The sequence below is a fragment of the Microtus pennsylvanicus genome, chromosome 15, assembly GCF_037038515.1.
Source record: "Microtus pennsylvanicus isolate mMicPen1 chromosome 15, mMicPen1.hap1, whole genome shotgun sequence".
Classification (NCBI taxonomy): Eukaryota; Metazoa; Chordata; class Mammalia; order Rodentia; family Cricetidae; genus Microtus; species Microtus pennsylvanicus.
In genome coordinates, this window is record NC_134593.1 from 22,969,461 (window position 1) to 23,112,667 (window position 143,207).

At 48.2% G+C, this 143,207-nt stretch overlaps 2 protein-coding genes across 4 annotated transcripts; both read right to left on the minus strand.

The window, feature by feature from the left end:
• Positions 1 to 2,877: 2,877 nt before the first annotated feature.
• Neil2 (nei like DNA glycosylase 2) lies at positions 2,878 to 15,959 on the minus strand. Its single transcript, XM_075949107.1, has 5 exons — positions 15,194 to 15,959; positions 12,939 to 13,078; positions 9,248 to 9,591; positions 6,429 to 6,625; positions 2,878 to 4,260 (listed from the first exon to the last, which is right to left on the minus strand). Exons 2-5 carry the CDS (start codon positions 13,074 to 13,076, stop codon positions 3,965 to 3,967), a joined length of 975 nt encoding a protein of 324 aa, XP_075805222.1. The 5' UTR covers positions 13,077 to 13,078; positions 15,194 to 15,959; the 3' UTR covers positions 2,878 to 3,964.
• Positions 15,960 to 20,787: 4,828 nt separating this feature from the next.
• Positions 20,788 to 89,694, minus strand: Gata4 (GATA binding protein 4). 3 transcript variants are annotated; one of them, XM_075949123.1, is made up of 7 exons: positions 89,622 to 89,694; positions 59,477 to 60,571; positions 26,722 to 26,891; positions 25,757 to 25,882; positions 25,116 to 25,203; positions 23,134 to 23,288; positions 20,788 to 22,175 (listed from the first exon to the last, which is right to left on the minus strand). In XM_075949123.1, exons 2-7 carry the CDS (start codon positions 60,087 to 60,089, stop codon positions 21,993 to 21,995), a joined length of 1,335 nt encoding a protein of 444 aa, XP_075805238.1. In that variant the 5' UTR covers positions 60,090 to 60,571; positions 89,622 to 89,694; the 3' UTR covers positions 20,788 to 21,992. The 3 variants fall into 3 exon arrangements, with proteins under 3 accessions (XP_075805238.1, XP_075805239.1, XP_075805237.1); XM_075949124.1 differs by lacking the exon at positions 89,622 to 89,694 and adding an exon at positions 64,203 to 64,331 and having other exon boundaries at positions 26,722 to 26,888; XM_075949122.1 differs by lacking the exon at positions 89,622 to 89,694 and adding an exon at positions 64,203 to 64,331.
• Positions 89,695 to 143,207: the final 53,513 nt, after the last annotated feature.

Genomic DNA, 143,207 nt, shown 5'->3' on the forward strand with positions numbered 1-143,207 from the left:
GGCGTGGGAGGGGCAGCCAACCGCCCCCCTAGTTAAGGGTTGCAAGGGTCAATGAAGGGCTCCCTCCCTAGGTGGTTAATGGTTGCTAGTGGAATAACTTAAAGTTATTAACCTAAATGACACACGAATTTTATGATGAACTCATGTATATAATGTATATATGAACACATGTATATAATGTATTTTGATCATATTCCCCTTTAACCCTCATACAACTCCCACACTTGTCAATCCTTTTATTCTCTTTTTTATGATTTATTATTTGTATCAGTGTTTTGCCTGCATGTATATTTTGTGTGAGGGTGTTAGACCCTGGAGTTACAGACAGGTGTGAGCTGCCATGTGGATGCTGGTATTTGAACCTGGGTCCTCTGGAAGATCAGTGAGTACTCCCAACCTCTGAGCCATCTCTCCAGCCCCTCTCTTATTCTTTCAAATAGACCCATTTATACTTACATCTTTTATTATATTTTGATGTGAGTGTGTCATCATACACATTCTCAGGTATGGAGGTCAGTTCTTTTTTCCTCCATATGAGTCCTGGGAATAGAATTCAGGTCAGTAGGTCTGGTGGTGCCTTTGTGTGACCTAATGAGGGGCAGATTTTCTTTAGTGGTATGACCACGAGAAAGTTACCCATGCTTCTGTTAGTATCCCTAAATAAACCTATTGAGTGATCAAGAAGAAAAGTGACAATTTCAACGAAGAAGATCACGGGAGAGGACAAGAGAAAATGGTATGGGGGGATTATGATCAAAATACTTTATATACATGTATTAAAATGTCATAATGAAGCCCATTATTATGTATGGTGAACATGTTAATAAAAAACACTCTAAAGTGTGTACCTATTTGGTTCTGAATGCTCATGTCCCTCCAAAACTCCCATGTTGAAGCCTTAGTCTAAAAGGGGGAACCTTTAGAGATGGAAGTTTGGGAGGAATAGTATAGAAGCAAGGTCATATGGTAGATTTTAAGATGATTCCCATGGTATTGGTGTCTTTTCTGCAAGGAAAAAAATATCAGAAGAGCCCCCCAACACACAGTGAGGTCACAGTGTTCTAGAACGTGCCATCTGTAAACCAGAAGAGCGAATCTCATCAGATAACCGAATCTGCCTTGATCTTAAGACTTTCGTCTTGTAGATTCATGAGAAGTGAGAAATTACCCACTCAGCCTTTGATTTTACTTTTTAAATTTCCATTTAAAACATCAGTTTATTAGAAACAGCTGGGAAGTCAGTTAGACTTGGTCCTACACTTCAGGTCATCCAAGAATTGGAAGAGCCCTTGATAACACTTAGGAGCTTACCTGCCTGTGGCCTTACTGTTCTAGGAGGCAGCCTCACAGGCGCCCACATCCAGCAGCAATCCGAGGATGTAGTGGGGCCACACCCACAGCTTGCCACCCTACTGTGGCACTCTCCCAGTGCATGCTAAGTCCTCTGGGAGGCCACTGTTGATAATGACAACCAAGCCCCGCAGAGAGTGCCCATCAGTGAGCAGGCGGAGGATGTCAAAGGCATGCTTGATGATGCACACAGTCGTGAACGTGTGCATTGCTGGGCTATGATGAGATGCTCCACAGGAAGGTGTGGGATGAGCTTTGCAGAAGCTCTTGGTGGCACAACACCAGGCATCCTGCTCCAGTGCCTGTTGGGTTTCTTTGCTGGGGTGCAATCCTGAAGGTTACTGTCACTGATCTGCACATGACCAGTGCTCCACGTCCCCCAAAGCTTGATGTCAGAGGCCTCTGTTACCACCCTTGTGACTGTCTCCCACTCAGTCATCCTGGGGACACAGCTAGGACATCTCTGGCACAGATGGCAGAGCTTAGGTATTTTGCTAAGGCGTGTGACAGTGGCTTTGGATCTTGTTTATCGTTTGTTTTCTCTCTGAGGCAGAGTCTCTGCAAAACCAGGTTGGCCTACACACTGGGTGCTACTGCCTCAGCCTCCTGAGTAGCTGGGATTACAGCACCACCTCAGCTTCACTGTGTGGTCTTAAGTTCCATCACCTCCCCAGACTTTGTAAGGGCAGTAAAGAGTAAGTGCTCAGGACTGAGGAAATGGCTCACTGATCAAGAGTATACACTGTTCTAGAGGACCCAAGTTTAGTTCCCAGCACCCACTCAGGTGACTCATAACCCCTGTAACTCTAGCTTCAGGGGATCTGACCTCCTCGGGTACCTGCAGCATTGTGCACACAAGACACGCATTAAACATAAAATCTTTAAAACTAGAAAATAACGCATTTTTAAATGACGAAGTGTCCATCTCCATGGCTCATCCTGAAGGATCTGAACAAGGCTTACGTGGCAGGTGCCTGGTGTGGGTAAGCATACAGGGTGTGCTGGGCGCTGGAGATGCAGCTTTGTGACTAGGAGCATTTGTTCTTCCAAAGGACTCAAGTACGATTCCCAGCACCAACACAGAGCAGGTCACAGGTGCCTGCGAATCCAGCTCCAGGAGATTCCAACACTGCCTTCTGGCTTCCCAGGACACTGCATTCATGTCCACATACTACACACACACACACACACACACACACACACACACACACGCACGCACGCGCGCGCATGCACAAGCATGCACACATGCCCTCCAGAGGTCAACAGAAGCCAAGGCCCATCTAGTTCTACAAGGCAAAGGGCAGATAATGAAATTCCCTCCCATCCTACTCTTAAGGGGATTCATCAAGCCAACCCTGCATGCCTGGGCGGCCCCCTTCACGAAGGGTAAGAACTGGACATAGCTCAGTGGTACAGCCATAGCTTGACACAAGTGAAGCCCCAGGTTTCATCTCAGCACCACAAAACAAAGCAAAACAAAAAACAAAACCAACAACAAAAACCATTTCTGCCTAATGAAGACAACATAGAAAACATCACACCGTTTTATTTTCAATTGCTACCCCAGTTCCACGAATTTGCTGCTGACAACCTGATGGGTTGTTTCTCTATACCCCTGGGCACTTGAATTGTCACAAATGCCCATCTTAAACCAGTAGCTTTTCTCACAGTCCCTGGGCACACCTCCCTATCCACCCTGGGTCTCCAGTCACTGGGAAGGCACCAGGCGGGCTGACCAGCAGTACCTGCCCGCAGCTGTGCCCTCATCCCTGACCCCTCCAGGAGAAAGAAGAAAGAAAATGGAGGGACTCAAAATCAACCAGTTCCTAAAGCACAACATAACATTAGCAGGCGGCCTGGGAGCATAGTATCGCCTAGCAGTCCCCACCAGTGCTACTCCACCCTCAGCTGTTCCCAGTCCTCAGCTGTTCTCAGTCTCCCAGCTGTTCCCAGTCCCCCAACTGTTCCCAGTCCCCCAGCTGTTCTCAGTCTCCCAGTTGTTCCCAGTCCCCAGCTGCCCCCATCCTCCAGCTCTTTCCACCCTCCAGATGTTCCCATCTTCAGCTGTTCCCATTTCTCCCCAACTGCCCCTATCATCCCTAGGCATTTCTACTCCCAGCTGTTCCCAGTCCCCCAGCTGTTCCCCATCACCAGCTGTTTTCAGTCCCTAGTTGCACCCCATCCCCAGCTGCACCTCCCCCAGTTGTTCCCAGTCCTCCATTTGTTCCCAGTCCCCAGTTGTTCCCACCCCCAGCTGTTTCCAGTCCTCCAGTTGTTCCCATTCCCCAGCTGTCCCCAGTCCCCCAGCTGTTCCCCAGTCATTCTTTTTCAGATCACTGCTGCTCCAGGCATTTTTCTCCAACCCTCTGTCAGGATTTTGACAGCATGGTGGGATTATATAGAATTAACCAGAAAAGAAAAACATCTATCCCCCTGAAAGTTGTGGCTGATGCATAATCCAATGAGATGAGTGTCAACGATACTGACCCTCCAGACCCCATCCCCAACCTGTCATACGAGTCCTGCCTACACCTTTCAGGACACATGGTATCTAGATCTTCAAGGCTACAAGTTCCATGAAGATGGCCAAGTGTTTTTACGAGGACAGCAGATTCTACGGCTCCTCAGATGGCAGCCGGGGCTGGCACTGAGGGCACCACCAGGTAAGCCTCTGGAGTCTACCAGGGGGCCCAAAGCTCTCCTTCATAACCTGGTGACCAGAAGGACACTGCTCCTTCTTGTAGATCTGTGTGTGCTGTTCCTTGCCTTGGAGTTTGTCCCGAAGCCAATCTGAACTGAACTCCACCACATGATTCACGAGGGCCTCTAGAGAGGAAGAACTCAGGAGCGAACCGAGAGAGAGAGGATGGATCCCTGCTCTGAACAAGGCTTCGTTCTTTATAATGTTCCCTGGAAACAAAAGAGAGGCATGGGGTTAGGAAACACTCTTGTCTACAGAACCTCAAACTCACTATGGAGCCTAGGCTAAACTCCTGATCCCCCTGCCTCCTCCATCTTCCAAGTGTTGAGTTAAAGATGCGTGCTACCACACTAGCTCGCAAACTAAGTTACGACGAGTGGAGACCAGCTTGCTGGGCCATGGAGCAATGACCTTGCTAAGGAGAGGAGAGTGAGCCCGAGGACACATGGTGGCAACGGAGGAAACAGTTGTGGTTCCTCCCCACTCCCCCAACAGTTTCACAATTGCACTTCCAGTTACAGGTTCTCTGGGAACTTGAGTGGCCGGCTCCCTGGACTCAGCTCAGCTGCGCTGCCTCTCACCAGAAAGGTGCCCTTTGCTTTAATTTCCTCATCTGGATAAAGGAGAAAGCCAACAAATGATTATCTCACGGAGTAGCATGAGGCCAGGACCGTGTGCCTGGGTCGCTGGAGTCACGTGAGTCGCGCTGGCTGTCACCGGTATCGTTGTGCAGTCAGCTCTCCATTTACCTCCGAAAGCTGCTTCTAGAAGCCTCGTTGCTCCTCTGGCATAGAAACTGGTTCTCCCATGAAAGCACAAGGCTTTCCCACCTTCCCATAGTGAGCCGCACCCATGGCAGGCAAAGTCACACTTTGTAAAAGGGCGCAGTTCTGCTAACAGCAACTGCTGGAGCGGCCAGCTGTGCAGCACTTATTTACTGCTTGCTCTCCTGAGGGCAGTAAGAAGGCTGCCCTCCCTGGACCTAAGCACAGCACCCTCCTTGTCTCGACTGGAAATGCTCAGTGTCACCACTCAGTTCTCCAAAGCAGAGACCTGCTTCTTTCTCGTGCCTTGTAAGAGCTGGGAGCTGACCTGATGTTTGCCTCTGGTTTGAGAGCAGGAAGCTCCATCACCCAAGAAGTGTAGGAACACACCTTCCTCTCTTCTGATGGCCTTAAGGACAACCATTCACAGCATGTCATGACCCTGAATCTTCTATATACTCCGGAGGAAGCCAGGTCTAAGACATTATCACTGTGTTAGGTGATACTAATAAGCCATCAGGAGGCTCACAACCGACAGTCCTGTCATGTCAGAACACAGTTCAAGAACAGAGTCATGTGAGAATTCTGAGTCCTGTGAGAAAACTCAACACACACACACACACACACACACACACACACACACACACACACAAAATACAAGAGTCTTGTGGCCTCAGTTTCTTCAAAACAGAGTTCTTGGAATGTGTGTTCATGCGCCCCACAGGTATAGGGGATAGGCGTGTGTTTACTTCATTGTTCATTACAATTGCTATTATGATTTGTTTAGGCCTCTGTATAAAACCATGTTTTTATGCTCTATGGCTTGTCCTCGTGATTGTATACAGCTTGAACTCATGAGAACGTCACTCGGGTGACCCCTCTTAGCCCTCGGAGTCAAGCTGTCTGATGCTCTGAATAAATCTGACTACTGCATGAAACTTCAGTCTGTCTCATTCACCGGTTCCATTTACCCAGGTCCCTCCCACTGCCTCTAGAGCAGTAAACACTATCATGTGGGTGCTGGGCTGTTGCAAAGATGAGCAGCGAGTGGTTGTGTCCCGCCCAGTTCCCGGCCGCCTGGCTAATCCCAGAAATAATTACATGGAAACTGTATTCATTTAAACACTGCCTGGCCCATTATTTCTAGCCTCTTATTGGCTAACTCTCACATCTTGATTAACCCATTTCCATTAAATCTGTGTAGTACCACAGAGGCTGTGGCTTACTGGGAAAGATCCTAACCTATGTCCATCTCCATCTCGGGCCGGAGATTCATGGCATCTGCCTGACTCTGCTTTCTTCCTCCCAGAATTGTGTTCTGTCTACTCCACCCACCTAAGGGCTGGCCTATCAAAAGGCCAAGGCAGTTTCTTTATTAACCAATGGAAGTAACACATAGACAGATGACCCTCCTACACCACTGGGCCAGACAGAGAAGTGAGGGCCACCTAATCCGACCTCTGAGTCTAAAATCTAGGGATGATGAGCCAACCTCAAAACCAGGAGTGTCGGCACAACTGGGATAGGAGTCCTCAAGTCTTGACTGCCCTACACATGCATGACTTTCCCATTCATCAACTCTGTGGGGTTCCCTCCCATTGCACGAGTCATACCTAGTCCTGAAAAGTATCTCTGGTCCAATAGTGTATAGCACACAGGCTGAGCCTGGCTCAGAGCTTCCAAGGCTTGTCCTCGATGGAACTTATCAGACAAGATGTCGCAGGTGGGCTCAACCTCTGGGGGAGGACTCCACGACATCTGGCAACTATAAAATGCCAGGAAGCCACCACCATCAAAATGGAGTACCAGCCTGAGAAGACAGAAGGGATCGTACATACAGTGTTCTTACATACAATGAGATCATACATTACAACCACCAATGTATAGTCAGTTCATGATATATAAACAGACCCCTATAGAGTCAGTTCACATGTATGTGTAGTTATAATCATCTCACACATACAGCAATCAATGTACATCATCATATAGTTACCCCATGTAATTACGTCACATCTACATACAATGACCACTATGTAGGTCACATTTACACAGTTACCATGGGACAGATCACACATACACACAATTTCTACTCGACAGCAGTCAGGTAAACCGTACATTAAGTTTCTAGACTAGTCTGGATCAAACTGGGAAGTTAAGGCTCCATGGTCAGAATCATAAACATCTCAGGGCCAAATGGAATGAAGTAAAACATGCATATATGTTGTTTTCTAATTACGTTATAGCAATACGTGTTTGACAGACAGAAACATGAAAAGCTGTAAGTCTGAGTCCAGGTTAGTGGAAAACTAACCAGAGGTGGGCAGGTGAATTAGGGAGCAGATGAAGAAATGGTGGCAAAGAGGGCACCACTTCCAGTTTCAGGCTGGATTAGCCTAGATATGTGTATGTGTCTCCAACACACCCTGAGCCTTTTGAATGTAAGGACAGAAAAGACACCTCACGAGCCGGGCGGTGGTGGTGCACGCCTTTAATCCCAGCACTTGGGAGACAGAGGCAGGCGGATCTCTGTGAGTTCGAGACCAGCCTGGTCTACAGAGCTAGTTCCAGGACAGGCTCCAAAACCACAGAGAAACCCTGTCTCGAAAAACCAAAAAAAAAAAAAAAAAAAAAAAAAAAAAAAAGACTCCTCACACACTTTGGTAAGGAAATAATGGGATACTTTGTAGGGACAGCTAACCCAACAGATCTGTCTCCACAGCGGAAGTAGGAGAACCTGGGTCCATGTCTGACTTAGTGTTCTTGGGAAGAGCAGAGGAAACTTCAAAAAGGTAGGAGGTGAACACTGTGGTAATGCCTGTAATCCCAGCACTCAGAGCGGCTGAGACAGGAGGATTATGAATTCGAGGCTAGCCTAGGCAATATAGGAAGACTCTTGTTATAAATAACACAGCAATATTTCTTCCTTTCTTGTTTTCAATGGTCAGAGCCAATAAGTTGGCTCAGAGAGTAAAGGTGCTTGCCATCAGCCCTGATGACTTGAGCTTGATTTCCAGGACCACATGCTCCAGAACCCACCCACAGAACCAGCTGCTACAAGTTGTTCTCTGATCTCAACACAATATGGCTTATGTATATATACGCTTACACACACACACACACACACACACACACACACACACACACACAATGAATAAGTGTAATAAAAAAATACTCTTTCGAGGATTGGAGGTAAGGCTCAGAGGACTTGCTTAGCAACAATGCACACTGTCACAAAACAACCCATCAAACATAAACTAGAGTACCTGTGTGACTCACTGGAAGTGGAATCTTTTGCTAAAAGGCAAAGTTACACATGACCATTGACCATAAAAACTTAAAAACCCTGAATACCAAAATGCTTTATAAAACGCACTCAAAGGATGCACACTGGCCTGGAAATAATCCTGACAACACAGGCTACCAGACTTAGTATCTCAGAGTTTAAAGAATTTCAGCAGGAGGATGCTGAGTTGATGTAGCAGGCTTGCTATGAAATCCTAACCTGAGTTTGATTTCCAGGACCCACAGTGAAAGGAGAGAATCAGCTCCCAGAAGCTGTCTTCTGACCTTCACACTGGGGTGTACACGCATACTCATGCAATAATAATGAAAGAGATACTTTTTATTGCTAGCATGTATACAAATAGCCCAATGCCAGTAAGGATTGAACAAATCCAGCCATGAGAATGTTCATTCCCTTCCGGAAGCAACTGGGAACTGACTCTAAGGAAATAATCCTACACATAAGCTTTATACACAAACACAGTTCTCAGTGCTCACAAACCGAGTAAGAGTCTAGACACACTTTTCTTCTGAGTCAGTTCATCCTCAAGTGTCATGTTGACTGGAAACCTACTCTATTCTTTCAGTGACCCAGGTCGTTAGAATCTTTTGGAGGGCAGACCACAGTCCAGTTCTTAAGGGTGAATATAGACCTCTTTCTTGCTATGGAATAATCCTTTTTCATATACTGTAAAAAATTGTCACTTGAATGGGTTTAGTAAAAAGCTGACTGGCCGCAGCCAGTCAGGAAGCATAGGCAGGACAACCAAACAAAGGATGTTGGGATGAAGAAAGGCAGAGGCAGAGGAGTCGCCAGTCAGACAGAGAGTAAGCAGGACATGCCAGAGAGGTAAATACCATGAGCCTTGGGGTAGCACAAAGATGAATAGAAATAGGTTAATTTGAGTTGTAAGAGCTAGTTAGTAACGAGCCTGAGCTATTGGTCAAGTAATCATAATTAATAATAAGGCTGAGAGGTTATGTGGGAGTGGGCGGGTGGGACAGAAAAACTCCACCTACACACTCTGCTTCCTGGATAGCAAGGTCTGGTCATCACCAAGTGCAACCGTTTAGCCACTGCCCTGCCACAGAGGGGACCGTATGAACACTGCAGACCCTATTAGGACCCCTGTCAATGTCACATCATTACCTGGGCACAGGGTCTCTCCAGTCACCTCTTTTGTTAGCTTTCTTTGCTCTGGAGAAGTTGTTCACCCAGATGCTGCCAAACAAACCAAATCTGACCTCCAGCCACCTCTGGGCAACTGCTAACAGGTTGTGCCCCCCAGGACCACAGGGGTCATCAGATCCACTAGGCACAGGTTCCCCAGATCCAGAGGGGCCTGCAGAAGTTTCCTGAGCATGGGGCCCCAGGGCCAGCTCTGGGTCCTGGGCCTCTTTCTGCCACACTCCTTGTACAGGCTGTGGGCTGCTGCCGAGTAGCTCCATCTCCTCCTCTGGATCAAACCGAAGGAATAATTGTTTTCCATGCACCTAGCAAAACAAAACAACGACAATAAAAAAATGAACATGTATTGGTCCTTAGAGCCCTACACAGGCGCCAAAGCTTCAGACAGATAGCTGCCAACAGTCTGGATTCTTCTCCTCACCCAAAGCTTGCCCCAGCACAGAGGATTTCTTTGTCCTTTGCTCTTCTACCCCAGTGGTGTCAAAAGAGGTGAATGGCTTTCCAAATGCCTGAAGGTAACTGGAGGAGCTGGATTAGTGACGGGATAGGTCGATGTCAGACAGCACGGCCACCCAGAACATCCAAGGACAGATGTTCCCAAAGACTTCAGGACCTCACTGAAGATTATCCAAGTGCTCATTCATTTAGCTGCTCCTGACTCCATGACACATTTTTCTAGGCTAGAGTGAACCGGCATGTACACACTCGGCTGGACCACAGCTAAAGAAACAATGTCGTAAAACCAAGAAGGATCCCCCACCCAGCAAACTGGACCTGGAAAAAGTTACCAACCACAGGAGAACTCACAAACAAAACAAAACAAAGAACTATATAATCCGATGAGTGTGATGGCTCTCACTCTGTAATCTCTGTAATCTCAACACTAAAGAGGCTGAGGCAGGGGGATTGAGAGCTCAAGATCTGGGCCACTGAGATGGCTCAGTGAGTAAACTCAAATCAAGCAGGTGACACAAGGCATTCCTCTGTGAAACGGGAAGCAGGTACAGGATGCTGACACATGCAGTATAGCTGAGACGCAGGGACCTGCCCTGTTGAATCCCACCCACTCTGACCCTAGACAAGCCCGAGGATGGGAGGCCTCAAGAACTTGGCAGAGGGAGAAGAGCTTGAGGCTGGTGGCTAAGTACAGCCGGTTGAGCCTGTAACACCAGCACTGGGAGGTGGAGCCAGGAGAATCCCTGGCGCTCACTGGTCAGTTAGTCTAGCCAAGTGGCGCGCGCCACATTCAGTGAGAGACGCTGTTTAAGAAGATAACGTGAGCCGGGTGGTGGTGGCGCATGCCTTTAATCCCAGCACTTGGGAGGTAGAGGCAGGCGGATCTCTGTGAGTTCGAGACCAGCCTGGTCTACAAGAGCTAGTTCCAGGACAGGCTCCAAAACCACAGAGAAACCCTGTCTCGAAAAAGAAAAAAAAAAAAAAAGATAACGTGAGAACTTCTGTGGGGAAACCCCAGTAGCAACTGATAACCTCCACCTGCACAGGTATACTCATGTATTCATCCTTGTACACACGTTATATTCTACACACACACACACGTGCATACGCACACTTACACAGTCTTCTCCCCTGAAGTATATCTATATTCTCTAATCTTCAAGGACCATCCCGAGTCCTGTCTCCTTCAGGACAGAAGGACCGTTTCATGTCAAGTCATTACTAGGCCTTAATTACAGCTATGATTCTCTCCATTTAGTATTGCTGGGCAGTTTTCTTATTAAAATACAGTCTACCTAAATCTATATCCCTTGGATGAAAAATCGCTAGGAGTACCATCAGGCAGTCCCAGGCTCAGGTCTCCCTAGGGTTTCTACAGCATGGATGTCTCCTGTTTCCTATAAAACAGGATCCACTCCATCTCCAGATTCCCTACCATATATTTATCTGTTTCCAAATCTATTCAGTGATGAGTAAGTGCCAGCTCTCATTTTAAGTGCTGGGGGACCAAAGCCATGGGACCCAGACATGGGACAGTCTCTACAAATTTGGGACAGTCTCTACAAAGAGCCTGAAGTCTGGAAGACCTGAACTCTTAAACTTGGACAATTCAGAGTTTCAGTTTCCAGTGATGAACTATAGGGGAAGGGCTATGAGACATCTTCCACTCAAAGGACGATCCCGTAGCCTATGAGGGGCATGTGTGCACATGTGCGTGCGCCTATATAAAATGGAAGAGAACTCACAGTCTAGCAGGGACTAGTATTTTGTGTGGGGTGTAAAGTCTATTCTTACAAGGGTTTTAACAAACAAGTGTATCTTAGTCTGTGTTCTATTGCTGTGAAGAGACACATTGACCAAGGCAACTCTTATAAAAGAACATGTTGAACTGGCTAGCTTGCTTCAGTTTTAGAGGGTTAGCCCATAATCATCATGGCAGGGAGCAGACACGCATGGTGCAGTATTGGGGAGCTTTACATCCTGATGCAGAGACAGCAGGCAGAGAGAGAGACAGAGAGAGAGACAGAGAGAGAGAGAGACAGAGAGAGAGAGAGACAGAGAGAGAGACAGAGAGAGAGAGACAGAGAGAGAGAGAGAGACACAGAGACACAGAGAGAGAGAGACAGAGACAGACAGAGACAGAGAGAGACTGGGCCTCGCATGGGCTTTTGAAATCTCAAAGCCCACAACTCCAACAAGGCCTCCAGTCCTCATCTTTCCCAAGAGTTCTAGTCTCTGATGGCCAAGTATTTACATATCTGAATCTATGGGGACCATTCTCAATCAAACCACCACAAAGGGTTTTACACCCCATATACAATTGAAGAAATGAGAACAAAGACAATGAGAACTTGCTTCTGATCATACAGCTAAGCAGGAGCAGCAGAGACCAATTGCTACTGTACAAAATTCACCCCATACCTCCTACGTGCAGATGCTCGTAGCTAAGCAAGAAGAATACAAGATTGACAAGAACACAGCCTTGCCCTGTTTCTGTCTCTGTACATACCACAAAGGACAGGCGTGGCAATAAGGATGCACCAGGAAGAAGTTGAGGCTATAGCAGAAGTACAGAGGGGGGTCATCTCTCAGCTAACGCAAAGCAGGCAGGATAGAGTGGTCAAGTGGAATCTGAAGAGCGGCTAACATTGCCATGATAAACTGAAGAGGCAGGAGTGGAAACGGTTGAGGAAAAAGAAGGAGGATGTGCCCAACCAGGGGGAAACATGTCTACACTGTGGGCAAGAACTAACCGAACTAGCACACGCAAAGAATGACTTGGCTAGGTGAAAGGCCAGAGAGACAGGCAGGGAGGGGTCAGTGCACATGGAGTCCCTGAGGCCCCTGAAGGAACTCTGACTCCCATTCAGGATGAGAAAGTGTGAATCCCGATCTTCAACAGTGCTCATTCCTTCCTTCACAGCTGGCCTGCAGGGGCCAGCAGAACCACACCAGAGACGTAGGTAAGAAAGAAGAGTTCTCCAGATTACTCATGCAATCTTCAGACCCTTTTTTGTATGTTCTTTACAGGCCCCAGTCCACAGTGACAGGAAACATCACACTGCAGGGACACATGCAGTCCTAGCACCGCTGTCCACCGCTGAAAGAAAAGATGTCATAAAACATCTTGGCCAAATGCCTGCAGGGGAGGTGGGGTGAGCCAGCACACTTGAGATCTGGGGAAAGCAAAACTCACCCGGGCATCCTGGAGCCACAAAGACTGGAAGGAGGCAGGGTTCAGCTTCTTACTGCTCCCTCCTGTCTTGACCACCTTCTGGCCCACAAAAGGGGAGACAAGGCGGTGAAACTTCCTCACAGATGGCCCTTCCGGCATCTCTGCAAGTAGAAAGTGGCAAACGAGACCATACTGACTTAGCTCGGTCCTCTAGAGCATGTCTGATAGTATGGTACCCCAAGGTGCCAGTTTGGGTCACCCACTTTAAGGATGTATGTGTCAAAACTGGAGCCTGACTGAGGTAAGAGGGGTCAGATCTCAGAAACAACTGAGTTGGGGCAGGGTAAGGCCCAGCTTCGGAGCTCTGGTTTCTCTTCCTAGTCCCTCATCCTTATCCATGCAGCAAATATAATCAACATCACATGCTTGATGTCATGTAGCAGGCACGGTCTGCTTCAAAGGCGCAGCCACCTCAGTGGTTGGCCACTCCTTATTCGTTTGGCTTCTTGAGACAGAGTCTCACTATGTAGCTATAGGTGAGCTGGCACTGTGTCGTTCTAGCTGTCCTCAAGACTGACAGCTCTCCTCCTGCCTCAAACTCCCAAGTGCTGGGATTACAAGCATACAACACCTCCTTACAAGCGTGCAACACCTCCTTGTTACTTTTTGCCAGGTATATTAGACCTCTAAGACATCTCCATGCTTTCTCTGTCTTTCCCAATCCCACCCCCAAAGCAATCATTCCAATCCTCTGCTCACTTGCCCATCCTTGGCTCTGGCTCTCTCAGGACCACCCCAGGGGAGGGAGAGATGCACTAGTTATGAGATCAATAACAGTGGTTCTCTCTATAGGACTACAGCGCTGGCAGAACTCAGAACTGCGACAAGCAGACACCAGCCAGGCAAGGAGGCTACCAACCACCTTGAGGCCTGATGTCTGATGGCTGAAAAGCTACAGTAAACGCAAGGCAGGGCTGCCTGTCACCCCTCGCCTCCCTGTTCTCAATCATTCAACGTCACTGAGAGCCACCAGGATGAGACCACCCAAGTGGATTACATCCTGACTTTACTGAGTGGGAGCTGCCCTACCCCCCAAGGTTCCACCTAACCTTATCTGCCACTCACCAGCCCCGGGCCATAAACTATGGTGAAGATTATCAAAGGCACACAGCAGGCAGTTATTATTTCAGTGTTTCTAAAGGCGGGTTGGTTGTTGGCTTTCTGTTGTTTTGTTTTGGTGGTGTTTTTAAGTATCACTCTGTAGCCAAGGCTGGTCTTGAACTCTGAACAATCCTCCTGTCTGAGTCTCCCCAATGTGAGCACTGGAATTACAAGTGTGAGCCACATACAACTCCCTTCCTCCACTCTCCCCACTAAGACACTTTTTTAAAAAAAAATTTATTGATTATGTATACAATATTCTGTCTACATGTATGCCTGCAAGCCAGAAGAGGGCACTAGACCTCATTACAGATGGTTGTGAGCCACCATGTGGTTGCTGAGAATTGAACTCAGGACCTTTGGAAGAGCAGGCAATGCTCTTAACTGCTGAGCTATCTCTCTGCCCCCCCCCCTCCGTCAGTAAGACACTTTTTAACCAGAAAATTGGGATACCCGAGACATCCCACGAATTCTCATAATTCATAAGCAACACATTCAATAATGCTATTTTTCTTTCCTGTCTTGAGACAGTTTTGCCTATATTCCAGATGCCAAGCTGGCCTACAGCCCTCTGTGTATGGATGAACTCCACCCCATGGCACTGTCATTCCAGGACTGCTTGGCCACTCCTGGTTAATGTGCAAACCCAGGGCATCTTGCAAGCTAAGCAACCCCTCTACCAACTGTGCTAAGTCTTAGGCTTCAGTGCAATATTTAAATTCATCCACATTTGGATTCCCACCCACACTCTTGGAAATGTGGTAAAAGTTCATCTACTCAGACCTTCAGGGGAAACTGCTGGGCTGGAAGCGGCTTGCTGGGATCCTAATTATCTCTCAGCTCAGAGTCCCCCGGCCTCCTTCAGAGAAAGTTCTGGAAAAGTCCGCCTGTGCAATTCACCGTAATCTTACATTTCTACCACCTGCCGGATGTGGTAGTGCAAGTCTTTAATCCCAGCAGCCCCAGAGGCAGAGGCAGGAGGATCAAAAGAGAACTGAGGCCAGCCTGGTCTACTTAGGGAACCCAGGCTACTCAAAGATCTGGTCTCAAAACAAACAACAACCCCGCCCACGGGCATGCTTTGGTGGTCAGGAAAGGGAAGAGAAAATGAGAACCTTGGGCTTCGTTTCTAGGGCGGTGGTCAGGCTGTGCAGGACCTGGTTCCAGCCTCCAGTCTGAGTCTTAGGCGGCTGCGTTTCTCAAAACTTCAGAATGATTGAAGGGGGAGGGAACACGTGAAGGTCAGGAGGGCCCGGGGAAGGCGGAAGGCAACGTGATCAACAAAAACAAACGTGCGACCCAGCTGCGCGTGGCGTGACCGGAAGAGACGCTGCTTAACTTTTCTGTAATTGCCTTTTCACCAAAGGTTAAAAAAAAAAAAAAGAAAAGTGTTGACAACGTGCACGTGTGCGGCCCGGGGAGGGTGAGGAGGAGGCCGGGGTGCGCCCAGGCGGGTCCCGCAGAGCTAGCTGTACTCTACGAAACCGGGTCCCAGCAGCTGCAGCGGGAGCGCAATCCGCTCGCGCTTCCCAGTTCCAGACGGGAGACGGTGGTGGGGAGGACACGGATGCGGGGACGAGGGACAAGTTCAGCCTGCGAGAGGCGAGCTGGCCCCCGCGGCCCGGAGCCGAATAACTCTTCCCGGGGATAGGCGGGAAGCCGCTTCCGGGACTCCAGGGCCCCTCCAGGGACCCAGCTCGTCCCGCAGGTGGGTGGGGAGCTGCGGGCTTCTCTCCTGGGAACTCTGGAAATGAGGACCGTCCGAGACGGAGGAGCTGCTCTTTCCCTGGGGGAGCTAGAGGTGGGATGCGCTCCGGGACGGAGAGCTGCGATCTCTCCTGGAGGAGCTGGAGACAGGGTTCACCTCGGAACGGGAACTGCGGGTTCCTCTACTCAGGCTCCTCCCACCGGTAGGGAGGATGCTGCGGTTTTCTTCCTGCAGTAACCACTGGAGACGCAGCTCTCTCCCAGGGCCGCTTCCGCTCTGTTGAGGCAGGCTGGAAGCTTATTCGCCTGCTCCCCGGCACCCACACCCCTCTGTTCCTCCTTTCCCCACGACTCCCCGCGGGCTTGCCAACTCCCAGAGTCTGGGAGAGAGTGGACTGGTACCAAGAAAAGGCAAGCGCTCAGATGCTAGTGGTCTTGACGTGGTTCAGGCCAAGACAGACGTTTCTGGTCCTCTGCACTCTTCTGTGAGGTTTTGGTTTTGTGAGAAAAAGCCTCACAGTATAATGCAGGCTGGTTTGGAACTCACTTGGCACCCTGGTTACCCTTGAACTCCTGCGTGATCCTCCTGTCTTAGACTTTAAAGTGCTGGGATTTTAAACACAGCACGACGGGCCTGAAAAGCTTTTAAAGAGTGAAGTTAGTTTTTAACTTTATATTATTTTAATAGTGTTTGAATTTTTACTATGTGCTTTAAAAAACTTTTTTCTATTGTGTATTGAAATTTTTATTTGGAAGAATAAAGATGGTAGCGGGTTGTTCAACGATAGTTAGGACTTAAAGAAGGGTGGAGCCAGCAGTTTCCAGGAAGTTAGCGGACCTTTGGCGAACTCCTAGCAGGTCTACAGGAGGTGGCTAGGGTGTCAGTCCCTGGACCTTGCATCTGAGGGCCCCAGGAGGACCTGGCCAGCACAGGGAAGGCAGCCCTGCCTCAAGGAGTAGCTCAGCTAGTCTTTCACCATAACTCCTGCTGCAGGTCAGAGAGCAGAAGTAAGGAGAGGAGGCCTCTGACATCCGGAGGGCAAAGGTCCCTTAGGGGCAGAAGGTGAGCTTGAGGGTGCAGCATTTTAAAGAGGGGGGGCTCCCTATTGCATACTGGAGTACGCTTTCCCACTTTCTGCAGTTGGCCTCTTCGGAGAATCACATCTGCTACAGGTTCAGTGCACTCCGGTGGCAGCTTCCAGAGAGCGACATGCACGCATGCGAGACACACACACACACACACCACATTTTGTAGACGGGCTGTGTTGGATAGAAGCCATAGCCCAAATCCCAGGAGCCTTATCTGGTGGAATCAGAGCTGTGCACCTAAGAGGTCTCTTCTGAGACCGAGGGATGCTACAGCTGAGAAAGTGAACCGTTCACAATTTGCTGCTGTCACTTAAAATCGCCATTTTAGTTTACTGAGCACACGCTGTGTGTGTAAGACACCTTGGAAAATCTTTACGTAGACTGCCTCGTTGTTAGCTGTGGGGAAACAAGCCAGCCACAATACCTAAATCTAGCGTTTAAATGGGACATCTATGCCACAGCGTTACAGACATAAAGCCGTATTTCGCAAACTCTGATATGTGTATGAGTCAGTTGGAAACGTTTAAGGGTTGATTAATCTTTGTTGTAAAACATGATTGCAAAGATGTAAAATGTTTTGATAAAGCTGTCAATGTCTAGCCTTCAGTGGTGCTCAATAAGCAGTAATGTTTTTGAGGAGAAAAGCTGGGTTGGGGTTGACCTCGGATTTAACAGCTGGAAAAACCAGCTAGAACGGATATGGAAAGGGAGACGAGAATGCCTTCGCCCCCACGTGGTGAATTCATGAACTGCAATCGCAGTGCTTCCTTGTTCTCCAGGCCTGGGGAGGGGAGGAATTGAGTAAATGCAGTTTTTCTCCCACCACTGTGGCCATAAGGAAGTTCTCTGGATGGCAACATTAAAGCATTTGGACCATCAGATGGTCCCTGAGACCCCTATAATCTAACTTTCCTTTTTCATAGCTAGATAGTCTTCAATTCTCCCAGGCTGGCTGTTGGACACTCATTCTTAGCAACTGAACCCCTGTAACCCCACTGAACTCTCATAGGCTTGTACCTCCAGAAAGGGATGTAGGGATTGACAGAAATTATCCAACCTCCATTAAGATAACTAAGGCTTTCTTCGGGCTCCATTTGTCCCACCAAGTGTTAGGGCACCCTAGACAGATGTGATGGTTAATCTGACAGACAGCCTTCCAACCCCAGACTATACCAGAGACGAAGAACTCAGGCTGGTCTTGAACGTGTGAGCCTCCTGCCTCCACCTTGTGAGTGCCGGGGTATCAGGTTTACCCCACACCTGGTTTATGCAGTGCTGAGGGTCGAACCCAGGACTTCACACATGCTAGGTAAGCATTTTACTAATAATGGTAAAGCCCCAGACTAAACCTTTATCCTTTATGTCAGTTGTCTCAAGGTTAATTATGGCAAGGGAAAGATGACAAACACACTCAGTACGCCAAGCATTGTGGACAGGGGTTCCTCCTAATAATTCTTCAGCCCCGTTTGGTGCATATTCAGTGATGAGAAACTTGTGGCCATTGTCATCAACCCAACCACACCCGGTCACAGCTAAGCTGCCTCAGAAACTGGGGCCAATGTATATCCAATGGACTTAACCTGGCTCCCAGAAGGTTTTATCAGTCAGAAGTGTGACCATAAAGCCATGTGATTTGTTAGTAGGCTTGCCCTTTGAGAAAGTGACTTGTCCTAATGACATCATTTTGTACCCTCTCCCTCGCTTCTCCCCCCTCCCTAACATGTACTAACAATTTGGACATGCATCTTTGTTGTCGATGATGACTGAGACGATTTTACCACCAGGCCCGTCTGCATCTTTTATAGCCTCCTGGATACAGCAACTCAGGCTTCCTTAAGGATTGCAACAAGTCTGGTGATCAAAGAGGCCAAGTTACCTTTACTGGAGAGAGGTCCAGTCATGACTGTATGCAGAAAGAGGCGTCTACTGAGACAATGTACAATTTTGTTCTGAAATAACATTTCTAAAGGGTGGTGGTGGCACACTCCTTTAATCCCCGCACTTGGGAGGCAGAGACAGGCAGGTCTTGAGTTCGAGGCCAACCTGGTCTACAAAGCAAGTTCCAGGACAGGCTCCAAAGCTACAGAGAAACCCTGTCTCAAAAAAACCAAACCAAACCAAGCGATGTGAATGTTTTAAACAAAAATGCCCTAACAAGACCCATGGACCTCTTTGGCCGACAATTTGGAATCTCTCTTCTTACTAGGACTCACCTTACCTGATTGACAGAAACTCTCAGTTTAATGGGTTTGGCTATTCTTTTAAGAGTTGGTGGGCTGGAGAGATGGCTCAAAGGTTAAGAGCACTGGCTGTTCTTCCAGAGGTCCTGAGTTCAATTCCCAGAAACCACATGGTGGCTCACAACCATCTATGAGATCTGGTGCCCTCTTCTGGTGGGCAGGTATACATGCAGACAGAATATTGTATACATAATAAATAAACTTTAAAAAAATCACCAAAAAAAATTAATTAAAAAAAAAGAGTTGGTAAGTTTTTCTTGGGCCAGTAGGATTTGGTCACTTGAGCCAGGCTGTGGTGGTGCACACCTTTCGTCCCAGCACTTGGAGGTAGAGGCAGGTGGATCTCTGTGAGTTCCAGGACAGCCAGAGCAACACAGAGAAACCTTGTCTTGTCTTGGAAAAGCAAAAAAAAAAAAAAAAAAAAAAAAAAAAAAACCAGGGCAGGGAACCCTGACAGCTCTTTGGATTGGAGAGGGAGGGGGAGAGGAGTGGGGGAGGGGATGGAAATGGGAGGCTGGGAGGAGGCAAAAAAAAATTAAAAAAAAAATAAAATATAGAAAAAAAAACAGGTCATGAGCACAGCACTTGCCACACAAGCCTGACGACCCGAGTTTGAACCCTGGACCATGTAGAGGTGAAAAAGAGAGAAGTAACTCCCAAACGATGTTGTGACCTCCACTGGTGTGCTGTGGCATGTATGCCCCTGTGCCTGCCCCTTCATACAATCAACTGGATAATTTTGAAAATACTTTAAAATATTTTCCGGTTTTACATAGAATAGTGTGTGTGTGTGTGTGTGTGTGTGTGTGTGTTATTACTACTAGAAAATAACCGGAATGCCATGAGATCTGAGGCCCTAGAGGCCTGGCAGATGTGGCATAAGCAGGTCCTGAAGGTGGGTGATATGTAAGCCCAGCCATGCCGCAGGGACCAAATGACACATGATTGCTCGACACATGGTCTTAGGATCAATGATTGCTCCGCGCTCCTCGTATTTCTGAGGTGAAGCAGATCGTGTGACCTGAGGATAAAGGAGACAACTGTCTCTGTCTCACTGGGATATTTGTCCCTTGGGGGCCACTCAGGATGTGTCCTGCATCGGGAGACAGGAGAGACCGAGGACCATTCAGTTAAAGGAAGCACAGGCACTAAGGCAAATGCTCTAAAATGTCCCCACTCACAGGGGATAGCTATGTGAGAAGGTGAGGACAGGAACTTCCGTTCCAGCTGCTCCCGCCCTCTCCAGGAAGCTGAACCTGTCCTGAGATCTTCCACTTCCATTCCCTCAGCCACCTCCGCCACTAACTCCAAGGTGCCAAAGCCCTGAAGGGGGAACTGGGTAGAGACAGTCCCTGTCCTTTGGTCTACTAAAAAGGGCGTGAGCCTCAGGACTTCTAGAAAAGAATTCTGAGGGAAAGAGGAATACAGATAAATTTATTAGTTAAATACTGATTTTACAGCCATTTCACCTTAAGACAATGTTAACAGGTTGTGGAGGGGGGAGGCAGCCTTCGGGGAGCAAACGGTGTAAAGGAGGATTACAACAATCTTGGTTCAAAGCTATTCTCTGCTACGGCCAGTAACGTTTCGGGGTGGGGGCTGGGAGTTTGGGGTACAATGGATCATGCCATAGTTGGCTACAGCTCTGTGGGTGATGAGGACGAGGAAGGATCTTTGGGGGCCCCAGGAATGGGGGAGGGGAAGAAGGCCAATTCTAGGAGAGCTACAAGCCTGGCAATCCCATCAGGCCCTGAGATGGCTTCCATCCATCTTCCATCTGTCACCTTTGTCCTTCTGCAAATCTCCTTCGGTTGTTCCTGCTTTGAATTTGTCTTGCAAACGCTCTGGGTTTCCTAGACAAAGGACCCGGGCTGGAGAAAGGCCCAGATCCAGGTGACTATTTGACTTGAGAAAGGCCATGGCCTGGCAGGCTCAGAGCAAGCTCAGAGCAAGCAAGCTGGAGCCCTGGAAACAGGGTTGTGCTGTAGACAATAACCTCCAGAGGGATCCAAAGGGCAGCTGAGTGCAGTCACCAAGCTGCTTCCGTAGCAGGTTTTGTTCCTCTGTGGAACCCCTGTGTGTGAAGGGGTTGAAAAAGGATGCTAGGCGCAGCACCCCATGGCCCTAGCCTGCTACACAGCTGAGCTCTAGTTCTGCAGAGGATAGGAGAGGTTCAGGCTGGAGAGCAAGGGTTTAATGCCGGAGTTCCTGGGAGAGGGGGAAGGGAAGGCTCGACAGCTGGACTGGGATCTGACGCATACCCTGTGTGATGGGTGATGTGCCTTCGCCACCACCGTCTCCCCAGGGAACATTCAGTAACATCTGCACTGCACCCGCGCTTCTGGAGTCAGATCTGGTATGGGGCATGCAGGGATATGCCATGCCTCAAGGGGAGTGTTGGACAAGGGCAGGGCTGCCACGTCCAGTCCACATCAAGTAGACACCCTGCACAGGCTGGAGACAGTGTCTTGAAGCCTGGGACCCTACAGCCACCTGAGGAGCACAAAGAAAAAAAAACCCACTACCTAGAACCACTGGGGTGGAGAGTTGGGGTGAAGGAGATTAGGTCTCTGTCCTGGACAAGCAGGTGGAGAAAGAGATCTCCTGCTCCAGGGAAGAGCCTCATTGGGCCATGCTTGCGCGAAGGTGGGCATGTCTCTAAGGTCGCAGGCTCTTCCCAGGGCTCCACCTGAAAAAGGTGTTTGAAGAAACCCAGCACCCACATCCCTAAGCGATTGTCAACAACTTCAAGTTCTACCCAGTTGTTCTTCGGGAGTTGTTCCCAGACGAAGGGGCTGGCCAGGATGCCCCAGCCTCAGACTTTGCTGGCCCCCAGGTCCCAAGTCCGAGCAGGAATTTGAAGAGGGAGAGGGGATGATTACGCGGTAATTATGTCCCCGTGACTGTCAGCCAGGACCAGGCTGTTCCAAGAGTCCTGCTTGGAGCTGGCCTGTGATGTCTGAGTGACCGGAGATGCATAGCCTTGTGGGGAGAGCTTCAGAGCCGACAGCACTGGATGGATGGAGGGCCCATGGCCGGACACAGTACTGACAGAGAACGCCTGGAAGGCAGAAAGCAGAGTGAGCCAGTAGGAGGCCCCTGGGGGCCCAAGGACCAGATCTGGGGAAAGGGTGAGGGAGTAAGCACTCAGCTGCTTCTCTAGAGCCTAGGGCCAGGGCCCAGCTGCAGGGGTCTGTGTGCTTCCCCAGGGCTCCTGAGAACAGTATAATTAGGGCCACAACCCAGGAGTTTTGTGCAGCTGTGCTTTCTCAGAAGGCCCTGACAGCCACAGGAGACACTCTTATCACCACTTCCGGGTCAGATAGAGGTCTTTCCTGGTCAGATTGAGGTCATCCTCTCCATCCTGAAGGGGGTCCTAGCACTTTTGTTTCTGTGGAACCAGGTTCTCTCTGGTTCATTCTGAGGGTAGAATGCTCAGACAGCTGCACACACTTAGAGGTAGTGAGGCTGGAAAAGGGAAACTGTGACTTCCTCATCCCCAAAGAGGCAGACGAACTGGGCGCCATCATACCTTCAAGAGGGCATGGTCCCCTGCTGAGCCATTGTGGAGGCTCTCAGGAAGCTGGGACGTAAGAAGATAGTTTTCTGCCCACCTCTCACCCAAGCCTGAACCATGCTAACAGGGTTCTCCTGCCTTCCCTGAAAAGCCTTCAAGGCCAAGGTCAAAGCACTTCCAACTCTAGAGTCCAAGTTTGCTTCCAACCACAACACCCAAGTCTGATTCAGGGGGTAGTTGGTGCTTTCTGTCACATGCACCCTGGGTGCAGTTCCTGCGTCCTTCTCCTTGTTCCCACAGGTCACAGCACAGGGAAGCTGCTAAATGTGTGGCATTCTTTGTGTCTGAATCACCGCATCTGGACAAGAGGTACCAAGGACTCAGAGGCTGGGCTATTTGGAGCTGGGCGGCTCAGGGGCAGCCTACAGCTCACCTCCCAGGGCTGGGCAAGCCACCAGGGATCCGGAATCTACTTTCTTATTAGCCTCGTCACCACACCCACCTGGGATATGGAGGTGCTGTGCCCATAGTGAGAGGACAGCCCAGGCTCTGTCTTGATGGGGCGCATCTCGTCACTGCTGCTGCTGTTGCTGGTGGTGGCGTTGCTGGAGTTGCTGGAGGCGCTGCTGGTGGGCGGGAGGCTCTCACCAGATGGACCTGCAAGGAGGCAGAGTCAGGAAACTCAGTCCAGCTGCAGGGATGGAGGCCCTAGTTACATTGGCTGGGAAGAAAAGTAGGTGTCCTTCCGGTGAGGAACAGCGGTTCTCTGATGGACCAACCGCAGCATCCAAACTCCAAGGAGACTATTTCACGTTCTTAAATCAGTGTCTGCTGTAGTCCAGGCTAGTCTCAAACTCACTATGTAGTTGAACTGGTATTCCTGCCTCCACCTCCTGAGTGCCGGGATGACAGGCCACCACGCCCAGTGTATGGAATGCTGGAGGTTGAAGCCAGGGCTTCCTGCCTGCTAAGTACTCACTGAGCTACACCCCAAGCCCTAAGGGAACTTTTGCAAAAGACTCAGTGATTCCCTCCTGACCCTAGATCCATAAGCCCAGGAGACCACATTCTGTTTTGGGGATTCCACGCTCTCAGCGTAGTTTTTCAACGTAATTACTATGTATTTCAGGAGACTGCCAGAGGGTTCTGGGACAGCAACCTCTAATTAACTATATTAATTTCTCCGTAGCAAAATGTGAACACTGCTGGGGGGCGGGGGGGGGGGAGTGGCGGTGATGAATGGTCTGTGCCGCTCCAGAACAGGTCCTGCTACAGAATTTATGGTCCTGAATTCTGACTTAGAGTTGAGGACTCTACACCTGAGCCCAGAGGCTCTGCTGTGCTCCTAGTCCAGGAGGCGGAGAGAGGCAGGTAGGACCCGTGAGGAGTGGCAGAGAGTTCAGGTGGAGATACTTCTTCCCCAAGTCCCTGTTTAATGTAGGAATCTAGAATGCCGGCCATGGCTTTTTGTGGGTCTGCCTGCCTGGGATAAGAAGTGAGCTGTCCACCACATCAGCCAGTTCATTCCCTCTGCTGAAGCCAATCAAATCCTAATTTGGCAGCAGGGAGCACAGAAGGCTCTGGGTAGGAGACATTAGTGACACACCCCCCCCCCCCCCGTCTCTCTTGTGTGCCATTTATTTTATTTTATGCGCATTGATGTTTCACCTGCATGTCTGTCTGTGTGAGAGCATCAGAAGCCCTGGAACTGGAGTTACAGACAGGTGTGAGCCCCATGTGGATGCCAGGAATTAAATCTGGGTCCTCTGGAAGAGTAGCCAGTGCTCTTAATGGCTGAGCCATCTCCCCAGCCCTCTAACCCTCTTCTTAACTAGAGATTAAGAAGGCATTGCCATTAAGTGGGCGGCTCATGCCTATATAATCCTACAGTTTAGGAGGCTGAGGAGGGGGGTCATGAGGTCAAGGTTACTCTGAGCCCCGTAAAAACTCTGAAGACAGAGCAACATATTGAACAGACTGTTGATCCCAGAGTGAACATTCCAAATCCCAGCCAATACCAATGTGATTTTAAGCCATTACCCTCGAGCCCCAGTTTGCTTATTAGGAAGACAGGCTAACAGTCTGCTTCTGTCAGGTCTTAAGGGGATCCCTGCAGGAATTTGTGCAGGTTCAGAGCTCTACGTGACATTAATGTACCCCCAATTACAGATCCATCTGTCAGGAGCATGCCTAATGAGAACTTGTCTGCTTTAATTGCAGCATCAAAGACAGGACCAATGAACATCACTCTCTCAGGCCGCACACTGGTCCAGCCAGTCTATTGCAAGGAGTCTATTGCAAGGGCAATCATCCTACGGCTTCATGGGCCTGGCTTCTTTGCTGGGTTCTTTTCTGTCCTGAGGGAAGAGGATGGAGGAGGTGGTTACCACCATCCTCTGGCAGCCTACCGAGGCAGACATGGTTCTCGAATGCTCTGGGAACTCCTGACTTGCTCACATGCCTGCACACGGATCTGTTCCTTACCTGCTGTTGTCTTAGATTTATTCAGGTTCTTGGGTTTTCGTTTTCTGGTTTGAATCCCCTCCTTCCGCATTGCAAGAGGCCTGGGTACCTGAAGGGTTGGAAGTTAATATGTTTAATATATCAATTTCCCTTTGTAGATGTCTGCTATGGTTTTGAAACTCTCTCTCTCTCTCTCTCTCTCTCTCTCTCTCTCTCTCTCTCTCTCTCTCTCTCTCACACACACACACACACACACACACACACACAATTAAATGAAGGTTTGCACTATGGTATTGAAACACACACTCTCTCTCTCTCACACACACACAAATTAAATGAAGATTTGTACTATAGTATTGAAACTCTTTCTCTTACACACACATACACACACATTAAATGAAGGTTTGTGCTGTGGTATCACTCTCTCTCTCTCTCTCTCTCTCTCTCTCTCACACACACACACACACACACACACACACACACACACACACACATTAAGTGAAGGTTTGTAAAAGAAGAAGCATGTAGATTCTATTCTTGAGGAAAGACAAGTGAGACCTGTAGAACAGAAACGGAGGAGGCTCCTGTCAGGCAGAGCTGAGGGCATGAGGGGGCGTAGGTAGGGCATAGGCCTGGCAGGGCAGGGCAGGGCATTGACTCACCCCGTGGAGCTTCATGTAGAGGCCACAGGCATTGCACACAGGCTCTCCCTCGGCATTGCGGCGCCACAGCGTGGTGGTGGTGGTCTGGCAGTTGGCACAGGAGAGGCCTACCCGGCGGGAAGCAGACTACAACATAGATCAGGGTATGGTATGAATGACCTGTCAACAGAGCATGTCTTCCCCAGCGTGGAGCTCATGGATGCCAGTGTCTGATTGTGTTTGGGGCGAGGAACTTGATGGGTCTCAAAGAGGAAGCTTCAGGGTCTCTCTCTCTAGTCCCCTTCCCTGGATACACCAAAGTGGGTTGGTATTGACCAGAGTCAGGTGGGAAGAAGAAGAAGAAGAGGAGGGGGAAGAAAGAGGAGGAGAAGGAGGGGGAGGAGGAGAAGAAGAGGAGGGGGAAGAGAAGGACGAAAGAGGAGGAGGAGAAGGGGAAGAAGAAAAAGAAGAGGAGGAGGAGGAGGAGGAGGAGAGGAGGAGGAAGAGGAGGAGGAGGAGACACAGGCAGCAAACGCCTGCTCCCATTCCAGGCCTCCCTAGCCAGGATCCACACCCACTGCTTTGCCTTCTTGGAATCCTGGTCTTTCTTGGGGATCAACTGAAAATAAGACAACTTCTGGTTTATGTTGGCCTTCAGGACAAAGGGACTGATCTGGCTGGATCTGGCCTGGATCTGGCTCCCTGTGGCTGGTGCTGCTCACCTCGCTGAGATTAGTTTTCTACTATTGCATGGTAGGGGTGATGGGGGTGGACTAGCTGGGCCAGCATCTTTGAAGCAAGCCCAAGCTCACTCTAAAGGTGTGAGAAGCTCCCTCTTTCCTCCCACCTACCTAACCCCTCAGCTCATATCCTCCAATTCCAAAATGTAAAGCTGGGCAAGAGTCTCAAAGTCTGGTGCAGGGAAGACGGGCGAAGCTGGCTGCTCTCCAGGCAACTGTCCCTAAGCAATAGGGGTGCTTGCTTACCAGCCGGCGCTGAGGCTTAATGAGGGGTCGGTTGATGCCGTTCATCTTGTGGTAGAGGCCACAGGCATTGCACAGATAGTGTCCTGTCCCGTCTCTCCTCCAGAGAGGGGTGGACATGGCCCCACAGTTGACACACTCTCTGCCTTCCGAGAAGTCATCAAACATATCTACTGGGGGAGGACACAGGAGAAAGGGAACACAAATGATGATTTTTGTTTTGCTCGGAGATCTTTCACCTGGAACGCAGGGCCCGAGGTCTCTCCAGAAGATTCCTTCTTCCTCGGTCAGGACTGCAAGGCAAGTGGGTGCCACTGTTTGCCACCCAGACGCAGCAGAGCTGCCTGAGGAAGTCATCAGATCCCTAGGCGATCGGGGACACTTCCGAGTCCAGATCTTGCCTCTACAGTCTTCACCGTACCACCTAACCTGCTCAGACCTTTCTCTTCGTTTTCCTTCCCAAAATTATGACCAGGTGACGGTTTGAACACGAAATGTCCCCACAGGCTTATGTTTTGCACACCTGTTCCCAGCACATGGCACTATTTGGTGTGTGTGTGGAGGGGGGGACTGTGGAACCCAGTTAGGAGGTGGGGCCTGCCTGGCAGAAGCCAATCGCTCAAGGTTATAATTCCAGGCCCCTTGTTCTATTCCTGTTCTCACTGCCTTCTGGTCTCCTGCACTCCGAGAAACCTCCACAGTATTCTGCCATCCCATCCATTCTGACACGCCCCCCTCACCACAGTAGACCAAATCCCTATGAAATCATGAGCTAAAATCAATCTGTCTTCTGTTAAACAATTTCTCTGGGTATTACAGTCATAATAATTGCAAAAGTTAAGTCATACAGATTATTTTTTCTTTTGGATCAATATATTTACATTGTGGGAGAATTAGTATTGAAACATGTAAGGAAAGCACGGGTCAGTATTTTGTGAGCTTGTTATTTTATTCTATCATTTGTAAGACTTTCTATGTTGACACATACTTTTGCTTAGTTGAGGTCAAGAGATACGGCCTAGCCTATCTTGCTTTGCTCTGTTTGCTTAATGCCCTAATGTGTTACCACATTAGAAATGTATTATAAACCCATTTCAGCATGGTGTAATATTAGCCCATCATTGAAATGTGCCCCATCCCCCAACGTCTGCTCTTCAGTAACTGCTTAATCTCTGTCTAGTTTCTGATATTTGTTCTGTAAACACGGGTCTCTTTGTACATACATCTCTGAAGAGTTCTAGTTCCGACTCCGACTCCTATCCTAGAAGGAGAGTTTCGAGGTCACGGAGACTAGGGCTCTATTTACACTCTTAACCTTATCGTTCACTTAGTTTACCTCCTGTGACGGTTAGCTGGAATTGCCCACTTGACACCTCACAGCTATTATCAACGAGAATTACCTGAGGAAAGAGTCTCTACAAGGAATGGCCTCCATGGGCCTTGCTGTGAGCATGTGTGTTGTCTGAATTAAGTTCATTGATATGGAAAGACCCTGTCTAGCGTAGGCAGCACTATTCCCTAGGCAAGGATTCTTGAAGAGTAGAAAAGGAGCATAAGAAAGCAAGCAAGCATGCATGCAAGTATGCATGCACCTTCTCTCTGCTCTTGACTGTGAACGTGGCGTGGACAGTTGTCTCAGGCTTCTGCTGATGTGACTTCCTACAGTGATGGACCTGGACTTGTCACCTAAAATACCCCCCCCTCTTTCTTTCTTTTGGCCAGAGTATTTTTATCAGTAACTGAAATGAAACCAGGACAGTACTTTTAACGTATATGCGTAATCTTGTTTTTGTTCTTTTTCCTTGTATGTGGCACACACACTAAAGACATCGAATAGAGTCCATCAAATGTGAGTGTCATTCCTCCACAAGAAGGCTCCCTTCATCTGTCACCCTTTCATTTGCCCTTTCATTGGTGAAACTCGTGTCCCTTCTCATTGCCCGAGTGAGAGAGGTAGGGTTGGCTTTCGCACTCCCTTTGACCCATATAAACCCTGCTTGGAAACTTCCAGAAGTCCCTCTGACTCATGCCATCTAAGTTTTCTGTCTCTAAGCATAGCCACCTCGGTCTCCTGATTGCCCTTGTCCTGATACCAAAGGCAACGCTGAGCTCTTCTCTGGGGAAGCCATCTGCACCCCTTGGAAGGCGGGATTAAAGGTCGGCTCCTCCTTCAGGCCCCAGCCCTGGGGTTTAAGGCTGTACATCTTGCCAGCTTCACTGTTCAGTAATCAACTCTAAGGGAATGTTGGCTGGAAGAGGGGAGGGAGCCCTCCCCATAACTCTGGGCCCGCAAACAGTCATTTACACCTGCAAAAGGTGGCGGCGTGTCCACCCAAGCAAACAATGTTACAGGTGTGAGGGGCTGTTTGCTCAGGCCAGGAGCTTAAGTAAAGCCAGCCCGGAGAGGCTGTTTTTACACCTGTGTCACACCGAAGGCCCTTCATCAAGGTCACCTGCCTCCAGAGGTGACTCTTGTCCGTGGCTTACTCTCTGCTGGGCCACCACCATCGGCACCAGCACCAGCACCTTGTCGGCAGCCCGCCAGTCTTGCTCTTGCCTTTCCAGCCCTCTGAAAGCGGTAGAAAGACCAGGAATTCCCAGAGCCAACATCCAGCAGGGTTGAGAACGAGCAGTGGCAGCTTTGTTTGCCATGGGCACTAGAGGGCGCTACAGCCTCAAAACTGAACCAAGACCACAGACTCTAGGTTAAGTCGCTCCTTGGGAGAAAGGATTTTTTGCTCATTGTTTTAGCCCAGACCTACTGCAGTCCTTTGATTCTGTTTTACCTTGAAATGGGTTATAGTCCAAGGATGGCAGAGTATAAAACATGCTCCTATTTAACCATCAAGCGGCTTCCCGTGATCTGTCACCTCACCTGGACCTTTATCCATTTTAACCACCCTGTACTACGGAAGAAAACCAGAGATCCTTTCATTTCAGCTCAAAGTCTCGTCTGTTTCTCCACAGGTAAAGATGCTCGCACAGGTTTCTCTCTCTGGTTCACTTAAGCTCTCTGGTAAAATCCCTTTGTGATTTGTTGTTGTTTTTGAGAGGGGAGGCCCCACTTTTCTTCTCCCTGAGTACATTCCACGTGTGCATACACCATCGAGGGAATCAATAGCGCCCGTGGGTACATCCTCTCTGTCCCTCAGTTAGCCCTCCCCGCTCTGAGGACTCAGCACAAAGGCTGACCTGGGAAACTCATGCAAGGACACCTCAGGTTATGCCTTCTAGCAACTGTTTTCCTACCCAGATAAAGTCGCCAGGCATTGGCAAATATGGATTTGACACCCACAAATATTTACCAAACACCTGTGATGGAAGCAAGACAACAGATGCCGCAGGAGCGAAGAGGACGCCTTGCTCTCGGGCGCTAATGATCTAGTTTAACAGACCGGACCTGAGAATCGATAGTGGGTGATAAGATGAAGCATTCTGTTTTCAAACGCCCAACTGAATGTGGGTTTATGGCAGATACCATTGGTCTCGGACAGGAAATGTGCAAGTCCAGCCCACATAGACCAGTCAGTGTAGCTCAGGAGCAGAAGGAGGGAACGGGGCAGGAAGCAAAGACCATGTTTCCTCAAAGACGCCTAGCCAGGCACACCTGTGTACATATTCCACCACGAAATCTTACTACCTGACCAGTTTGATGAAATGTTATGTGGAATTTTTATTTCAAAAAAAGAGATTTACTTGATGCATATGAACATTTTGCCAACATGCATGCAGCTATGTATGTATATATGTGTACCGTGTGTGTGTGCTTGGTACCTGCAAAGGCGAGAGGGTATTAGAACCCCCCCCCCAGACTAGAGGTACTGGTGATTGTGAGCCACCATGTGGGTTCTGAGAACTGGACCCCAGTCCTCTGCAAGAGCAGCAAGTGCTTTTAGCCCCCGAGGCGTCTCTTGGAAACTGTAAGTGGCCAGTATGGAGGACCTAGAGCGGAAGAGCACAGGGATGACTCTGGCTTGCAGACTGACAAAGGTGTCCTGGAGAGTGAGGGCGGCAAAGCCTAGAAGACAGGAGCTTCGACTGGACAGACTCTAGTGGGGACTTCTGTTTTGATGAAAGCACCGGTCTAGAAAATCATAGCTACTTATTTTTAAAATTCTGATTTAGAAAACAGAGAAATCTGATCCCCAAACAGAGAGGAGCATTTTATGTCTGTCTGACTTCCCTTGCTCCCCGTCCTCACCCCCGCCTGCCTGCCCTGTGCAGGGCCAGGGAGTGGAAAGAATGCATCCCATCTCAGAAGCTTAGAACTTACTCCTTGGAAGAAGGGGTGCAGGACTGCCCAGTCCCCAGTCAGCACCTCTTACTCTTCCTCAGGAAAAGCACAGACTGTAACTTTCCAGAGGCTGAGTTGAGGGCCCAGCCATGTGGCTCCGGCCGGCCGGTGACAGCCTGTCTCCCAATCCCACCCCTGTCCAGTACAGGCACTGGTCCACCCATTGGGGTGCAGTGGGAATCCAACCCCGGAGAGTGGGTCAGCATCTCTCCACTCTAAGAGGACAGTCTTGTAATAATAGCTGTAAAGTACTTTGCAAATGAGAGGAAAAACTCACAACAATGGCTGTGGAGTGCTCTGCAAACACCCAGTGAGATAAGGATGACCATGACGGATTATTGTTCTGAGGCTGGAGAAGAGGGGCAGAGGGAGGGAGAAAGACCAGGGACAGGACGGGGAGAAACTCAGGAGAGAAGACTTGGAAATCTAATGCCTTCTGGCATGGATGAGGCCAGACTCAGATCCATGGGGTTCCCAACTCAAGTTTGAGGCTGCAAGCTACGAACACCGGAAGTGAAAGTTCACACTCTCTGCCTAGGAGTTCTCAGGAGCTGCTCAGGGGAAATGGAATATTTTCCTAATCCCAAAGACAGACACCTAACTCCCCACTACCATCCCGTTTCCGACTTTAAACAACTCTCTTTTAAACAGGAATACATTGCTGTAGGACGGACAGTCCTGCAAAACATGGCACACCACACCTGTCCAAGTGCCTGGAAGGGAAAGGGGGCCTGATTTCCCCCAAGGCAGATGCAATCAAAGGTAGGGACTACCTCTGACCTGCCCCATTCCTCCTATAGAGCACACCCACCTGGCTCTGCAAATGGGGGCTGGGAGAAGGACAGAAGGAGTGAAAAGGAGAGAGAAAGGGAACAGCTGGGTCATGGCTAGCAGCAACTCCCTGGGCACTGTGGAGAGCAGTCTGTCCCTTGACCTTTGGGAAACAATCCCAGGTAGCTGATGCTGCCTTGAGTTTGCACATTGAGTGTCACCCAGGCCCTAATCTGCTCTGGGTGTGTCCTTCAGTCTTTTATCTTGAGTCTTGAGTCAGAGCCCATGCTGGAAGAACCCTTGCTCTATGTTTGGGTAGCAACTTGATGCAGTGTCTCCTTGTACCCTGTGTCTATTATCTACTGACCCCTTGACAAGTGCTGGACACATGGGCATGGCAGAAAAATTGGAGCAAAATCTCTGTCCCAAGGTATTGGCCTAGCTGAGAAGACACAGCCCAAAACAAATAATTCTATTAAGTGTGGCACACTGCAGTGAATCTGGCCTTCGGTACCCCCTCTCCACTTCCACTGTCCTAGATCACTGAGTCTTCTATTCAGAGAATGGTGGTACACCACCATGCAGTGATGATGCCCATTCTCAGAGCAGCTAGTTATCAGGGCTAGGAAAAAAGCCAGAAGGAGAAGAGAATTCAAAACGGAGAATCATCGGGGCACACTCTAGGCGGGGTGCAAAGGGACCTTTCCCAAGGACCAAGGGACTTCAGGAGAGAAGCCTGCAGCCCCACCCCAAATGTCCCATGTTGAACCCCAACCTCACACAGATCCAAGGTTCAGCAGATTGGGCCTGGGTTTCCTGACAGGCCTCAGTTCATCCGCCGCCGTGGCTGGCGCCTGGGTCTGCACAAGAAACAAACAAACCCCGGGGTTTTTCTGGCAGCCACTGAGTTTCATTTCTCTGGGCTTCATCAGGATGCAGCAGAAGCCCATGACAGGAAGCTGGCTGGCCACAAGGGCCACAGCTCCTCCGATCGGATTGAAGTACCTATTTTAGAAACCCTGGGACCGGGGAAGAGAAGTGGTTACACAGCCAGGCCTTGGGGGTGAAGCCAGCCCTAGCCTCTGCTTCTGGTGCAGAGAAACATAATGCCAATGTATGTCTATGTGGGGACTCTAAAATGTGACTCGGGTCCTGACACATCATATACAGGCAAGGACATTCTGGAAGGGAGGGAGGGAGGGAGGGAGGGAGGGAGGGAGGGAGGGAGGGAGGGAAGGAGGGAGGGAGGGAGGGAGGGAGAGAGGGAAGGGAGAGGGAGAAATGCATCAGAGTGAAGAGGAAGGAAAGGAGAGGGGAGGGAAAGTTAGGCAGGAGAGGAAAACTGAATAATGAATTACTGAAGAGAACATCTTCAGCTATTTCTAAGAGCTAATACTCACACACTGCAGGCCGGCAGCAGGCAATCCTGTCACTCAGCCAGGAAGGCAGGAGTAAGCAACCATTCCTCCTTCCTCAGAAAACCTGACAATCCCAGCTACCCTGCTCCTACCTGGCCTGCCACTGTTGGGTTGGGGTTAGAGGTCAGGACAGGGAGCACTTGAAGAATGGTCTATAGATGTGGCTTAGAAACCAGAGGTGTCATCTGCTACCTCCTGATCTTGTAGCTTTGCTGCCTGTCCCAACTCTCTCTGCACAGGGCCTAGAGAGGACTGTTGTCCAAAAACTCAGTCTCAACAGGATGTGTTAGCAGGAGAGCCTAGAGAAGTCCAGGACCCAAGCATACTGTCGTCCCAGCTTGTCTGGTCTCAGAGACTTTCAGAGGTAGATCCACGCATGGCATTGTTCTGCAGGGTGCCCACTAGAGGAATGCTTCCCTGCCTCCAACACTGTTGTCAGCGGATCTTCAGGAATATGGTAGGAAAAGGCTTCCCTGGAGTGGAGCACAGGATCCACCACGAAGCTCCAGAAGACCCGAGAGGGCCATACCCTTGTGCCTCAGCAATGACTCTGTCCTAAACCCCTGTGCTCTGCAGAGCTGGGCCCAGGCAGGACACAGGAAATACTATGGTATCAAAAAAGTATAACGTCCAGACCCTCCCAGATAGAGTGCTCAGAGGATGCCAAACACATGGCTCAAAAATCCTGCCATCTCTGTTTCTCTGATGAGGGGTAACACCCCAGAGCCCTCTAGGCTTCATGGTTATCAACGTCAGTTCAACTACACCCACAGCGTCCTGCTGAACCAACAAGTAAAAGACTTCCTGGACTCTGCCCAAGGTGTCCTCTCTTCCCTGGCCCTGGCCCTCTGACTGCTGTGCAGCTCCCCACACCTTCCCCCATGTAGGCTGGCGGCAGAGCGCAAGGCTCCTGGAGAATGCTACGGGGAAGGTGGTCCGAAAACCAGAGAGTGGGGCGCATGCGTTTTCATGACTCTTCAGAGGAAACCAAGGTCCAGAGAAGACAGGTGACCTGAGAGCCAGTACCACTCCCAGCAAGGTGAGTGACCTGATCTTGTCCTCACCCACAACACACTGCTGTCCTCTGGGTCACTCCACCTGCCGTGCTCTGCACAAAACAAGAGCTCAGTGTACACTGACCCGTGGGACTCGACAAAGATCTGAACCTCCAGGTATCTCATGGAGCAGGAGATCCCCAGGAGAGCGAGGCCGATTTGAGTGACCCTCTGTCCCTGGCCATACTCACACCGGTCTGGGAGAGCTATCTACGTATCATAGGATCACAAGCACCCAGCTGCGTGCCCATGTATAAGTAATGTGTGTGCACGTGTAACGGTGTGTAACGGATGTGTGTCTGTGGAAAAGGACACCACATTGCGCTAACCACCACCCCAACAACTCACTAGAATAGTCTCCACAGGGGGAGATTTTTATTTTAGATATTTTCATGGCAAAACATGGAAATGACCCACGTGCTCGATGATCGGGAGCAAGAAATAAAAACAAGTTTCAGTCAAGAAACAAAAATTTGGAGTTTTAAAAAAATGTATATATATATTTAATATTGTATTAAAATATTGAGATTTCCTTCCTCAAACATGACTTAAAGTAATTAAGTAGGCAAGCAATTAGACAAGTCAGTCTTCTTAGCATGTGAAAGATGGGAGATGTCTACTCCCCCTGCTCCCCCCATACACACCCCGCCTTTAACTCTTTGGATATTCACATCTCAAAATAGATGGAAAGAGCCAGTTGTGGTGGTGCACATCTGTAATCCCAGCACTTGGGAGGTGGAGGCAAGAGGAATAGGCTACCCAAAGCAATATCTCAACTGTACAGTTGTATCATCCTGTAAGATACATGAGACTATCTCAGAAGACAAGTAAACAGGGGGCGGTGAGAGCGCGCAGCTGCTAAAGTCACTTGCTGACAAGTCTGGTGACCCGAGTTTGATCCCTGGAACCCACATGACAGGAGAAAACCAACTCCTGAGAGCTGTCCTCCGACTTCCACAGGAGTGCCATGGCGTGCCCATGAGTGGACAGAGAATAAATAAACAAAGGGGTAATAAATGCCTCCCACAACGGACCTTCTCCCCAGGACCAGGATTCGCCTCTCCAGAGCAGTAAACTCACCAGGCTCAAGCATCCACCAGGGCATTGTGTTTTCTGCAGAGGAAAGGGAAAGCTCTGCCTACAGGGGACAGTTCCAGCAAGTGTGAGAATAGAATACAGTTTATCAAAGGATGCTGCCAACCACACTGTGGACAAAGTCCAGCACTGGTCCCGTCTCCGCCAGTCACTGGGTGTGTGCCAATGGCCCTTCCCTGCCTACCTCCATCTTTTCATGGTGCCCTGGGGAGGGGGTGAGCAACAAGCCTCCCCGACATGATGAGGAGCATGGCAGGAGGCATGACCCAGCCCAGGGGGGTGGCTACTTGACAATATCATATCACAAGTATAAACGGTGTGTGCAATTTGATCCAACTATCCCACTTCTCCATGTGTTTGCTGTGAGCTCACAGACCCGTGTGTAAATGGCTTCTAAGGAGGAAATTTATTTTCTGCGATAACAGAAGATGGGGAAGCCAGCCCAAATATCCTTCCCTATGGAATGGCCGCTTCAGCGAGCACACATACCATCGCCAGGAAGCCTGAAGAACTCTGCCCTGATTTGAAAGCCTTACCAGTTTATGTTGTAAGGATAGGGCAACACATACAATGCCTCTCACCAAAGGGAGATATAACCTAGGGATGGGTCTGTGTTCACAGCGCAGACTGTGGAAGGATGGAGCAGGTACAGTAAAAAGTCACTTCCAGAGAGTCGTCTTGGTGGCTCAGGCAGATGTCTCGTTCAGCGCACCACCCTTTTGTACTGTGCATTTATTCCCAAAGAGCAGTAAGTATTCTGCATGGTCAGGAATGTGACTAACGATGCCCCAGACTGGTAACACCCCTGCTCTGGGTAGCAGTAGCATTTTGAAGTCAGGCAGGCTTCACGTTCTGATTTTTCCATAAAAGCATCCCATTTCACAAGTGAGAAAAGGGAATCCCTTCTCTAAGTGCTTACTTAGAGAAGCACTCTGCTGTTTTTTCTCTATTTCTTCATTCTGTACCAGAGCCCCATATAACAACACAGGCAGACACAGGCCCTAATTCTAATAGTCTCCCTCGCCCGTGCATGGTCCCCAGTGCCAGTGGCTCTGCCTGACATCTCCAGCTCAGTTACACACATGCGCATATGTGACCCTAGCTCCTTTACTAGAAAGCTTGAGACGGGACTTTCCTAGGCGAGGCTTCAGCCAGGCCACCACGACCGACCGACCGTTTGCCTCCACACCCGTGTAAGGAGCATTGCAGGCTGGCAGCCTAGACGGAAACACTGAACAAATTGCCAGGGCCGCTCCCCTGGGGATGAGACAATGGGTCTTCGGAGAAAGCCTTTTCCTTCCAGGCTTGCAGCCACTGTCAGAAAAGAAAACAACTTCCTCTCCGGGACAGAATGGCAGCAGCCAGCCAGCCAGAGGGGAGATTTATGGAGATATAATGTGACCTCTTTATTGCCCTGGACACTTGGGAGGTGTTTCAGGGGGAGATTTACGTCTTTTCGAAGGGGAGGGAGGGGAGCCAGGGTGCTGAAAAGTATCCACCAAGTCTGTTTTCCCCTGTTGGGGTTTCTCAGGGATTACTTAATCAAACCAAGGTTAAGCCCCAATCGCCTGCACTTAACATCTTCTCCCGCTAATGTACCCAGTTACCCTGAAACGCTGCAAACTTTCTGCATGAAATATGGAGTCTGAGAGTACGGTGAACAGAAAGCAAAACCAAAAATAAAGACAGATCAACTGCATCCTCCTATAGGCTCAGGAGACTGTCACACACACCATGATCCAGTCCCCCCCCCCCCCCCCCGCCCATAAAAGAGGGTGTTATAGAGAGGAATAAGTTTGGGGCTGGGAAGATAGCCCTGCTGTTAAGAACACTAGTTTGATTCCCAGCACCACAGGGAGCTGGTGTCTGTAACTAAATTCCAGGGAATCCAACAGTCTCTTCTTCTGTGGCCTCCAAGGGCACCAGGCAGACAGATGGTACAGACATACACGCCAGCCAAACAGTCCATACACATGAAATAAACAGACGATCTATGACTCAAGCACTCCCTCCCTAAATGACAGTTATTCAAATTAATAGATCAAATGCTGTCTGCACATTGCTCTTTCCGCAGTGAGAGGTTTTTCGTTTGCTTGTTTTGTTGTGGTGGTGGTTGTTGTTTGTCCTTTGTTTATAAGCTGTAGAAAGCTTTCTTTAAAGAAAATCAAAATTAAAATAACTTCAAAAGACAGAGCCAGAGCTGGTTAGTAAAAGGGCTCCCAGTCTCTTCCCATCCACATAACATGGTCCTGAGGAAGGTCCTCCAACCCATAGAGGGCACTGTGGGCAGCACAGGGCCATGAAAACCAATTGCAGAAGCTATCAGAAGTGGGAATATGTTTATCATAGTTGGTTACCTCTCTTCAACTGGTCTCCACTTGAAAATGAAGTCTGTAGGAAAGATGGTTTCTGACTTCCTGCTTGCAGAGCCACCTGACTTGAAACTCCATTACAATGCTCCGGATTAATATACTTTTAGGTTTCCTTCTCCTGATTTATACCTAAAATTTTGTATTTAAGCTATATAAATTAAAATTGCTATAAAAACTCCAACTATGCTTTAAGAGAGAGTGTCTCATTTTTTAAGTCTCTCCTGTCACCAGCATCCATCCCTAGTGATGGTGGCTGACAAATTTATACTTTTCAATATGTCTATTTTTTTAATTATAATCATTATTTTTAGGAAACTTTTAAGTTATAGAAAACTACACAAAATTTACTTTTATTCTTCTTCCACCATCTCTGAGCCAATCTTTTGAATTTAACACATAAATTTTCCTGCTTACTTTTATACTTTTGCACACATATATCTCTGTATAATGTAATACTGTACTTTTTAAAAATTTTTTACAGGCGTGCTTCATCCTGTACAGTGAATTTATACTTACTTAAAAAAAATAAACCATCAGCCGGGCGGTGGTAGCACATGCCTTTAATCCTAGCACTCGGGAGGCAGAGGCAGGCAGATCTCTATGAGTTCGAGGCCTGCCTGGTCTAGAAGAGCTAGTTCCAGGACAGGAACCAAAAAGAGCTACAGAGAAACCCTGTCTCGAAAATAAAAAAAATAAAAAAAAAACAAAAAACAAACAAACAAACAAAAAAACCCATCCAAATCACTGAATAAACGAGAGCACAGCAAATGATGGCACCCACCACCTGGCGCTGTCAAATCTTGATTATGTTGTCATATTGGTGTTTGCTTCCTATTCCTTTCCCCAGCCCTGGGGATTGAACCCCGGGCTCCTGCATGCTAAGCACATGCCCTGCTGCTCCGCTACCGCAGGTCCTGCTTCGGATAGTTTTACACAAACAGAGCATTGCAGATGTAGCCCCTTCCCTTTAGGCGCTGTAATTCTGTCTCAGGTCCACTCCACAGTGTGGAACCGTTGTCTGTACCGCCCTGTGTTTTCATTATCTCCATCCATCACATTCCCTTAGCCGCCGGCTCACTGAGACAGTTTGTGTCCCTCCAGCCCGCAATTTGTATAAGATCCTAAACCCAGCATGATGACGCGGGCCTCTCAAGAGGTGATTGTGTCATGAGATTGAAGCACTCACGGATGGAATGAATGCCCTTATAAGAGAAAAATGAACAGACATCTATCTCACCTCATTTGAGGTTACAGAACATCATAATCCACAAACCACAAAGAGTTCCCTCACTAAATATACCAGCACTTTGATCTCAGACATCCCTGGTTCCAGAATAAATGTATGCACTTTAGCTACCCAGTCTCGGGTATTCTATAGCAGCCGGACTAAGGTGGATTGGCTGTTTTTTGGTTGTCTCCAAGTTTTGTTTTAGTAGCAATGTCTCAAGCAAGCATCCTTGTACATGTCTCTTTATAGGAGAAAAGGGTTTTGTTATGTTTTATCGTATAATGGACTTGTTACAGCCATGCCAAGAAGTATTTGCATAAGTGACTTCTGCTTAGTTGTCGGCGCGGGGGGGGGGGGGGGGGAGGGTGTCAGAAATGTACCAGTCAGCCATTGTTAGCTTATGTGGTAATAAACATCTTCCAAATCTCAATAGAGCCTATGATTAGCTTATAATAATATTGAGGACCTTTCTCTGTTTACATGTCAGCTGCAAATTAGTCATAGTTCTGGTATGTACCTGTGCTTCATTCTGGGGTTTTAATTTCTAAGATTATGTTTTTGTTTATTGGGAGGTAGACATGTGCCGTGGAGTGTGTAGGAAAGTCAGAGAACAATTTTCAGGACTTGGTTCTCTCTGTGTTGGACTTGGCAGCAAGTGCCTTTACCTGCTGAGCTGGCTGTCTTGCTGGCCCTCCAGCTGGCATTTAGACTGAAGGTGACTCATTCCTTCCATGGGGCAGGGTATGAATCTGATGGCAGAGCAACACAAAAGCCCTCTGCTACATGGCTGCAAGGTGACTTCAAGGTAAGTCCCATTCGCAAGCTCACCTCTTCAGGATGACAGAAAAGATAAATGCGTACTTATCTTAGGGGGCAGCATACAATACCCATTCCTCTACAGCTCAGTTACTCCCTGAAAGCATGTGTCCTGGGCATTTTCTACATCGGCACAGATCAGGTCACTCCTTTAAACATATTTCTTAGATTTATTTTATGTGCGTGAGTGTTTTGCCTGCATGTGTGTGTGTGTCTATGCACCTTGCGCATACCATGGTCCGAAGAGGGCATCAGATCCCCTGGAATTGGACTTACAGCTGGTTTGTGAGCCACCCTGTGGGTGCTGGGAACAGAAGAGCAAGCAGTCAGGGCTCTTCGCCGCTGAGCCATCTCTCCAGCTCCCTTAACTTCACTCTTTTGAGAGAGCTTCTTAGTTTTACACGGTAACGGGACATAACATTTACATTCTGTCTTCCAGTCCCCACAGTTGTTCAGCTGGTCCTGATGCTGGAAAGGAAGCTGTGCTAATGCCAGTCTTTCTGTGCTTGTCTCCCGGGACCTAACGCCTTGGCTGGCTTCCAATAAGTAATTTTTCACTTCTACTCACAACAGGGCTGTAATGAACAGCGCGGCGTGCGTTTCTGTGCCAGGACCTCGTTGGTTTGTTTTGATTTCTGATAAGAAAAGTTCCCTTTTCTTAAAAGTCTTTGTTTTAAAAAAAATTATCTTGGCTATTCTCATACAATAACTCTTCCACAGAAATTCTATAATCAACTTGACAAGTTGCATTTAAGAAATCCTATTGGGCTGTTTCCTGAGACAGCAATAAATGTATAGACTTGTTGAGGGGAGGGGGTTGAAATAGAAAATATTTCCGTGATCCTTACTCCAAGGTTTCGGTGTCTTCCCCGCTCTCGGGTCTTCTTTTATGGGTACTCCCCAGGCACTTCTCATTTGTTTACTGAGTTGACAATCTTTCAACTAAGAAACCAAGGCATCCACATTTCATTTCCAAACACATTTGCTTCGTCAACAAGGAGACTAGACCAGCCGGAGGTGGGGGAGATGGGCTCTCAGCCTCGCCCCTCGGTGCCACCTGCATTTCTATTACATTTGGCAGAAAATCCCAGCACGCTACATTGGCTGATGATGAAACTTTTTCCTTATTTGTTTTAACTGATGGAGTGGCCTTGAGGAAGGAAGCAGAAGGCAAACCCTTGTTCTGTCACCTCCCAGCGAGACTCACTCCAGTTCTGTCACCGGCTGTCCCTCTATAGTCCGCTCCTGTGTCCTCCATGGGTGCAAATGGCAGGTGGTCACTTTTATCTCGAATCGCCTATTTTATCCTTGATAAATATCATTCTATCATAAATATACTTGATAGAATAGCATTTAGCTCTCTTGGCTGTGTGTTACTTCCCCCATGTTTGGGAGAAAGCGTCTGACATAAACAACGTAAGGAGAGACCGTGCTCTTTGAATTACTCTTCGAGAGGATATTGTCCATCGTGGGGCAAGGCCTGGGGGCTGGGGTTCCACCTACGGTGGCAGGAGTCTGTGGCAGTTGTTTCTTACATACGGTAGGCAGAGATGGGTGCTGACATCCATCCTGCCTTGCCTTTGCCTGTTTTCCTTTTAATTTGGTCCCAGACTCCACCTCATGGGATAGCACTACCCACACTTTTCTTCCTAAATCAATTTTTTCTGGGGACACATCCACAGACATACTCAGAGGTGTGTCTCCAGTGACCTAGGGATTTTTCTAAAATGATGTTACTTTTTAAAAAATTGTTTAATTCTTTACCCCCGCCCTTCTCTCTGTGTGTGGCTATGAGCGTGTGAACACAGGTGCACTTGGAAGTCAGAAGCATCGAACCCCCTGGAACTGGAGCTGTGAGCCTCCTGACACAGGTGACAGAAAGGAAACATGGGTTCTTTGGAAAAGCAGGTCACACTCTGAGCCATCTCTCCAGCCTCCCCTAGGCATAGCTTAACCTAATCAAACTGTCAATCAAAATTAACAGTCACTCTTTTCTCCCAAATCAGATATTGGTGCAAAACTAAATCATAAGTATGCAGATATTGAATATACTTCATACTTTGATTAGATTTATTTTCTTTCTCCTTTATTTGTCTTTAGCCTCAGAATTCTTCAGCCCAGCCAACATCTACAAGTCATATACAAAGCAAATGGAGGGAGGCCTCTGCACCGTGCTGTGGGAGGGAGGCCCTCCTGGTCCACCACACCACGCTGTGGGAGGGCACACAGACCTTATCCAGCTCAGCCCTCTGCACTCTCTGAGGTTAGGAGCCTGGGCGTCCTACTGGGGCAGCTTGAAGAGAAAAGGCCTCTGAGCTCAATCCGTCCCTTACATCCTAGGGAAAGTGTGGAGCAGTTACAGCTACAGAAGGCGCTGGGACTGTGTTTAGGCAGGCAGAGGGCTTGCCTGGTTCATTAGGTTCAATCCCCAGCACCACATTTAAAAGGGGGTAAGGGCATGGTATCTTATTCATATAACCAGCACTTGAAAGGCTGTCAGGAGGATCAGAATTTCAAGGTCATCCTTGGCTACTTAGCAAGTTCCAGGCCAGTCTGGAATACATGAGACCCTGCCTCAAAAAAAAAAAAAAAACCCAAAGTAACTATGTAGACCAATTGAGATCTGGAGTAGAGTTCTACCAGATCCTCACTCTCCACCTTTGCGGAAGGAAAGAACTGTTGTTGGGGAGAGAAGTCACTGCTCTCCACAAATGACACTTTCCCCATTCTCTACCTTTTTGTATTTTTAATTATGGTTAAAAAAAGTACATAAAATTTATCATGTCAGGCATTATGAAAGGCACAGTTCAATAGAATTTAACATATTTACACCATTGTGCAAACAATCTCCAGAGATTTTAAAAACATTTTTTTCAGAGCCACAACTCTGTACATTTAACTCCCCCCTTCCCTCAGGAATCCCCAGTCTCTGCTTCTGGGACTTAACTTCTCCATGTCTCATACAAAGGAAATTTTACAACATTTGGTTCTTTTGTGATTGGCTTATTTCACTTAACATGGTGTCCTTGGGATTTATCCCTGGTGTGGCCTATTCCAGAATGTTCTTCCTTTCTAAGGCTGAATGTGTTCAATATGCATCTGTTACCCACCCACTCTGTCCCCTTCGTAGACACTAGGTCACTGCCACCTTTGGGCAGTGATGTTTCTTTCCCCTTAGTCCTGTGTTTATAAATCAGCCAAATCTGCTGACACAGGCAATGGGAAGTTAGGCTGCTCAATCCTGGCAGATATTCTTGTGTTAGCGGGGGGGTCCTATAACTGTCATTTCTTTATCTATCCTTGGACATGGCAGCTCCTGCCCACAGGAGTCACTGAAAAAAGATGCCATGAGGAAGTAAGGAACAGTGAGTGCTGGGGTCTAATGTCTCCACATGTCACGGCTTCCCCAAGGCATTAGACCAGGCCAGGGGACACGGGCAGTATCCATCTCTGTTGCTTCTGCCTACCTGCAATCTTCAACCCTTGAAGACAGTCAGACAAAAATCCTGCTCCTGAGAGCAAGCGCCCACACAAGTGTCATCCACTTTTCTCATTATCTAGTTGAAGGTGACCTTGAATTTCTGATCCTCTTGCCTCCATATCCCAAGCAGGATTACAGGTGTGCGTTCCCATGCACAGTTTATGTAGTGATAGGCTTTATATATGCCAAGTAAGCACACTACCAACTGAGCTAGGACCCAGGCTCTATTCCTCCTCCCCAGCCTATAATCATTATTACATCCCAAGACTACACTCCATCCTTAGCTTTATGATTCCAGACCCAGAAAGGCCCACATACCTAGGAGGCACCGTCGGGTCATTTTCACCAAGAACCAGAAGCCTAGGCTGGCCTGCCTACTTCCTTCAAGACAGGCAGCAAGCCCTGCTCTGTTTCTCTGATTGGGATGGAGTCCAGGGCCTTGCGCACGCTAGGCAAGAGCTTTTCAACTGAGCCACACCTCTAGTTATAGATGTGAAAACCGGAGGGAGGACCTTGCAAAGAATGAAGGCAGGATTTCAAATCAGGTGTCGTTCTCCAGACTGGCTTCCTACTTGCAAGACCCTGGCTCTCATTTTTCACCTGCCAAGTCACAGAAAGCTGCAAGTCCCAGTAAGGAGCATAAGCAAAAGTTCTGAAAATGAGAACAGAAAGTTTGACAACAAGGACTCCCCCCTTCATGAGCACAGCTGGTTACACTGTCCATGTGGCCAGCTCTCCCCTTCTTCCTCTCCTCACCGCCATCCCTCTGTTCTGTCCGGGGAACAGGTCTCTATTATTAATGCCATTTCTGGAGGCGTGTTTACACAGGGCAGGAAACTTAATATCAACATTCCCCGAAGGAAAGTGTCCTGTCACTTCTGTGAAGCACTTGCAGGCGGGCAGAGCTCTCCTCCAAAGTCAACAGACACTTACAGGCTTTAAACAGAGTCTGACTGGGAATTTGGGTCTACAGAGGATTTCGGAGCTCCTCAGCCCTTTGTTATGAAGAGGCTGAGAGACAGGCCCTGGTACACGCAACTCCCTCCCCTCCTCTCTCCAAGGAGGAACCTGGATTCCACTCAGCAGAGGAAGTTGGGGAAGAATAGACTCAGCCCCCAGCAATGTGAAATGACAAACTGCAGGCCCAAACCCCAGGTCTTGATACAGGTGGCACCCTGTGAATCCTAAAAGGGCACCGCTTCCCTCCTCGCCCCACCCCAGAACACTATGGGACCAAGGTATGAACCCAGGTATGGTTTTCAAGGCATAATTTGGAGAGGGCACTTGAGTTTACTAAGATTTTAGACACAAAAATGAAGTGTTAATTCTTGCTCTACAGATACCTTCAGTCCAGTGAAAACCAGAAAAACTACAGCAGCAGCAGGGAGATTTGGCTTAGCTGTTGGATTGTTTGTCTAAGATACATGAAACCCTTTGTTCATGAAACCCCAGCACAGCGATAATTGGGCATGGTACACACTTACAATCCCAGGGGAAATCAGAGATTCAAGGCCATCCTCCGTTACATAGCATGTTTGTTCAAGGGCTATCTCAAAAACAACAAAAAAACAAGCAAACAAGCCAAACCCAGTAAGTAGCATGAAGTATAGAGAGACAGAGCACGGGCTACCTGGGTACATCACACACACACACACACACACACACACACACACACACACAGAGTCCTGTGTACATTTTCTAATTTACCGTCTCACCTGCCCTGCATTCATAAAGCCTGAGTTTCCTCTGTCTGATTTTGAAGGTCCTCTTCTATCTAGTGCCACCATGGCTACCTTGCTACCCCTATCGGGGAGCGTGAGAACATGTGTGATGAGAACCATAATGCCCAGGTAGGGTTGCCCATTGAGGGAGAGAGGCGGGTGCGGCTACATGTGAGCGGCTCATATGGTTACAAAGGACCCCAAAGCCAAAAGCTAGGAACACTTGAGGCAAATCAGGGATGCAGCTCAGATGTGGAGCGCTTGCTTGCTACACACAAGGCGCTGGGTCCTGTCTCCAGCACTGTAAAGGAAAACTAACTAAATGAAAGTGAGGGAAAGAATGAACGGAACCAGGCAGATGCGAATGGGAGCTCCCCCAGTGGAGCTAACATTGTCATGAGAGTGTTTGGGTGCTAATGAACCCTTAGGCTGTAGTTCTCAAGAGTGGAATTCTGGAGCCCCTAAGATGGCTCATCAAATAAAAGGCACTTCTACCAGGCCCGAGGACCCGAGTTCAATTTCCAGAACCCACATGGTAGAAAGAAAGAACTGAATGCAACAAGTTGTCCTGACTTCTACACTCACTGTGGCGCGCGCGGATACACACACACACACAGTACTTAAAGACTTTTAAATAAGACTTTTCGTATGAATATAAGAATTTTAGGTGTTAGCACCCATGAAAGATGTAACGTGGTGCAGATGCTGTGGGAAATAGCTTGTTCCTCAGAAACACATGGAACTGCTACATGCTATTAAATAGAAGTGAGGGCTCGAACAGACTACATACTCCTATAGAAATAGGAGCATTGTTTACGATATCCAGAAGGCAGAAGCAGTTCAAGAGCCCACCCAGGGATGGCTGGATACACAAAAGGTGACCTGTACACACATGGGCATAGTATGCAGCCTTGAAAATGGAGAAAATGCGGAGTCATGCTGCAAATCAATGGCGTATTGAGAGCACTGTGCTGGTGAAATAAGCCTGCCCCAAACGCGTATATGCGGTATGAATGTACTTTCATGCGATACCAGGAGCAGTTCATACAGACAGGAAGTAGACTGGGGTCTGAGATATGAAAATTTGCCACTGAACTAGGAATTCCCTTGGAGAAGATAAAAACTTAAAATGGATGCGAGTGGTAAATGTCCATGTGTTTGGGAGACATTCACTGTATTTATTTTATTTATTATGACCTTAAACTTCTGATCCCCCTGCCTCTACCTCCAGAGTACTAAGGGTGCTTGCATCACCATGCCTGGGTTACACAGTGATTGGGATTAAACCCAGAACTTTGCAGGTAAACACTCTACCAACTGATCCATACCCTTAGCCCTAAACTTTGAGTTATGCATACTTTACCACAATCTTAAGAAAGAGAGAGAGAGAGAGAGAGACCCACGAAATGCAGCAGACAGCCAGGTGTGGTGGTGTGCACCTTTAATCCCAGCACTAGGGAAACAAAGGATCTCTCTGAGTTTGAACTCAGAGTGAGCATCAGGATAGTCAGGGCTACATCGGGGAACCCTGTCTCGAAAAACAATAAGAATAACAGCAAAGAAATAAACATTCTTCACTAAACTTCTCAACCTGAACTGAAAACACTGGTGTGAAGGTATAAACGCACAGGCGGTTTCATCCTCTCTTCTGAGAGGAACGGGTTGTTTCTTTGCCTGTTAGATGACCAACCCAATCCTAACAAGCAAGGCCAGCTGAACTGGCTCCAACTGGTCCCCAGCGCTGTCTCAGAGGAGAAAACCTCAGTTGTCTGGGAGGAAAACACGCGTCAGTGAAGTTTGGAACTTTCTGAATGCAAAAAATTATTAACGTGAAATTTCATCAAAAGACTCAGGAGCCAATCTGAACCAGTTCTGACTGGCAAAGGGGGCACAAGCTGAGCAACAATCAGGACAGGTGACCAAAACACACCTGAGACACGTAAATGCTGGAAGATTAAAAACTAGTTTTTTTTAATTTAATAATCTCTGAAGGATGCTAGGGGGAGCTTATTACTTTGGAATAAATGGAGAAGTAAAGTAGAAATCGTTTATTCTACTTCTCCCTGCCAAACTCCACTCCAGGCAGCCATTTTCTTTGTCATGAAGAATTTCAGGTAACAAATGAGGAGGGAAAGACAGCAGGGACTGATCAGCCTGCAATCCTAGCTACTCAGGAGGCTGAGACATAAGGATCCAAGTTCTAGACTGGCCAGGATAGCCTAGTGAGAATTGAGATCAAAATTATAGTGATGTATTAAAGAGAGTTTCAGAATCATGTAGGAAGGCAGCTAACCAGGGCCCTTCAGCTTCATTCACCCTTAAGCCTTAGAAGGCTTAAGGACTTTGGTAAATGCACCCCACAAGATGCATTGATACTTGCATAAATACAGGTCAAGGTTATCAGTATAGACCTGTCACATCCCAGCTACTGGGGAAGCTGAGGCAGGAAGACTGCAACTCCCTAGCTTGTCTAGGCTACAAAATAACTTGAAGGGCAGCCTGGACAATTTGTTGGGACTCTGCATCAAAATTAAAAAGAATTAAGATGGAGATGTTGGAGGTGTGACCAAGTAGTTGAGTTCTTTCTTAGCATGCGCAAGCCCTGGACTCTATCTTTGCATCACAAAGCAAACCAGTATTTCTCCCAGGAAACTGCTCCTATTGCTATTTAAAGCTACTCCCATCTGCTACCCCATTACAGAAAACACAGGTGGGTGGAGCCAGGACAAGGGCAAGGATGTGGGTGCTTCAGAGACTGTCTCCCTTTCTTGCATCTCAGTGTTGGGTGGAGGATTAGGGGCTGAAACTCATTGACTTGCGACTTGGTTCCCTTTTGTGATTCTTTAGCCTTAACAACAGTCCACTGTGCACTGCCCCAGTGTTGAAACCTTGCGGTTGCCTTTGCCCTTCAGCTTTAGAATAGTAGCTTCCAAGAATGCGGGAGCAGAAGGCTCCATTGACACCGAGGCTTCACTGAAGCCTACCTCAGTGGGTTGCGGGTGCAGAATGCAGAGAGGCGGCTACCATTCTGCAGAGCGGGGGTATAAAAGAAGGCAGGAGTCACAATTCTGATCCTTTCATCATCAAAACCAAAGTGCTCAGTCTCAAGGGTCTCTCAAGCGCTGCTTGGCTGCCAGGTGACTCCCCCAGGCCATCCGCATCTCCACTTGTACGACTCCTCTGTTTGTGATCCAACCTTTACCAGAGACTGCCTGACACCAACCAGCCTTAGCCAGTGATGACCTTCTCTGCCCAACACCGATCTGGCTTGTAGGACTCCACAGGCTCCCTTCTCTGGCAAGCCTAGCGGTTACTAGTGTACCACGGCAGGTGGCGGTATCACCTGGGCTCCTGCAGAATGGAAATTTCCCTTTGACAGCTCTTGGACTGCACCCTCGCCTATTAGCTGCCTTCCACACTCTGGACTGCTGTCATTTAGAGGTCTTCTTGCTCATGTTTTTTTTTATCTCCAAAGCCCAGCTGTGAGGCTCACTGAGAGTGTGCAGAGATACTTCTCAGCCTGGTGGCCGAGGAAGAAAGGCTGTCTACCTTCTATGAATCTCTGGAGCTTCCTAGAATCTCTCACAGTGGATGGGTTCATTACCAAACCAAAGCAATAACACATTGACACCGAGGTCACCACCCACATCTTCCCCAAGCTCATTTTACATTTCAGTGGCTCGTGCTGCCCTGTTATGCATAAGAAAAAAAACTGAATTGTGGCATCTAACACGTGATTTCAAATATACTGTTGTTCAGTGAGCAAGGCAGTCATGGAAGCCTTGACTCTCCGGTGGAATGCTCATTTGCTGTCGTGGAGGTCAGTGGTATGGGACCTGTGGTCTGCACTGACATGGTCTCAGTTATTCATATGAGGCGTGCTGAACTTTCAAAGTCTCCCTTGGAGCTGGAGAGATGGCTCAGTGGTTAAGAGCACACACTGCTTTTGCAAAGGACCCTTATCAATTGGCTCACAACTCCCTGTAACTCCACCGCCAGGGGATCTACACTTTCTCCTGGATGCTACACTCACAATGACATGCACATCTACATGTACAATTAAACATTGAATTAAAAAAATTGAATTAAATATTAAAATGTCTTCTACGGGTTCTAAGACAGCTCCTCGCACCATTTCTTTGCCTGATTTCCTTATTTACCTGCAAGCAAAGAGAAGCTTCAGAAGGGGGTCCAAAGTCACCCAGCAGGAAAACAAGTGGGAACACACACACCGGCAGGGCAGATCCATAAATCCGGGTCATCAGTGCCATGAACCCATGAACTGTCACCTCCCTGTAACTGCTGCTCTCCGGGAGCCCTTTTTAGCTGCAAGCTGACAACTAGGGCTCACATTTCCCAGCCAGCGGAGCCTCATACATCAACACATCCTACAAGAAGGGACTTCATTTCGAAGGATCCAATTAAGAACTTAAGTAAGCTGCAAGGATAGCTGGGTTAGGAGATGTGCTTTGCAGGCTCAAGTCCCTAGCACAAAAATAATTAACAAATACAGCAACTCTGCCTTAGCTTTACACTGGCCAGCCCTCGTCAACTTTAAGAGTGACATCTCTTTACGTAAACGTTCTTGCATTTGATGGCTCTTGGTGCCAGTTCTTGGAACCAACTCTCTTACTTTGCTTTATTGAGGGTCCGTCCAGTCCTTGCGAGCCAGTCTGGTTCCCTAATCTTAAAGAAACTCTCCAGTGCAGAGTGACTTTAAACAGTAGTTTTTAAGGTGATTTAAAAATAGAAATAGCCATGCTTAGGTCTATATACAGCAACTAAAAAGCCGGGGATCGCCGCCTGGCACTGGCTCGCTTGGTGTGGTAAGATTTCTGATGGTTTGCACGCTGAAAGTTTTTCATTTTGCCATATTCTCATACATTAAGCTTTACAGAAGAAAGATAATTGAAGTTTTCCTGAGACAGAAAAAAAAATTATGTGTGTTTTTCTAAAGCCATCATCACCTGGAAAACGTCTCCCCCCCCCTTTTTTTTTCCAGATCAGCGGAATTCTCCTGCTAACTGTGCAATCATGGGAACCACATTCTTCATGCAGGGTCAAGTTAAGTTCTTACAAGCTAGGGAAAGGTTGTATTTGTTGTTTGTCTTTCCGCCCACTCAATTTCGAGGGGCGACTTGTATTATTACCTCTCTTCGCCCAGCTTGATTTATGATCTTGGAAGTCAGGTCATTGTTTCCCAGGTCAAAGAAAGAAAGACGAGGGGGTGGTCTCCTGGAGCTGATACCCGATAAAATACCTGAAAAGGTCCTGTAGACCTTGACAGAGACACACAGCTATTTCAGTCTAATCTTATAAAGCAATCAGAAAACTTTATCAGAGGAAAATGTAGCCTGCCAGGTCCCAGCTCAATGGATGAGCCTTTTTTATCTGAAATGACAGACTTCATGCGATAGGGAAAGCTGCAGATAAGAACCAAATTGAATTGTCCCAAATCAGATCCGATTGTCTGCCCGGTTTCAAACTGCCACACCTGCTCCCATGGGGCAATGAGCACCTCTTGGCATGGTCCCTGAGGGGTCTGAAAACATTGCAAAGCGCTGAACTTTGAGACTTCTGCGTTTATCCTGCGATTATAATTAACCTGCTCACCAGTTGCTATCGATCAGTTCAGAGTGGATCTCTGGAAGCAGAACTGGAAATTTAAGTGGGGAGAAAAAGGAAGCTAAGTTTATCTGCAGTTGGGAGACCCTGCAGGACATAGTGCATAGCCTATAAAATTTCCCACCCATCCTGGCATGTGATTTCTTCATCTCTCATACAAAATAAAAATAAAAAATAAGGTCCCTCTACGGCCATTCAACCTAGAGTAAAAGACAGCCTTGACTACCACTGGGAGAGGCGTTTTTATAGCTGTGAACACAGACTGGCTTACCTGCCTAGATTAGACTTGTGGCAAAGGATAGTTTAAACACAGTAAAGGCATGTATTGGGCGCCTGCAAAAATGCCAAAAGTCAGAAAACCAAATGCTCTTCAGTGAGATAAGAAGTTTGAATATCCTGGTCCAATTCTGATTAGAGAGTAGCAATAGATAAAACCGCAGGCCACCTGCCAGCCCCAAGAAAGCCGGCACTGGCAGCTGGGCTCCATGCAGAACAGCCTTTCCCAACTTGGTTCCCAGTCTGCATCCATGTCCCACACGGCCTTTATTAGAAACAGACCCATTCAGCTTTCCCTCCCCTCCTCCGCCTACCACAGATACATCTGAGATGGTCAGTGCAGATGGGGAAGAGGCAACAGATCTCTCTAGAAAGTCCTTTCTGAGAGAGCCATAGGGGTTTGGATTTTCCTAAACAGGCCCTCTGAAGTTAGGAGAACATCTAGCTCTGAATTTGGGGACTGTCTTTCATGATCTGCAGACCAACTTCAGGAAGACGAGAAGGATATGCAAGCCTGGGGTTCCTATTGATGTGTCTACCCCTTGTCAGCTCTGTAGGTGGGAATAGACAGGATGGAGACTCAGGAAGAGTCAGGCCCTGCAGAGACAATAGTCCCCTGGAAGTAAGGAGGCCTAACTGGGCAGCTACCCTGTAGAAGGGAGCCCTTCAGCTGCCATGAATCTAGTAGTTCCCAGTGTGTGGGAAGAGGAAGTCTTCCTAGAGAGGTTTCTCTTTGCCCTAAGCAAGAGCTCCTGCTTGCTCCTGCAGTGGGGAGCACAAGACTTCCTGAGCATAACAAAGACCAGTACACCCACCCCAGGACATACTTGACGACCCCAGGCTGCAGCAGCCTTCCAACTCTCTACTCACCATGGGCTGTGTGGGCTGGTGAAGCAGCGTAAGGCTACTATCTCTAAAAGGTTGCTAGCATATGCACGCCTGCAGACCAAGACTATAAATTTATTTTACATAGATTATAGCAGACTAGAGGTTAATTCCTAGTATCCCTGGTTATATTATCTTTCTGTTTGCTTCAGAAGGTGACAACAGAGCAGCTGTCTAGATAGCCAATAAAATCTGAGTAATCTGTTCGGAGAATGCTCGACGAGGCCTCGTCCTGATCTACCAAAGGTCAACCAGGGCCCTGGAAGTTCTCATAGCAACAGGCCAGACCAAAAGAATCAAGCTTCTAGAAAGGCAAGGAAATCTCCACAGCCCTCCCTCCCTCCTTTCTTCTCTTTTATCTTCCCTTTCTCCCTGTCTATCTCTATCTATCTTCTATCTATCTATCTGTCTATCTATCTATCCATCTATCTCCTTATCTATTTTTTTTCTCAGTCAGAAGAAGCAACAACCTTTGCAGTGGCTTCTTTTCTAAATCTAGCACAGCTCCTTAAGTGTAAAGTGAGTGTGTGTGTGTGTGTGTGTGTGTGTGTGAGAGAGAGAGAGAGAGAGAGACAGACAGACAGACAGACAGACAGATAGACAGAGAGATCAGAGGGTGACTTCTGGTGTCTGCCTCAGACACTCTTGACCTTATTTTTTTTAATTACATTTAATTTATTTGGGGGAATGGGATGCACATGCCACGGTGTATATACACAAGTCACAGAACAACATAGGGAAGCTGGTTCTCTCCTTCCACCATGTGGATTCTGGGGATTGGGCTCAGGATATCAGGCTTGGCAGGTAAGTGCCATCTTGCTGGCCCTCACTTTTGAGGGTCTGCTACTAAACCTGGAGCTCACTGATTTGACTAGACTGGCCAATGAATTACAGGGATCTACTTGTCCCCCCGCATCTCCGCTGCCCCAGCACCAGGGTTACAGACTTGCAATACCATACCCCCCTTTATGTGGGTATTGGGGATTTGAACGAGTAGGGTTCACTTGCTTGCACAGTAGACACCTTGCCATCTGAGTAGTCTCTCCAGCACCAACTCCAGCATTTTTAAAAGCTAGTTTATGTGACCAGTTTGAAAGGTTAGTGGTTTTCCAGCAGGTTCTGGTCCTAACATCACCTGAAGGAGGCTTGCCCACCAGAAGTGATCACTAACTGCCAGGTATAAGTGTTTGTGCCTCGCTGCTGCTGACTTACCTCCTGCCACAGCATGAGATAGATCTGTCCTCAGTAAAGGATCAAAGTCAAAAGCCAGATTCAGGGTACATGTTAAGGATATTGAAACAGGGCATGGCGAAATCCCAGGAGTTTGTAAAGAAACGTCAGACCAAAAAAAAAAAAAAAATCGAATTCAACGTGCTTTTCCTATGTGTCCGCAAACACTCTTAATTTTTTTTCCGTGAGTAATGTGTCTGTTTGTAAAAGCTCAACTGGTATAATTTTTTCTTCATTACTATTGGGTGGTGTGCATATGCCATGGTGTGTGTGGAGGTCTAAGGACAACCTTGAAATCACTTCTCTGCTTCCATCTTTGCATGTGTTCTGGGTATCAAACTCGGGTTGTCAGGACGGCACTGTCCAACAGCAGAGACATTTATCCACGGAGCAATCTTGCCCATCCAGTTTAATAGCATTTAAAAGTGGATCACATCATTCTGTTTTTCTGAACTCAAAAGGCTCCACTGCCATCCACAGCAACAGGGCACCTGGCAGCAGGTGGAGGCCAGTCAGGTGTGCACCCACATGTGACTGGGTAAACAAAATGTGGTGACAAAGTAAAATCCTCCTCCGCTGAGAGAAGGCAACTGCCATATGCTACGGCTTGGGCGACCCTTGAAGACGTGACGTTGAGCAAAATACACCCTACACAAAAGACAGAAGTGCAATGTAATTTGCTCATAGGACGTAGGGAGAGCAATCAAATTCACAGCCATGGAAAGCAGAAAGAGGGGCACTCGTCGCTAGGGAAATAAAGAATGAGGAACGGTTGTCGTTCCGTAAGATGGAAAACATCCTCAAGATCTGTGGCACAGCAGTGCTGAGACCTAACACTGAACTGCATATGAAAACTTGCTATGATGATAAAGGAAAGCATAGCAGGGCCGGCGAGATGGCTCAGTGGGTAAAGGCACTCTCCTCCAAACCTTGACAGCCTGAGCTGAATCCCCAGAACTCCCACAGTGGACGGAGAAGACAGATTCCATAACAAGTTGGTGTTTGACATTCATATGGGCATACACACAGGCCCAGACACATAGACAGACAGGCAGACACACACACACAGAGCGGAAGGGGGGACAGACATATATATTATATGTGTGTATGAATAAATAAAATTTAAATGTTTAAAAATGACATCAAACCTAAGTTCCCCAGAGTTTAAATGCATTTTCAAAGATTTTTAGTATACTTTATTTATTTACTGCATGTGTATTTGTGCGTGTGCTTTCACATATCACAGTGCATGTGTGTTTGTGCGTGTGCGTTCACGTATCACAGTGCATGTGTGGCAGTCAGAGAAGAAACCTCAGGGCTCAGTTCTCCCTTTTTATGATGTGGATCCAGAAATTAAACTTAGGTTGTCAGGCTAGAAGGCAATCAAGCTCTTTTATCCACTGGGCCACTTTGCTAGACATAAGAATGTTCTTATTATTTGGTAGAATTATGAAGCGCAAAAACGACTACCAAAATGGCTAAGCTGATCGAAAGGGTGTTTTCAGTTCTACAACATCCATGACTGTTGCCAAGTTCCTTCCCCAACTTCATCCTCTTCCTCCTTCCCTTTGGACTCCCTATAGACAATCAATATTACAAATTCTTTACCTATGGCCTGAGGGGGCTCCCAGAGATAATTTGTGTATTCTCAAATGAATACAATGTATTTTGCCATTTTTTTTGACACCAAGAATATAAGTGCTGCACACACCTCCAGCACTTCCAAGTGGCTGGGAAGGGATCTTATGGGGTCCAATACCGACCGCCATCATCTTCTATGCGCAGGTATGTGCGCAGCATATGAAGACAATCCCCTGATGGTGCACATTTATGTTACTTCCAGATTTTGTTATTGTGGATACCAATGTAGCGAATATGCACCCCAGAGTTAAGTGTTTGAAGTCAAAAGTTCAGTGTCAAAGCTATCTACTCTGTAATTTGGTTTACCGAGGACTCTCTACAAAGGTTATACCAAGGAACATTCCCACCCACAGGTATCAGAGTTCCTGTCCCGCATACCTCTCAGTGTGTTTGTTTTCTTGGTGCATTTAAAGAAGAAGAAGGGAGAAAAATAGCAGGGAGGGGAATAGAAGAAGGTGTTATCTGAAACTGTCTCCTGAACATCATTCCCCCAGCAAATGTGGCCTGACCTTTTCATGGGACACAATCCGACAAGTGTCACTGGAGGCAGAGACACACCCCAGGCTACTTTAACACACCTTCCTTATTTAATTGGTTCTCCACTTAGCAGCACAAACCAGCCCCCTCTTTGATTGACCTGCTCAGGGTGGTAACCGGAAAATTAAACAACTTTGATTTTCTTGAAGACTGACAAATTGTTCTCGAACTGAACAGGCTACTTCAGAGATCACAGCGTTCCCCGTTTAAGCAAACCAGCTCTGAAAGCAACTGACCTGATTGATAAAGCAATCCCCCCAAAGACCTAGCAAACACTACGGCATATTCTGCTGACCTAACACCTTAAGTGCCCCACCCACGCAAGATGGAAGAACGCTTTTCACTTGTTTCAAAAGCACTAGGCAAAACCCACATCTATTTCCTCCTGTTAGTCTCATTGAACGCTCTAGCAACTCCATTGTTTTTAGATTCTTTAAGAATAGTAGGATTGCTTATGTCTCTAAGGCACACAAGAATTACTCTTCCTTTAGAAAGTTCTATTTTTTAGATATCCCAGTAACAGCTACAAGCATAGCATGTCTTTCAAGGTCTATTTACTTCTAATTTCTCTTTCGATCTCTTTTTTTTGGCTTTAAGTCTATACAAACCTTAATGGGCACAAAAATCTATTAGACTGTGATATGTTGTACACACAATAAAAATCTTCTATTTTAAGAATCTATCCCAGGATGGAGAGATGGGCCAGCAGTTTAGAGTACTTGTTGCTCTTGCAGAGAACCTGGGTTTGAATCCAAACACCCACATGGTGGTTCCAGGGCATCTGATACCCTCTTCTAGCCTCTACCCTTCCTCACTTCTGGCACCAGGCAGAGCCAGCATTCTCCAGTGGTCCCAGGTTTTCAGAGTGCTCTCCCATCCTGCTCTCTTCTTGTCTGAGACTCCACTTGTATTTTTTTTCTTTTTTTTTTTTTAAGCAGGGGATTGCTATGTAGCCGAGACTAGCCTTGAGTGCTCATTTCTCCTGCCTCAGCCTCCTGAGCTCTGGGGTCACAGGTGTGTGCCACCACACCCAGCTCTAGTCTGCCTCTTAAGGACACCGGTAGCCATTCTGTGTGGTTTGACCAGGGCAGGGCAGAGTCCTGGGGCAATTACCTCCCAGATCTTTACTCAAATATTTGCTACTAGTCCAGCATGTGCCAGGCACCTAGCTATGAGTAAGACTCTGTACCTGCCTCCGGAAGGCCACAGAATTCCATTATTGTGTCTAACTAATGCTTCCAACAAATTACTTTAGGGTCCTAGGTCTGTTGAACTTGGAATGAACTAAAGTTCACATATGTTATAGTGAGGGTGTAATAATCTCTTTCTTGCCAAGGTCGTCTTTTCACACGCCCCTCTTGGTGTTTATCCTTTCGACTTCTGCCTTCTTCTAAGAGCCAACACAAGAACTTGCTAGATGTTAAATGTTAATAGCAAAACAGTCCAATGTCACAGAAAAGAATAGTGGTATTTGCTTATTTCTCCTCCACACAAATTAAAACCATTTCAGACTTAGGAAGTAGTCTCTGAGATTTACCTGTGGAGGTAAATCTATTATTGAAGCAAAGGGCATACGGTTCTATGTATGTGTCACGTTAGTGAGTGGACGGCTATCTCTCCCTTCCTTTTTTAAACTGCAGGTTCAGGCTCCTTTCCTGCCTGTTGAAGCGACAAGACCCAGGGCAGATGGTGCCACCTAGGTGAAGACTTCCAGGCTTTTAGGGAGAAGTTCCTTTCCCGCTTTCTCAGCTTTGCTCGCAGCTCATCTCCCCCTTACCTTACCACATGGAGAGTCATTTCTACATTCTCACAGGTCTACTTAGGGGAGCCAACCATCCCTGCTCAGCAGGGACTTTCACAGGCTTAATGCTACAATTCTCAAGTCCTAGGAAGCCCTTTAGTCCTAGAAAAAGTAATAAAAAGCAACCATCATTTGTAAAAGATCAGTTACTAGACATCACACAGACCACCTAAGTCAGGACAGCTCTGAAACCAGTTGAGCGGAACTGAAGTCACGCCACAGAGCATGAGATGCGATGGACAGAGGCAGGCAGCTTGTCCAAAGCCACGTGATACTGAGGTTGGGGGCTCTACATGAGCTTGGTGGTCATGACATCCATCCAAAGAGGACCTCGCAATAGACATCAGAGAATTTGTTCTTTTCACCCTTCCATCACTTGGTACCATCAGCTACTCGGATGGTTGATTCTCACTAAGGCTACCAAGCATTTATTAATGTCCATGCACAGGCAAGGCATGTATATAAGTATATATAAGGCATACATATAAGTCATGTATATAAGTACATAAGGCATGTGGAGGGACAGTGGCTGGGACTGTCTCTCAGTGGTAGAGTCCTTGTCAGGGACTCTGTTTGATCCTCTGTCTTGGGGTGGGGCTAAAGAAGAAAACATCTTCACAGAGAACACTTTTAACTGAAGTAATGCCATCAGATCGCCAGATCCTCTGGGGGCTGTGTGATAAAAAATGAGTGTATCCCCCAAATGCATCCAAGGAAGACAAGGGGTTCTCAAACTGCCTGGGCCTCCCATGGCATGGCAATCCCATAGCACCTCTTTAAACACTTAACTGAAAGCAGTGGCTCCGTGGACTGCCTGGCACCACAGAGATGGGAGTCCAACACAAGCTCTCTGGGGAGAGGTGTCCCCTGTTGTTTTGTTGGCTATGTGTGGACCCTGGAATTTGAGAAACCTTCAGCCCCCAGGCTCACATGTACAGTCACACAATCTTACTTTGTTTTGGTTTTATAAACTGGACACCAGAATGTCTTCTTCATCTTTAGATAGGGACTTCACTCCTTGCTGTATCCAAACACCAAATTCTATCTCCAAGATTTTTTTTTTATTAGACTGGGTCTGCTGTGTAGGCCAGGCTATCCTCCTGGTTCTGGAATTACAGTCATGCGCCATTACACTCAGTTCATCGCTTCTTATTTTAAACTAGGGGTTGGGTTGAGGGGAACTTGGCCTCTCTAGGAATGCGGGCCAAAGCCCCTGCAGGTCGGCTTCCAGCCTCCACCACGTGGAAGTAACCACCCTGCTCTGTCTCAAAGGTCTGAGCCCATACCCGTACTCTTATCCCCCTTCCTTAGCCTGCCATCTGCTTGGCCCTGCCTGCTGGGAGAGGAGGAGGGGATAGGACAGGACACTGGCAGCTACAAACCCAGCCCTGGCGCCACCTCCACCAGTTAATCAGTTTACCTGGGATGTATATTTGGCTAGACCCCCCTCCTGGGGACCTACCATGGCCACCCAGGGTCAGAGAATAACTTTAAACCTCTTCAAAGCCAGTCCCTCTACTCCGGAGACAACCTAGCACCCGGAGGGGCAGGGGATAGACTTTACTCTTCAAAGTGACAGCAAACGCAAAAGGCTTTAGCACTTAGTAGGTAGTCAATAAATGTTAACTTTGTTTCTCAAGTCTGTGCTTCCTCCCTTCCCCAACAGCCAGTTTCATCCAAAGGCCTCCTCCAACCCTTCTGGAAATTCTACACGAATTTGGGTAGTTTGCACTAGTGAATAGCCAGCCACTTTTCCTCCCCCCCCCCCCCAGCCCAAGAGCCCAGGGGTTCTTCTGAAACGTCAGTGTGTTGATTGGATAAGAGGAGCAAGTTAGCAGTTCCTTCGGGTCTGACACTGAACGGGAGTAATACTAGCCTTCGTTCATGTTAACCAAGTCCTCCTAAGAAGAGTCGGCTCTAGGCGTTGCAGCCCTACAAAGTCTCCATTTAACTCAGACGTTCTAAAGAAGCTCCTCTGCACTAAGGTCTGAGCAGGGGAGTGGCTCCGTGAGACCCCACGGTGCGCGCGAGGAAACTTGGAGGTTTAACCCACCTCTGGCGGCGGTCTCCTTTACTGATCTCGTCATTATTTCCGGGTGTGAAAACCCCCCACCGGAAAGTCATCTGCCACCCTGAGGGATCCTCCAACCTGGCTGCCAAATGGCACAGGTCTCAGGTTTGCTGAGGACTCAGAAGGGATGGAGGAAGTGGGGGGGCTGAATCCCAGGGATCAGACCGCGAGACTGATCCAGCTGACCCTACAGAGCCCGACACCTCTCACTGTCGCCCGTAGGCTATGCAGACCAGTCCACCCAGTTACGAAAGAACTTTGCTGGACTCCAGTGCCTAGGCCACTAGGTCACCACGATGGCCCACCACTACCACCACCACAAGCCTCCCACTTCTAGGCTGCCTTCCTAGAAGGCTCATCGCATCAAGGATGCTCCCCAACCCTAACAGAGTTGGGAAAGCTGAATGCCCCAGACAGGACTCAAGTCCCTTCAGTACTCACCGAGATTGGGGTGTCGGGCAGGGTTGGCCCGTCCGGGGAGGCTGTGCAGGACTGGGCTGTCGAAGGGGCCTGCGGAGGCGGCGGCGGCTGCTGCCCAGGATGCACCCACGTCGGCCATATAAGTCGGATAGGGGCTAGAGTAGGAGCCTGCGAAGCCGGGACGCCCATACTGCTCTCGGCCAGCCAGACCCGCGCCCGCCGCTCCGCCGCCACTGCTGTAGGCTGCGGCTTCTCGAGCCGCGGCGGCAGCGGCTGCGGCCGCCAGGGACCCAGTGGTCCCCGGGAAGGAGAAGCGCGGGGACACGGGTGGCGGGGTGTAGGCGGCTCCCTCGGCTCCAGCCTGGCTCCAGCCTGGGCTGCCCTGCTGGGTCCCTGGCCCCGCACCCGACGGGGCGGCCCCGGAGCTGCCACCCGAAGCGGCTCCGGACGCGGCGCCCCCTCCTCCTCCCTGCAGGTACGACAGGCCTAGCACAGAGGAAGGCACCCGCGGAGTAGGTACGTAGACCGGCGAGGACGCCGCACCCGCGCTGTGCATGAAGGCGCCGGGGCCACCCGCCTCATAGGCGCCGGGCGGGGGGCCGTGGTTGGCGGCCATGGCCAGGCTTTGGTACATTGCCCCAAGCTCTGCGCGTCGATGTCCTCTCTTCACTTGCGGGTCAAGGAGCCACGCGGGCACAGCAGACCAAAGCGACAAGAATTAGAATGTAGGTGTGCGGAACTGTCACGAAAACGGAGATCAAAAATCAATTGGGAGAGGCCCAACTCGCTCAAACTATATACGAATTAAATCCAGCATGAGAGGAGCAACCTCTAGGTTCTGGTTTGCTCATCAAAAACAAAATCCCAAATTGGATTTGTGGTTGTTCCAGAAGGTAGTGCAGAAGGGCTGACTCTCCTTCCGGCCTGGGAGGCTGGAGGTGCCCCAGGACGTAGCCGAGGCTGGGCTCGAACTCCCTGAGCAGACCTTCGGATCACCCACCGGTTGGATGTGCCTAGTCGCTGCACTCCGCCTCTTGCAAGCCCAGGCTATACCGCTAGTTCCAGCAGGGCTCCAGCGAAGAGGGCCGAGAAGGTCTCTTCACTGCCGTGGCAGTCCTGAAAGAGGAAATAAACCACAGGTGAGTTCAGCCCAGGACTTTCAGAGCCTCGGTCAGCTTTCCCGCTTTCCTGCTCTTCTCCAACACACCGTGAACGAAACCGCCCTTCTATAGCCCGGGCTCCTGTGGTCTCGCGGCACAGCCCCGGCCTTTGTTTGATCCGGATCAGGCTGCCGGAGGCAAGTATCTTGGAGGACCGCCTAAGAAACGCGGGGTCTCGGGCGTGCAGTTCTCGGTTGCGATCAGGGCCAATTATTTTTATATTGCTTATCAGGAAGGACTTTAATTTTACCTTATTCTCCAAACACTTTCTTTCTTTCTTTCTTTCTTTCTTTCTTTCTTTCTTTCTTTCTTTCTTTCTTTCTTTCTTTCTTTTTTTCCAGAGTATTTGTAAGTACAAGGTTTGGAGTTCCGGAGAACGCTAGCGACTCAAAAGATCTCCATCGTTTTGTATTTTTCAATTGTTTCCTCACCTTTCCTCAAACATTTCCTTGATCAAACAAGAAAGAACTGTAGATTGGGGCAGGTCTGGCGTGGGGGGCGGGGGTGACAAACTTTATAAAAACCAGCAACCTACAAAAGTTTTGTTTGCAATCTTAAAAAAAGAGCACCTAGAGGTAGAATCTAAATGTTTATACATGAGCAAGTGTCGGCGAACCCATAAAAAGGATTGTGAAACTCCTTAATCGTACCGTGCACCATGTGGGTGTCAAATCAGACAGGCCACACGTTTCTGCAAATAGTTACATTTTAAACACTTTGCAGACTGTATATGGGGACCAGAAAAGCAGGAGAGTTGAACAAGGTCACTACAGAACTCAGGGAAGCACTCAAGCTGGCTCTTTCCAGTGAGATTGAAAAATCTATCAAAAGCAGAATTGATTCTTGATACTTGATTGCATCCTTCAAGGCACCCCGTGTTGGACATTACCAGAGACTATGGTGTGTGCGTGGGGGGGGCAACTCCATTAAGTAAAGGTGTCTGAATTTTGTTGTTTTTACTTAAGAGGGAACTGAAATATAGGTGAGTTTGAAACTTGCTGCAGCCCCCAAAAACACATAGCTGGGGATGCTGGAGGGCCTTGAGTATTTGAAATCCACAATCCACATTCATTTTCCTTTAAGAGGCAGCCTCTTTTGGTTGATTTCTTTCTTTTCTTTTTAACTTCCTTTTCTGTCTTCCTTTGCTTGTTTGTTTCTTTCTTTTTAGTGCAACAATGCATTAGCTAGAATATTAAACGAACTAGATACAAGCCCAGGTCTGCCACTCCCTGAATAAACAACTTTATACACCCCAATCCCTCATCTGTAAAGTGCAAATATAAAAGGTACCTGTGTCTCATAGTCATTGGAGGATTATGGGTGGCAACTATAATTTAATACACACAGAACATTCATAACCAGACTTTAGAAACCTGTTACAACAGGCACCCAGAAGATTCTGTATAACAGCTTTATTGCCGATCTCTAATACACAGCAAAAGAGTGCCTGGGATGTAGCTCATACTTAACAATAAACCATCATCTTAATTACTATAAAAGTTCTGGAATGGGGCATTTAATATACATATTAATTTTTTCATTATCTTTGCATCATCTCTAGCAAAAATGGAATCATGACAAAGTACACTGTCACACTGTGACTGATAAATTGTTTAGTATTTACTTTTTCAAAATATACAATAAATTATTGGCTTGACAGTTGGATATTTCCTTCTAGTAAGTTTGACTGGAGGATGGATACATGAAATTTGACCTGAGGTCGTTAACTCTTCCTTTAAAAGGAAAGACAAAAAGCTTAAAACTTCCTAGAAATCTCAGGGTTTCGATATGTAAATACATAGATTTATACTGATAAAAATATTCATTATTCAATTTTTTGCTTACTTTTTTTGTTTTTGTTTTGTCCCCCCCCCCAAAAAAAGACTTTTTCTGTAGCTTTGGAGTCTGTCCTGGAACTAGCTCTTGTAGCCAGGCTGGCCTCGATGTTACAGAGATCCGCCTGCTTCTGCCTCCCGAGTGCTGGGATTAAAGGTGTGCACCCCCACCGCCCGGCCACATACAATTTTTTATATCAAGTAGTTGGCATAATTAATTTTAATTTCTGTTATTTCAACTCAGGAAATTGTTAAAAAGTGGTTTGTAAATTTTCTTTTCTCGACTAACAAAGGAAGAGATTTAGTTCTGTAATCTAATTTGCAAGCTTGAAAAAAAATGTAAGCGCAGTTTCAAATGGCTGATACTTTAACCTGAAGTTGGGTAACTAGAACAATAGAAGGTGGAAAAAATTCTTGTTCTCTTTCTGGAAAGGCCAGACGGTTCCCTTAAGTGGATTCCCGCCTGTGAGCGGGCCCAGCGACCTCCACATTCTCACAGTAGTCCAGCCCGGCCCAGAGTTTTCTCAGTCTTTCGAATCACTCCACGAACTTCACCCCAAGTTCCCAAACAGAAAGCAAATATCTTCTCTTTTCATAATTTAGCCCTTTTTTTTGAAAGTTGGAAAATGCAACTCGCCATAAAGGGTCCCTTTACAGATTTTTCCGTGCGGCTCGCGGTTTTTGCGGTTCGCGCTCATGCGGTCGCTTTAGCACCGCCACATTGAGAATTGTCACCAACCAACTAATATCCTGGCTTCAGAAACGAAGCTCGGCCGGCCTCACCATGCAGCTTTTCTTTCTTTGGACGCACGAAGCGTCGTTCCTGCCTGCCTTCCTTTTCCAAAGGTACAGGAAATAAACTCCCAGGTGCTTCCCAGCAGCGCGGCCTTGTTGCCCTAGCTCTGCCAACAGCTCAGGTCCCTCGTTACCTTCTTCCTTAGAACCAAAAAGCCCCTCTTCCTTCCACCTGGTGAAACTTGGCCACCTAGACATCTCTCTCCCAAGTGATAACAACTGCTCGCTCACTCTCAGGCCACATCCAAGCGATATAATATATGGATGAGGGAGCTAGAGGTGGCTAGCCAGGAACATCCTTGCTGTCCGCCGTGGGGGTTTCGGCCCTGGGCTGCTTTCTCTCTGAAGCAGTGAGAGTGGGCGCTAGTCAGCAGTGTGCAGCACACACCAATCATGGGCCCTAGTCTAGAGTTTGCGAAGGTTAACTAGAAAGCAAGAGAAATCAGAAAAGATCGGGAGGCCGCTGAGCCTACCTCTGAGTGCCTCTAGCCCTGCCCCCCCCCAGGTCCTACTGTCGCCTGCCACAGCCACTCCTCATTCCCCGCGTCGCAGGTTGGAGATATTCCTTCGACTGCGCCCCTAAAAGTGTGGGGGCTATGCGGCCTGTCCCAGGTCGGTCGGTCAGAGAGATTACACGGGCCCTGGCCTGTGGGGTGCAAAACAGAACTGGAGAATCTGCACACAGGACCGATGAAAAGGGATCATGTTTCTCCCAAACAATCCAAACACACGCTCGCGAGTACCCATAAGTTTTTTGCTCTCACTCGATTTAAATAAAGTCCTTGCTAGGCCAAAGTCAAAAGTGGAGCCGGCTTTAGCCAATCTGGGGGCATTGCAAGGACCGGGGGCTGATTTCCCACTTACTAGCTGCTTCCCTCCCTGTTCCAGACAAACCAGGGCAGGAGACTGGTGAGTTTCGCCTACCCCGGAAAAGAGCAGGGGGTGGGGGAGCCCTACCTGGCCCGCTCGAGCCTCTCGGAGAGCCCGCACGACCTCCGAGCACCCGCGGAGTAGCAGCGGCGGCGGAGCCTCAGGCGGCCACTGTGCGGGCCTCCGGCTCGTCCCTTGCTCCCGGCTCGGCGCCCCGGGCCCCCGCACTGGGCTCGTAGGCGCTGACTGGCCTGAAGGAGTCACGTGCAAGGGCGGGGGGCGGGGGTGCGCGGCAGTGGCTGCACCTCTGCCGGGAGTCCGCCAACCCGGCTGTTCCCAAAGCTCCCCCAGCAGGCAAAGTCCATGCGCGCGGACCTCGGAGAACCAAAAGCGCTCAGTACCGGTGCCGACACCGGCCCACGGTGCTGTCCGACAACCTGGTGGTGCGCTGCTCCGACAAGGATTGTTTTAGTCACTAGTTCCTCCTGTTTTCTCCCACCTTCAGTGCTTCACGTTCTGGAGCGGTGGGCAAGGGGCGGGGCTGGTAGAGGGGAAGGTGACCCCGAGCGCTGGGCTCTTTCCTGGTTGCCCGTGGGGCCACTGGGTCACTCGGGGTGCCTGGCTGGCCTCAGATCTACCCTGCCCCTGAAATGCGTTCGAGAGAGCGTCAGGAGGTACTAAAACCCGAACTGAACCTTAAGGTCTGTGCCTAGAGACCCAAGAGTCCTTTTCACCTTCCCACCAGCCGGTGGAGACTGCAAGGCGCCGAGAACCCGCCACCAGCGCAGGAGTTTTTGTATTTATACAAAACGCGTACCATACTGCTTCCAACTCCTTAGGCCTCCTGTCCCTTCTCATCTGTCCCTGTGCTCTCTTCGGCCCACCGCGAATGGGATCCAATCAAAATAACGAGGAGGGGGTTGAGGAGCCTGTCTCCAACGTTCAAACCCAACTAGGGGGCTGTAGCTCCCCCCACCCCAGAGTGGGGGCAGGGAGGGTGTCAGACCAGAGTTTGGTGTCGGCGTCAGGGCCTGCAGGCCCTGGCGCAGCGGGGCGGTGAGGGGAGAGTCCCTCAGACAGGTCTAAAGGTTAATAGAGCAATCACAGGGCCCTATTACCGCGTAAAAATAACCCCATCGATTACCACAGCCTTCAGCCGCAGATAACAACTCGCTGGTGGCTCTCACGCTTTGGGTTAAACTAACTTTTTTTTAAGGCCGCATTTCTCTCCCCAGCACTGGTTTCTCATACAAGATTAGAGGAGTTAGAGGGGGGCTGGAATATACCACCCGTTAAGAAACCTGCTGCAGCCAGAGAGCTCCGGATGGCATCCGCTCCCGTCGTTAGAGATCAACAGCAGATTGCCTTCGCCGGCCGGTGCACAGGCACCCCAGGAGATAGGGACAGGTTGGGACGCTGAGCGGATTGAAAGGAAAAACCCGTGGGACCTTGGCCAACCCGTGGGGATCTCAGGAAAATCCCAGAGGAAGGACTGAGCGCGGCTGCGCTGGGGGAATTCTTTTCCAAACCCAAGGGGCCGAGGTTCAGAGCGGCCATAGGGGAGGAGAGAAAACTGATGCCGTCAGGGTTCCTGAGCTGCTGAAGTCCTGTTCTCTCTGGTCTGACTCACCGACTTTGCCTGCGGTGCAGCCAGCTTGAGCCCTTTGACGTCCGGGAATCGGGGGTCCCATGACTAGGGTCCAGCCCCCCACCTCCCACCCCATTTTAAACAGTGTTTGAACAGAATCAGGCGCCACGGGTTCAAGGTCTGGTAAAGTTTTAGGGACGGTCTTCTGGGGGATCTCAGAGGCCTTCGCTGGGCATCACAGACCTCCCCGAGCAAACTCGGATTTGGGCCTCTCAGATGCGCGAAGAGAATGGTATGGCCCTTGCTTTATTTACAAGGAATCCTCCGTCACCCGGTGAGCAGGAGAGACGCGAAGCCAAAGGCCCATGGCCCACGGAAGAAAAGTCTCTCGTTCCCTCCCCCTCCGTCCCTCTTTCTCTCCCCCCTCCCCGCCTCCCACTTGTGTGCAACAGGTCTCAGATCTGCCTTTCTGTAACAACCCTCATAGATCAAAATGTACTAAGGTTGGGGACCAGGACCAGCCTGAGGTTTGAGGTTTAGTGTCTGAGGGAGCAACCAAGTGTCACTCCTCCGGGTCCCCAAGGTCTCTGGCCGCTGCCAGGGACATTCTCCCTGGTGTGTGGGATGGGCCTTAGCGAGGTGGTGTCCTAGCGTTTTCACCACCCGTAAACTAAGCTCCTAACGATTTAGAAGGCGTGTGGCCGCGCTGGGGACGTAGCTCAGCTGGTAGACTGCTCAACCCAGCAGGCAGGAAGCCCTGTTTTTGCCTGGGGACATTGGTGGCCCAAACCTTTAATCCCTGTAACTCAGGAGGCAGAGGCAGGCGGATCTTTGAGTTTGAGGCTAGCCTGGTCTACAGAGCAAGCTCTAAGACTGCCAGGGCTATACAAAGAAACCCAGTCTTAAAAAACCAAAATAAAATAAAAGGAGAATGCCCTCGAGTTAAGCTGGGGATATTGCTCCGTGTGATTGTTGAGAAACTCGAGTGGAGTCTCTAAGAGAGTCGCGTGATTCTTAGCTTTTGCTTGCTGCCGGCTACAACCCGGGCTCTCCTAGGCCACTTTTCCCTCCCAGGTCTCCAGCAGGTCCTCTCCTGCTGGGCTAAGAGCTGTGGGCCCAAAGCCCCAGACAATTCTCTGACTCTGCCAGGCGCCTGGGACGGAGACATTTGTTTCAGCTTCCTGTGACTTAACCCCCACACTTTGGGTCCCACACACCAAATCTCTCCTGGTGTGTGGGCTGAGTCTCAAACCAGACGTGTTTCTTGGGCGCTTTTGGTTTTGCCCCCGTTCCCTCCCTCCCTCTCTTTCCCTCCGACCCTTCAGTTGCTCCCTTCCTTTGCTGGAACCAGAGGAACCAAGGCGACCTCTATGCGTTGCCAGGAGCGGGGAGCATTTCAAGGCCTTGCTGGCTGGAGCTGGAAGGGGGTTATCGGCTGCCTCTAGAGGTTCCCAGGCTCCTCTCAGACTAAGGGAGGCGGTTGGGAGGAGGGGGGCTGGGCACTCTAGGGTTCAGACTTGGCTATTTTTAAGGAAGACGTCCCTGGGATGGACAGGGGAAGGTGGCCCAACCTCTCTCACGTTCTCCTTTCCGCTTTCCTTTCTCAAGATTTCTGCCCTTTGGGCAGAAACGTTCCGGCTCACCTTCCACCTTTTAAATCCTTTTTGCTCATGGGGGAGTGTCTGAGGTTTTCCATAATAAGACGGGCTTAAGTGAGCTGTACTTTTCAATAATCCTTGCAGCACCAAAGAATGAATTTATTTCTTGCTCCTTGGAGGATCCTGAGACTGAAGCCCATCTGTGAACTAGCAGAAATGAAACTGTAGGCTGAATACGACCGTACGGAGGAATTGGGACTCGAATTCCCTCGAAGAAAAAAATAAACAGCAGATGTTGGACTTCACACAGAGGCCAAGGGAGGTTTCCTTCCCAGAGCCCGGTACCAACGCGTGCCCCCCTGGGAACCGTGTAGTTTGTTTTAAACCGTGGGCAACGTCGAACCGAGCGCCACAGTGCCAGCGTTTCTGGAGGCGGATGACTATTCGGCAGGAATCGACTCACGAGCCACGCAGTGAGCAAAAAAACGAGTTCCGGAAAGAATCTGAAGCTTGGACAGTTTCCAGTGTCCTGTAATCGGAAACAGGAGCCAGAGGGAAGACTACAGAAGTCCACCTTGGCCCCATAGAACGCGCATCCCTGATGCAGATGTGCCCCTGAGTCAAAAGGCATTGGATTCGTCCTGCAAAGAGACCCGCGCCAAACGAAAGCGGTGTGCTACCCGACAGTGTCCTGGAATTCCCCAATTCCCCAGGGGGAGCCAGAGGCCACAGACACCATCTCCCATCCCTCTGTGACTGATAGCCCACACCGCGAGATCCCCTGCACAAGCAGAAAAAGTGAGCAGCTGGGCGCACCCCATCCTGTTCAAGGAAGAATGAAGAACCAATTAACTATAAAGGCCGCTCCGGGGTAGCCCCCCCTCCCACGCACGCACTCTTCCCCCAACCCTGGGCCTTCTACACATGGGATTCCAGGTGGAAAAGGAATCGACATAAACTCCCCATTCATACAAACCCCAGAACTAGCCCCACACCGAGGGGGGATCTTGCCACCGGTCCACCCCAGAAGGAAGGAAGTAACTCTTTAAGAACAGTCTCGCTTTTAAAGAAATGTTCAGTGTTGCAAGCCAAAGCCGTGCCTTTCTCACAGACCTCGGGAAATATTTCAGGTGCTTCCAGTCTGGAGACCAGTCCGTGGCTTATTTTACAGTCACTTCTAAATTACAGATCACTCTTCTGTTTCATTTTTCTTTGGGAAAACAACACCGCCGAGCAAGGATGAGGAAGACAAAGTTACCCTCGTCATCTTTAAAACGGCCCAGAAAGATCGGGACTCAAATTCTAGGTGACTAAGTGTGTGTGGAGGCTGCAGGTCTCCAAACGAGAGTACCGTCTTCCTTCTTAATATTTTCATAGCAGCCGTAAAATGCTCTCTATAACAGTCGTCTTGCTTTTTTATTCTCTAAATTTCCGTTACTGCGCGTGTCTGATATTTAAAAATGCAAAATTTATTTAGAACGAAACCCGAAAAGCCTTGTGTAAATTTTTTTTGCTAAGTTTGTGAACGATGAATGGGGAGGACGCTTTTCAGTTCAGATTCCCAGTCTTGGCAAGGTCGCCAACGGGTCTGGGAGCCTAGATCTGTCCTCCCGAAATAGACTTGCTGATATCCCCTCCTTCCACAGACCCCCTTCTTCCGGCTTCCCTAAGGACTCCTTCACCCTTCCTTAGAGAAGGGCGGCCGTCGGGAAAGCGGAGGAGGAGCTGCAGACACCTGCTGGGTGCCCAGGAGTTCCCAGTAACCACGGTCAGCTGAGACAACAGGCTCAGACTGCTGTCTGTAGGGGCTGCCAACTCTTAGATACTTTTGGTGACCTGGTACCCCAATTCATTCACGCCATGCGTGGTATCTCCTTTCTTCCTCATTTATATGGTTGAAGTCGCCCAGGGGTAGTATTATAACCAAAGACAGAACACCATTAATTCCGTATGGTGATATTAAATATATTTATTCAATTTATCCTTAGGTGTTTCTTTCCTGGGGTTAGAAATTCATTTGTCGGTAGCTGTTGACGGACACCTTCACACCAGCACACCCTCCAGAAAGTAAGCTCCCTAAGGTGAAAACCAAGGCCAGTGCACAGTAGGTGTTCAATGAGTGTTTGTGGAATGGTTGAATTTGAAAACAAAAACAAAAACAGGGGAGGAGTTGTTCATTTGTTTTGCTTGAGGCAGAGTCCTGCAGTGTAGACCAGGCTGACCTTAAACTCAAAGAGCTATCCCTCTTTGGCTTTGCTTTTTCTCCCTTAAAATTGTGTAGCCCAGGCAAGAGGGGCTGTTACTAGCATCTCTGGTGTTGCTGGGAGAACACAAAGTTTTTTTAAACGGGTTGGGTTTTGGGTGATGCACAGCCTTCTCACCCAGTCCCAGAAGAGGGACTCTGGGCCAAGGGGAGATCTGCAGAGGGCTGATTCAGCCCTGGTGGCTCATATCCCTAACTACAGATTGCCCACCAAAATCTAGGCTATTCCTCAGGAAACAAACAGTAGAAGCCCTGGGATGGGGAAGAAGAATGGATGTCTGGGTTAGACTGGATGCTGGAGTCAAGATTAACGGGAGAAGCTAGCTAGACACAATGCAGCAGTGATGAACAGGGAGGTGGTGGCGATCCTGGAAAGGCAACCCGCCAAGGGAGCCTCTGTCATCTCAGAAGGCCCTCCATAAATTCTGGGGGAATGGGGGACTGTCAGACACCAGGACAGGGGAAAATTGAAGCATAGGGAGGACAGACACAAGAGAGAAAGGGGAAGAGACAGAAATGAAGCTGGCAGAGACAGGAGTGGGGAAGGAAGGAAGACCTCAGGTTCAGTACCAAGGCTAGGAAAAGTCAAAAAGAGATGGGGTCCATTTCAGTCATTCGATCTGCATTTCTTGGGTACTGTTTTGTGGTACAGAACTTAAAGGGGTGGAACTTGGTGCTGTCCTGGCCAGCTTCTTTCCGTAAAATAAAGACAGATGAAAAACACATCAATTAGGTAGAATGTCAAATGGCAGATACAGTGTGTGGGGGCTTGGGGTGGAAGCTTGGGACACACAACTAGGTACTAAAAGAGGGGACCATCCCCGGACAAAACTATACAGGACTGGTGAATCTTCAGACCCTACAGCTGTACACCAGCACTCCCCCACCCAAGAACTCTAAACATAGGGGTAACCCAGGGAGTCCCCAAGGACCTGATGTTTGCAGCCCCAGCTTGGACCTGCTTCCGTATGGTAGCCTCCCCCCTCCCCCTAAGGTGGCCGGAAAGAACGCTGCCGACCCCAGCACCTTTCACCTCACCCTCGGAGCCAGGGGTGACTCCGAGCCAGAGAAGACGCCCAAGCAGGCGCCGCGTCGTGGCGGGCCTGGAGAGACAGGAAAGTGTCAAGGAAGCCCGAAGCCCAAGTGCAAAAACAGCCGTCTGACTCAGGCCCAGTCCCAAGCTGGCTGGGGGCGGGGGTGAGCGAAAGAGGTTTCGGTAAACGCCGTCCAGTCAGTGACCAACCATTCCCAGGCTGACCCTTCCCTGTCAAGGACCAGCAACAAAGCCATGTCCATCTACTTCCCACCACTGCGGCAGGTGCCCTCCGAGTGCCCGAGTGCCCGTTCCTTCCCCTCCAGTACCTCTCAGTTGGGAAACAGTCCGCACCTTTTTTCCACACAAAGAGGACATGGAGCCCGGAGTCTGGACGACTGGGGCGATCACAACTCAGTAAGGCTAGCCTTACACCATGGCCCTCACACAGCGCTCAGTGACTGGCTTCAACTTTTCCTTCCTTGGTTAGAGGAGGGACTGGATCTATTCCTCTTAAAGTCTGAGTTCTTCCCCAGAGATGCTAATGTATAACAAATTGCTAAGACACAAGGATTTGAAGGGAACCAAAAAGCAAAAAAATAAATAAATAAAAAATAAAAAATGAATTGATAGGTTTCTATGTGTGGGGGGATGCTGACGGTGCCCCTAGAAAGGCGCCCAGCTCCAGGAAGCCGCCTCTACTTCTCACTTCATTGAAAAGAGAGAAGGACCTTTCCTGGGGAGAGGGGCAGAATCCATATCTATCTCCCAGGAAGTATCCAGAGATACCCATTTCCTGATGCCACACTGCTTTCTAATGGGTGGGGCATAGAAGTGCAGAACAGGTAAGGACTTTCTTAGGAGACCTTGAGGGCTCGACAAGGACAAGCAATAAGCACAGGACTAGTTTAATCCAAAATGGATTCCCCACCCTCCTTCACCGGCTACACTCTATTAGGGACTAAGTCATACTGGTCCCTTCTTTTGCAGGTTGTTTAGCAGCTCTACTGGCTGTAATTTACATTGGAGTAACAAGAGCTTTGTGAATAAACACATAATTTTTTTTTGTGTTGCCCCTGGCTGCTCTGAAACTTGTTCTGTAGACCAAGACAGCCTCAAACTCAGAGATCTGCCTGCGTCTGCCTCCCAAGTGCTGGGATTAAAGGCGTGTGTCACCACTGCCTGGCAATTTTCTTTTTAATTTTAAAACAAAATCTTATGTGGTTCACCGAGGCCTCAAATTTGCTGTGTAGTTGAAGATAGAGGATGACCTTGAATTTCTGATCTTCCTGCCCTTACCTACAAGGTCCCAGAATTACAAGCATGAGCCACCACACCCAGTTTTATTCTGAGCTGGGTTTAAATCCAAAGTTTCACACATGCTAGGAAAACACTTCAATACTAGCTGAGCCACACGTCCAGCTTCTTAGTGTTTTGCTTCATGTACCAAAAACTACCCTTGGTATCTTAAAAGCCTACATGTTTGTTCATAATTCCTCCAAACTGAGACACTCAGGTGAGAGATAAACTGTGTGCCCATCCGTACAGCAGAGTAGAGTTCAGCCGCAAAAATGAATGAACTACTTCTACACCCAAGGACATGAAGAATCTAAACTGTGTTCAGTGCCATTGGAAAAAGACTCAGTGGACTAAATTTTAAGAACCATGTATGTAGGACATTCTGGAAAAGACAAAACCACAGCAGCTGAAGACAAATTAGAGGTAGCCAGGGTCACAGAGTAAGAAAGAGTTACCTGAAGGGGCGGGGGTGGGGTGAGGGCGGAGAATTAGGAGCAGGCTGGGACTGACCTGAGGTCTTGATCACGCTGGTGTTTACAGGATTGCTGCGTTTTGCCAACACACATAGAATGTATGATAAAAAGGAGTAGGTTTACAATATGGAGACAACATGTCAATAAATCTGACAGTAAAAAGCAGAAGAGAGAATCTCTCTCTCTCTCTCTCTCTCTCTCTCTCTCTCTCTCTCTCTCTCTCTGTGTGTGTGTGTGTGTGTGTGTGTGTGTGTGTGTGTGTGTGTGTGTTGGGGAGGCAAGATAAAATTCTTCAGTCCCCTCTCCTCTCTGCCTGACTCTCAGTCTCCAGGGAGCTTCACACCCCTGGTACGCATTTGACTCCCACTTCCAGCTCTCCAGGAGAGTGATTTAGATACACAGAAGGCTCCTGACTTCTTTTTAAGGGATGCAGACTCATCCAGCCTTGGTCCTCACTCATTGCTCAGCCTGGATGCACAGAACTGACTCAAGGTTCCCTCTTGGGTGTGCCACCCACATCTACCCCCCCCCCCTCTCTCTCACACACACACACACACAGCACAGCTAGCTGTATAAAGGCAAATGCAGGAGCGAATGTGATCCTGCCCTGACCTCCTGGACAGCAATTGCAGCCTCACTCTGCCTTCCTCAGGCAGCAACCTCTGGGCTACATGGGAGGAAGAGTGGAGCTGGGAAGCCTAGGCAGTCAGCTAGACTGGTTTTGTGCAGCCAGATTCTAAGTAAGCCAAGTTCAAAGCTTGAGGGAACCCGGCAGGCTTTCCTTCCACCTGCCAGCAGCAACTGAATGGGTCAAGAAAAACCACTGGAAACTCAGCATCCTGCCCTCGCCTGTGCTCTCATGCCTTGTCACTCAGGTGAAGTGTAGGAGGAATCACACACAAACAACCCAAGCCCCACCCCCTTAAAAAACAATGTGTTTCCTGTTAGACTTGAAGCATTCTGGCCTTGTCTGTTCATTGCCTAGGGTAACCTTGTCCAAGCCTCTGGGGGCTGCTCATGAAACAGTAGGAAAATAAAAAAGTGAGGTGGGAAAGCAAGAAGTGAGGGGGTGAAATGGATGCTGGGGTTTGTAGCTGGAGCACCTTGGCCCAGCCACAGTTTGGGAAGGGAGAAAAGGAAGGGCTCCTTGTGGGGCCACACCAGCTTCTACCCACCCTAGGAAGGCCTGAATAAATCAGGACTGTGTTGTGAGCCTCCTTGGGGTGGGGTGAGGCTAAGCACAAGGTCCCAAGTCCCTCTCTACCACAAAGCTGCATGGTAACAATTCCCTTACAAGATCTGCTTGCTTTGTGCTAGGCAAACTCTGTAAGTGTGACTACAAACTCAAGTCTCTACCATAGACCTCTTCTTGTGAGTCCAGTTATTAGAATAAGGAATGCATAAATGAGGGGCTAGCATGTTCCCTTCTTGGGAGAAAAGGAGTGTGAAACTGGAAATAACAAATTCAAGGAGCTCCCCTTCCCTCTTGAGATTGAGCTTCAAGTAATCCAGGCTAGCTTAGAAGACGGACTTGTGTAGCTGAAAATGGAGAATGACTAAAATTCTGATCCCCCTGCCTCCACTGCCCAAGACCATCGTGGCTAGTGTATGGGGCAAAGTAGATACAATCCAGTGCCTCAGGTTTGCTAAGCAAGGCTCTCTACCAACTAAGCTACACCTCGAGTTCCAGAAGTTTATTATTTTTAATGTGTAGGCGTTTTATTGACAGCTCCACTTAGCCTATTCCATTTGTCATACGTGGGGCACGATTGTACCAGCGTGGATGCTGCAGGATCTAGATGCCGGGGTGAAGTGACAGAGGCTCGACTCACGTTTCCATCATAGCATGGTTGTGAGGCCCAAGGTGTGCCAGCACCCAGTCTAGCCTCTGTTTCCCCGCCTGAGCAGTGCAGGGCCTCATGCCGACGCATCTTTAAGACCTGGGGAACCCAAAGAAATGTAAGTATTCTGCTGGAGAGGAGAGTTCTGCCTGCCACCCGGTGGCGTGAGCACGGAGCAGCGAGCCTCGGGGAGGCCCGGGCTCCCGCCCCCATGTACCCGCTGCCCGGGCTTGATGGATGGCCGCGGAGCCGGCGGCCTGTCAGGTCTTATTGATGAGGTGCGCGCTGACCGCCGCCGCCTAACCCGAGGCGGCGGGAGGCGAGCGCGGGCCGGTGGGAGGGCGCAGACTCGCCGGCGCTCGAGGTCAGCCCCCGGCCGCCGCCAGCGCCCCACTGGCGCGCCCCGGCCCTGCTCGAGGGCGCTGGAGGCCGAGCCTGGCGCCCCGCTCGCCGGCCATGCTTCCTTCCCGGCCCAGTGCGCCCGGTCCTCGGCTCTTACCGCGCCGCAGCGCCGCTCACGGTCAAGGCGGACTCCGCGGCGTTGAGTCCTCCGATCGCAACTCAAACGACTATAATATCCAGCTCATGCGTGTGACTACAGCGACAGATGACAGATAAGATGGCCGGGTAACTAAAGCTAAGTCGTTTCGCAGGTGAAGACAGCAAGGTCCCTTCGGTACCCAGTTCATTGTCTACCAATTGCCTCAGGCTGCGCCCTCCTCCATATTGGCCAGCCCAGGTTTTTTCCTCCATTGGCCTTTGGATGGAGAAGAAGGCTTTCTGACTGTTTACAATCTGAAGTACAACAGACTGGAGAGCCAGTCGCCCCAGCTCCTGCGGGCTTTACCTGTCCAGCGTTTTCTATGGAAAGCCTCCCACCCGCGCCCTGGGAGCACCTTCTCTGTGGGAACAGTGGAGCAAGAACATGTCTTGCCAAGCACTTTCAGTTGAGGCGAACTAATGCAGAAACAGCGCTGATGCCCGCCCCCCCCCCCAGCACACACCTCAAATTCCTAGACAGCTGTGAAAAAGGAAGTGCGACCCAAGAACTAGAAAACTTTTCTTTGGGACCGGAGAAAAGAAGGAGGAAAGACACCTTCTCCTAACTCCATTGCTGTGGCCCCAGGCACTGGTAGAAATAGATGAGGGACAGCAGGGATGCAGCAACTGGTGGTCTGGGACTTCAGATTCCTGGGTGGCTTCTGGCATTGTCGCCAGGTGAGTGTGACATCACAGAAAGTCATCTCCATCACACACCAACATTCTGTGACTTTGAGCTCCACAAAATGATTTCGCCAAATTTTACTCTTCTGCCAACCAGTCAAGTGACTCTGTACCAGGGATACATTCCACCTCCCCTCCCCCGCGGTTTCTCTATGCAGACCCTGGTACTCAGATATCCATCTGCTTCTGCCTCTCAGGATTAAAGACCACCACTGTATATCTCCAGGAACACACTCTTAGTCCCACATAATGCATAGTGGGGGAACAACTAGCCATTAAGGTCCAACTCAGTCTTAACGGTAGATAATGTGTTCTATGATGAACCTGAAATGGGAGGCCTAGCCCAGAATAGGGGTGCATGCTTTTAATCCCAGGGCTCAGCAGGATGAGGCAGGCGTGTGTGTGTGTGTGTGTGTGTGTGTGTGTGTGTGTGTGATCCAGGACAGCCAGGGACACACAGAAAGTTCCTGTCTCAAAAAACAAACAACAACAACAACAAAAAAAAAAAAAAACAAAGGAACAAAAGCAAAAGGGAGGGGGGCTGAACAGATGGCTCAGTGGTTAAGAGCACTGGCTACTCTTCCAGAGGACCTGGGTTCGATTCCCAGAAGCTATTTGGCAGATCACAGCTAACTCACTCCAGTCCCAAGGGATCCAACACCCTCTTCTAGGACTCTGTAGACAATGCACATATATGGTGCACACATACACACGCAAGCAAAATACCCATATACATAAGACAAAAATAAAGGAAACTGTAAATGTGGGCCCATTTGAATGTGTTTGGTAAAAGGCTTGAACTGCAGGTGAAACTTTTAACCATTCCCTGGGTGAACATTCATTGAGTAATGGCTAACTTGGCTGTTACTCTATTCCCTGCATGTTGCCAAGTGTGTGTCTGAGCCACCTTACTCTACCCAGTCTGTTTTCCCAGTCTATCAGCAAAAGAGATGGACAGCCATAGCTACCCAGTACCTTGTCCAGTTTAGTATGAGAAAAACCAAGATTAAGATCAAAACTCAAGTGGGTTGATCCCAGTGCCCAGACACTGCTTTATGGAGCAGTGTATCAATATCGTGAGGGATACAGGAGGGAAGTGTATCACCTCTTTTTAAAATTGCCACCCCCATTCCGGAGTCAACCTCCCTCTGTCTGTGCTTTCACGACCTTTAAAGCATTATATTTTTTTACCTTCTCCACACCTAATTGTATGTGGACACCTCTCTCCTAAGTTTTAGTCTCCTTATGGAGGGAAAAGATCCTACCTATCTCCCATAGCGTCTAACATGTAGTAGCTTTTGTTGTTGTTTTTATGTTGAATTAGGGGCTGGAGAGATGATTCAGTGGTTAAGAGCACTGGCTGCTTTTGCAGAAGACCCAGGTTCCGTTGCCAGAACCTATATGGTGGTTCTCAGCAATCTGTCACTCAAAGTCTTCCTCTGACCTCCAAGGCCACTAGGCAAATACAAACTGTGTGTGTGGTGGTGGTGGGGGGGTGAGGCTCTGTGATCCCAGCATTTAAAAGGATCAGAAGTTCAAGATCATCCCCAGCTACATAATGAATTTGAAACCAGCCTTCCTTAGGCACATGCAACCCGGAATTAATTAATTCAGAAAATTGGAGGTTACAACCTACCTCTATGCTTTGCAAATCTTCCTCTTACACACGGTCAAGGGTGTAGCAGAAACAATTGCATAATGGTCTCTTTCATTGTGTGCTATCTCAGAGAGGCTCTTGTAGGGACACTGCCACATGATGCCTCATCAGCACCATAGCCAGAGTCCCCTGTTAGTGGTAACCATGGCACCAGGTACCTTTGGCCCACTTATCAGTTCTGAGCCAGCCTCTCCAGCCTTACTGTGGAGCTCTGTCCAATCCCAGTGATGTAAATAGCACCCAGAGAGGACTGCAGACTTGTTGGGGCCCATGTGGGCCTACAAGATTTTCCTCAGTCACTGACTTTTTTGGTACCATAGCTAGGACTGTTGCTGGCCAAAACTAGGGGTCTTGGAGTGGTCATCAACTTGCTTTTTCATTTCAGCATCCAAAGAGCAAATATTCTTCACTTTTATGTAACCTCTAGGGGAGGAGGGCAGCTCTGGCTTCTGGGACATGGGCCTGAAGGCCAGGGAACCTGGTTTAGCTTTCATCCCTTTCAAAGAGCTGGCCCAGTCAGTCATGGAGTTTCTGGGCAGGTCGAGGTTTGATGACTTGATAAAGATTCATGAGCATCCTATGCCCACCTTAGACTGAGTTCAAGCCATTCCAAAATCAGACCTGTATTATATTCCTAGATTAGCTTCCAATAGTCCTGTGGATTAATACATATTCCAAGGCTCGCGATAAAGAAAATGGGTGCAGGGAAGTCATTAGCGCCCAGGCACCTGGATCCGCCTTGTTCCCCTTCTCATTGTTGACCCACAGGTGACACAGTGTCCTGTGTGGCCTGAGACAGGCCCAAGGGATACTCGCACGCACTTGTATTTTCACCCTCTGTGTAAGTTACTTGAATTTGCTGAGCCAAGTGAGTCTGGGGTTTTGAGCAAACATTTCCCCTGTTCTCTTTCCAGTAGAGTCAGTGGTCATGTGTCTGAGAACATAGGCCAGACACTGGGCAAGCGAACAGAGTCACGTGGTGGTGTCTTGATGTGGGGTCTCATGGCTGCTGGGAGCTAAGTCACTTACTAGATTTGTGGCTGCTCTGCTATTGATGTTGAACTTTGGACTTGAGGTCTACTATTGGTGAACTGGGACTGATAAAAAAATTAATAAATAAAAAGGCAGACCAGTTTTCTGAATAGCACGTGCGAATTCACCAGTGCTCCCCCCCCCAACAAGTGTATTGTCTTTTGATTTACTCGTTTTTCAACATATGCCCTAAATGTGATAATAATGATTGGACAAATTCCATCCGCTGTCTTCCAGGCTGTTGGTGTTTCATGGCCTTTGGGATTAGGTTCTTGGTTGAGGCTATCAATTCGCGGTTTCATTTCTAGCTCTGATGTCACGTAACCCCCCTTCATACTTCAATTTTTCTGGACAGAAGACTTGTAACAAGGCTGTGTCTCCATTAGACTTGACAGACAGCCTTTTCTTTCTTTCTAGTCATTCCCAGGCACACTCTGACTCCAGTTGACCCATTATACAAGCTGTTCATCCCAAAAGCTCATGGGAATGAGATTCAGGTGTGCACATTTGTATACCTTCCACCCCATTGAATTTAAAAGCTTTTAGAAATAGTTGGTGATTAATAATGTAATTCCCCACAGTGCTCTGCATGTAGTAGGTGCTCAATAGTACTTTGAAGAATGAATTAGTGACTGAATTCATATGAAAACCAAATATTGAACTCTATATAAGAATCACAAAACACGCCTGGGCTGGCAAGATGGCTTAACTGGTAAAGACACTCGCTGCCAAGTCCGAGGGTCTGAGCCCCATATTCAGAACCCACATAGTGAGAAGCAAGAACTGCCCCTTTGAAGGTGACCTCCAACCTCCACACGTACGACACGGCACATGCTCCCCAAGAGATTAATTTTTACAGCCTGTTTGTAAAATGCATATAAATCCCCTGAATATTTTCCTTTTTCTTGCCCCGTGTGACCTGGGGCCCAGACACCCTCTAAATGCACAACTTTGTAGACCACGCAATTTTTAGCCGTTCTGTCCTCACATATGTGGGGTCTGAAACTGCTATTTGCTTCACTTTATAACTTGTACTTGCAGAGGCTGGATGATAAATGGGAGACGAATAATTCCTTATTGCTACTTATCTGCTCAATCTATAAACGAGTGTCAGCATTTGCTCAGTGGGGGTTAAAGCTGTGCCTGGTATATTCATTAACTTGCTTAAAATAAGCCATAAAAATGGGCTTGGTAGGCAGTTCTTTTAGCTAATTTTTTAAAATGACATTGGTCATTCTCTTCTTACACATAACTGACCTTTGACAGATCACTTTAACCCCTCTGGGCCACACCTGTGAAAAGGGTGGGTCGGGGAAGGGCTCTACCAGCTCTAGGAGCCTAGAACTGTGCTATTGCTATTCTTTAACTCCCTGATTTTGGGATAGGCAAAATAAGGGATCCTGATAACCCCTATTAGAGCAATTACAAAGCAGTTGATAAGGGCCATCTGATCTCAGGCATCATGGAGGGTGGGGAAGCCGTTTGGGGTAGTTAAAGCAAGCATTAGAGTTTAATTCTGTTACTTATTAGTGATGTGACCTTCGGCAGGACAACTCCGAGTCTCAGTTTCCTCAACCATCACAGTAATACCCACACTGATTACTCCAGAGGGCTGCTGGGAGCAGCAAATATAATACATTCCTGAAAGTACTTGGATACGCTAAGAACGTCAATACCATTCTCAATGCAGAGATGAGGGGGCTAGTACCGTGGGATTTAGTACTTGAAGCAGAGCAGGGGAAAGGGCTTTTTAGAAGACCCCTGTTATCCATGATTACAAATGAAAATGATTTTATTATCATGTTAAGATTGGGTGCCTAGGCAGTTTCCCTGAGGTCTATGGTTGTTTAATAAAAAACCTGGGCTGAAGAGACACTTCTGGAAATACTGGTGGTACTGTAGCAGCAGTCAGGGTCCACACTGACTCACAGACTCAGCAACACCAGCTATAGGAATGAGGTGGTTGGTTAGTCTGTTTTCCAAGGGTCAGGGAGATAGAAGACCTGCCAACCTAGCTCTTCTTGCTTCATGGTATTTCATGTTGCATTGCAGAGTCATACAAATGCTTCTTGCTATGGGTTTGGTTCTTTTTGTAAATATAGGATAGAATTGGCTGCTTACAAATTTGGGACTGTCTGCAAAAGCTTCTGGATCTTGCCCCCTCCATGAGACTCCGGAAAGGGGACTCATGATGGCTATAGTCTGGCTGGGTCTTGCTTACCTTCGCAGAGATGGGAAGTGTTAGAACAGAGATAGGGTCAAAACCACACCACAGAAACCTAAAATTCTGCAATTTGTAGGAACCATCTAGCCACTGGCTGATCCTGAAGTTACAAAAAAAAAAGTTGAAAACTTGGAGAAAGATGATCCAAGTGTCATTCACAGCCCGCGCAAGTACATGGCACAGCCTAGTCATCACAATACTAGTTAAAGAGTCAGGGATAGGGGTAGTACCTGTGGCTTGTGTTTTCACCCACTACACATGTTACTTTGACATAGCAAACAGCACGTGATCTTTTGAGGCTTTTTTAGTTTTGCAGGATCCACACTGCCATTTTTTTTTGGTGGGATTTCCTTTGCTCATTCTTTTTGTTACCCCCCCCCCCCACACACACACACATTTTGCTTGCAGAGGGAGAGGACTACTGGCCTCTGGAAATTGCTAAGAGATTTCAAAGGCAGAAAAGAAAGGCACCTGGTGGCACCTGGCGCTTAGTTACCCTGAAGTGTTTTTGGTCTCTGAAGTTCTGGCTGTAATTCTCTGGTCTTCACCAAGGCCTTCCTTTCTGAACATCCCTGGCCTCTTGGCCCTGGCTCAAAGTTTAACCTCCCCTCAACCCCCAATACATCCTCCTTCTCTTCCCAGGCTGGGCTAATCAGCTTGACTTCCCAGCTGGCCCAGCACCTGGCTCAGCATCCCCAAATCTTCCTGCCAGCAAAGGGAGTATGAGTCCAAGGAACAGTGACCAGAACAGAGGGATTTAGGTTTCAGAAACTCAAGGCTGTAGCAGACTGTCTAGAGGACTGGGCCTCCCTAGAGGGGGAGGGAGGCCTCTGAAGCAATCATCCCTTCTGGCAGGAACCTCAGCAGGCAGGAAGTCTCTGGGACTATTTTATAATCTGACCACATTGAGTTGGGGGTCCATATAGCCTTTGTCCTGAAAACAGCCCCAAGGATCTTTTTAAAATTATTCACCCTAAGGAAGAGTTTCTTTGTGTAGCCTTGGCTGTCCAGGGACTTACTCTGTAGACCAGGCTGGCCTCAAACTCACAGAAATCTGCCTGCCTCTCTGCCTCTGGGATAAAGACATGCTCCACCACCACTTGGCTAAGTCATAAAGATCTAAGGAAGCCTGACCCATTTCTTCTAAAACAGTTTTTTTTCTTTCAAATTTGAAATAAGCACACGTCTATTATTCTCATTTGAAAATACAAAAAAAACACAACAACAGAAAACCCTACTCTTAACCCCTCCTGTAGAAAGAACCATTAAGAACATTCTAATTCATTCTGTCGTCTCAAGGGAGTTTTACATTCTAAAGAGTGGTTCCCAATCCATTTTAATTTAAAAGTAGGGCTCAGTGGTTAAGCACATAATTGGCATGAAGGAGGCCCAGGGTTGGAATACCATGGCTAGCAAACAATCAGAAAAATATAAAAATAAGCTCCCATGAGACTTTGCTATGTAATGAAAAAGTAAAAAAAAAAATAAAGCGATAACCACATTATGAATTTAGTCACTTATAAAATAAATTCTGTTTACAGCGCAGGTTGCTATCAATTTTTGTTTTGCTAACTACACATCTGAGGTGTGACTGCCAAGTCCTAAGATTTAGTTATTAATGCATTTTTCTCATAGGACTCTCAGCAATTCCTTAGGGTGCATGTCTTCTGGTGGAAAAATATGCGGCACAGAATCACAGGGATTTGCATGGAGACTAACCGGTAGCCTTCCAAAAGCCCACAGCCACAGCTGCCACAGCGCTTCCCATGGCACTCAGCTCCCGATAAGATAGCTAAAGATATAGTCATTGATTTAGGAAAACGTCCACTTCTTATTAAGCATATTTGATATCTGAAGAGTTTGTAAGTCTTAAGTTTAGAGAAAAAAGACAAAATAGAGAGAGAAAGAAAGACATGGAAGCTACTAATGTCCAGCTGAACGCTTTTACTATATCGACTAGGGACCCGGAGGCTTGTCTGCAGGCTCTGGTTTGGGGAGGGACTCTAAAACACAGGGAATTGAAGCACAGACATTTTGGATAATTTTCCTAGGATTATCAGCCAGGAAAGTGATGGGAAAACTTCCAGAATGTTCCTTGTGTCCATGAATTGCTTTCTGTGACCTCAGACAACTTATGGACATCAGTTTTATCTTGGCAAAAGGTGGCAGGCTCAGCTACCGAGAGCATTCATGCAGATTATTTCTAGAATATGCTACAGAAAGAACTTCTCGAAGGTCACTCAGCTTGTCACTCTGAGCTGTGTGTTGGGTTTAGAATCCAGGTGCTGGATGTTGTTTGACCACTGCCCAGAGTTTTATCTAACCTGGCAGCACACATCTCCTGTGGGTACTGAAGAAAAGCAGCTTGGCCAAGGTTCATTGTGTTTTCAAGGGGGGCAGTGCCAACAGCCCAGGAATTTCCGTTTTCAGAACAGAAGGAGAGCAATGGCGCTTGGGCAGGAGAATTAGTAACCTCTGGCTCTTGGAGTACAAGTCGCCAAGATGCAGAGTCACAGGAGCAGAAAGGGGTTGGCACTCTGAACTTAGGCTAGAACAAGCCTAGATCTTGCTGAGGACCTTGGACTGCTGGGATTCTTTCAAAGGGGACTCCCAGAAGGCGGCTCTTAGCTCCCTGCCCTGGGAGGGCAGAGGCAGGCATCTGATCAGCAGCGGTTTGGGGAGGGGATTCCTGCATTGAATGGAAGGCTGGACCAGATAACCTCTGGAACCTTCTCCACTCCCCACGTCTCTGATTTGTATGCGTTGGGGGAGAGAAACAGTCATGGGATTGCAATAGTTGATTTAGGGTCCCGCCCCAGTCGTCAGCATAACCCTCATCTTAGGCAAATAACTTAGCCTGTCAGTACAAGGCACAATGTCTGGCACGGGGTAAAGCTTCACAAATGTTTGCTAAATGAGTGAACGAGTGAATGGGTGGATGGACTTATGACTCTGCGGTCTCAAGGAACACTACTGAAAAATGGAATTTTAAGGTGTCTTTAGGATGTTTAGTTAAGTAAGAATGTAAGAGCATACAGATCTCTTTAAAAGAAAAGCTGTCTCTCCAACTCAAAGAGGTATGGCAATGGGCGGAAACGTCATTTATCCGGTATCAGGACACACCGTCTCATTGGTGAGTTTTAGTTTCATTCATTTCCCCATCCCCAATTGCACAACTCCGGCTGCATGCAGTAGGACCCAGAAGCACAGTTTTCTCCATCCCCCCCCCCATCCCGGATAAATGCTAAATACTGACGGCTAATGGATTGTTCTTGCTGCTGACCAGATTAGATAGCAGCCCTTCCGTTATCACAGTTGAAGTAAACCCCAGCGGTGGTGGTGGTGGTCGAAAGCTGGGGAACCAGGAAGGCACAAAACCCACAGAGTTTGCTAAGAAAGTGCCGAACATCAAGGCTCTTTCACTTCCCCCAAATCTCAAGTCTCCCCCATCCCTGAGTAGTTCCTGGTCAGGTGGGTCGCTGCTGTTAGTGGGATTTCGGGAGGAAGATAGAAACTCTTAGATTCTAGATTCTGTTCTCAACATTAAGGGTCCAGAAATGCTTTGAGACGCCCCTCCCCCATAACCCTTTCTGTTTTTGTCCAAGCCGGGGTCTAAGACTACCAGCATTGAGCCCAACTTTCTTCATTTTTGCTGTTTCAAATCATGAGACAGGGCACAGTGTTCAATACTCACATTTGGCTTTCCCCACCCCCCAAGTTTCCTATGTCAAATATCTCTCCGTTATTGATTTTCCTTTCTTTTTGGTTTTGTTGTTTTGGAGAAGGGATGGTCCTTAATCTGTAACCCAGGTTGGCCTCAAAATCATGGTGATGCTGCTGTTCCAGTCTCCCTGGTGCTGGGATTAAGAGGAGAGGCACCACGCTTGGCTAATAATCTTGTTTTTTTTTTAAAGTTTGTTATAGATTTGTTTTAAGAGTTAATGATTTTTTTTGTTTTCTTCTTAAGAGAAAAAAAATCCTTTTTTGGGCGGTGGTAGTGCACACCTTTAATCCCGGCACTTGGGAGGCAGAGGCAGAGGCAGGAGAATTTCTGTAAGTTTGAGGCTAGCCTGGTTTAAGAGTGAGTTCCAGGACAGCCAAAGCTACATAGTGAGACCCTGTGTCAAAAACAAAAAAACAAAAAACAGACAGACAGACAGACACACACACACACACACACACACACACACACACACACACAGAGAGAGAGAGAGAGAGAGAGAGAGAGAGAGAGAGAGAGAGAGAGAGAGAGAGAGAGAGAGATTTCCTTTTTTCGATTTAGAGGCTAATTTTTCTGCCTCCAGTCAGTTTCTGAGAGGACAATTCGTCTATTATCAAGACTCTTCTATAAAAAATGTTCCTCATGTATGTGTGATCTAACAACAAATCCTACATAAAGCAAACAATAGGCACTCAAAAATCATTATTTATCTACAAAGAACAGCTAATTGTTCTATCATTATTCTGATAGAACCGCCAAGATTTAACAGAAAGCAAATACAATCTTAGCTGGTGACCAAGGAGTTATACTTGCAGCCTGTCCTTTTCCTGCTAAATTTCGGGAGCCATAATAAATACTGTGTCAGGATAGAGCATCTGGCCTCGGTTTATATTACTGCCCACTTAGAAAAAAAATCTTACTTTGGAGTCTTTGGAAAAACATTATTTTTTTATAGCTATTTAGAGGTAGAGGCTTCAGAAACCTCTCAAGGGCAAACGAATTAGCTGCTATGGAGTTTGGTGTTCAAAAATTGAAACAGAAATAACAATTCACCATTGGAAGACTTTTGATTCACCCAATGCAAGGGGAGTGACTCATGAAAATGAACAAGACAAATGTATTCGAAAGAGCAAGAATGGTGTCCCATTGGAAGTGGAAAGGCCCAGTAAGTCCCCGAGGGAAATTTAATGGCAGCCAGTGTGTTTGGAGGTAATTGGCAGGGAGTAAAAGGGAGCAAAATTAGAAAAAAGAGGGGCAAGTGAGGGAAGAGAATTTTCATTAATAAGAAACCGGAAAATTATAGAACAGAGAAGAGGAGAACGTGGGGGGGGGAGGTAAGAAAGTAAGAGAGAGGGGGAGTGGAGGGGCGGAAGGTAGATGTCGGAGTGAAATGGAAATGAGAAAACCAGGTCAAGCGGATCAACAGTAGGAATAAAGACACCCCTAAGAATGACAATTGTGACGCGGAGCTAGAGGCACCTTTCCCGGTGCAATGAAACCACAGCGTCGGGTCAAGGGAGAAGTGCCAGCGCCCACCCAGTCCAAGTACAGCTTTGTGCGCGGTGGTGCAGCTAGCTGCTTAGGGGTTTCGGGGTAAGGGGATTGCGCTACCACTCCAGCATTCAGCCTGGCTCTGCCAGGCATTTCTCTAAGATGGAGTTTTGTAAGATACGGGACGCGAGTGGAAGGAGGAGTTGCTGGAGATGGTCCTATCTTCCCTTGAGCTGGTGCTAGGGAGGGATGCGGCGGCTTTCCCAGATGGACCAGACTCCCCGAAGTTGAAGAAATTTACACTTTCAATGATTGCTCTGGATTTGTCAAAGCCAGGAACCAAGAACTGAGTTGAAGCCCACTTTCTCTGGCCACTCACCCACCACCCTCCTCCGAAACTCCGAACCCTCGTATTAAGGTCTTTATCGTCATTTCCTCAATATTGCTCCACATTTGGCTGGGAAAAGACGGGAATGAAAATGCGCACAGCGTCTTGGAGCCTGGGGTGGCTAAGACCCTCCACTGTATGTTTTCCATAGGGGTATTGAGAATAGTCAAATTAGGGGCACATATAACTTTGAGGGGAGAGCTTGGCAATCGCTCTACCATTGACCTACATCACCTCTAAATGTACAGTTCTCTCCTTTTCTTTCCGTGGGAGCAGGCTACCACCGAGCCATTTTGAATGGGTCCTCACGCAGGCAGTAGTAAACTAGAAAGAAATGGGTCCTAGGCTTCCTAGGAGTTTCTCCGTTTAGACGGCGATGGCTATGGCTACAGGCGAGGTCTTAAACACCGCAAGCGACTCCGAAGAGGCATCGTAAGCAGCAGGCACAATGCCCCTCTCCTTGTCGTCGCAAGTCATCCGGCCCTTTGGATTTGTTCCGCTGAGGAGTCTCAGGCGCTAAGCACGACGGCCCAGGCCTGTCACAAGAGTGACCTTGGTTGGAACCTATGGGTAGCCCGATCTCCCTAGCCAACCAACTCTGTGAGGAAGCGGACCCTCTAGTATTCTCTAGCCTTGGCACATTCCAGTGCCACTTTCCCCACCCAAGTGACTTGGGCTGCCACGGGCCAGAAACGCAATCCAAGCATTCTGGCCTCGGGTTTTCCACGGAGAGCTAAGTGGTGAGCCAGACGCGGGAAAGTTAACCCGTTTGCGGGGATTCTCCAAACCCAGCGGAAGAGCCTGCTCTGAGCCACTTCGGGCCACCTGGCCACTTGGCCACCTGGCTTGCCTTGACAGCTCAGGCCCACAGTGAGTAGGTCAAACGAACCCCAGGAGCCCGGGGGCAAGTAGAGCAATTTACAGGCTCCAGGGCCACGCTCCCTGCGGGCTTCGTGATCTCCTCGAGGGGAGACTTCCTCTGAAGTCCCTTAGTGACTAGACAAAGCCTCTCTTGAGGCTCACTTTGGGCATATTTATCCTATCTTTCTCCTACTTCTACCGGGAGTGAGAAAAACAACCCAAACAAGGATACAAGAGGTGTTTGTAAGCCGCCTAACGCCGTGTAACAAGGATAGATTTGACAACATTAATGACACTAACTTCTCTCACTTGGGGACATTCATGTGTGCTGAGCAATGAGGTCCCCTCACTTTGCATCCTTCCCTTTAAAAGGGTGTCACTTTCTGATCCTCTGGAAGCCTAACTGGTGGCGGGGTTTGCACAAGGGCTCCTTGTGACACGCTGGGTGGTGCTGGCCTTTCCAACCGCAAAGTGACAATCGACAAGGCCGCCTCTCCCAGCGGCGCCCCGTACTCCCTCTCCGGGTGCAACGGATCCGGAGCTAAACGCCCCCGGCTTTTTTTCTTTCAGCGGGCTGCCTGGATCTTGGTTCTCCCCGGCGCCCAACTCTGAGCTTTCCTACCCTCCGCCCAAGCCTGACGCCGCTGGGTTTGTTGACCTTAGATCTGCTCTGGGCCTTTATCACCGGGGATCCGGGCGTCATGCGGCGCCCCCGCCTACTACTCCCCCCCCATCTCCTTTCAAGCCTTTCTAGAAATCTCCCTCAATTTCCTTCCCAGAACCTACAGAAAAGCTATCCAAATTTCCGAGACTGTTGAGAACCCTCCGGGCCTAAAGACGTCACGGGTTTGTCCCCACAGCGCACTTTCGATCCAGAAAAAGCAGGTGAAAGTGCCCCCTCCCCCATTATTGGGATAATTGCCTCGAATCTCCACTTAGCGTTGTGTTTAGACAATTGGAGATTTATGGCTGTAGCCCCGAACCCCTTTCTCTGGGAAGTTCTCAGCTCCGAACCTCCCCGACTTCGTGGGTGCTAAACAGGACTTCCCTTCCGGTGCAAACAGAACTAGGCAGAAAGCCGTTGGAAATGGTTATTTGATTGCCCCCCCCCCCCAGACATAACAGGGACCAAGAACAGCTCGTGAATATTTCTTCCGTGGCAATCACAGAAAGTCATCTTTAAGATCCTCTTAAATTTGATCCAAAATAACAAAAATCATGTTCAGAACACGTCCCTAGAAGAACGAAACTGGTGACAATAAGCCCGTAAAAAATAGCTTATAAATGGAAACGTTCAAATACTGTTTACCCTAGACTGATTTATTAAAATAAAGATAGCAGAAATGAACCACTGGAGACGTCTAAGCAGCAATACCAGTAATGTGGACAATGAAGCCGAGTGACCAGAATTCATAGAATTTTTGAAACCCTGTACAGTATCTTTTCCCTTCAGTCCATTATAGATACTGTTTTTTTTTTAAAAAAATCTTTTTCCTAGCTAATCTGAGAATTTCCTTTAGTTTTGGAGAGTTTGCGGGGGAATGAGAATAAGAGGAAATGAGGTGTTGGAGATGCAGACTAGGAGAAGGTGTTAAGTTTCCAGGCAGCTTTTGAGTTTACTGCTGGTGTGGGCGCTAGCTGCTGGGGATGGGTTGGACTGACTGCTCAGGAATAAGATCCCACCCTCTGTTTTGCTCAGGCGCTGTGTCCTGCACCAGTGCAGGGGAACCTAGACACTTTCTACGGAAATCCTACCCAACGTCAGAAGAACACCAAAGGCAGCAGTATCAAAAATGCGCAGTTGTTTGTTGTCAACCTTTGAGCGAGGGGAGGCGGTCTGGACAGCCTTAAGTTGCCTGTCTGGGCTGTTTGCAGCTCTTCCAAGGCCCTTCGATTTCATTTTTCTAAGCCGGGTCCTGACAGTACTGCCTCCTTTTTTTGACTCCTTTTCTTTTGGATTGAGCCCTCTCCTCAGCTTTTCTGCTACAAATAGCGCTCAAGACCCACCACCTCGGTCTTGAGAAGCAGGAGACGGAAGTTTGCCTCAGCTGCAAAAGTACACACAGTCCAAGGCTCCCCCCCCCCCCTCTGCGCAGAGCGAACAGGAAGAGAAAACATGCTTGCTTCCATACACCTGCAGGACCCACTTTTATCCCAATAAAGTCCGACCCCAGAATCAGTAAAATTCAAACCCACATGGTGGTTGACTGACCCTTGGCGTGCTTGAGCAAAGAAAAGGGGGTGCAAATCAAGAAAGACCCATTTGCTGACTAACCCAATACAATTAGTGCAGAACTCTGGCATGGTTGGGAAGGGCTTGTCTGAGTTCGCCACGGTGGTCCTTAAGATGACTCGGGTAGCCCCGGGAAAAGCAGTAAGTGACACCTGCTTTGGGTCAGCCCGCCTGCCTTCACTCTCTCCGTTTTTCCTAGGGGAGCCCACCATCATATCAGTTTCTGGCAGTGAACCAGGAAAGAGAGAAGCTAAAATGCCAGCCAACTGTAAGAAAGAATAACAGCGATAGAAAGGAGAGAGAGAGAGAGAGAGAGAGAGAGAGAGAGAGAGAGAGAGAGAAACAGGAAGCCGCCTCAGCAGCAGGTTGGCCTTGAAACAATTCTTTCGTTCCCCTCTAGGCGAAAGCTGAAGAACTCCCACCCCACCAAGCCTGGGTGGGTGCCCAGGAGTGAAACGAAGCCTTTTCTTCCCTCCTTTTCTAGGTTCCTCTTCACCATGCACAGTCCTCCTGTGGCTTCCATCCCTCAACTGCTCCTCCCGGCCTTCCCTGGCAGGAGGGCCACTCGGTGGTGACTCACCCAGGGGTAGAAAGCTCTTCCAGGCTTATTGGAGGCCAGTTTTCAGGGACAGATCAGCCTCGGGGGCCCAGAGATTCCAGCCTGTTTCAGCCGGGTGGGAGGGAGACGTTGTGAGCTACATCTCCCGGCTCCCTCTGCTCCCAGCTTTCCTCTCAGAATTAGATAACAGCAAAAATAGATAAGAGAAGTGATTCATTAATTCAGCGAGTCCCATGGCTGGCTTTTTCTTGTTGGTACGTGTGGAAGTGGAAGGAAGCTTGGCGGGCATAGAGCTCTGACCGGACTTTTTTTTTTTTTTTTATAACAAGTCTACATCCAAGAGGTTCTGCTCAGGCTGCCCAAGGTCACTCCGAAGGACTCTACACAGATGGAACACACCCCGGGTATCACCCTGCACAGTGAGAATGCTCCTCCTTCAACCAGCTTTTGCACCCCAGGCTTGCCCTTAGAAAATGGTCCTTCTCCAAACACCTAGCATGGCAGTGAAAAGCAGTGGATGTTTTAGACACTGTTGGTTAGCACCAGGGGATGTGGATCAGCTTCTGATGCTGATTGAGGCAACCAGACTCAGAGAGGGGGACACAGCAAGGGAAGGATGGAACCCACATGGAATTCCCCATCAGTTGAGCCCCTAATCGGTGATTACTTGTGGATTCTTAGCATAGGATTGTTCCTTCCGCATGCAGCAGGACTCTTCTGCCAGGTGACAGCTCCCCTCGAATACTCCTAGGCCTGGGGTCCTCACTGGCCCCCAAATGACCCAGGAATGAAGGGCTAGGCACCAAGAAAGGTTCACAGAGTCAGCCGTGGGAACCAGGCAAACAGATCTCTCTCTGGTTTTACTCAGGGTAGATGTCCCCTGTGGAGTTGGTGTCTCCCGGAGGAACGTCTTAATAATAACAAGAAGAATAAACACAATGCCTGCATACTTTAATGCATTTCCCAGTTCATAGCTTCCCGGGTTCCTTGAAACAGTCCCTGCACAGTGGCGAGAACCCAGACAAATTATTACTGATCTGCAAAGAACCTGGAACAGAAGAGACCAGCCCCGGGGGGGTGGCGCTACCAGAAGAAAATAAAATATGAGCTGGAGAGAAAGAGAGAAGGCCTGGAGGAAAAGGGGAAGATGCCGAAGAACCAGGACTGCCTTTCCCTTCCAAGAAGTTTGTTAGGAATATTTTCAGAGTGATGAATAAGGTGTCTACTATGGCCCTCTGTCTCTATGCTCTGCCCTCACCAGATGACTTGCAGAAACTATTCCACAGGAAGATGCTCATGTAAAACTCCCCGAAGCGTCAGGTCATTAAAATTCCTGAAGCGTGAGCTGAACATGACGAGGCACAGGCCTTCCCTGTCCAGTGGGCCAACTGTCACCAGCCGGGTGCTTTGGTAACATGGCTTCTAGTGTTGTCATTGTAAAATAAACAAAACACAAAAGTTACTGCTTCAACCACTTCACACTGTAGGGTTCAGTGCCATTAAGGACGCCTATGTACAACAATATTCCTCTGCAGACTCTCTCTCTCTCTCACTCTGCCGTTACTGGGGTTGAACACAAGCCCTGAATGTGCTAGCCAAGACTCTACCACTGAACTCCACCCCAGCCCCACTTTTACCATATATATAATATATATTAGTATTTAGTTATGTGTTCAGATGTGTATCTGTGTGAGAGGCTGGAGTTACAGGGAGTTGCGAACTGCTGATATGGGTGCTCTGGTCCCTTGGGAGAGCAGCAAAGGTTTTTCATCACGGAGCCATCTCTCTAACAGCCTAATCTGGATTTGAGACAGGGTTTTACTATGTATCTCAAGTTGGCCTTGGATGTCCAAGCCTCCTCCCTCACTCTTGCCTGAGTGCTAGAATTGCAGGCATGCATCTTCCTGTCCCTGCTCCTTCCTTCCCCCCTTTCTTCTCTTCTTTCTGAGACCAGGTCTCTTGTAACCCAGGCTGGCTTCAAACTTGCTAAGTAGCACTACCTGAAATTCCTGACCCTGCCACCACCTGTGGTTATAGGCATGCATTACCATGTTTAGTTTACACAGTACTGGGGATCAAACAGCTTCATTCATGAAACCCAAAGCTCTTAATGGGTGGGGGGAGGTGGAATTGAAACCCCACCATTCTGTAGTCTAGCCTGTGTTTCTACTGTAAGCCCTTCTGCCTTCTACTTACATGAATTTGATAACCACTGCCACCTATGACTGGTGTTCTTCATTTTCTGTCCTTTAGTCACTGGCTTGTCTCACTTAGCACTGTGTCCTCATACTTCATCCATGTTGTAGCACACACTAGCATCTCCATTCTCTAAGGCCAAATGACACTGAACCGTGTGTACAGACCACATTTTGTTTCTCCATCCATCTGTTGATGGGTATTGGGGCTGCTGCCAACTCCAAGAATGATTTCCTTTACTTTTTGAGATTATAATGTAATTACATCATTTTCTCCTTCCCCTTTCTCCCTCAAAATCCCCTCATATCCCCTCCTCCTGCTTTCTTTCAAATTCATGGCCTCTTTCTCATTAACTTTTGTTACATGCAAACATGGGTATATGTATGTGTGTATCTATATCTGTCTATGTATATTCCTAATAATAAGTACAGCCTGCACAGTCTGTATAATGTTACTTACATGTGTGTTTTCAGAGCTTACCATCTGGTATTGGGTAACCAGTTGATGAGCTCTTTCTCGGAGAAGATGTTGCGACTTTTAACCATTGAGAGTAGCAGGGTTTAAACATTGCTTTCTGCTCCGTTTTCCCTTCTTTTGTGGCTATCTCCAAAAGTGGAGTTGCTGAACCAGATGGTAATTTTGTGTCTCCTTTCCTGAGTAACTATTATAATACTTTCTGCCTTTTATGGTGTTTTGATCTAAAATTAGAGAGGGTCTCTCTTTTCCTCGTTGGGAGTGTCAATATGTAGTCAAGGGACAGACTGTAGACCTTCTGACGAGTCTTGTACGGGAAGTGAGTTCTGTAGTCAAGGAGACGGTGTGATGTGAAGTTCTTGGCAGAACCGCGCCAAAGCTGAGAGGACACCGACAGGACACGTTGGGTGTTGTAGTGCACTTCCAGCAAAAGCCCCCAGGCTCAGATGTTAGCCCTGCCACTCTGTGTAACCACAAGAATCTGAGTTTTCTATAGCCCAGATTCAATATTCAGGAAAAAAAAAACCCACATTTTCGGGGCTCCAAAAAAGAATTTTTTTTTATAAGGCAGCCATGAAGACTGGGTGTGTGGCTCAGTCTGTAATTCCAGCACTTGGGAGGTAGAGGCAGGAAGCTCAGGAGTTCAAGGTCATCCTCCGCTGCTTAGCCAGTCTGAGACCACCCTGAGCTAAATGAGACTCTGTCGAAAGAAGGAGGGTTAGGCAAACCTGCGGTTGCTAATGACACTTACCGTACTTTCATTTCCCTCTCTGTTGAGTTATTATGTTGTGAAGTGGAAGGAAGCCTGGCTTTGTTTTCTTGGCTTCTAACTTCTGAGCAGCTTCATATATTTTGGGAGGACCTGGCACTCCAACATTTTGGGGTCTAGCCTGTGGTTCTATGACCACAGCTAGACCAACCTGGTTACGGGGACGAAGAGAAGTCATTGTTTAGAGAAGTGTAGATGAGGGTGTGATGGAACTCTTCTTGCCTGACCTCAGTGAAGATACCTTGAATTTGTACTTATACTCCTGGGTCAGCAGGACAAGGCAGGGATGAGGACCACGAGGGTGGCAGAGCTGTGGGTACGAGCAACTCCAGCCAGAGTACAAGTCACGTGGACCCACACCTGAGCCAGTATGGTGGTGCTCTTGTGTAATCCCAGTACTTTGGAGGCAGTGGTGGGAGCATTGCTGTGGATTCAAGGCCAACCTGGTCTACATAATGGATTCTAGGCTGCCAGACTACATAGTGAGACCCTGTCTCAAAGCCAACAATCCACAGGAGAGGTCAGAGGGACTTAGAGAGGAAGCCCCATCTGAAGCCCTTTCTCCTTGTTCTTTTAACACACACACACACACCTGCATCTGCATATACACACACCTGCACACACACACACACACACACCTGCATATGCATATACACACACCTGCACACACACGCACACACATCTGCATATGCACACACATATGAAAACATACTTCTTTTTTTTTTTTTTGACAGGGTTTCTCTATGTAACCCTGCTGTCCTGGAACTCATTCTCTAGACCAGGCTGGCCTTGAACTCAGAGATCCACCAGTCTCTGCCTCCTAAGTGCTGGGATTAAACATGTACACCATCACCACCTGACATGAACACACACCTTTATTGGTTTCTCTTATCAAAATGTTAAGTGTTCATTGCTTTAAAAAGTAGTGTAGGCAGTAGAAATGAGACTGTCCCTTACCTTTTGGCCTTTCCCCCTTCCTCCCTCACCAGACAGTCTTAAGTTTTAACTTCCCTAACAGGATTCTCCTTTTCCTAGAAGGCCTGACATTGATCCCAGACTTAAGAGAAAGCCTCTAGAAGTGACATTTCTTCCTCCATGTGAGCTCATTAGTAGATATTTTTTTTGTTTTGTTTTGCTTTTTGAGACAGGGCATCTCTACATAGCCCTAGCTGTCCTGGAACTCATTGTTTAGACTAGGCTGGCCTCAAACTCACAAAGATCTGCTTGCTTCTGCTTCCCAAGGGCTGGGACTAAAGGAATGTACCACCATGACTGATATTAGTGAATATCTTTAAGCCTCGATATTCAAGTCTATAAAATAGGTACAGTAATAATTCTTATTGTTCAGGGCTCCTGTTAAGATTCACAGTCTGTGATACCTGACATCAAAAAACTGACAAAGGGCTATGTTTGAGTGTGACATGTTCTTATAGGCTCATGTGCTTGAACACGTGACCCTTAGCTTAGGGTGGAGAGGCTATAGAAGAAGCATGGTGGCCCATCACACAGCAGCCAGGAAACAGAAAGAGAGAGGGGGTCAGGGTGAGCTAAGGCATGTCTTGTGCGGCCAATCACTTCTTACTGATTAGTTCTTAGTTCCTCCAAGTGGGAACCAATCTAAAACATGAGTTTTGAGAGACGTTTCATAACTGGATTAACTGACCCCCCCCCAGTATGTGCACACACACACATGTGTGGTTTTGGGATTGGAACCCAGGGTCCTATGCATACCAGGAAATGGCTGTACCCGTGACAAGCACTCAGCTCCATGTGTGTTCTCTGACCTTTATGGCTAATTTTACAGAAAGGCCTTGCATTTGGGTCTTCTGGCTCCCACTCTTGCTTCCCTGCTGTGCAAGGCCCATCATGTTCTTCATTCGGTTTGGGTTCCTCTACTCACGCTTCCAGCTGAGTGGCGGGAGCAGCTATCTGTGCAGCGGCAGGTAGTTTACAAGTGCTCCCGTCTCTCAACTGGTGTGACCCTCCCCACAGCCCATGCATTTGAGCGGCAGATATTTTTCATATATTCCCGCCTTTGAATCTGCTCCTGGGAGTCTCCCCATATAGAACTGTTCACAGCAGTTGTGCAAAGGTTTTCTGAGAATGTAACTGCTTCCTTCTCAGTTCAAATAGCAAAAAGCAGAATCCCGTGGTCATGTGGTAAATGTGTGTGTAGTTCCTACCCCCATCCCTTTATGGGAGATTGAAGAGACAAATGAACGGATTAGACCTAGAGGTGGATTTAATGAAAGGAAGAGCCAGGGACATTTCATAAAGCAACTGGCCGACTGCAGAGATGGCATCTGGTCTCACTGAATCTGGGAGAAAACTAAAGCTTGACTCAACTCAGAAATCCTTGGGACCATAACAGTTGTATGGTTTGAGTTGTTAAAATGCAAAATTAGCAGGGAGGTGGTGGCGCATGCCTTTAATCCTAGCACTTGGGAGGCAGAGGCAGGCGATCTCTATGAGTTCAAGACCAGCCTGGTCTACAGAATGAGTTCCAGGACAGCCAGAACTACACAGAGACCCTATCTCAAAAAGGCAAAACAAAAAGACAAAATAAGATAAATTCAAATTCTTTGTTTTCAAGAGAGATGGAATCTAAGACCTTGCACATTTTAGGATGATTTACTACTGAACTAACCATATTCCAACCCCCAAGGTTATTTTACTGTAGGGCCTTTTCTTAGCCCATCCTCCTTTTTCTTCTGCATTGGATTGAACCCAGGGCCTTGCACATACTATTCAGGTAAAAGTATGCTATCACTGAGTTGCATCCACAAACTACTTTTATCTCTTCTTTTCTCCATTCCTCCTCTTCTTTGAGACAGTGTCTCACTGTGTAACTCTGGCTGGTCTGGAACTCTCTATGTAGACCAGGCTGGCCTCAAAAGAGCAGAGATCTGCTTGCCTCTGCCTTCTAAGTGCTGGGATTAAGGGCACACACCACTGTTATGTCTATCCCACAGTAGTCTTCTTAATATTGAACCATGAAACCATAATCTGTTTTTTTTGACTGAGACTAGTCTTAATTACAGTAATCCTTTTGCCTCAGCCTCTCAAGTTTTGAGAGCCACACCTGACTGATGCAACAGTTTTAAATGAACGTGATACTCTCAGACAAAAATCAGCACTATATTAAAAATTAAGGCATCAATGCCAAAAACTCATTACTTCTAGAAACCCAAGTGCCTTTAATATTAAGAAACAAATAGAGAGATATTTAATACAATTCAGCATCTTTTCCTGATGAGAGTGAACCTCAGCAGAACTTCGACTGTATTTTATTATTTTTATTTTTTTATTTTATTTTATTTATTTTTTTTTATTTTCGAGACAGGGTTTCTCCGTAGCTTTGGGTTCCTGTCCTGGAACTAGCTCTTGTAGATCAGGCTGGCCTCGAACTCACAGAGATCCGCCTGCCTCGGCCTCCCGAGTGCTGGGATTAAAAGCATGCGCCACCACCGCCAGGCCCGACAGTAGTTTTATAGTGGGATAAAAGTGAGCCAATGAATAGTATTAAGTAGATGACTTCAGCTTTGGTGGGATAAAGACGCCACATCAGCTTTCTACATAGGTGTAAGTCATTGTGATACTACAGGGAAAAATGAATAGGGAAATTGGAAGCAAGAAGTCAGGAGCAGTGGTTCATGCCTATAGTGTCAGCACTTTAGAAGGCCAAGGCAGGAAGTTCAAGGTCACCTTGGGCTACAAACTCACACTATCTTAAAAAAACAAAACAAAACAAACACTGAAAGAAGGAAGCAAAACAGGCACAGGACGCAAGTTTAAGCCCAAGCCTCTGAGCTTCAACCTACCTCTCTCTCCATTTGCCCCTGGACGCTTTGGTTCAGACTGTGAAGCATTCCTGACCCTGGAGCTATAGAGGGGACTCAACCAGCAGGAGTGACGGTCACGGGGCGCGGGGGTGGGGAGGGAGTTCTTGGTGTCTTGCTTCCTGTCTCTGTCAATGTGTCATCTAGCCTCTAAATTCTGGCAACACACCAGCTGAGTCTTAGTGTTCCTCTCTCTCTTTGCAGGTGCCATCTGTCAATCAACGCCTCCTCAGCAGTATGGGTTCTGCTACCAATCTTTCTAGGTGTCTAACGACTAATAAGTTCAGCCGTTCCCTAGGGATTGCTCAAGGATTGCCCTAGGAGTGATGTCTGCCTTTGGGTTTCTGCCTAGATGACATCTTAGGGTTACTATGCTGCCTTTTTAGCTTTTCAAACTTAGTTGTCCTAGTTGGAGTCAGGTGTCAACCTGACATAGCCCAGAGTAATTGAGGGGGTCCCCATTGGGTGGGGGTTGCCTTGTTAGATTGCCCTGTGGTCATGTCTTCTTTGTGGGTTTGTCTTAGTTGCTGGCTGATGTAGGAGGGCCCAGCACACTGTAAGCTTTGCCATCCCTGGGTAGGTGGTCTGGAGCTGTGTAAGAAAGCCAGATGTGGATGAACCAGAGAGCTCCTCCTTGATTTCTGCTTCAGTTCCTGCTTGATTTTCTGCCATGACTTCCCTCAATGATGGACTCTGACCTGCAAGGGTGAACTGAAATAAATCCATCCTCACCCAAGTTGCTTTGGTCATGGTGTCTACTACATCAATACTAGGACAATAGTTAATTAGAATACTAGCTGACAGATCCTTCACTAAGTCATCTCTGTTAAAGCCACTCATACAGCTCTGTCTCTACCCTGGTCCCTGGCACAGACTCCCAAGAGCCTTCATTCCTGTAGTTGGTTTTAACATATCTAAATAAAAAAAATTAGCCTCCACACAACATTAGTAAGGAAATATGATTCACTGGTTGCTAAGATTGCAGTCGTAGATGTGGAGGTGAATGGGCCAATGGATGGGATTACCTGCTAACAGGGATAGTGAGGAGCGGTGTGGGGTCCTGCACACTTTTGCTTCCCTCGTAGTCTGTTCCAAAGTTGAGGTCAGGATATCATAAATGCCCAGAGTCGAAACTGTCGATGTTTTATGAAAACAGGTTTCGGTGGGTTTATGAGGAGCCATGGACTCCCAGGAATACTGTCTATGTATCAAAAGGTGGACACAATGCCCCCTCTACCCGTTGTCCCATAACTCCTGTCTTATCAGGTCCCTCACACACATTGACTCAATGGCGTCTCAGAACCTCTCTCACACACAGAGTTATGACTAAGACAGAGGTGAGTGTGTCCCTGAGGCCAGCGGTCCTGGAGGCTGGGTGTAAGGAGCAGTGATGAGTCAGTACCTTCTTGGGAGTACATAGATGCTCATGCATATCGCCTAGTGGCTGGGTGGTTCTTCCCTGTTTCAGTGGCAGTTCAAGAATGGCCCCGGAGACTTTCTGTCTGGCCCTTTTGTGAGAGAAGACTACTAAGTTCAGACACAGGTTCAGGTTTGTAGCTAGCAAGGTCCGGAAAGACTAAGTTTAAAGCTTGCTCCCTAGGGGAATGGGATGAGGAGCTGAGGAGATGGGGAGGTGAGAGCTGGGGGATGGTTTAATATTTCACACACGCACACACACACACAAACTCCTATGCTACATGCAAAACAGAAGAACTTTTTGAAGGACTTTAACAGTGTATTTAGGTGAGCGGTTTCCATTTCCTACCTCTGTTTCTCTGAGTTGCTAAACCTTCTTTCCAAAGCACACTTGAAAAATCTTTTATTTATGGTGATGATGTGTGTAGTACACGTATGTGAGTGAGAGCATGCGTGTGTCACAGTGTGTGTGTGTGTGTGTGTGTGTGTGTGTGTGTATGTGTGTGTGTAAGTCAGTGGACAACTTTTGAGAGTCATTTCTCTCCTGACACTGTGGGTTTGGGGGATTGAACTCTAGTTTCCAGGTTTGCTTAGCAAGCACTTTTACCTGGTAAGCTACCACCTTGCCTTCATTGTCACTTTTTTTTTATTGTTGTTGTTTGGTTGTTTTTTTGAGACAGGGTTTCTCTGTGTAGCTTTGGTGCCTGTCCTGGAACTCGCTCTGTAGACCAGGCTGGCCACAAACGCACAGAGACTCTCCTGCTTCTGCCTCCAGAATGCTGGGGTTAAAGGCGTGTGCCACCACCGCCCAGCTCCAAGTGTCATTTTTTAGGCTGGAGTGGTGGGTTTGGTCTCATCAGTGTTTTACCAGGTGAACTCTTCCAAGACTTGAACTGAATGTTGAACTGGAGGAATAAGGCAGAGGGAAGAAATAATTCATCCTGGGAAAATTCTTCTTCCTTGGGTCTCTCTCTCTCTTTCTCTCTGTTCCCCTCCCTCCTTCCTCCCCTCCCACCCTCCCTCTCCTCTCTGGAAACTGAGTTGCTAAAAATAGGTTCTCCTGGGGATCCCCGTGGTTGTCATCTATTACCGTCACAGAGCACATCATAAGTCAGTCTCATTTGGACACGGTTCTCTGTAAATCTTTATTTAATCCACCAGCCTTCCTGTCTTAGGATCACTTGGCGTGCTGTGGACCATTTGTCCTCATGATGGATGTCATTTTCTCCTTCATAAGTGGAGAAACTGAGTCCGGAGGTGTAGGATGATTGACCACAGTTTTTTGTCTTATCACGGGCAGCCCTGGGGTTTGTACTCCCCGAGTTAGGGCTGATGGATAGCAGGCCGGAGCTTGTTGGAGGAGACAACAGTTGGCGGCTTTGGGCTGATTATGAAACACATTCATCATGCCGCTGCCACCTCCCTCTCTTCCTCTTTGGGGTCCAATTCGCCATTTCTCCATGGTGTTTGCTCATGACATGATCATACACAGACCTCTGGAACACACACACACACATACACATGCACACCCCCACGCCCATCCGCACACATATACATACACCCACCCACATGCATGCACGCTTGCGAGCACGCATTTGTGCATGTAGGCATGCAAGACAGTTTGGTCACACCTAAGTCACAGATAAAGCTGAAGGAAGCCTGTGAATGAATCTGTAGATAAAAACTCCAGTATCTGGGCAGGTAACACCCAATGACAACAGAGCTGTGTTGACTTACACTTTTCCTTATCGGGAGGAATCAGGTATTCGTGTAAATCAGAAAAGTATTTGATAGATGCCAGCTCATTGGTGTCTCAGCCAATAGACAGGTTTGGTTAAACAAAATATATATTCTCCTTATCTCCAGTGGCGACTATCGCTACAACTCCCCACTCCCCTCTCCTCCAAGCTCTCTAAAGACAAGGGCCTTATCTGGAGTTTGTAAGAGTTTCATGGCTTGCAGGCTCTGCTAAAATCACTCTGACAACGTACAAGCCGGCCCAGCCCGAGTCATTGTGGCAGACAGATGAGCCCCACTTATCTCTACTGTCTTGGCAATAAACGCCCTTTTCTGAAGATGCTTGTTTAGACTATCCCAGGGGAAGGCCAGGTACCAGCTCCCTCAGTGGGAGGGGTTCTTAGGAGCTGAGGTTCTACAGATGTCTGCTGAGCTGCTCTGTCTGAGAGATGCAAGGCAGAAAGCACCGACTCTCAGGAGGAGCTGACTCCCCGTTGCAGGGACTGCAAACACACAGAAAGGAAAACTCAGAAATAGTCCCTTCAGACAGGGGCCCTGAGGGAAAGCAGAAAGTTTTGTGTTGGGCATAAAGATGGGGAAGGACAGGGAAAGGTGAGAGCAGTCGGGAGGAGATGGGCCCCTTAAAAAGGCCACAAGGAACTGGGGGTTCCTTGTTCTGTTTGTTGGAAAGGATGATAGCCTCCATAAAGGTTCATGGGTGGCAGGCATGTGGCAGCTGGGGGACACAGTGAGGTGCAGTCAGAAACTGGGCAAGACTCTGCCCCTTTTCTGCTGAGGGGGTTCACCTTGACCACACCTCTGCCTCCTGTGGTCCAGAGCTGGCTTTCTAGAACAATGGCAGAATGTTCCTAGCTGCAGGAGGTATCAATCCCTCCTCTGCTCAGCAGGGAGTAAGGTTGGAGTTGGGGGATGTGAATTTGCCAGGAATTGGCCATTTCTCATCCTTTTAGGCCTCTCAGCTTTTAGGATCAAGGCAGTAGTTGGTCAGAATGAAGGTGGGGGGGGTAGGGCGGGGTGACCTCAGTCAGACTGCCATCTTGTGAGGACTTGTTCCTCCACCCCCAGAGGAGTGCCCACCTCACACACCAACAGCATGATGGCTGAGAAATCCAGTCCTGGAGAAATCCAGTTTGGTCTTGCTTTGGCTTCTGCGGGCCTTTCAACAATTTAACCACCACTGCCTTTGTTTTCACTAATGGTGGTGCTAAGTCTCTCTTTGTGCGCTATTGGCTATTTCTGTGTCTTCTCTGGGGCTGTAGGTTCTAATCCTCCAGTGAGTTCCAACTGCATTGTTTTCTGTTTGTTGGTAAGCTATGGGAGCCTTTCTTTCTTTCTTTCTTTCTTTCTTTCTTTCTTTCTTTCTTTCTTTCTTCCTTCCTTCCTTCCTTCCTTCCTTCCTTCCTTCCTTCCTTCTTTCTTTCTTTCTTTCTTTCTTTCTTTCTTTCTTTCTTTTCTTTTAACTTTTTATTGGTTCTTTGTGGATTTCACATCACGTATCCCTATTTCCTGGCCCCTCACTTCAGCCTTGCAACCTTCGTCCCCACCAATAAAATATTTAAAAGTAAAACCAAAACAAAATACAAAACACAAAACAAAACAAAATCTGGCCTCGAAGCTGTTGTGGACTAGTGAGTCACGCGGTGTACCCTTTAGTATATACATCTTTACTTGTAGGTCTTCATTGCAATGAGTCATTGGTCTGGTGAGAGGCCTCCAGCTTCCGCTACACCCTCGGGTGACACTAGGTCCTCACTGGGACTCCTCTTGGATATCTTGTGGTTGGCGTGTGTCATGGAGATGCTGTAGCTTCGGATCTGTAGGTCCAGCCCTTTGACATGCTCCAGTAGTTCATAGATGAGGTGGGTGTTGGGGTGGGCTACCTTGTAGTCCCGATTGTGGGCCTGGGTGGTAGCTGGATTGGGGAGGCTGCCAGCTTTCCCTCATTTCGCCAGCACTCCAGCTCGGCAGCACTGCCCCCTCCCCCTGCTAGCTCACCCACTTACCGCAGGAGCAGGGCCAGCCATCTTGCTCTTACACTCTCGGGTCCAGCTCACCTGCACTCACACCACCAGGCTAGGTGCAGGCAGGGCCAGCTCTTCCGTTCTCATGCCCCGAAAATTGACTCTCCTGCCCGTTGAAGGTGGCAAGGGGTGAGGGTGCAGGGAGAGCATATTTCCCTTACCCTTGCCATCCCATGGGATACGGGGGGGGGGCATCTTTTCTGTTCTCATGACCACAGCTCACCAATGCCCCCAACAACAGGGTCAGCTCTGGTATGCTGCCCAGACAAGGTGCTGTACCTGCTCTCCTGTGCCGCAGCTGGTGAGGCCAAGGCCAGCTCTCCCACTCTTTTGGTCCTAGGGCCAGCTCTCTGACCTGCCACAAGTGGCAAGGGAGGAGGGGAGGGCGGGCGTGATTTTCCTCACCCATGTCACCTCATGGCAGACAAAGGGGGTTGTGGGGTCAGTCCTCCAGCTACAGGAGGTCTTTATGTGTCGGTGATATTAACCCCTTCTTAGACAAACAGTGTGCAGATATTTCCTCCCATTCTGCCACATACATTTCAACTCAGAAGTTAAGTGTGAAATACTATACAATTCCTTGATTTTTTTTCTTTTGTTGCTTGCACTTTTGGGATTAATTGCTTTTTAGTTTTTAATATAGGCAATCTGGGACAGAAACGTTGATCCAGGTTAAAAGTATTAATATTTTTCACCTCTGAATGACCAGATGTTGTCAACCTTGACATGAGGGTCCTCTTTCAGAAGCCATGGGTCATCTTTTGTTGGCATGGCTCTCTCCCAACTTGGCCAGACCAATCTTAGGTCAATAATACACCTCCTCCCCCTTCTTTTTTTTCAAGGTCACACTTTTGTAGATGGTTCAGTCTGTTGCCTTCCAGGGAGGTGTACTTGAAGATGACTGTAGGTTCCTTAGAGTGCTACCTGGACATCATGAGGTCTCAGCTTCGGAGAGCTGAGGATAGGCAAGTTCCACGAACACAGGTCACAGATGGCAGAAGAGCAGTGTTGAAGACTTGCTTCAACAAAACTCTTACGTTCCAGGGTAGGGGTATGAAGAGTAGAATTATTAAGCAAAAGGAACAGAAGTAAAAGAGAAATAAGAGACAGAAACACAGACCAGCATCAGGAGGGATGTTCAGTGAATACTGAATTCACCTCATTTATTCTTCCACAGGCTCATAGTCTTCACTCCGAAAGGGGAGTGCAGAGGCAGCAGACTTTATTAACATGATATAAGGAATAGACTTGAATTCTCCGACCTTTGGTCCAGGTGGAGTGGATCCACCTCTATACCCAAAATACTAATTAACCACACCCTTGGTCAGAAACTCTCATTTGTAGCCACACCTATTGTTAACAACCTCGAGAGAGCAAAAATAAGCTCAAACTGTCTGTGGGCCCTCACAGAGCAGCATGCTATAACCTTATGTTCTTCTGGGGGTGTGAGAGGGAGAGAGAGCACAGCAAGCTTTCTTGTCAGACTATCTTTGGACTGACAGCCTGCATATAATGACATGGAAACTTATTATTAATTATGAAAGCTTGGCCTTTAGCTTAGGCTTGTCTCAACTAGCTCTTATAATTTAAATTTACCCATTTATATTATCCTACCTTCTGCCATATAGTTCTATCTCTTTCTTTCATACTGCACCTTCTGTTTCTTTGCCATCTTGATGGGGACTACACTCTTCTTCCAAGAGTCTTCTCTGTTCCCGGAAGTCCCGCCTAAACTCTTCATGCCCAGTTATTGGTCATTCAGCTCTTTATTAAACCAATCAGAAGGTGCTTTGGCAAAAGCACATCTTCACAGTGTTGTAAACAAATATTCTGCAACAGGAGAGGGAGGATGCAGGGGATGGGGGGATGGGGTGGGGGCTGGAAAGAGGACTGCATCTACCAAGCCCCCCCCCCATACACCTAGGGGCAGACCTTTCTGGTAACACTGGGGCCAGAATTCACCTTTTCTCTTCAGGGCTGGTTCCCTTTTGAGGCTCTCAGCCCTGCTCTGTCAAGCACTCATCTTTTATGCCATGTTAGTCTCTAATTTATGTCATTGTTATCGTGAAAATGTCAGCCCTAACTAGGAACGAATCCATCCTCCCAACTAACACTTAGAAAATCCAAAGAAGTCGGGACCCTGCCACAGCTCTGCATCTTGCTGCAGCCGGCACTATACGCTGCTGGGACCCGCTCCACTCCAGCGAGAGGAAGTCAAAGACAGGCAGACAGACAGAACTCTGTGCATATTTAGGTTCATACTCTCATTATTGCTGGTCATCCTGTATTTCGATATGTGTTTTTAGGGATGATATCCTGTGTTTAATGTCTTCACTCCTCTGCCTTTTTCTCCCCTCTCCACCCTTCCATCATTAGAGACAGCATAATCTCCCCCATCCCACCCCCACCTCCCCTTTTTTTCTTTTTCCAAGACAGGGTTTCTCAGTAGCTATGGAGTTTGTCCTGGAACTCACTCTGTAGACCAGGCTGGCCTTGAACTCACAAAGATCCATCCGCCTCTGCCTCCTGAGTGCTGGGATTAAAGGCATGCACCACCACTGCCCAATTAATCTCTCCTTTTTTAAAATCCACAGTTCTCTCTGGCTTAGTCCACATTCCACCTAAGACAGCAAGAGAGCACAAACATTCTAGGAATTGTTAGAGTATCCTCACACAGTACGGGATATTACATTGAGGCCATAGGAGGTGATTTTGGGTGGGGCAGCTGGGCTCCCAATCTGTCTTCTCTGGGCAACAGCGAAGCATTTAGTGTTTTGAGATTTGGGGGAGGATCCAGGTGCCTCACTGAGGTCCTCAGACTCGGTGGCCCGCACCCTTGCTAGCTGACCCATTTTAATGGGCTGGAGGAGAAGGTGAAAGCCAAGATGGCTCCTGAAATGTGGAGAGAAGCTTTCTCCGGAACAGAGGACCCCACAATGACGCAGGTGTAGGGTTATTTTGACCGATGTGGACCGGGTGCAGTGCTGGCAGACTATGCAAGGCAGCTATTGGCCCCATAAGAGAATATTCGAAAAGGTGCGCTTAAAAAAAAAAAAGGAAAGAGATTTGTTCGGGTTTATGGTTTTGGAGGTGCAAGATGAAGATTGCCTCCTCTGGCAATGACCTTCCTTGCTAGCGATGTCACATGGCAAGAGACAGGGAGCCTGCGTCTCCATCAGTGCTGCCTTTTTTTTTTTTTTTGCAGGGTTTCTCTGTAGCTTCTGAGCCTGTCCTGGAACTAGCTCTTGTAGACCAGGCTGGCCTTGAGCTCACAGAGAACTGCCTCTGCCTCCCTAGTGCTGGGATTACAGGCGTGTACCAACCACCTCCCGGCTCTGTGCCTTTTCTTAACCAGGGTTCAATCACAGGGACATTTTACCCGATGGCCTCCTTTAATGATTATTTTCCAGAAATCTCACTTCTGAGCACCCCAGTCAGATGAAGGCGCGTCTTTTCAAGACTGAGGTCAGAGATGGCGCTGGGGAATAGACTCTGGCAAAACTTCAGAACAGGAATCTTCAGACAAAGGTGGGAGGCCACAGGGCTGGAAGGCTCTGGGAAACCAGAGAACGGACGGAACAACCATATTCCCTGAAAGCCAGGCTGTGGGAAGAGGGGCAGTGGCCCACAAGAGAGCCACTCAGCACAGGGCCCGGTGTAGGGAGAGGGAACAGGGCCATCTCTGGACAATTTCAAGAGTCAAAGCAGAGAGGAGACAGGTGGTAGATGAAATAAAGTGGGACTATAGACTCTGGGAGGTGACTTTTCCCAACAGGAAGCCCTTGAGGATTGGGCCTGGGGCAGCACCTTGCAGGCTCTGCAGGGCATTGTGGTTATGTAGGTGAAAGGTGACCTTTTCACTTTGGAACTAGGTAAGCAGGACCTCTCCCAGCGCCTGCTTTGGAAAGGGAGGGCCAAAGGCCTTGGCGATCCTCCTCTTTCTAATTCTATGCTTTTATGGGGCTCTAAACAAGGACAGCAGGGAATTAATAAAAAAGGCGGCGCCAAGACAAATAGCAGAGCCCTTGCCCATGTGGCACCCACAGTCTAAAGGTGTGAGTGTTGCAATCCGCGGCTGCTGTTCTCGGGCAGGTGGGTGGAGCTACCTCAGGCAGGCAGCCTGAGGTGATGAGGGGCACAGAAGGGGCTGGGAAGCTCCACTCTCAGGAATGGTGGGCAAATGGGGGAGCTCTCCTGGACAGTGCAGGGAGCGGGGCTGGTGATGGGTGGTTCGGATTGTCAGGGAACCTAAATAAGCAGAGCTAGGGCCATCAGAGTTGGCGTCCCTTGCTTTACAGGAGGAGAGGAGGGCATGTCTATCGTTGTGTGGATGGAGAAGGCAGAGAGTGGTCAACCCTTGTGCTGCAGCTGCTAAGAACATCCAGGAAGCAATGCAGGTTCAGGAGTTCTCAGGGAACCACCCTGGTAGGTAGGGACCGGTGCCTGTGTGGAGGCAAAGACTCCAAAGAAGTTAATGAAAAGTGATGTAGGTCTTGGGGAACCTCAGCAAGGCCTGGACAGGCAGAATGAGACTAGGCTTCTCACCTGTCAAACGCTGGCGGAAGGCTTTCTGTGGGAGAGACAGGAGGGCTCTTCTGCAGGGGAGAGCGGAGGACGGACTTGGGCTTACCTAGGGAAGGCTGCCAGCACTGGGGCTCTCGGCAGAGAAGATGACTCACCAGGCCACCATACTTTGGTTAAGAAGCTTCCTAAAGCCAGAAATTCAAACTTGAAGGCATCATACCAAGTGAGATAAGCTACCCACAATTAAGATAAACGAAGCCACTGTGGTGGCACACATTGGTAATCTCAGAACTCGGGAGCCTGAGTGTAGTGTCTGAAGAATGGCCACCATGGACTCAGATGTTTGAATACTTGGTCTGCAATCGGTGAAACTGTTTGGGAAGGATTAGAAGGGCGAACTTATTGGAGGATGTATTAGAGTTTTCAAGAGTCACAGAATTTATGGAATGGATCTATCTATCTATCTATCTATCTATCTATCTATCTATCTATCTATCATCTGTCTATCTATCCATTATCTATCTATCTGTCTGTCTGTCTGTCTATCTATCTATCTATCTATCTATCATCTGTCTATCTATCTATACCTATGGAATTTATTGGAATGACTTACAGGCTGCAATCCAACTAATCCAACAATGGTTAGCTGTGAATGGGAAGTCCAAGAATCCAGCAGTTGCTCAGTCCCACGAGGCTGGGCATCTCAGCTGGTCTTCTGTATATGCTGGAAGCCCAAAGAAGCAGGCTCCAATGCCAGTGAAGGAATAGATGGGCTGACAAGGCAAGGGCAAGCAGGCAAAGAAGAAGGAAACTTTCCTTCTCCCCTTGTCTTTACAGGCTTCCAGAAGACAGTGGGACTCAGATTAAAGGTGTGTGGTCCAGCCTCAAGACCTGGATTAAAGGATTGTGTCATTCTACCTCAAGATCCAGGTCCCAGGTAGGCCCTCCATTTCTGGGTTGTAGTTCATTCCACATAGAGTTAAGTTGGCAACCAGGAATAGCCATCACAGAGGAGATTTTCAGTTACCTCTTTTGGTTTCATGGTTGTGTCTTAAGATATACACGCTCAGTTACTGCTCTAGCGCCATGACTCTCTGTCTACTTCCAAGATAATCAGGGACTCCAACCATCAAGAAACTCTTTCCTCTATAAGTTGCCTTGGTCATGGTGTCTTATCACAGCATCAAGAAGTAACTAAGATACCGGGATAGAAGGATTTGCAGTTTGAGTCTAGTCTGTGCTATATAGCGAGACCTTCTCTTATAGAGATAGGGAGGAGGGAGGAAAAAGAGGGTTATAGATATCTAGGGTTCATGGATTCATAGAAACCAAAGTAGAATGGGGGAATGCCCAAACTGGAGGGATGGAGAGTTGATATTTAAAGAAATTTCTAATTAAAATATTATATTTAGCCTCCCCTCTAACGATTTCCATGCCTTTTAATTTGTGGCTCCTTTTTCTTTAATTATTATTGTTTTACACACAGACATCCATGCACACACACACATACACAGAGGAATAAATATATAAATGCAAACTGCTGAGTCTGTTTCGTGTTGCCTATATGTATAGGTTTTAGGACTGACCACTTGGTTTTAGTCGGTTAGGAGGCTCATCCTCAGGGAAGATGAATTCTTCCTCTCTGCAGTTTATAATGACTTCCTCAGGGCGAGGTCTTATGAAATTCCTTTCAACCATATTGGTATGTCAACTGGTGTTGTTACTATTCTGGTCTTGTTTAAGTAGCTTGTGTTGTTGATATTTTATGCGTGTAGCTTCCCTCTCCTACATAGAACATACAATCCAGCTGCGGACTCCCTGGTCCTTTGGTGCTTACAATCCTCCGGCCCCTTTCCTGTGATGTTCCCACAGCTGCAGGGGTGGGAGTTCTGTGGCGTCAGCTGCAGTGGGATCTCTGCACTCAGTTACTCCCTGCATCTCGGCTAACTTTGGCTTTTTGCAACAACAGATTTCAGTCTGCTACAAAAAGAAGCTTCATTCTGTTCATTTGTTCATTTGTTTTGCTTTTCAAGACAGAGTTTCTCTGTGTAGCCCTGCTGTTCTAGAACTTGCTCTGTAGACCAGGCTGACTTTGAACTCACCTGCCTCCGCCTCCCGAGTGTTTGGAACAAGTGCACACATCAGTATGGCCAGCAAAAAGCTTCTTTGATGAGGGCTGGTTGCCATACTTGTCTGAGGGCAGAAAGAGAGCATTTAAGGGCAGTTAAAAATTATACTGGCTCCAGGAAGTGGTCGGAGCAGGTTCTCCGCTAAGATCCATGATTTTACTAGCTACAGGTATCGGCTAGATTCCATTACCAGATGTGATTTTCCTCTGGTTAGGCAGGCCTTAAGTACAACTAGACAGCTGTTGGTTAGTGCCAAGATGTAAGTGCCAGGGCAGCTGGAGAGAAGACTCAGTGGTTAAGAGCACTGACTGCTCTTCCAGAGGACCTGGGTTCAATTCCCAGCACCCACAGGCAGCTCACTGTTACTCTAGGATCCACCAATCTCACACAAACATACAGACAGGCAAAACACCAATGTAGATAAAATACTTATCTAGAATGCACAAAGCCAGGGCGTCAATCTCCAGCACCACATTAACCAGGTGTGGTGGTATCTACCTGCAATCCAAGCCCTTTGGAGGTAGAGGCAGGAGGAGGAGACGTTCAGTGTCATTCTCAGCTGCACAGCAAGTCCAGGTGAATCTACAATACATGCGACTCTGTCTCAAACCAAGCGAAACACTCCAAAACACAGCCATGAGTGTGTTACAGGCTGGGGCGTGATCCTTGGATGACATCATTAGATGATGTCATGGATACACAATGTCATGGAGGAGTGACATATACCTAGATGGCACAGGTCAGCTGCTTGATGTGGCATTTGATGTCATCAAGGGAAACAGTAAAAATGAAGTGTGTGATGTGGATGGAAGCAAGTGTATTGTTTTTACAGCAAGGGTTTTTATAAATAGAAGAAGAGCATGCAAAGATAATAATTTGCAAGTATAGCCTGGCCAATAAGCACACCAGAAACACAGTTGCTGTCATTAACTGCCATCATCACGAACGCTGTGTATGCAATTGCAGGTGCTTGGCATTCATGCCACCCAAGCAGGCGGTGTCTTCACGCCAGCTTTGTCCCCCACAAAAGAGGAGAGTGTTGTATTTGGGCAGTGTGACCATTTGAATCACCAAGTCATTGTGAGCTGTCACATCCGCCGTCATGTGAATTGTATGTGAATCGTGGTGTATGGTACCGAAGCATCTAACAGTCACTGGCCCCCACCCAGGCCCCTAGCACTCGGTCAGTGCTTCTTAGGAACACACAATGTGTTCCTTCTTTTTCCCAGGATCTGTAGAAGGGCGGATAGCCTTCAGTTTTGGAATCTTGGCACTTCTGGGTGCTTCTTAGACCTTAAATCTCTATTCTCTCCAGGATGGCCTTCACGCATTCTTTGAAACTGGCTTATGAATATTGCTGTGAACCTCTGATCCACTGATGAGCAAGCTATTTTAGCAAATCGCCCATGGGTGTGGAGGTCTCTTACAGTCCTGGCTCTACAGTTCCTGCAGAGTGATTGCCAGGATCAGTGGTCATCAGTGGCCCTGCTGGAGCAGGACAGGTGCCCTGGTCCAGGCTTAAGGGGCAGAGTGACCTCCAACCAGCTCTGTGCCAGAAGCCAAATGAGAGCCAGCAGGAAGTATTAAATCATCTAGATGTTTATTTTCTATGACATAAAACATCTGGGCTCTGGGAGTCATTTGGGAATTGGGAGTGCTGGGGGGGGGTAATATCTTTCGAGGATGGACTTGGCCCCCTATTGCTGGAATCTGTCAAGGGACATAGAGAGTTGGAGGAAGGTTAGAGGATCCGGGATCTGAGTCCAGATAGAAGCTTCTCACATGGTTAGTAGAGACTCCCTTCAGAGTGACAGGGAGAAGGCTCTCCTTCCAGGATAAGGAGGGAGGAAATGGGAGGAAGACCAAAGCAAAGAGCAGATTGGTGTAGGGGCCAATGAAGGAGACTAGGAAGGGCCCAGAGTTCATGTCCTTCCTGGAGTAGCAGATGAAGATGCTTGTAGCAGGACGGAGAGAGCGTGTAGCCTCCAGTGCCTCATCTGTGAAGAGGAAAGGCATGTGGTCTCTCGAGTTTCCTGAACACGTGACTTAATCCCTTGGCTCAAATCCTGGATGGAGCTCGGTGGCAACATCCCCAGCATCATCTGTGCACATGTCCCAGGCCACTGAGCGCGTTCCCGAGGCTTAAGCGCCTTCCAGTTCATCTAGGTTTTCTTTGGCTCTAGTAAGCTCCTCTTCCCTTCGCAGCCCCTCAACAGCATCGTTTCCCCTCTGTGTCTCAAAGCATCAGGACAAAGGCTCATGGGAGCCCAGGGTGGGAGTGAACGAAGGGGATGTTCACCTCTCGGGATAACGGTGGGCGCTCAGTGAGCACACGTGTTTGTTTGTAGTAGTTATTTGGAGACAAGCTATCATGTATCTCAGGCTGTAGAGCTGAGGATAACCTTGAACTGCTGATCCTCCTGCCTGCAACTCCTCAGTGCTGGAACTACAGGTATGTGGTGCCATGGGGGTTTATTCAGTGTCGGGGATGGATCGCAAGACTTCGTGCATATAGGCAAGCTGTCTATCGACTGAGTTACATCTCTAGCCTAGAGAGCACTGGCCTTGCTCATCTGCGGATCCTTGGTCACTTACGGGGAGTTTTGCACAGAGAGTCCCTCCAGCTGGGAGCTGTCTTTTCTTTCTTTAGCACTCTGGCTGTCTTTACTCCTCCCTGCTCTTTATCTCCTCCTGGCTAGGTTGCCTAGAAACTCCGAATTCCTTCCACTTTATTATACTCTTCTCTGCACTTGGCTGGGGCAGCCTCCACAAGCCAAGGCTAGGGAGCGGGGAGAAAAGACTCCGAAGGTGATTTGGAGAAGAAAAAGAGATAATGGAGGTGGTTTTGGAGAATGGAGAGAGCCACGCAGACCAGGAGCTGCTTTCCCAATGGCCTGACATAGGCTGACTGCTAGGACAGATGTGGGCCGGAGCACTTGGTCGGACCCTTTGGGACAGGAACACAGGGAAGAAGACAGGAAGCGTACATCTGCCTTGGAGTCTGTAGCATGACTGCCTTGGGGTGATGCTTAGAGTTTGCTTAGAGCTGAGTGTGACAACTAAGGCCCTGAATGGTTTGAGAATTCCACCTCCAGTGTATAAACATTGTCAGATTCTGGGTCTGGGTAAGGAAGACCCTGTAGCGCTGGAATGAAGAAGGGTTTTGATTCTAGAGTGGGCTGTCAGCTTGCAGATCCTGGTGTTGCCCAGTTTACCTTTGTCCCTGTAAACAGGAGTGACAATGATGGCCTGCTTTAGGGAGATGCTGCAAAGATTCAATGAGATGCTGTCTGTGTCAATGAGTTCGGGATGTACTCAGTGCTCAGCTGGATTGGGTTGTTATTTTACAGATGCTCGGACTGGGAGTGTGCACAGCTGGTAGGGAGGCTGCACATATCACGTCCCTAAGGGGATAAATCTGGCAGCTTTTCACTGCTTCACTTCTGTTCACTTCCCAAGAACACTCTGGCTTCTGCCTCAGTAACTCTCCCTCTGTTTCACCCTCTCCCGGCACATGGCTGAGGGGAGCATCTATGGCGGTCTTGGTGGCCTGGTTCTGTCCAGGGGCTGTGGGTAGAGAGGGTCAAGGGTCAGCAAGGAAGACCTGGTCAGATGATTTTGGGGTAACTGGACAGGACGGGATGCTGGACTCTGGTGTCTCAGGAGCTGGGTGTTACTGAAGGAGTCTTGGGGTGCTGTGGAATCAGTTATGAGTCTCCATGGGAAAGTCATAGCACAAGAGAGACGTCACTGTCTGGGCAGTTTAGTCTTCACAGTTCCCATTGCTTGGAGGTGACCTGGGTGATGTCTTGTCTTTAGATATCTTTTAATTTTTCCTTGTTTTTATGATTTGTTTATTTTAGTTTATGCACGTGAGTGTTTGCCTGCCTCTACACATGTGTCCCACATGAAGGTCAGGAGAAGAAGGCAAAGGATTTCCTGGAGCCAAAGGTACAGATGATTGTGAGCTGCCATGCAGTTGCTGGGAATTGAACTCAGGTCTTCTACAAGAGCAACAAATGCTCTTAAACACTGAGCCATCTCTCCAGCCCCTTTAACAACTTTTTAAAGGTTTATTTTATTATTTATATGTATGTGTGTTAATGCCTCTGTGTGCCTGTGTGTACCTGTGTGTTTATGTGCACATATTTGTGTGTGTGTGTGTGCCAGAAGAGAGAATCAGAGCCCCTGGAGCCAGAGTTACAGATGATGGTGAGCTGCCAGGTGTGTTGCTCAATCTTTCTCCTACTGCCAAGAAGGTGTTAACAATGCCTGTGTTTTGTCATATTGGTGGGTTTGCTGTCTTATGAGAGAGAATTGGTGGGTTCCCACCTTAGGAAGTTTTGTAGTAGCAGCCAAAGCTGCAGCAGCAATGTAAGCAGTAGTAATAGTAGCAGTAATATCAGCGGTAGTAATAGCAGTAGTATCAATGGAGGTAATAATAGCATTGGCGTCAAATGAAGTACTAGTGGCAGCAATGTCAATGGAGGTAATGAGCACTAGTGTCAAGGGAAGTAATAGAACTCCAGTCAGGTCAATGGTTATAAAAGCAGCTATAATATATGCAGGTAGCCTGACTGACACTAAATACTCACTGCTCTTGAGATAGTGTTTGAAAACTTCCATATGGGTTATCCCAGTGTTAGTGGTTGAGAGCAAGTTTATGCAAATGCAGGCTTGCATGTGAACCTAGCCTTGCCACAGTTGTTGTGTAAAGCCTCTGAACCCCACATTTCTGCAAATGAGGTCTAGAAATGGTTGTGAAGCCTATGAAAGGTGCTTTGCATCATCGATTCCTTGGGAGATAAAAACTACAAATCACATCCATACACCACATCCATAAGGACGACTGCTTACAACTAAAACCTGAAATGAGTAGAAAAAGAAAAGATGATTAGACTCATGGTACAACTGCTGTGGAAAACTGGGTGGGACTCTTTGAAGATGAAATCAGGGCAGGGAGATGGCTCAATCAGTAAAGTGCCTGTCTAGCAAGGATGAGGACATGAGTTCAATCCTCAGAACCCATGTGTGTTGGCTGGATTTCTGTCCAACACATGCAAGTACACATGTAAATATGAAAAGAAATTAAATGCAGAGCTATCATTTAACCAATCAGTTACACTTCTGGGTACACGTCCAAAAGTATTGTAAGCAGAGTCTCAAAGAAAAGTTTGATACCACTTTCACTTTGTTACCGATAGCCAACCCAAGTACCCATGAATGGAAGAGTGGATGAGCGAACATAACATCCTATAAAAGGGAGAATTTGGGCTTTTTATGAAGGAAGGATATTGTGGATGGATTTTCTTTTCCACTGCCAACTCCCAAATAATGACACAGAGACTAATTACAAATTATGAGAGCATGGCCTTAGCTTGGGCTTGTCCCATTGGCTCTCTTAACTTAACCCATTTCTTTTAATCTGCATTCTGTTGACTGGCTTGTTACCTCATTTCTCCATATTGTTCATGCTTCCTCTGCATCAAGTTGGTGACTAAACCTTCTTCTTCCCAGAGTTCTCTCTCCTTGCCCTCAAGTCCACTTATAGCACCTGCCTCTCTCCTGGTCATTCAGCTCTTATTACACCAATCACAGGAATACATTTTCACTCAATGTACAGACATCCCACTGTAGTGGGAGAAGGCTGCTTATTGGTTCCGTTGCCCAGCTAGCTTAGACCTGAAATAATCACACAGAAACTATATTATTTAAATCACTGCTTGGCCCATTAGCTTTAGCTTCTTATTGGCTAACTCTTATATATTAATTTAACCCATTTCTATTAATCTGTGTATCACCATGAGGCTGTGGGTTACTGGGAAAAGTTCTGGTGTCTAACTCCAGTGGGGCTACATGGTGTCTCCCTCACTCTCCGCCTTCTTTCTCCCAGCATTTAGTCCAGTTTTCCCTGCCTACCTAAGTTCTGCCCTATCCACAGGCCAAGGCAGTTTCTTTATTCATTAACCAATAAAAGCAAGACACAGACAGAAGGAGCTCCCACACTAATCCGACAACAGAGACTCACACACATGCTCCGACATGGAGGAACCTCAACGACACTGTGCTTAGTGATGCACACCAGTCCCAAAATGATAAATACTGTGTGGGTACACTTAGGTGAAGTCCCTAGAGCAATCAGTTCAGAGAGACACAGCAGAATGGGGGTCGGCAGGAGCTGGAGGAGTTAGTTTCATTGTGGCTGCATAGTTGGGGTGACTATGCAACATTGGCTGTGCCTGTAGTGCGCCTCAACTTTATGTGTGAAGGGTTTACATGGCATTTCGTAGACATATGTAACTTACCACAGTTTTTAATCGGGGAACAGAAAGTTCTGTTTTTGTTTCCTCATATCTGAAATTGGGGGAAAACCCCACTGTTCCCCCAGAATGGTGGAACTGACTTTGTGAACACATTTCATATTCTCAGAAGCATGTCAGATGTGACTCTCCTTGGAGACCATGTGTTCATACTGTATTTCTGCTACCAGAGCCATGGATGGTCACCCTGAGCCCTTTCCTAACCTCATTCAGGGAGGAGGTGGCGGGAGAACCACCAGGCCCCTAGCCTCTTTGCATGCTGGTGTGCACAGGTGTTACCCTTCCCAGAGAGGTGCCAATGTGGTGGGTGACATGGGAAAACTCCAGCGACTGGCCTTGGCTCCCCAGCCACAGACGTCTGTCCAGGCTTGGGACCTTCTTCTCCGAGGCTTGTGGGGAACATGTGTACCTGTGATTAAACACGTATATCTGAGTAGCACACCTGTCCTGGGTCATGTGTTTATCTGCACTGTGACATTAGAAGTAGGAACCTGTAGATGTTCATGCAGAGGGAAAGAAGCCCTAACTGAATGTGGTAACTCTCATTTCGGTCCTTGGGATGAGAAGCAATGAAGAATGTTTACTGCATCAATTGATTGTGGCTTTCTGTTCAACCATAGCTGTGTGTGAAGTCCTCTATGGGAATGTTAGCACCTGAGTGCTACCTCAGCTGTTCTGGAGGTGGCCTGGATCCAGGACATTCAAGGCTTCTTTGGGTATTTAAGGTATATCCAGGACAGTTACCTCTGTTTCATGGCTCTAGAGAGTAAACTCTCTAGCCTAAGCTTACATGGGCTGGGCCCAGCTCCCTGGTTGAGGAAGCTTGTGTGGTACAAGGGAGGCTACCTATAAGCTGTTTATTACCTGCCTGAATTACTAGGCAAATATTGACCAGGGGCTCCAATGTCCTGAAGGCTACCTGTTGTTCTATGTGCACGTCCTTGGTGAGATGGAGTTTGGGCAACAGACATATGGTAACATAAAGTCAAATCTCTCCCAGGAGATATAATGTCAGGGAACACTGGGTTTTTCTAGTTAGCAAGTTCGAGTGCAGGAGAGGTTCTGGTAGTGGGCTTGGGGTAAGTTTTGACATCTCTGACCTCTAGTCTCTGAATCTATATGACAAGGATAGCAATAGCTAGCTGCAGAGTCACTGTGAGGATGAAATGGCTTTGGATGTAAAACACACGCCACAGAGTCGTCATTACTCAAAAGATGTGTGTTTCTTTTTTTTTCTGGCCAAGAGGAACAGTTGGCTGCCTGGTCTGTGGGAAGGAGCTACTGTCTTCTTGCCTATGAAGTCAAGGTTTAATAATCAGTGAAATTTGACAGCTCCTGGGGGTGGCTAGAAGATGCTTGGCTTACTCCTCCTGGTGATGGTCCCAAGTCTACGTTCTTTGTGTTTGTTTTTTTGTTTTTCAGGACAGGGTTTCACTGCTTAGCCCTGGCTGTCATAGAATTTGCTCTGTGGACTAGGCTGGGCTCAAACTCAGATAAAACTGAGTTCTGATATTAAAGGCATGTCCCACCACTGCCTGGCTGTATCCTCATCCCTTCTGTTACTGAAGATCAGTGGTGTTTGTTACAGCAGCCATAGCAGACTAATACATCTTACCCCAACCTGCTTTGGCTTCTTCTCTGCATCAACCACATCAGCATTCATCTTTTTCTGGCCATTTTCCAGATCCTTGCACCCACCCTTGCCCTCCAGTTGTATCTGCATTTAGTCTTAGAACCCTCCAATTTTGCCTTTCACTGTCTCCTCCTTTAGCCTCAAGGACTTTGCCATTTACCTTCTCATCCTCTCAGGCTGACCTTCTGCTCCAGGCTCAGGTAAATTTGTTAGGGTTGCATAGGATCATCGACCAATCAACCTATGCTTTATCCTCAGCAGCTGCAGGAGGGCCCAGGATACATGTAGCCTTAAGTCTTCCACATTGGGCTCCCCATCCCCTTTCTCTTCATCTACCCTTCCTCCACCCCGTGCCCAGAGTAGTCGCCTTTGTTAGTCACAGTGAGTCTTCCTTCCTTTATAGTGTGCAAGGTTACCCTTAGACACCATGTCCTGTTTTCATCAAGGCCTGTCATCTAGTCCAACATCCAGGGCACACTATATTGCTCAAACGATGCTCAGTGATTGAATGAAGGGATTAAGTGAACAATCCAGGCTGTATTTTTGGGTCAGGTACTTCTCTGAGATCTTGGCGGGTAGGGGCTAGCTTGTACACTGTAGTCTGTTTGTTTAAGATCAGCATCCCTGCTCTTCCTCTTCCTCCAGGGAGTAATAACACCAAACATCTCTAGACGTTGTCCCACATATCCTGGGGACAATACTTCCTTATTGTTAACTGCTGGTGTAGGCCAGTAGAGGTCCCTTAATGTTTTGGAAGTACAATATTTTCTTTTACATACGAAAAGTAGCTTGAAGACAAAAAATGAAAAGAAGCCTGGAAGAGGAGGCTATTAGAAGTTGGGGTAGTAGAAGGAAGAACTATTTGTGGGGAGGATAGGAAGCCCCAGAGTAGGTGCAGAGGTGAATGAGGGAGGAGATGAGAACAAAATGTAATGATGGAAAGGTATGAAAATGCTATAAAGATACCTACTACTTTGCTTGCTAACCTAAAAAAAAATAATTAAAAAAAAGTCTACCGTTGGTACCAGAGTTGGTAGGATGTGGGTGCTGGTTTTATTGGAGCCTGAATTTGAGTTTCAGTAGAGATTTTAGAGGCTTTGTGCTGACTGGTGGGATGGGTCCTTGTCCTGAAGTTTGAGGAGACTCCAGAAGTTTGGCTTTATTTTCTCATTAAACTGGACGCAAATCCAAGGAGAGAAGACAGGCTTCTCTCCAGGCAAGGGCTCCCTGGCAGTCAGGAGTACATTCCCTTGAAGTCCTATAGGCGCCTTGCTCTCCTTACTTCCCTGACAAAATCTCCTCTGGTCCTTCCATGGTTTTCTTTCCATTGATGTTTGGGCCCAAAGCTTCCTGAATTCATGAACACGCCAGTAAAAGTCAGTGTTCTGAGATCACCGTAGAGAACTCTCCCTTGTGGTTACTCTCTAGGTGTCCCCTAGTCTCCTCTCCCTCTGCATCCATGCTGTCCATTCCTGCCTTTCCCTTGCTCAGCAGGGCTATAGAGGGACTGTAAATCCCCCCCTGGGTTCATTTACACTCTGGTAGTCTGTCTCGGAGGGAGGGGGGAGACCCACATTGCCTGGCGTCAGCGCCAGCCCTCAGCCTTCCCACGAGCCAGGGCGCAGCCTCCTCATGGGGCCAGATGTCTGGATTAGCACCTTTTCAGATGTGAATCAAATTCTTCTCATGTCAGCAATGCACCAGGCCCCAAAGCTCCTTTCTAAGCTCATAACTGCCCGTCTTTATCCTGTCAGAAATCAGATTTCCGGAGAGACTAGCAGATGGGGCATTTTAATGGCGGTTGCCAACAACAATAATAACAAAACAACAGTAGAATAGAATGGTCCATTAGATTTGAGTTTCAGATAAATCACAAATAGTAAATTAACATAAGAAGTTCCAAAGATTGTACACAACATACTTTTAGCTAAAAAAAAAAATCACTTAGCTGGGTCTACTTGCATACTTTATAATCCCAGCACTTAGGAGTCTAAGATGGGAGGGTTGTAAATCGGAAGCAGGCTTGGGCTACTTAGTGAGACTGTCTACAATGACAATGACAAAAAAAGGGGCCCAAAAGATGACTCAGCATGTAAGGATGCTTGCTGCCAAAACTGAAGAACTGAGTTTGGTCCCCAGAACCCACATGGCAGAAGAACACTGACATGGCAAGCCGTCCTCTGACCTTCATGTGTCTTTTGTCGCATAATAATAATAATAATAACAACAATAAAATAAACCCATAAAACAACAGACAAGCAAACAGACAAAACTGTCAACAAATACAAATATTAAAAAAGCAAAATTATTCAGGTTTTTCTGAAAGTCAAATTTAGGTGACCATCTTACGTTTGTGTTAGCTCAATGAGATGATCCCACTGAGTAACCATGCTCTCCCAAAGTTCTTTATGGGGAACAGACATTTGTGAAGCCATGGAGCTGCCTGTCAGAAGTGACCAGGATGGCGGCTCCCCTGGGTCCTTCTCCAAGGACTGATTTGCCAACTGAGCTTCATCTGTCATGGAACAGCTTACAGAAGAAGAAGCCCACTTCCCACTGAGCCCGAGACCGCCATAGCAGACACGCATGTGAAGCTTCTGTGCTGGCCTCTTCTCCCAGAACTTTTGGTAAAGAGAGCCAAAAAATAGCTTCTGTGGAAATTATTTATTTAGTTTTAATGGGGCAAAGCTAGATCTTGGCGAGACGTCTCAAGTAAACAGGCTCCGGCCACACAGTCCTGTTGGACGGCAGACTTCCTGTGACCCCAGAGTTTTAACAAGCACCAGAGAAGTTTTATTTATAGAAACCCTGTTAATTTTATCCTCTGTCCCCACATTTAATCCCAAATACAACAAATCCTGGAATATCTGACAGTCACCCTAGATAGATGAGCCTGCGACCATGAACAGGCACAGGGCTTGAGATTCCTCTGGTGCAGTGTGGCTGTTCCCTGTCTTGAAGAAGCTGCAAACACAGTCAATTAATAAAGCCCTCGGCCACCAGCAGTGCCTTTCAGTCAAGTTTCCTGGAAGGCTCTGAAGTCATTTCTGACTACAGCATCTTCAGAGAGGTCCTGGGAGAACTCGAGGCCCTGGGCTTCGCACTGGCTCCTCTTGAGTGAGTGGCTGTGCCTGTGTAAATGGCTAAACTGTCTCACTCGCTCCCCGGAAGCAGGCTCTGGCTGAAGCCCCTCCATGTAGTAAAGTGACTATTAGAAACTCTTTCCAGTTAGGGCTGTCCTGGTCCAGATAGACTTGGAGGGCTGGAGGAGACATACAAGGACGAGGAGAGAAAGGACGCAGATGTCCAGGGACAGAGAACACACAAATGCTGGGGATGGTGCGACAGACGCTATTGGTGGAAAGAGCACCAGAAGACCAAGTCTGGCAATAATGGCTGCAGGTGACCTTGACAAAGTCTGATCATCCCTCTCCCTCCCCTCTCCTCACCCCCTTCCCTTTCCTCCCCTTTTGCCCCATCTCTGTATGAGTGGGAAGAAGCCAGAGGTCAGTGTCAGGAATCCTCTTTAACCTCTTCACCTTGCTTTTCATGAAGAGTCTCCCAATGAACCTGGTCCTCATTGATCTGGCTAGACAGGCTGGCCAGCAAGCCCCTGGGCACCCTCCTGTGGCTATCTCCCCAGCACCAGGATTACCACCACAAGATACTTTGCCTGGCTTTTTTGTGGGTGCAGGGGATCTGAACTTAGGTCTTCTTGCTTGCGTATTAAGCACTTCACCGACAATCTCACCTGGTCTTTCTCTTCTTATCAGGTAACAAAGGGACAACTCTTCTATTTTTGCCTGGGGGTTCTGGGGGTGTCAGTGATGTAATATATGTAAGTTACTGTTCCTGAAGTCGATACCAGGAACATCTGAGCTGAGCATACCCACTGGGCCTGGAATCTGGGTATCAGAATTCAGTGGAGCGACCCATAGAGTTGAGACCGCCTGGGGTCACAATTACAGAAGGGCCAGGTGATGATTAAGTATAGCCCACTAGTAACCTGCCACCTCTTCTGAGGCCCCTTAGGCCCCCAGCACTCCTTGCATCTAGTGTTCGTCCTATGGCAAAGGCGCACTTTTCTTTTCAATAGTGACAGTGAAAGGAAGGGAAGAAACAGGCAGAGAACTGAGCAAATGCCACCATCAGGGTGAGCCTCGTTTTGAGGATTCTGCTTCCTGTATCTTAAGCACTCAGGCGTGTGCATACCCAGCTATTGTTAAAGATACACTTCTTACTCTGAGGTGCGCTGAACACATTAGAAGACTTGCTTTGTGCGAAGACCATCTGATTCCCACGTTTGGGAGCTTTGAAATAAATATTCTGCTGAGGCCAGGAGTCCAGAAATGTCTCCTTGATTAGAGGAGACACGAGGCGGTGTCAGGACACAGTCACACGGACGCCAGACATATTCTGAGAGTAACTCTTAGCTCGCTCGCTCTGAACCTCTCTGAACTCCATTTCCTAACCCTTGACACTGTGGGCTGGCTTCCGGAGCCTCAAGCATCCCTCCCATGCACACCTGGGCTTTTGTCATCTTTGATAATTCTTACAGAACCACTGGGCATCCTCAGTGTGTAAGAAGAAATCGAATTACATACCAGGTTACTATTCTCAGGACTCTTTGTGGGGATGGCCCCATACGGCCACTTCCCCTTCTCTGGGGACCCGTGTCTCCAGCATCCTTGGGGGTATAGAAATAAGGCACTGTGCTTTCTCCTCCTGTGTTTAAGCACTAGACACTTTAGAACGAGCTTGACTCGGAGTATCTTGAGAAAGGAGACAAATCAGAGTGGCCTCTTCCAAAGCTTCTTGGATGAGTCCAATTTTCCAAGGAACCCAGGCAGGAAGGTTTGAAATATAAAGTGGTTGCAGGTTCCCAAGAAGGTTACAAAAGCAGTACAAGTTCATATGTCCCCAGTCTTCCCGTTAAGTGGCTCCCTCAGAGCCGTCCAGCGCAGTGAAGGAAGTCAGTGCACAGAAGTCCTTCAGGTTACACCATCAGTTATGTTACTGACATCAGTCTTCTGGGCCAGGGTGTAGTCTAGGGCAGGCTCATAGGTCTTCAGAGCCACCCTGCCTTGCTCCCTCTGAATCCAAATTCCAGTGCTAGAGTCAAGGACCTTTGCCTGTAAAAGACCAGGCAAAAGCGTGTTAGGTTTTACAAGCTGAAATACCTTATCATTAGTTTGTTCCGTTTTGTGTATATATGCAGTGCATTTCCGGGGTGGAAATGCACACACAAGAGTGTGCCAGATTTAGCCATTGGACTCCATCACTATCTATTATTCACTCGGGACAGGATCTCTCACTGAACCTGGAGGTAGGCTGGCAGCCAGCAATCCCCAGAGATGCCCCTGTCTTCACGTTCCACAGTGCTGGGCTTGCAGGCACACGACTCAGCCTAGCTTCTCAAGAGATCTGGGGGTTCACAGTGAGCACTCTTTTACCCACAGGACCATCTCTCCGGTACTCAATTAGTTTTATAGTTTTATTTGTCCTAAATGAGCACCACCCGAAATCTAGGCCAATAGGTTTTGGGGATGACACACAGGGGTTCCTGGAAGAATGTTTCTTAAGCCGCCCAATAGTCATGTAGACTGATTGTGAGCACTGTGGGCCAACTGCCCAGGTAAGGGACAGGTGGGGGGGGGGAGGTCAGGTCCAGGTGCTAGGGGTGAGGAGACTTATTCCTGTTTGGAGGAGGTGTGGGGTCAAGACTGAGCCCAGCCATGGCAGTATGACAGATGGCTTTGCCAAACAGCTGCATCTACTTTGATCCTGTTTGCTTGAGATAGAGTCTCGCTGTGTAGCCTAGTCTGGCCTTGAACTGGGAATCCTCCTGCCTCAGTCTTCTGAGTGCTGAGATAACAGGCCGGTACCATCAGACCAGATTTCTAGGCTGATGCATTCAGATACCAGTTAAAGACAAGACTTCACTGTCTCTGGGTGGAACCTTACCAGCTGCCCCATCCCAGGTCCCCTCCCCCCCGTCAGAACACAGGGTGGCAGCGCTAGGCTTAGTGGGGCATGACTATAATAACACCAGCACTCAGGATGTTGAGGCAAGAAGATCAAACATCTAATACCAGCCTTAGGCTCATAGTGAATTTGAGGCCAGCCTGAGCTACATGAAACCCAGTCTTAAAATCTGAAACCCTCAGAATCCTAGACAGGCTGAATCAGCTGGGGACAGTGGGGCGGGTGGGGTAGGGTGTCAAGGAAGGGGAGGGGTCCGCATTTCCAGCAATCAAAGCCGCCATTGTTCTCAAAGAGTTAACCTGAAATACCCGGGCTTGCAATTAGCAGGGAATAATGGGGTGTGATGGGTGGAGAAGAAGGACTGGAACTGATTTCAGCTTATGTGAGAAACTGCCTGCTGATTCTGTCCCTGTTTCCTTTAGTGCCCTGCCGGCGGCAGACTCAGCAGAGCAGAAATCCTTGGGGGGGGGGGGGTTGCTGGAGGGAGCGATCTGTCTTTGAATCATTTAAACGCTGCAGTGCCGCCAAACTAAATGGAGCTTATCAAAAGTGACACCTCTGCAAGCTGCGCCCGCAGGTGGAGGGATATTAGCTGTAAAGCCGACTCTGCTCAGAGAGCCCAGAACCAGGCCTGCGAGCCACCAAAAGGAATGGGTGACTGGTGGGGGTGGGGTGGGGTGGGGAGGGTGGACTGGCTGGCTCTGAAGCCCAGACAGAGAAGCAAGTATCCCAGTTCAGGAAATAAATAGTATCTGTTGACCACCTACTGTGTGCAGACCTGAGGGCCCCTTTCCACAGACTACTCCCAGCAACCTTTACCACAGTGGTACAACAAATATTGTTATTCATGTAGCTTTTTTTTGAGTGTGAAATTCAATTTCCAAGGTGCTAAGATTATGTGCATGCACCATCATGCCTAGCTTTATATACAGTTTTTTAAGATTTATTTTTATTTACGGGTATGTGCGTGTCTGTATGAATGTATGCCACATCTGTATGGGTGCCCACAGAGGACAGAGAGTTGTTAAGTAAACTGTGGATCTGTACAGTGCAGAATATTATAACCCCTCCTTTCACATTTGTGAGCTCAATTACACTCACATAGTAGGGGAGGAAACAGGCGTAAAAAACCATCCCCCCTCACAGAGGCAGAGTAAGGCCCAGTGTTTAAATGAGCAGTTCTGTGAGCAGTCAAGGTCCAAAATGGGCCCAGAAGTGTGGCTAGGAACCCAGCTCTGATTCCATCCCATAGTTAACCTGTGTGTGAGTGGTCAGTCTCCTCCTCCTCTGGGCTCACGTTTCCATCTTAATAAGTAAGATTGTTGGAGTCAACTGGTCTCCAGGAGCTCCTGCAGCTCAAACATGAGAATCACTCATAGTGGTTCCCCATCATCGCGCATTCCTTTCCCCAAAGGCTCACGTGTGACAGATGTGTGAAACCCATCCTGATGGTGCAGCTATCTAGGAACCAGCTCACCAACCCATGCCAGGGTTGCAGGTGAACAGTCTTCACGTTGGAAAAATGCAGTTTTGGCAAGTGTCCACAGAACCTGTATTGCTAACATCAGGATGCTGGGTGGTTATCCCCATATGTAGAGATGTTTGGATTCTTGGCTCAGGGTTGTTGGTGGTGTTTGGGTAGGTTTAAGAGGTGTGGACTTGCTGGAGGAGGAATGTCACTGGGGGTGGGCTTCTCTCTGCTTCCAGCTTGTGGTTTAAGATGTGAGCCCTTTTATTCCTGCCCCGGCTGCCAAGCTTCCCTGCCAGGATGGACTCACCACTCTAGAACTGTAAGTGAAAATAAACGCCTTCTTCAATAAGTAGCCTTGGTCGTGGTGTTATATCACAACAATAGAAAACTAATGAAGATAGCAATGTCTCTGTTGGGTGACTCTCAAGGGCACAGCCAGGTCAGGTGACAAGCAGGAGAAACTTTCCCCCCTAGGAGATTCAAAGAAGATGACCCTGACTGAACTTGGAGTATTTCAAGGGATGGTAATTAGGTTGCCAGGTGTCTCTTTTTGTCATTTAAACCATTGTGACTTCACTAAGAAGAAGTAACCAGTTGTATGACAAAGCCACGAAGAAGTTGAGCTCAAACGTAGGCACCTTCGTACAAATCTCCTCTTGTCTACCAGCGTGAACTCAACAGCTGTCGTCTCTCTTAGAAGTTAGTTGCTGTGAACTTGCTGCCTTTAACTCGCAGGTTCTCTGAGCAGCATTTACCCTTCAAACCCGCTGTGTATTTTACACTAAAGTGCTTCAAAGAGAAGTGTGGATCTCACCACACACCATTAGTTCCAGAGGTTTCCAAAAGCTATTTTCCCATATAGTCAGAATTACATCACAGCATTCGATCGTTGCTAATAACCTCATAGTATGTCTGCCGTCACTACTCCGCCTTCCAACGTCTACAAACGTCCCACCTCCAGGGTTCAACCTGCGGCCGTGCAGGCCACCTGGAAATAAAGGTTTTTCTCCCGATCAGAATCAATAGTCCCGCCGGGCGATGGTGGCGCACGCCTTTAATCCCAGCACTCGGGAGGCAGAGGTAGGCGGATCTCTGTGAGTTCGAGACCAGCCTGGTCTACAGAGCTAGTTCCAGGACAGGCTCCAAAGCCACAGAGAAACCCTATCTCGAAAAACCAAAAAAAAAAAAAAAAAAGAATCAATAGTCCCCATACAATTTCCAGACTATGCTTTCTGGATTCCTCTGGTTGCTCGCCCTGTTGCTGCCTTTCAGCCGACTGCTGTGTCCCCTGTCTGATCTGTCTGTCTGTTCTTCCTCTCAGCCTGCTGATGCGGGCATTCTTCCTAGCTGCAGAGTCTTCTTCAGAGAGAGGGGGAGAAATTTGTCACCCGCACCTTGGTTTCAACACCAGGCTCTCTTCTCCTTCCTTCTTCTAAAGAATCCCACAGTTTAGCTTGGTTTCGTCTGACAAAAAAGTATCAAGTTGGGGGCTGGAGAGATGGCTCAGAGGTAAAGAGCACTGGCTGCTCTTCCAGAGGTCCTGCGTTCAATTCCCAACAACCACATGGTGGCTCACAACCATCCATAATAAGATCTGGTGTCCTTTTCTGTACTGCAGGATACATGCAAGAAGAACCCTGTATACATATTAAATAATTTTTTTTTAAAGGTATCAAGTTGCCACTTGGGCCAGGCATAAAAATAGGGAATAAGGTCTCAAAGTTGGATAAGACCCAAACCTTGAACTCAGCTAGTGGCTGCAGTCAGATGCCCCCAGCTCGGCACAGACAGGTTTTTCTATGGAGCGTGGGGAGCACGGGAATGTACGGTGCCAGTTTAGGCTGTAGGCAGAGAGTTCCCAGGACACGTCCTCTGAGATAGTCTTGGAGAATGCATGGGGCATTATGCCAGCCAAGGAGGGTGGGGTGCACATCCCAGCCAGGGAAAAGACCCAGGTAGGGCATCAGTGCTGGGCACAGCAGGATGGTCTCACCCAGGGCAAGCAGGCCATGCTGGCTAGGGCACAAGGGTGGGAAAGGGTGAGTGATGATGGCCAGAGAAGTAAATGTGGCCCCAGGGGAACAAAGTTCAGCTAGAGAACAGTAGGCACTTCCTGAGAGACGACAAGAAGGCCCTAGCCTACATGTTAAGGGCCTTGTGCCATTATTCCTAAAGGACAGGACTAAGGGAGGGATGAAAAGACCATTGGTAGATGTCTGACACACACACAGGTCACTAGACGAGTGTCCATTATTGCAGAGAGGGGACAGAATGTGAGGAGGAGATGAGGGGGATTGGGATTATTATTATTATTACTATTATTACTATTATTTTGGCTTTTCGAGACAGGGTTTCTCTGTAGCTCTGGAGCCTGTCCTGGAACTAGCTCTTGTAGACCAGGCTGGCCTCGAACTCACAGAGATCTGCCTGCCTCTGCTTCCTGAGTGCTGGGATTAAAGCTGTGAGCCACCACAGCCCGACTGGGATTATTCTTAGGCATATTTTATTTGTGGTGTTGGAAGAGCCTCCATTACAGCTTCCTTACCTTGGACTGAGTGGGTTTAAATAAATGTGTTGAGCGGGAGCTGGGGTGTTCTAGCGTGTGTGCCTGTGCTCCGGAGGATATGAAAGCACCCCTGTTGCCAGCAGATAAAGATCAACTGTCATTCTGAGAATCAGGGGTACCACCCGCGTCACAGATAGCAGAGTGGTCTGAGTCAGGAGTGGGGGGAGAGTGCAGAGTGTGATGGCCAGAAGCTGCTGAAAGGGGCTTTAAGATTACAGAGATTTCTAGCACTCAATGCTAAAGACCCAACAAGCCAGGGCCCAAAAGCAGCACTGTAATTTGTGGAATAAGGAGGTCACAGGTGTCATTTGCTAATGTCGCTTGTCTTAGAAGGAGGAAGAAGACTAATCCAGGCTGGGTTACTCTTCCAGCCTGGATGCCTCATCCAGGAAGAAGGAGAGGACCAGAGAGACTGAAACAACTGGGGGAAAATATCTCTAGTTAAAAGACTGGAGTTGAGCAGTTGGCACACCAAAGCTGTTGACTCAGTCATGTGTTCGTCCCAGAAGCTGAGCCCCTCATCAGTGCCCACCAGTCATGGAGGCTGTGCTAAGCCTGTGTCCTTCCCTCCAGAAAATCCCGCAGGTCAGCTCTGAGCAGAGGGACTCTCCAGCCTTGAGCACCTACTGTTCCTCCGTCTGTCACCTTCCCCAGTCTCTGAGCACCAGTGTCCTGCTCCCTGTCCGGTTCAGCCATTTGGGAGGCCTCTTTGTCTGTGCTGGCAAAAAATCATGATGCCCCCAATAAAAGATCCAGCTCACTATATTTTTATTGGCTAATTTTCTCTCTTATCCAACTGAGATTACAAGTTGAATTACAGAAGAGACATTTTAGGGTTGGATATCATAGCTTCTCTTACTGTATTATTATTGTTTGACCTAGGGTCTCACCATATAATCTTAGACTCACCATCTTTCTACCTCATCCTCCTAAGTGCTAGGATTATAAACACACGCCACTACACTTAGAAAACCACAGGTGGTGGTGCACGCCTTTCGTCCCAGCACTTGGGAGGCAGAGGCAGGCGGATCTCTGAGTTCGAGGCCAGACTTGTCCACAGAGGGAGTTCTAGGAGTCAGGGCTACACAGAGAAACCCTGTCTCAAAACAAACAAAAAAACCCCAAAAAACCTACGCGACCTGAGCCTAGTCCCAAGGATACATTTACAAAATAACTCCCACACCTAAGATTCGGAGAACACTGCACAAAAGGGGGTGGAACGTTTGTAAGAGCCAGGAGATGATCAGGGAGTTTGCTGACATTGGATTTACTAGTAACGTCAGAAGCTCTACCCACATGACTACCTAAACAGTAACTGAACAAAGACAGCAACAATGGATAGCGTCAAGGTGAGTTGAGGAATGCCTGTGCCTGCAAGGCCTTAACCCTACACAAAGAAGTACGGACAACTAAGGAATGCTGAGAATGGGAGACGCAGTTCTCCCCAGGGAAGAGCACATCCATTGGTTATCCAGTACCTGACAGTCAGCCCTGCAAACATACAGGCAAGTCATTGTATACAGATGCATGCAACAATTCATGAACAATAGCCCGTGAATTTGAACACAAGCAAGGAGGAGTACGTGGAAGGGTCTGGAGAAAGGAAAGGAAAAAGGGAAGCAATGTAATTATAATTTAAAGACAAAACAAAGAAAGCAAAGTCCAACCCATCTACATTGCCCACCCTAGATTCTGGCTAGGGTGGAGTCCCAATAGAGGGATGTTTTCTTTTTTCTTTAATTTTTTTTTTTTTTTGATTTTTCGAGACAGGTTTCTCCGTAGCTTTTTGGTTCCTGTCCTGGAACTTGCTCTTGTAGACCAGACTGGCCTCGAACTCACAGAGATCTGCCTGTCTCTGCCTCCCGAGTGCTGGGATTAAAGGCATGCGCCACCACCGCCTGGCCAGAGGAACGTTTTCAAGTGAGATAGACATCTTTGGGCTGATTCCAGACCTTCATCCTTGGACAGGGCTCCCTGACGTACCTGCTCTGCTCTACTCCTCTGTTCCAAGCACCAATTTTTCTTAAATTTTATTTGTATTTATGTGTCTTTGTGTGGGTGTGCGCGCGCGTGCGGGTGTCCAATGGAAGCGAGAGGAGAGTGTTGGCTCCCCTGGAGCTGGAGTTGCAGGGTCTTGTGAGGCACCTGATGTGGGGGCTGGGAATTAATCCAGGTCCTCTGGAAGAGTCAGAAGTAGTCTTGACCAGCTAGCTGCAGAGGCAGCACCTCAGATATCTCAGACAGCCAGGGCTGCAGAGTGCGAGCAGGTGAGATGCAGCAAGTCGTGACCCTGCTGCAAGCCATGTGAGGCACGGTTAACAGCGGACTTGGCCTTCGGGCGACCAACTCTCTGCCAAGGGGCTGAGGCCATAGACCATGCATGGGGAAGTGCAGAGACCACAAAGGACATTTTGTGTATATAACCTCAAGTCACCTTCACTGTCCTGACTTCCTGTTTCCAAATGCCCTTGTGAGGTGGGCTGAGCATGGGGGAATTCAGTAACAGGTCATGGATCCCAACAGGACTGGCTTGGCCAGAATGTGGCTGATCCAAGGATGCTGTGGCCTCTACTGCTGCCCGCCTGTACCCTCGCCTGCTTCCTTGTCTCCTAGAGATCATCCCTTGGAGTAATATCCCTTGGAGTAATCGCAGCCACATGCCTACGTTACCTGTTTTGGTTTTTGAGACAGGGTTTTGTTATGTAGCCCAGGCTGGCTCTGAACTCCGTAGATAGCCAAGGCTACTGGCTTTTCCTGCCTCAGACTCCTGAATACTGGGAGTATAGGTATATACCACTATACCAGGCTTTTAAACTTGTAACTCAATTTAACAGATTGAGAGTCTCTTGTATCCAAGGCTGGCCTTGAGCTTGTTAGGTAGCTGAGGACGACCTTGACTGTCTGATCCTCCTTTGTCCTCCTCCTAAGAACTGGAAATACAAGCACAGATCACCATTTTCACAATTTTTAACTTTGTCTCACAAAGTGGACGACTCCCTACATCCTTCCCAATTCATGGACATAGACACACACTTACACAGACTTACTCATTGGCACACAGACATACACGTGTATCTAGGACACGTGCACACACACACTGACACACGTTCACAGACACACTGATGCACGCACACGCAACGACACACACAGGCACGGCGCGTGCACACATTAACCACTTAGACACCACCACACATGCATTGACATGTATGTGAACACGCTCGGAGGTAACAGCCACAGTGGTGGCCGTAGAAGTACCTCCAAGTACCTTTTTATTTTCTTGTCCTTGCTTGGAGTCTACAGTACTTGGCAAATGTCAGGCGTAGGAGGCCTTTCAGTTCTGGCTTAGGCTAAAACTCCCTGCACATATTTGGAGGATGTCCAGACCCTGTGAGTGTGCTCGCGGAGGAGCAGATAACAGTGACCTTGCTGTCAGGGAGGATGGTCCACTGGGGCCAAGGAGCTATGCTGGCTGCTGAGGTCACTTCTCCTCCCTGCTGCACCTGGGCTGCCTCTGATGCCAGGACCCCATCCCAGCGCCCTACACTCAGCCTCCTGGGTCTATGTCCTGTGGTGGGAAGCAGGCTCAGCTCTCTAGGAGGAGGCTGGGAGCTGAGTATTGGCCTTGCAGAGTCACGGTAGAGAAGAGTCAGGCTCTCCCTGAGGGTCTGCTGGCTGCTTCTCAAACTCCCCCGTATTGCCTTTCAGAAGACGCAAAGCAGGTCTTTATAAAGTAGCAACTGGCTTCTCAGGGCCTCAGCTCCATAACGAGAGGTCCAAGCTGGTGCCTCTGACTGAAACATGCCTGCTGTGTTTGTGTGTGTGAACTAATGAGTAAAGTCTGGAGTGTGTATGTATGTGTGGTAAGTGTTAGCATGTTAGGTGCCCCCCTTCTGCCTACTCCTTTAGGGCAGGGTCTTTCTTTGAACCCAGGGTTCACATTTTCTTGCTTAGCTTAGAAGCCTGGAAGCCTCCAGAGACCCTCCTGTCTCCACTCCCATCAGAAATGGGGTTACAAGCATTTGTGGGGACACTTAGCTTGCTACCTAGTTTCTGGGCGATCTAAACTCTGATTCTCCAGATTGTGGAGTGGGCACCCTTAACTGATGAGCCATTTCTCCAACTCTCACATATTGTTGAAAGCTGGCGCCCTACATTTAGCAAATCCTTGTGGATAGCCCTGCTGGGAGCTGAGGTCACATGTGTGGCCTGCCACAGCAGTTGATGGCCACACAGGGAAGGAGGCTGAAGGGAAGATAACAGCGGGCCACAGGTAGGGTGCTGTGCTTGGGGAAGAGGCAAGTCTTATGGAGAAAGTTACTCTGATCCTTGAAGCACTTCCGACTCAGAAGGTAGGGTGTACAAAGGCTGGGTAGCAGTAGGACCCCTTGATTTGCAGCTAATTCCAACCTGTCCATATAGGGCCCAGACAGCTCAGGGCAGCCAGGATCTGGGCAAGTGACATACAGAACCCCAGGTGAATTTTCAAATGTCCACCTGTCTTCTAGGTGGAGAGAGGGCCAGAGTTCAGAAGGGCTTGCTGTGGTGACTTGTGCAGGAGGGGACAGTGTCAGGAAGTGAGGCTGAGGCCACTAGGCAGAAGGCAAGGGGTAGAGGGGGAACCTGGTCAGGCTCTCCTCTGCACACAACTCCAGGCTCTGCTCTGATTGATCACCAACACCCGGAAGTCCCTCCCAGTCAGTTGCACCTCTGCTGATACCAGGCTTCCCTTTGCATGGAAGGTTTGAGGTTGTATACAGGGTGGAACGCGGTGGTTTCAGAAGAGGAAGATTTAGCATTTTCTCTTCTTTCTGGGTGCTGTCCTTCTGCCACCAGTTGACATAAGCCTTGTGGTAGCCATAGTCACAGCCAGCTCACACCACGAGCACATGGCGTCTTGAAAGCCAGAACCCTCCCCGCCTAGAATCTCAAGACTGTGTTCTTGGACAGGAACATGGAGGTTAGAGTCACATACTAACAGGAAGGGAGACTTGCTGTTACTTGCATCCATCCCTTCAGAGTTCTGGTGTATCGCATCTACCCTCCTCTGTAAAGCTGAGAAGCCTGGAGTTTTGGCTCTGGGTTGATGGTGACTATCCATCCATCAATTCCACCAGTAGTAGAGAAAAACAAATACTGCCTTTCCATTACATGGAGCCTCAAAGAAACTTGTATTTATGCATCTTATTGGCATATATTATTAATTATATATAACAGGTTCATTATATTTATCATGGTACTTTCATACATATATATGATGTATTTCAGTTATGTTCATCCTCAGTTACCTTCTCTGTTTTCAAATTAAGAACTGTATTTTATGTGTGTGGGTGTTTTGGCTGCACGCATCTGTGCACTGCATGGGCACAGTATCTACAGAGCCTGGGAGAGGGCGTCAGGTTGTCTGCAGCTGGAGTTACAAATGGTTGTGAACGACCATGTGGGTGCTATGACTCAAACCTGGGTCCCCTGGAAGAGCAGCCAATGTGGTTTAACTCTGAGCCCTCTTTCCAGCCCCCGTCATTACCTTCTCTTGTATCCCCCCCCCCCAATTCCCATTGATCTTCGTCTTCTCAGTTCATCTCATATCCTTTTGTGTGTGTGACCCAATGGGTTTCTGTCAGGAGACTTACAGGAGCATGAGCTTAGGAGTGGCCACACCATTGGAGAAAATCTCCTTTCCATCCCTAACATCCGTCGGCCAATAGCATGACAGGGAAAGGCAGGGCCTCACGGGTTTCTAGCTAAAGAAACAGTTTTTTTTTTTAAGTTGTCTCTAGAAGTTACTGTGGAGACCACACTTTTTTATTTCCATTTTGAGGAAACAGTATGCTGCTAGGGATATAGACCAGGTAGGGGAACCTATTGGCTCTGCTCACCTTTCAGGAGCCCCAGCTGTTCTTCAGGCTGGCTTGTGGCCCACCAGATAAACTCTGGAAGGACTTAGCTTCCAAAGTGGACTGTTCTGTGATCACTCTGCTGGGCCTGGAGAGAGACTGTTGGTGGGGTGTGCTTCTCTTTTCTGGGACCTCTGAAAGAAAGAAAGGGGGTTGGAGTGTGTGTGTGTGTGTGTGAAATGGGGGTCAGGTTATTAGGGGTAGAGGGAAGGGAACTGTTTGATTAATGGGTGTCCTGTGAACCTGCACATTTGCCCAGGGCTGCATTCCTGGGCTTTCAAACTCAGGGCAGTTTGATAAGCTGAGACCAAAGTCCCCTTTACTCCCAACAAGAAGAGCAAACAGGACTACTCGGCTAATCCCGGCCCTGGCCTCCATGGCCGTTTCTCGGCAACCAGTCTGCCAAGTGGCCTTTCACAGGCCAATCAATGAAGCAGCCCCGGTCTTCTGGGAAGCTGTGGTCAGTTCGTAGTATAGCCTCTTGCCTGAAAGGAGGGGTCTGGGGGAGGAGGCCAGAGCATTGCTCTGAAGGCCCTTCACTGTGAGTGTGAGGCATCTGTGGCGCAGCCAGCTCTCCTCGCTGGGACCCTTCTGTGGGACGCTCCTTCCACTCCTCTTCCGGCCGTGGTTCTGCCCGAGCAGAAGTTTATCAACAGACCTCTCTCCATCTCTCTGGGGGCTTCTCTGAATGTTCTTTCCAACCTATGGCATTAGCATGATCTGATCCTCTGGCCCCATGTGCATTATGTGTGCACTGTAAGTGGTGAGACTCACGTGTTCCATCAAGGGAGCCGCATCTTGGCTTCTCCTCACACAGGTGCTGTGCCATGTAGGGGAAGGGAAGTCATCTGTGCATAACAGAGGAGCGTGTGGCTCACCCACCGCCTCACTAGGCCTGGGTGACACTGTGGAAACACTGTCACAAGGGTCTGCCTGATATCCCGGGGGAGGTTGCATGTCACCCCTTTCTCCATCTTTCCTGACGTTAGTCCCCAGGCCTATTGTTATCCAGCAATTTTTCACTCTCTGGCCTCACTCAAGGCCTTCAGCAAAGTGTCTTACCACCCTGCCTCCCCAGTTGCCCCTGTCCCCCAGACCGTTTTCTCTCCCTTTCCTCAAAAGTGTGTGAAGGGAAGAGGAATTCCTTTCCCGACATCCTCAGGCCTCCAAAAGGACAGGCTGTGGCCGCAAAGTGTGAACAGAAAGCGCTTGCCAAGTGTGCCCAAGTGGTTATTTTAATCGTGTGGAACAGCCCTCTCTTCATGGAAAATTTTCTACTCCAACACCTGCAGCATTAAAGGCGTCCTGGCTCCTTCTCCCCTGGGCTACCGGGAGTCACTCTTTCACCAGGGCAGGCTGCCAGCTCAGGTAATTATTCTTGCCCTTCCTTGCCCCGGGCCCCCTTCCTTCCCAATCTACCCTGCCCTCCTGTGGGAGCAATACTACCTGACTTCTTGCTTTCATGGTTTCTAGAAGCAACTAGCAGGCAACCACGGTGCCTACCTCCTCACCAAAAACCTCTCTGGGCTTCCTGGGTTCAGCTTGCCCCTGCCCTCTTGTGTTCCTCAGCTTCCATCCTATTTCATTTGGATGACACAAAGAACAGTGCAGCTTGTTTGTGCAGGGCTGAAGCCGTGCCTCTGTGGAATAAAGCTGTGGGCGTCTTGTTCTTCAACACAAACCCCATCCATCTCATGCTCCCAAAAGCACTGCAGTGGACCAGTCAAATGGTGCTGCTCACAGGAAACCTCTGAGTTGGTTCAGGTGTTTCCTCTGCCACGGGCAACCCATTACCTGTCCACGCCCTGAGGGCCAGCTAGCATCCTCTCCACCACAGTTGGGAGTGATCCACCCACACACCAACATTAGCACAAGAGAAGGAGGGCCGTTAAAGCAGAGGTGGGGACAGGGGACAGGTGGAGACTGGCTGCTGACACTGATTCTCTAGCCTATAGATCAGAATTTGGACGATCACCCTGGACAGTGTGTGCTATGGAACTGTGCTGTTTTAGGAACACTTGGTAGCTACTGTGTACCAGTTTCGGCTAGCCACCTGTGTTGCTTTGTACAGAAGGTAGCTGTTCGTGTGCATGCACACGCATACACGCACTCACGTTTGGGTGTATGTGTGCATGCTTGGGTGTATGTGGAGACTAGAAGTAGAGGGTTTTCTCCAATCACCCTTCACCTCATGTTTGAACCTTGAGCTCACAGATTCTGGTGGACTTCGCTGGTCAACAAGCCCAGGATGCTCCTGCCTCTGCCTCCCCAGCACTAGGATTCTAGGTACATGGCTTATAGGTCGCATGGCTTTTATGTGGGTACTGGGGATAGATCTCAGGCCCTCATTTTTGCGCGGTAAGCACTTTATTGACTGAGTCATCTCCATAGCCCCAAGTAGCTTATCTTTTGTAGGCAAGGCTCTGCTCTCCTGTAAGTCCATTCGGAGGGCCATTCTTGTCCATGTCCGAGGACTAGTTTATAGTCCAGGAGTCATAAGGGAGGCCCTGGAAACAAAAGCCTGGACTAAATCTGACTTTAAGAGCTGTTACTACCCAGGAGCTCAAGAATCAGTAATAGAATAGTAGGCTGATGAGATGGAGCAAGGTATGGCTGTGGTACAAGCCTGACTACCCGGGTTTGATCCCTGAAACCCATGGAAGGAGATACCAGAGTCCTGAAAGTTGTCCCCTGACTTCCATATGTATGCTGTGGCACACACACATCCTCCCTCACACAGGCACACACCACACATACACATACACACATACACACCCTTACACAGGCACACACCACACACACGTACATACATACATACTCACACAGGTACACACCACACACACATACACACACACATCCACCCTCACACAGGCACACACCACACACACACACACATCCACCCTCACACAGGCATACACCACATACACACACACATCCACCCTCACACAGGCACACACCACATACACACACACACACACACACCACACATACACATGCACACTCACACAGGCACACAGGTTAATCAGTCACCAAGAGAAGCCAAGGCAGGAGCTAAAGCAAGAATAAGAAGGCAGAAACTGAAGCAGAGACCCTGAAGGAATGCTGCTTGCTGGCTTGATCCCAGGATCACATCCAGCTTCCTATCTTAAACAACCCAGGCTCAATCTGCATAGGGATGGTTCTGCCCTCATGGGCTGGGTCTCCCTGCATCAACCAGAAATCAAGAAGATGCCCCCGCAGACATGCCCACAGAGCAATGTGATGGAGGCTGTTCTTATTGAGGCTCCCTTTTTCCAGGTGTGTCAAGATGACAGCCAAGGTAAGTCATTACACTGGGACTGAACTCAGATTCTTGGAGGAACCAGAAAAGAAACGAATACAAAAACCAAGTCGCTTACTGACTGAGCCCTGTTAGCCAGGACAAGCTGGACTCATCTTTGTTTCCCCACAGCCACACTTTATTCATGATGTGTCTGTCACATGAATGACTTTAGGACCCACAAGCTGCCACTGTGGGGTACACATGGTGACTTTGTGCTGTGCTGGTAGGTCACACAATCAGGCCTCAGGGACAGTTTATAATCTAGGTAGCCTTTAATTGCTCATCTCTTCCGCCCGGCCTCACACTGATTGGCTGAGATGTAGGCATGTAGCCTGAGCAGAGCCAATTAGAATCCTCCTACAGGATGATGTGTAGACTCGGAATAGTCCTCCTCCTTTGTGGATCATGACGTATGACTGATGGAGCCCTAAAGTCTCTATTCACCATGCTTGAGGGTCTTTGGCGACAATGATGACAACACAGAAGGTAAGCCATCCATGGAGACAGACACTAAAATGTCTGATGCTGCCATGTGCATCGTGACACTCCACACCGCGCAATCACAGAGCCTGTGACTTCTGCCTTTGCTCACTAAGGATCATCTGAGCTGGACTTTTGTTCCGCATACCCGAGTCTTGACTGATACAGTGGATATCACTAGTAGGAACATGCGATTTTGAGCAGTATAAAGGAATCGCAGGCAGACCTTAGGGAAATGGGAATTTGGGGAGAGGTCATCCTTCTGGACTGCTGTAATTTGGGGGCTAATTCAGAACTCTGAGCTTAGAGGAAGACAAGGGGCTTGGAGTCATTGCAACTCAAGCTAGAAGAGAACAATAAATAAGTCGGACACTGGAAGTGAAATTGAGGCCCAGGGTGGGAGGGTGTGAGTAGTGAAGGGCAGGGAGATACAGCCCCAATACATTTGCTAAGAATGGCCACTGGGACGGCAGAATCCCGTGAAATATGGCTGAAATGCATAGATTTCTAAGGTTAAAGAGGAGACCCAATACCAGGGGTTGCCTCTGTGTCGCCCACCCTCCGCCCACTCATTTTGATGGGCAGGTACTGAGTCCATCTCTTGCTACATCTGCCCAGCTTCCACTCAAATCTGTTGCCTTGTGAAAACCACCACTGTGTCTCGGAGGATTACAGATCCTCCAGTCCCCATCCTTATCAATCCAGTTCGCTCTTCCCACTCGGAGCTGTTTCCAGACTGCCACTCTGTTCTGCCAAGGTTTATTTATTTATTTTTTTAAAATATTTATTTATTTATTATGTGTACAATATTCTGTCTGCGGTGCAGGCCAGAGGAGGGCACCAGACCTCATTACAGATGCTTGTGAGCCACCATGTGGTTGCTGGGAATTGAACTCAGGACATTTGGAAGAGCAGGCAATGCTCTTAACCACTGAGCCATCTCTCCAGCCCCTCTGCCAAGGTTTAATGGTGGGAAAATGGCATTGCCTGAGCCCTCAGGGACTATGGTAGAAAAAGAGAGGGATTAGAGAAGCAGAGAGAAGAAAGTTACGGTGGTCTAGACCTCTAGACCGGGCAGTTAGAGCATTCTATCATTCATGGTAGAGGGATGAACATCGAAAAAGTGATGCTTAGGTTCATGTAGACAGAAAATGCCTGGATGGATATCCGTATTTTAACCTTTACTGTTATTGGTGTTTTAGACATGTCTCATTACATAGCTCAGGCTAGCCTTAGAGTCACAGTTAGACTCACTGTCCTCCTGCCTCAGCTTCTCCAGATGCTGAGTGGCAGATATGTGCCACCACGCCCAACTTCATCTATTTCTTGTGAGGAAGAAATGAGGAGTAGCTGTAGCCACACTATGTGTTCATCATCCAATATCAGCCCAGGTATGCAGAAGACTTTAGAAACTGTATCTGTGGCCATTCCCCTTTCTGGGAAAAGAGGAGAAAGGTATACTTAATTTCTACTCATTCTGATGGCCATGACTTCATTTTCTGCTCTGATTGAGAAGGACTGGGGTGTCTGGAATGCGGATATGAACATGGTGAAAAAGGGGTGACCTCCATTGTTTGGGTGATCCTCTCAGTTCCACAGATGTCTGGTGAGCACGCAGCGAGTGAGCGGCCACCCAGCGTTCCTGCTGATTGATTATTTTAAAAGCCAACTCTTTGTCTTAGTATTTGAAAACATATCTTTGATTTTATGTAAACAGTTCTCTGGCCACTTTTTTGATAGTAAACCATATGTGGTCAGGGGCTACATATTTGAAGTCTAGTTAAACAAATCCCATAGTATTTATTAAGTGCCAACTATGTACCAAGGCAGGGCCGTGCGGTGATGCCTGGCAGTCTGGATTTTGACAGCCAAGAGCCCCTGGAGGGTTTACGTCAGGATTTGGTGGGAGCAGCATAGAGTTTCACAGTCAAATACTAGAGGCATCTCCTCCACCGAATTTTCTTCTCAAGAGCCCCAATTAGGGAAAGACAGAAAGAGGAATGGGGCTGCACACAAGAAGAGGAAAGTACTATCAAGTAGCAGGGACGCGGGAGGTAAAAACAGGCTAGAATTCTTTGTTTTGTTTTTGAGACAGTGTCTTACGTATCCCAGGCTGGCCTCGAGCTCTTATATAGCCAAGGATGACCCTGAACTTCTGACTTTGAACCGTTGAGCTTGCCACCTCTACTCTTGAGTCCTGGGGTTACAGGCCTGCTCCTTCACACCCTGTTTTATACAGCGCTGAGGAGTGAACTCAGGACTCCGTGCATGCCACACAAGCAATCTACCAGCCGAGCTGAGGGCCCAGCCCTGAGAACTCTGCTCTTTGAAGGAATCAAAGGGCCCAGGAACAGAAAGAGTGGAAAGACACTGTCGTGTAAGCCTTGGGAGAGGAGGAACTTTTCACACTAGCGACTGGGCTCAGCTGCTGGCATAGACAATGCTTTGGCTACTGTGGTAGTCTCTGGGAGACTGATAGCTGGACTGATAACACAGTAGTCACTGGAGAGACCAGGAGAGTCGCTTTTTCCCCTAAGTCACTGAGGTTGAAGAAAAGGGGGCAGGACTCCAAACTACAGACAGTTTCAAATATATAAAAGCAGGCAAGTGATCGTTTCTGCAGAGTGAACTCCTGAAGAGCTAAGAGATACAGTGAGCTCTCCAATTACAATTTGCTTTCAAGCATAGAGTTTTAGGTTTCCAAATGCTGTGCTTGCTCCAGAATGACTGAGCTTCACTGTTGAGCATGGCCAGCCAAATAACTCAACACGCTTCACCCCAGTGCCAAACACTGGCCTCTCTTGCGGCTTCTTGTCTCCACTGACTTGAGTTTCCAGTCCTTCCAGCCTCGGCAGCGCCAGCACTTCCCTTTTGTTTTCTGTGTAGCTGGATAACCTAATGAAGCAGGAAGTGCTAATTTAATACAAATAACACATCAACAAGTGCTGATAAGTAGGCATAGGTGGCTGTTTGCAGCCACAAAGTTACAGCTCATGGGTGTTTGCCTAGCGTGCATGAAGCCTTGGGTTCAATCCCCAGCACCCAGTAAAACCTAGTGCATGGCTTAATTTCAGCTTTAAGAAGGGAGAGGCAGGAGGACCAGCAGTTCAAGGCTATCTTTAGCTATTTTGTGAGTTCGAGACCAGCCTGGGCTACATGAGACTTACTCTCCATAACACCCCCTTTCCAAAGGGGGGGAAAGCCATACTATGGTTCAAACAAGAGCTCCTGCATGTTCTATGTGTGAAAGTGTGTAGCATGACATAATCAAATAAAAGTGAGGACCACGTGGCTTCTATTTACATTTATTTGGTAGACACTCTCTTCTAATGGACTTAAAAAATGGAAGCATGATGTCCAAAGCTCCCGTTTGTGCCACGAGTACAGTTTATCATTCATTTCTTTACTCCTCATGGTCCATTGGTGGAAGGGAGGAAAACAGAATGGCTGGAGCATGTTTCCAGTTTGCAAAACAACAAAACACATGGGTATTTAATTTCTAGGGAGTGGTAAAGGAAGGGTTAATAGGATTCAAGCACAACATACATGTCTGAAAAGATTGTTATACTAACAATGATTTTGTAAAAAATCCTGTAAAAAGTGGTGTATAAAAGAATGAGAAGTAAGGCCGGGTGGTGATGGCACACGCCTTTTATCCCAGCACTCGGGAGGCAGAGGCAGGTGGATCTCTGTGAGTTCGAGACCGGCTTGATCTACAAGAGCTAGTTCCAGGGCAGGCTCCAAAGCTACAGAGAAACCCTGTCTCGAAAAATAAAAAACAAAGTAACAAATATTGTGAGGAACAGAAAAAAAGCATAAAAGTCTATAATTAATCAGTTTGTTTAAGATAGATATTGTCTTGATTAACAGGTCTGGGGAGTATAATAATGCACCACTCAGAAAAAAAAAGAACCATTAAAAATCAGGATTCAATTGAGGAAAAAAAATTGTAGTTCAGTGTAAAGCTGAAGCTGGAGAAGCTCCCAGAAAAAATAGATCAAAAAAGATGAAAAGTTTCAAGTACCAAGCCAGGCTTCTAATATCCTGGCTAATAGAACATCTAGACAGGGAGCAGGGAAGCCATGGGCAGAGGCAGAAACTAGCTAAGCATTAATAAACGTTTCTCCTAGTTGAAGGGCATGTGTTTCTGTCTAGGGTGATGAAGGAGAAAGACATGCTTTCCATGATGCCTTGTTGGATGCTCCCAACAAGAAGGATGGGAAATGGAAACGTTCCAGGCTGCGCTTGGAGACCCAGGCCAGGGAGCGACCATGGATTCAGCCCTGTGAACACACAAAGCAAAGATGATTTCCACCTAGGACCTAGTACTTCAACAGATAAAAAATACACTTCTCTAGAGAGACACCGTTCAAGAGCAGAGAGTAGATCCAAATGAGGACAGAGATGCAAGAAGCAGGCTCACAGAAATATTTTTATTCTCGAAATAATCAGGGAGGATTATTTAGTTCAGACATTGCAAAGGCACTGAGTGGATGTGGGGAGGAGGTGCAGGGGCTGAATGAGGTTGCTGGCATCTCATTTGCCAGCTGATGTCTGAAGTTTGTCCTTAGTCAGGGAAGACTCATTATTCAAAAAGGGAGAAGCAGCTAGGCGCTAACAGTGTTTTCCAGGGAGCAGAGCCTGACAGGGAATGGACTGGTAATAACAGGTAGCCCAGTGTTTTTCTTCTGTTGTGAAATATTCTTTTATTATTGGTGCTAAGGCCCAGCAAGCATGTTTGTGACTTACTTTGATCAAAAATTTAAAATTCTGTAAAAAACTGTTCTTGGGGATATAGTTCAGTTGGTTGAGGGCTTGCCTAGCATGCAGGAGACGTTGGGTTTGATCTTCAGACTTGCAAAACAAACAAACAATCAACCACATAGCAGGAAAACCAAGTACATCCATTAGGTTCGTTGAAAAGAGCTTGAGGAGAAGCGGAGGGTCCAATTTAATTTCTGCCTGAGCCTAAATCTGTCCCGCTACAGAGACAGGATGAAAGCTTGAGGGCACACCAGGAGGCTTCCGGGAAGGGATATACCAGGCAGCTCTTGTCTCCCACAGTTTGCCAGGCTTGGTTCTGTGGCCCTTGTGGCCTTTCTGCTCTCTGGATCCTCTCCTGCTGCCCTCCGCCCTTCTCCTGTCCCCTCCCCCTCTCCCATGCCTCTCAAAGTCTCCCTGGCTCTGGAATCCCTGTCGCCCAGGGACTCAGCTGACACCCGACAGACAATGGTATTTCCCATCAGCCCGAGTATCAGGAGCCGGGCCTTATCCAGCACTGTTTTTCTATTAGTCTAACACCCCATTGTCCACCCCTTATCACTGAAATGTTGATGTCATGCCTGGCTTGGAAGTGGTTTCTGCACCGGGGCTGCGACAGCTTCGCTTTAATTGAGGAGGGGGAGGGGTGGAGGAACCCATCTATCAGAATTCTCATGAGAAGTCACCCTGTTCCCTCTAACAGCCTGGACACTATGGGAGCCAGAATGGGATGGGGGTGGGGCGTGGGGCCCCCTGGATGGGTCCCCCCACCCCCTACTCGGTCCCTCCCACTCGGCCCCCCGCCCCTCCCCCACTACATTTCCAGGCCTTCTCTGTGGCCTGGGTAGGTCTTCTAGACCTCCATAGACTGGCATCCCTCAGAGCTGAGATGCTGAGGAGTGCAGAGAGGACTTTTGAGCCTTTTCTGTAAGCTTTGAGACTTAGCACACTTATATGGTTTTGGTAGAAGGTGAGCACCGGACCACCCTTGGCTTCCCTTGTTTTTCATGCTCCGAAGTGAAGCATATAAAGGTTTCACCAGGGCCAGGCTTGGCAGGAGCCAAATAAACACATTGGGGCAAGCCTTCTGGCCCAGTCTGAGCACCCACACCCTATCCCTAGTGTGGTCAACTTACAAGGAAGGCTTTGTGTGTTCCAGGCTCTTGGCCCTCCTGGGATTGAATTTATAGCCTGTATGTGCACGTGTGTATGTGCGTGTACACAGCGCACACACACATGTGCATTGGAGGTGCACTTATTACAAAGCATCCTGGGTAGAATATCTGGCTGATAGAGAAAGAAGCCCACTGGGGGCTGAATGGACCGTGGGCAATTTACTCCGATGCCTTTTCTAGATGCATTTCCATGATTACTGTGGTGTAACTGTTAATTCTCTGGTTCGAATCTCGGTGGAACCTGTTCCTTGGGGAAGAGACCTGGTCAGTTATCCTTATCAACTCAGACCATGAAACCCAGTATAAACGGGCTGTCCACCCATGCTGCAGCATTGCCGGGGGCATGTTTCACTTCACTGTGAGACAACTTGGCCAGTCAGCGGCTTCCGAGGGCATTCAAGCTGTGGAGATGCCCGGGAGGGACAGTTAAGGACTGAACTGAGTGTCTGGTCTCTAGGGTGTGCTGTAAGTAGAAGCTGTGACTAGTTGAGCTCTTGGGGATTTTCCAAAGCCTGGTCTGGGGAACTAGCGAACAAGACAGAATGGAAGGAAGGCTGAGGCCACTGTCCTGGCATCCCTTTTTGGACAGCTGGGGCAGAGAGGAACCCCATGGACTGGGCGGGCCTACATCTGGAAAATGAGTCACTGGACTTCAAGTTCTTCCATTATCTTTCAAAAGAAAAACAGGCATGTTGCCAGGCAGATCCAACCTGCAGACCACGGGCCAAAGGCGAGCGGAGGACAGCTGTGATAATAGTCCAACACAAAGTGGTAAAGTGACTTAAAATTCCATTAGGTTGGTTTTGGTGACTTGCTTGTAATGCTCTCGAGCCTGGGCTTTGTAGATTCGAGACTGTTGTGGAGTCAAAGGTTG

Coding starts and splice junctions, on each gene's coding strand:
- Neil2 (XM_075949107.1), bottom strand. CDS start 13,076: ATGCCGGAAGGGCCATCTGTGAGGAAGTTTCACCGCCTTGTCTCCCCT. Junction 9,592..12,938: donor TGTGGCTCCAGGATGCCCGG/GTGAGTTTTGCT, acceptor TTGTTTTGCTAG/GTGCATGGAAAACAATTATT. Junction 4,261..6,428: donor GAGATACTTTTCAGGACTAG/GTATGACTCGTG, acceptor TTTTGTTTCCAG/GGAACATTATAAAGAACGAA.
- Gata4 (XM_075949123.1), bottom strand. CDS start 60,089: ATGTACCAAAGCCTGGCCATGGCCGCCAACCACGGCCCCCCGCCCGGC. Junction 25,204..25,756: donor TCTACATGAAGCTCCACGGG/GTGAGTCAATGC, acceptor CCAACCCTTCAG/GTACCCAGGCCTCTTGCAAT. Junction 23,289..25,115: donor TAAATCTAAGACAACAGCAG/GTAAGGAACAGA, acceptor GCCTCCTTGCAG/GTCCATCTGGTGAGAGCCTC.